The sequence below is a fragment of the Equus quagga genome, chromosome 6 (genome assembly GCF_021613505.1).
Source record: "Equus quagga isolate Etosha38 chromosome 6, UCLA_HA_Equagga_1.0, whole genome shotgun sequence".
NCBI lineage: Eukaryota > Metazoa > Chordata > Mammalia > Perissodactyla > Equidae > Equus > Equus quagga.
In genome coordinates this window covers 116,613,563-116,757,741 of record NC_060272.1, presented here as the reverse complement: position 1 = coordinate 116,757,741, position 144,179 = coordinate 116,613,563, and the positions used below count along the sequence as shown (strand labels likewise).

Genomic DNA, 144,179 nt, shown 5'->3' with positions numbered 1-144,179 from the left:
GAAGCTCACCCTTATCTACTTTATACATTGGCTTCCACATAGGTTTGCTTTGTATAAAACTATCTGGTGCTTAAAAAGAAAAGTTTAAACATGATTGGCTTAGATGCTCTTCCTGCTCTTTCACACTAGTCCTACCCATTCATTGTAATATTTGACTTGAGTGAGAGAAGAAATAATTTCATAAACACTCTCTGCATGGCATCTTCTAATTAGCCTGTTGTGCCTGCTCCAACCCACACCATGGAGCACGACGTCTACATAAGGATCACCACCACATGCCATTGTGCCCACTGAAAGTGCCCCACACCAGCATTCATGCAGAGTCACCTCCTATGTAGGATGTATCATCTTATAAGGCAAGTAATTTAAACCCAAAATAACGAAAAATAGGCACCTTTATACATGCATTGCCCAGGAAGATGCTCTCATGTGAAGACACATGAGAACTGAGAACAGGAGGAAACAGCAGATTGGAACAGGAGAGTCCTGTCTCTTGGCTCATACTCATTCTGAAGCATAAACGTATTGAGTCGGATGGTGGGCAAACTTGCTAGCAACACGCCCACTGCTCTCCTTCTCTTTCTTTCCTGAATTGGTGTACTTGACTTTCTCTGAGGTATAAATGGATGACATGAATCTGTTTTCACCAGGGCCACTGGTGCAGCTGGAGAAATGATTCTCAGGTTCTAAGAAGCATCAGTAAAGACAAATTCAGGGAGTCCAGCACAGAGGACTTCACAGCACATCAGAGGTGAAGAAATGTGTTTTGCACAAATGTCTCCTCCTCAGGCCAAGCCTGGTATGCTATTGTGTCTATGGTTGAAGTTATGTATGTGGAGGCCTGTAAAAGTTTGCTAGGCCTGCTGCAACAAAGGACCACAAACTGGGTGGTTTATACAATCGAAATTTATTGTCTCACAATTCTGGAAGTCTTAAACCAAGGTGTCGGCAGGGATGGTTCCTTCTCAGGGCAGCTGGGAAGGATGTGTGTCCTGTCTCTCTCCTTGGCTTGTCGATGACTGTCTTCTCTCTGTGTCTCTTCATATCGTCTTCCTTCTATGCCTGTCTCTGCATCCAAATTTCCCTTTTCTACAAGAACACCAGTCATGTTGGACTAGGGCCCACTCTAATGACCTCATCTTAACTAATTACATCTGCAATGACCCAATTTCCAAATAAGGTCACATTCTGTGGTACTGGGAGTTAGGACTTCAACATACGAATTTGCAAGGAGGACACAATTCAACCTATAACAAGACCTCTTGTATAGGGGGACAAAAATGCCTTGTCTCCATGAATCAGTTGAAAATAGGTCATTGGGAAAGTGAAATCATGAAGAAAGTCCACAGAAGCAAACTTTAGTGATGGCATTCTTGGCTCTCTCCATTCTTCTAGAATCTTGCTCTGCTTTTTCAGCTAATACAGGCATGGTGGAAACAAAGAGTTGCTAAAAATAAAAGCAAGTTTCATTATAAGTCCCCAAGCCCTGCTCCAGTCTTCTGCCAATCCCCATGATATCTTTAGAAAAGCTGTTCTTAATGGCAGTACCATGAACAGCCCCATCAAGCAGCTGTCTTGACCAGGTGAACACAGCTCTGAAGAAAAGGACAGTCTCCAAAGATATGGTCTCTGAAGCTCCTCACTTAACTTTGTGGGTTCTTGCAGGATTCCTCATTCTACTCCCCTGACCACCTTGACCACCACCCCAGCTGCCATCTCACCAACGGCTTTCTCTATGACTTGGGCCTTGAGAGACTCACCATTTCCTTTCCCTGGTGATCTCATTCCACCAGCTTTTGACCCCAGCTCTGTTTTCATCTCACGTCCTTTGGTTTACCTTTTGGTGTTTCTGGCTTTTAGAGCATCCTTTTCTGTGTAGTCTCTCTCCTGGACTGGAACATATTTTATTTCCTTTCTGTGAAATAGTGAAGGCACAAATTAAAAGTGAAAAAGGGTGTTGGGGGAGAGGAAGAAGGAAGGAGCAATTAACAATGGATCCGAAAGACAGATGAGCAGTTTCTGGGTAGTGGAGAGTTGGATCGCTAGTGTGGCTGAGTGGAAGAAGCTCGGCTTTGTCATAAGACAGACACATGTCAGGGAATCTTAGCTACGCCAGTACCTGGAAAAATTTCATTACCTTTCTGAGTGTGGCTTTAAATGTCATCTAAACATCAACAACTTCCCAGTTGATGTCTTCAACCCTCTTCTTCCACCTAAATTGGAGGGTCAAATTCCAACTTCCTTCTAGACATTTCTATTTGGATGTTTGATAGTCATCTCAGACTCAATATGTCCAACACCAAACTCTTAATTTCACCCCCAAATCTGCCCTTTACCCAGTCTTTCCCATCTTGGTAAATGGTAAGTCCATTCTTTCAGTACTCAAGTCAAAAATTTTAGGAGACATCCTTGACTCCTTTTTTTCTCTCACACCTCACATTTTTATCTCCCAGGAAATCTTTCTAGCTTTACTTTTAAATAGATCCAGAATCTGTATGCTTCTCAGCATCTCTATTCCCGTCACCCCAGCCTGTGCTATCATTATTTATTACCCGGATTATTAAAATTGCTTTCTAACTAGTCTTCTTACTTCCATCCCCGGCCCTCCAGATGATTTCTCAAGCCAATGTTTAGAGCAGTCTTTAAAAAAAAATAAATCAGATCACGTCGGTCCTCCACTCAAGACCTTTTGTGACAGACTCCTAGCTGTCACCCAACATCCATTTTCCCCTCCTTCCATTAATAACAGACCCTCCAAAATTTATCTGGGTAATGCCTAAAGACTATTTTCCAGCCTCCATTGAAGTTGGTGCACATGTGACTAGGTTGGAGCCATGTAACCAGGTTGGAGCCAGGTGACAAGTTTGGAGTCATGTGACTAGGTTGGAATCCATGGGCTGAGAGCAGAATCAACATATACAATGTCTAGACCACCCACTAAAAGAAGAGGAGGCCCCTGCACTTCCTTTTCTCCCCTCTTCTGGTGAGCCGTTGCCCTCATCACACCCAGGGAAGGGTAGAGCGGAGCCACGCGAACAACTCTGGGCTTCCTACCTCTGCATATGACCTGAGAACTAGACTTCCATCTTATGACACCATAGCAGCTGATTGTGTGCACTAGCTGTACACCCTCCCCTGCCTTGCTTTTTCACTTAGTACAAAGTCTAAAACCTTCCCACCAAACCCTGTGTGAGCTTGCCCTTGACCAGCCCTGCAACTTCCTTTCTTATCCCCCTCTCCCTTGTTCTCTGTGCTGCAGCCACCAAGGATGTTCCTCCTCAGGGCTCTGCTTACATGTCACCTCATCAGGGAGCTCTGTCTGGCCACCTGATGGCACCTCCCACCCCGCTTTGTTTTTCTTCATCACTTTCATTGCTACTTGACAAGTAACTGTTGTCTGTCTCTGCCCTGTCCCACAAGACTGTGACCTTCCTGAGAAAGGGATTTTGTGGTTTTGTTGCCTGCTTTAAACCGCTGATAAATTCTCCAAATTATTGATTGGCTGAATGAATGAACAAGCTTCAGTTTCCTCGTCTGTGAGCTGGGAATGGTGATCTTTGCCACATAGGCTTGTGGGGAGAGTGGAGGAACATGCTGCCAATGGCTTCATGTGTCTGGCACTCGGTGGATCCTCAGGAGACATTAGTCACTCAATTTGAGAGACTAGTTCCTGTGACTTCCTGCCCGTGCACAGATGCGTGTGTTCCAGCAGGATGCTTTCCTATTTAGATCTGGAAATTAAAAAAAAAAATTCTGAATCAGAGAAGTCCCTTTCAATAATATTTTCTGTGTTATAATATGTCTCTGTTCATTCATTACTTCTTCCTAGTCTCTGTCATGTGGGTCTCTGTAACATCCATTTATTGGCTCTGTCATTGATCCAGACATCCCTGAAACTGGCGACTGTTCCTCATCATCACCATGATCACGTCCAAGCCTGGACTTTTTAGAAACAAGAGACATCCCCGAGACGGCAACCTCAGGGGCTGCTCCCTGCTGACCATCTCTTTTAAGTTGGTGGAGGGAAAGTGTCTTGTGTCTTGTATTTCTCCAACTCGAACAGAGCTATGCTGATTTAGCACAAATTTCCCATAAAAAGCTGGCCTCCAGGGAGCAGAGACTGAACTTGGAAAGTTTTATCCCCAAAGGAGAGTTTGTTGTAAAGTTATGAGTGACTGAAATGTGAGGGGCTGGAGCTGTTGGAAGGGGGGTTGAACAGCAGTGGTTTTACAACTCCTGCGATTACGTTTCCTCCCATGAATGCTCAACTGCTCCCCCATGCACCACCCTTCCCCATGACCCTTGGCCAAAAGCATCATTACCCTGTTCACCCGCTGAAAAGGAAGATTAGCACTGTTACCAACAAAGCTACTTCCCATGGTTAAAAGAGGCTCTTGGATCAAGTTTTCTCTCTATGGTCACTGGAAATGACAATTCATTTCTTCTCCATCAGCCAAACACTCTCTCCAAATGCACACATGTGGATCCCATTGAAGTCAGAGAGGCCCCAAACACATTTGAGGCCTCTTCTTGGTGGCAAGAAAGTGAAGCTATAAAGACGAGCTCTAGAACAGGTGTGCATGAGCATGTGTGCGTGTGTGTATGTATGTGTGTGCACGTGCACACATGGGTGCAGTGTTTTTACTAAAGCCTAAAACCCACTTTCATAGTTTAAAAGCAGCTGACCTGATTGTCCTGGGAATGCTCTCCTGTCTAATTGTTCTTTAATGTCTAATGTTCCAGTGTAAGAGTGAAGATGATGGAAAAGTTCTATTGACAGCAACTGCCAGCTTACAAAACCATGAGATCTGCAGATAAGGAGATAGAGGGCACAGTAGGTGACAGCAACATACACTGGTTTTGAGGCCACAGACGTATCTTCAAATCCCTATCCTGTCACCCCCTAGCTCTGTGCTCTTGAGCAGGTTCCTTAATTTCTCTAAGCACTAGCTCTCATGACTTCCTGCCTCCATAAAATGGAGATTAATATATTGTAAGTGCCCAGCATCTAACAAGTGTTCATATGGTGGCCGTTATCATTTCAATAACAGGAGACTGGAGGACATTACCAACGCTGACCCCCTCCAGGATTCCCCCCACCCCGCCCCCACACACAAACATTCACACAAACACGTACTCTCAACCCAACTCTGAAACCTCTTAGGTGTGGCACATGCTTGTAAGAGTAGCTTTCTGGCCTCCAAGTCCTTCCCATTCACAAACCGCGACCTCTCGCCTCCACCTCAATGTGTGGAGTAGCCCAGGCCAGCAGTTTAGCGGTTCAGCCTCCAGCCATACTCAATGCCTGGCCCCACTTGGAAGTAGACCGGATTCTAATCTTGCTTCCACTCTTGACGGCCATTGTCCATTCTGGCTTAAATGTGACACGTGATGATGGCCATTTGTCCGCAGTCTTCACAGAGGTATAAAACTCAAGTAAAATAAGATGGAATAGATACCCTCCTAATATTCTGTTCCTTTCATGCACAGCACTGCTTATGGTTAAAGTCGACTGTGCACCGATTTGTTTAAAATCTGCCTCCTCCACTAGACTGTAGACTGCATGAGGCCTGCTTTGCTCATGATTGTGGCTCAGTGCAGAACACTGTAGCAGAGTGATTAGGACGTAGCAGGTCTTCAGTAAACGTTTGCTGAATACATACAACAATGAAAGGTAAAAAGAACTTTGAAAACTGCGAAGCACATACTAATGTCAGATACTATTATTATTACGAGACGTCACACAAATACCAAGAGATTGGTTACGGAGTTGCCCTGTTCAACCAATTTATAGTATTTAAAAGTTTTCCACTGTACAGTTTTTAGGCATATCACTTCTACATAAATGAGTATGATGCTTTTAGTCATTTCTATAGAAATTCAGCATGGGGGCCTGATTCAAGAGGATAAAATCCTGCATTTAATATCGTTTCTTTGTGAAAATATATTTTCTTTTCAGGTGGGCATGTCTATGTGAGGGCTATCTATGTTTTATCTTTATCCATTCACCAATTTATTCATACACTTAAGAATTATTTATTAAATTCCTGTTTTGCGCCAGGCACTGTATGAAATACTGAGGATATAATGATAAATCTGACCAATGGCCCTTGTACTCAGCTCACTGTCTGCTGGGGGAGGCTAACCCATAAATGCAGTTACAACAATGTGATGGGAGCTATAAAGGAGAGGTGTGCATGGACCAGGGGCCACAGAAGCACACAGGGGGAAGCATTTATTTCGGAATGGGTGAAGAGTTTTAAGAAGCCTTTCAGAGGAGGTGATATTTGAAGGATAAGTATGGGTTTCCCAGGTGAACTGGGTGAAGAAGATGCATTTCCGGCAAAGGGAAGAGCATGCGATCTGATGGATAAAGGAAGCTGAATAAGTAAAGAGACAGCTGAGATCATGAAGGAAATGAGCCTAAACCATCTGCCACCTTGTATTTCAATTGCATGGATATTTGTGGTTGGAAGTGGGTGCAATGAGCTTCTTTTAACTCCATATGTCGCCCCATAGCCAAAAAAGGACACCTGGAGCCATGGAAACAGGTCTTAGCAAAAGAATATCAAGGGAGGAGTTTTAGGCAGATACTAGCCGCTTGGCCCCTTCTGGGAGGGGTGTAAGAAATAATCCTCAGTGCTGGTTCAACCAATTTGGAGATGTCAAAACGCTACAGAGGACTTAATCTTCGAATATCACAAAGATCTTCCAAAGAATGGATGGAGTGATGGACGTTTTCCTCCTCCCCGGGATGCACAAATGCACTTTGGTTCAAAGCAGGGGACATTGTTAAAGACAACATTATTCTTGCAGAAAGCCAAACCCAGTGCTTTTGAAAGCCTCTGACTCCAATCTGCATGCTTTGCAATCTATGCATTTAAATCATTTTCTAAGCTGGGACAATGACACAAACATCCACACAACACAAGCTGCTGTGGATAAAGTTGGGCTGCCTGGTCTAGTTGAGCTGAAAAGTGCTGTTGCAGGGTGTTTTCATTTAAAAAATTCTTCTTATTATTTTTTAAAGAATTCTTGTTATAAATAAAAAAAATTATTATTATTCAAGTGCATGCTGAAACTGAATCATGCCATTCTTACATAATTTTTCATTGGATTGTTGCAACCCATAAAGAAATCCAATTAAATTTCCCTTGCAGGCACAGGCCTTCATTCAGGGGGCCTTGAAAAAGCTGGTTTATTGTATTGTATGGCAGGTCGATGAATCGAGAAGCAGAGAGAGCCTGTCCCATTTCTTGTCCTGTGTGACATGATGTGAAGAGAGTCTGCCAGCACTGTTTCAAAGAGCTGCATTATCAGACAACATAAAGGCCCTCCATCCATCCTTTCTGCCGCTGTACCACAGAATATGCACATGCCGGTGTCTCCGTCCGGTGAACACTTTTGAACACTGTGTGGTTAACATACTGCTTTCCAGATCTCGTGAGCATTCACCATCATTATCCCCGACATCGGACCAAGGTTAAGAGGCGAGTGAGTCAGAGATAAGATGATGTTTTTGAAGATACTTTAAAGGGAATGTCCTGGAAGCCAGACTACATAACATGTGTTTTCATTACCTAAAAAGAAGGCAGAAGCCAGCGTGTCGCAGAATTATATTATTTTACGTTACTCGGTTTCTCAGCTGCTATCTGGATTGTTTATGTGTTTTCCTTCATTGATTTATATATTACGTGGGGCCTCAATTATTTCCAGACATACAGAATTTTTGTTTTTAAATACAAATTCTCCAGGAGCGGACACATACACACTTTTTTCCCTCATCTTCCCTCTACTATAGAGAAAAGCTTTTCTAGACTTCAACCGTGTAACAGAAACTTCCTTTAAGATGTCAACCATGTTGTAGAATTCAGTCTTCTTGCTATCTATCATACTAGATGTGGAGAACTGAGGTTAGAGCCAAAACAAAGAGAAAGACACTAACACGCATGAGGAAGAAAGACGCTGCTCTTTGTGTCCCTTACCCGGCTGCTACCTGGAAGTGATTTTACACTCTCTTTTCCCACTGGCTTGTTTTTGGTTTTGTTTTTGTGTTACTTTTCACGGTATTTCAGAAAAGTAGCAGTTGCCTAATTCTTTTCCACCATCATTCATCAGCAAACATGAGGAACTCATTTCACAACAGCGAGGGTTTTATAGGACAAGGACGGACCTTCAACTCTGCCCTTTCATATTCTCTCTTGGAACAGGCATATCTCACAATCAAATTTTCCAAATAATTCACTTATGTTTTTTTCCCCGTGCAAGGAATGCAGGCTTGTGTTTGTCTTCGCTTTAACATGAAGCAAGATTTGATTGGTGACAAGATACATAGGCAGATATAATTGTTTTACTTAAAAAGAATCTTAGGGAGCAGAGTATGTGAGTGTTGGTCTGCACTTAGTAATTGGGAAGCCATGCCAGGCTGTTCTGGGTCTAACGCTTGCAAGTTATTTGTGTGTCAGAAATGTTTCTTTAAAGTTGGAGTTGTGAAGTGAGCACTGGTGATTGTCACCCTTCTTCCCAGAGGAGTCTAGTTAGAGGAGGAAATCGGGTCGATGAAGCCATCAGAGGCGTGGAACACTTTCTTCTTTGTTTTGGATTTCCGGATTTCTTACCACAGAAAATTGCCTCTTTTTTTGTTTTGTTTTTTTAAAGTACAGTTCTCTGAACTTGAAACTATCCAAGTGAAATGGAGTTGGAAAAGCCCCTCTCATGCAAACCTTATAAAACCCAGAGAAGATGTCTGTCAGTGTGTCTGCGTCTGCGTTTGTGCGTGCATGCATGGCTTCCCTTTAGAGGAACCCTCAATTCTTCCTTAGGTCACAAGAAACCCCCTCGCACATCAAGTCCTAATTGGACACAGACTCTCTCCCACAAACTGACCTGGGGTCCCCCAGAAACCAATCCTGATGAACTATCAAGTTTGTCTGGTCCTCAAGGGTCACAACCGCAAATCAGCCTTTTGCTGAATTTGGCCCATGTTTTAGGTTTTCAGTGAAACTTGAGCTCAGGGAAGAGCTCTTAACTTCAAATTTAGTTATGAGCATTTCCTCCAACATGCTCACAGTCATGCTCTTCTCACCAGGACCCCAAGACACACACACCCCCCACAGCACAAACACACATATCTCACACACACACACACACACACACACACCACAGCACAAACACATCCAACAAATACCCATATCTCACTCATACCACAGCACAAATACGTCCCACATACACACATATCTCACATGCACACGCACACACACACACACCAGTCCCAGAGTTACAATTTCACTGAAAAGGACAACTTCAAAAGGAATTGGATTTCAATGACTCTATCTTATCCTTGAGAAGAACCGTAACTGACTGTTAACTAACTTATTTCCCTCAGAAAAACAACTCCCATTCTGAAAGCTTATTAGAAGTTTAAAACTTAGATAAAGGCTCAAATGTTGTTGTTCTTTGTAACGTGAGGTTTCATTTTCATCAAACAGCATTTACAAAATGTCCGCCAAGTAGTAGGGGAAATGGAGCAGAACATGGACCAAAAAAACGGCTCCTTTCCTTTCTGCACGTACATGGTGGGATCTAAAAGAAATGAGGAGCTCTGGGGAACGTGGCCAAATAACTCATGCACTAGAAGATTAACTTCATGTCTAATCAAGCCACTCATTTGTTCTGAGGAATCTATCTGCACCTCATTTTGCCGTTTGTAAACCAGAGTTCCTCATCATTGTGCAGGAAAATTAAATCACCCCAAGCAGCTGGAGCCACAGGAGTGAGTGGACCAGGTTAGGTAAAGACAACGTCTGACACTGAAGACGTGGAACACTGAAAACCCAGGGGGCCGGGAAGTCACACCCCCCAAGGGGCAGGCATTGGGCAAATAGGAAAATAAAAGAATCTTAATTATGCGAGAGCCAAGGGAGCTGGGAGGACGAGAAGACACGTGTGCGTTGGATGTTGCTATAAGTCACCACTATCCCTCAGTGGGCAGAATGGTCATTGGGAAGGAAACGGGATTTCAGAAAATCTTTGACAAATAAAACAGGGAGCGAGGCAAACTGAGGAATAAAATGGCATTTTCAGCACAGGACTGGAAAGACATGGAGAAAGTGGTCATGCCCTTTTCTTAGGGGGAAAACAAGGAGAGTATACGGTTGTAAAGTTATAAAGTTCTTAAAGACTTAAAGTTGCTGGTAGGAGACCTGGTCACTCTCTAGGTCTGGAGGAGGAAGAATTTTGGGGTGGGGTATTGGGATGAAGCTGGGTTGAAAAGAAATGTTTTCAAGACCTGCAAGAAATTTGAAAGACAAAACCCTACAGAAATAGAAAAACAGCTAGAGGTAACTGGCCTTGAGCTAAAACATCAAATAAAGGGTGGAGCTGTGGACTCATCTTTGTCCAGGAATTTCTAGTAAAATTTCACAAAGAACCAAAAAGCCTTAGGAACACACACACACACACACACACACACACACACACACACGACCCAGGAGAAAAATGCTGCAGTCAGGATTGCAGGGAACTTTATTTCCTTTGGTGCTGGAGACCTAGGATGCCTTTAGAAACCCGAGACTTCCCTTGGATAGTGACATGGTGGATTAAAGTGTTAGTTGAAAGAGGATTCCCAAGCTTAGAGTTCCCAGTCATCCTCTTTCACCTGAAACGAGCCAGTCCGAGGTTAGAGAGAGTAGACGTTTTGAGAGACTTACCGAGATTCACCTGCAAACCAGGTTTGCTGACGTTCTAGGGCCAGAAGAATTGATCTAGAGAGTGGGCCAAAGGGAAAGACATGGGAGTTGGTCTTAGATTGGAGCCTTTAGAAGATGACATCAAGCCATTCAGAAAATAATTCCAAGCCAGGCCAGTTCTCCAAATGAGCCCAAGTAAATACGACCCAAGAAACAGCGGGGCCTGCCAAGCAGTGACCAAACATTATAAGCAAAATTAGCCCATTAATGGGCTCTCCTGTCTCATGGCTGGATTGCTGCGCTTGCTACTGCAGGACCAGCCTGGCCTTGGATCCGCAAACCAGCCCCCTGCCGACCCTGGGCAGCCGCTCCACCAGGTGAGCGACAGAAGGTGGTGGAGAACTGGGGCTCGCCAGATGGCTGAGCCACGAGGAGCTGTGCTCAGCTTTTCCTTTCCTGCAAGTTCCTCTTAACCAACGCACTCCGTAACCTTCCGGAAGTGATTCCTGATCTGCATGTAAGTTGCCGAGTGTTACCTACAGGGGTGATTTTAACACGATGCCCCTCTTTTTTCCCCATGCAAAAACTATCTTTGAAAGATTTTCCAACAGTGAACTGAAACCTCGCCTAATGCTTTAGGTTGCTATAGCAACTTTTTCTTTTGAGGAATTGAAAGTGTTCGAAGGCTCTTCTTTCATTCATCTTTACAGCACAGCTGACAAATGACCAGGAGGAGTGAACATTGTCCCCATCTTACAGATGAGAAGAACGGGAATGAAGAAGTGTTAAATAACTAGTCTGTGCATGTCCAGAAAGCTAATACGTAGTGGACTCCCGATTTCAATTACAAATGGGACGACATATTCCAACTGTGCACTTTGGGCTCTGTTACAGAATGCTTTTAAGAGAAAAGAGGCAAAAAGCCTTTGCCCCTAAGTTAAGTAAAGTAGAGCTGTTTGTTGTATGCCACAGACAGAATTAAAATCCTGCCTTTGTAACTTCCCTAATGTGATGATGTAGGAGCCTGAATCAATGCTGCTCTCAAATGGGAAGTCATTATCATAATAATATTTATAACATTAATCAAAACAGTCCAATTAAACTCAAGAAACACATGTCACATACTGATTTTTTGCCAAATATTGAGCTAGGCTTTTTAGAGATTGTATTTTATCCTTAAAGGGAGATATTATTCCCACATTTTATACACAAGGGAGTTGAGAAAGTAAAGGCTTATGAAGGTGTAATTGAAAGAAGAACTAACTTCCTGCCCCATTTCCCATCTCTCACCCAGAGCTAGGGAGGAGGATGAGACTGGTCCAGGAACCTTGTTTGGCCATGACAAGCTTTGTGTAGGAGGCTCTGTGAAGAGATGGGAGCAACCTCACATGAAGGAATCCAGGACTTTAGAGCTGAGACGGGAAGTTAATGAGTGAGGGCTCATGGCAGAGCAAAACACAGTAGGGGGAAACAGGGAGAGCAGAGGTTGGAAAGAGGATAACACCACCGCTCACTCAACTCTTCTCTTACCACCATCACCACCAAAAACAACACCCTCACTCTCTGCAAATACATTTGAGGGAGACGACCCCTACAGAGCAGGGGAAAACGGATCCACGTTCGCCGGGTGCAGCAGCGGTGGTTCATTTTTTCCAGAGAACTGCGTAGAGACCCCCTCAGTCCTCAGAGAAGGAATGGACCCCCAGCTTTGCAGACGCTGGAGCAAACAGAGGCTCTGTGACCCCGAAGGACACACAGCGCATGAATGATGGAGCCCGTAAAACAATCCAGAAAAGGAAGGTCGCACCTGCCATAGAAATACAGAAGCTACACACGTAACTCAATTGAGGGAACAAGCCACTCAACTGAATGTGAACTTTCCTGAGGTTTTTTTTAAAGCCAGACAAACAAGGAGCCAGAAGCTTCTCATCCAAGTCTCATGCATTGTTTCCTTTGAAAGAGTCCTTCCCTTAAACACAGGCCTCTTTCCTGACTAAATATGTCATTTCAGCCCTGCTCATTCTGCTTGTTACCACGATGGTGCTAATTCGAGCATGGCTCACTTCAAAGTTGACACTGATCCTCCTCATAAGCAATTGTTTTTCAGCCGGACCCATCAGTGGCTCCCGTCAGCCCCTTTCAAGCATGGCGCCAGCTTTTTAAAATGCTGACAAGAGTTCCCCTCTGTTGCCTAGGACAAGCCATGGTTGTCCTTTTCAGACCATGTAATTGTCTCCTGCGGAGAGCAGACCCCCTACTCTATGGGCCCAGCCACCTGTCTTTCCCATCGCAGCAACTGGTAGCTCAGACTCAGGCAAATGCTGGGGAAAGTTGAAACAGTTTTAGAGGTTGGAGCCGGAATATAGTTTTGAACCAGAATAAAAACAAGACTGATTAGTGAAATCCACTGGGATCCTTAAACGGCTGCCCTGGAGCAGCAGACCATAGACCATAGGACTAGAAGGGTTTCCTTGTCTGTTTCTAGGGAAGACCAACCTGAGCCGCCACAATGGCAATCTTATTCCATTTGAAGGCAGTGGTTCTCCAACTTTAATCATCAGGGGAACTTGTCAAAAATGCAAATTTCTGGGCTCTATCCCCAGAAGTTCTGATTCAGTGAGTCTGGGGAGAAGCCCAGAAACCACATGTTTGACAAGCTCCCCCCTGCTTCAGACGCAGGTGGTCTCGAACAACACTGTGAAACACTGCTGTAGAGTCTTAAGCAAACAGAACTCTTCAACCTCCGGGACGAACCCATCTGGGAATTTCAAAGCCTTCAGAAAATTCTTCCTTCCATCTATTCCCGTGGGTTTTGGGACTCACAATGACAGTCCTTGAAAAGAAAATCAAGGCACTTTCTAAGTCAGAGGAGGATAGGAGCCAAGTGTCAGCCCCTGCTCCCTTCCCCAACTCTTCTCATCCCTATTTCCTCACAGGCACATCTTCCCTTGGGCTTCTCCAGCAAGGCCCGGAAAACCTGCCACCAAGCACGCTGAGGGAAGGAACATGTTTGCGGACTCAGTCCCCCCACTGGGAGAGGATGGATCTGGAGCTGAGTTATCAGCCAACCAGACCCAATCACCGGGGACAGCCCTGAGGCAGGCATGGCCACTGAGCCGTAACACACCTCTCTGTCACCTTGGGCTTCCCACCTCCACTTTTTTGGGGCTGTCTCAAATCTTGAGCTTCTGCCTCGGCCCCCCATTTCTCATCCTCCAGATTCTCTCCCTCATACTCCCAAACTCCCCTGGATCTCACGCCCTGACTTGAATGACATTCTCCTCACTATTTCCTGAGCACGCCATAGGACCAGGAAGGGGTTGCACCTCTCATTAATGCTAATCACCCTGTGTTTCCAGTTTTTCACCCTCTACATACCAACTCGGTAGGACTGTACTTTCCCTTGTGTAACAGTCACGAAACTAGTTCTGGCCAGTGAGTTTTAAGCAGAATTTGTGTGGGTCAGTTCTGGGATAGAGCATTTAATTACCAGTGCAAAACTTCCTAGAGCTCTCTTTTCTCTTAGGCAGGGTGACTGGCAACATTTGAGATGGCGACTGCTCCATCAGCCTGGGTTCCCAAGTGACCATGATGAGCTGAGCCTCTTGCTGGTGTGCAATGTGCACATAGTATGTGTGAGAAATGAACCTTCGTGGTTTAAGTCACTGAGCTTGGGGATTGTGTTTCTACAACATAACTTAGCTTGTCCTGGCTCTGGAACGTCTTGGTGTGTTTTCAGCTCTTGCTAATCCCCTTCTCATGGACTTGAGTTCTTTCCTTTTATCCCTGGCTATCAGCTGAGACACTTCATGAATCACCTGACATACAGATGGACCAGAAAAAGAGTGCAGCCCTGCCTGCCGTTGGGGTGAGGATTCTCCCATGTTCTACTGGTACTGTTGCTTCCCTCAGTATCACCTGTACTTTTATACCCTTGGCTCATTGCTTGCTCTCCAACCAGGTGCAATTCCTCCACCTTACACCTAACACCCTGGTAGGGCGGCTCTGCCAGTCACACTTCTTTCTCCTCCTCCTGGCCAGTGTTGCTGCCCTTTGATCAAAGCGTCTCAGACCCTGTTCTTACAATGACAGGAAGGTAGCCATCTTCACAATTTCCAGAGATATCTTCATCACTAAAAGTTTTTGCCTAGAGTTAGGAAATTGTTACAAGTAGAGCCAACCTTACTACCTCTATTTTTTATGATGATGATAATATAACTGCTAGAAATAATTCACTTCCAGGAGTTGCCTTGTCTACCTCGTGTTCCGATTCCTAAGGACACTTGGCAAGTGACCCTCCTCTGCTGCAGGCTTTGGCAGCTCACGTGACTATCTGGTTTTGCAATGATGACAAATGAAATTACTGCAGGTCCTGGAGCCTTAGTCCCTGGAAACCATCAACAGGATGACAACTCCTTCTATTTGGCTTGTAACAAGCTCTTCCAGGCAACTAATCACCAGACAGGGTCTTCCATCCAGAATGCAGAGTTTCTTAATCTTATTCTGAAGAATTAATTGTGTGACCTCAGTACTGGGATTATTCCTCATCAGGAATTCCAAAATTGCAACTCCGTGCAAAAGAGTAATTGTAATCCCAAGACAGGATGATATAAAAAGAAAAAATATAAAGAAGAGATATGCTTAAAAACAAAGTAAAATTTCTGAACATATATGAGTGTAAACAAGTATTTTCCCATGTAAATTTTATGTTACAATTACAATAAGTAGAACAGATTTAGGTACGAGCCAATGAAAAGGGGTTTTGCCGAGAGAAAAGATCATTTTTATTCCTTTTTCTAGGCCTTTCCTCTTGCCCCTGCACCTGGTAGAGGGCTTTGTACTAAGAGGGTGTTCAATTAATGCTTAATGAATTTGAAATGACCTCATGCCTAAATGTTTTGTGCTTAGTATACGTGTGATGTATGATGTGTGTGTGTGTGTGTGTGTGTGTGTGCATGTGTGTGGGGGGTATGTGTGTGTACTTGGAACAAAAATACATAGAGAGAGATGTAAAGATATGTGAACACTTAATATAAGGTGTTTATTCATTTCTTCTACAAATGTTTATCTAATATCTACCATGTATTAAGTAGTAGTCTAAGAATATAGACAAAGTGACTAGCCTCATGGTATCTATATTTTGAATGAAAGAGACAGGAAATAAATAACAAAAATACCGGTGTTATAAAGAAAGGTAAGAGGAGGAAATGGAGAATGATGGATCAGGTGTTATAGGGTGGTCAAGGAAATCTCTCTGAGCAGAAACGTGAATGAATCAAGAGTTAAATATATGGCTCTTGTGCAGAAAACATTCCAGGAACATAAAACAGCAAGTGCAAAAGCCCTGAGGCAGGACCTGTTTTGTGTATTATTAGCGCCTATGTGACAGAAACAGAAAATGGTAGGAGATGAATTCCATGGAGGTAGGCAAGGGCCAGATCACGTATGGCCTTTTATGTCATGGGGAGGACTTTAAATTTTGTTCTGAGTGAAGGGAAGCCACTGGAAGATTCTGAGCAAGAGAATGACAAGATCTAAGTTTTGAAAATATTTTCCCCTATTACGGTGCAGAGAATAGGCTGTGGATTTCAGGGGCCGGTTATATCTGGTTATATTGAGTTTCATTCTTCACGAATAAGAATACAATTGGACTTCCATCTCAAGGCAGGAAGATCACCAGAGAACTGTGTGTTTGACTTCCAAATGGATTCCTGCCTCTGTGTGACCACCCTTTTCTCTCAGAATCTCACCATGGGAACTTGGCAATAAAATCAAAGAATCAGGACACCAAAGATTGTTCCATATGGATTTGAGAACACAAGGAAGAATTCCTGGACACCCAGGAGAAGAGGAAAGGATAAAAGTAGAATTTGTACCACCTTGCTAGCCTATCCACCCTCAATGCCATAGCTAGTAATTCTCAGCTCTGAAAAGTGATGACACAGTATAACACCCACATTTACGGCATTTCCAGTTTTGAGCATTAACCAGGAGTGAGCCTCCTCTGATATTTTGGCTCCTTACCAGTTTGAGTTGACATCAAGACATTTTCAAAGGAGGGATAAAATATTTCAGAGGCTCTCCAAGTTAAAGTTTTCTTTGGCCACTAAGACCCTCACAAAATTGTTTGCCTAACATAGGCATGCCCCAGTAGCCTTTTGCAAAATACGAAAGACCTCCAGATCCCTTGTTTTTAGAGCATGAGGCTGCAGTCAGAGAGACAGAAAGCGAGAAAACCGTAGCCCACGAAAGGAGGGGAGTTCACGGGGCAGGTAGTGCCCTCTGAAAGGTTTTCATGCTCCACCAGGAAAAAGAAAGGCTTCTCCTCAGTCTGAAGTTGTAATTGGTACCATTTCTCCAAACTCAGACTTTAGGACTCACCTTGTCTCTGTGATAATTATCGAGAATCTTAACTTCTCTGGCCTTGGCTTCCTCCCTTGTCAGAAGAAAATGGAATTGGACTATATGATTTATATGTGATGAATTTAGCTGTAAAATTCTGATTCTCAGAATCACACAAAGAGAATCCAAACCAACATGTACCAAGACCAGTGACCTAGTCCTGTAACACGGAGATTCAAGCATGAACTCTAAGACCTACTCTAAGTGACTTTGCTCACTCTTACATATTTCAGTTTAGATATTGTCCTGTTTTCATAAAGGAAATGAAGGCAGAAAGATGGAAGGAAGAAGGAAGGAAGGAGGATGGGGAAAAGAAACCCAAAAAATATGTAATTATGCAATTGGCATCCACTAGATAGAGAATAGCCTTCATTTCCAAATACCAGTGGAAATAGGAATTTCCTGCTATCCTCCCATGTAACCCATGTGTTGTTGTGGGGCTGGAAAATTTGACGGCCCTCACTTGCATGTCAACCCTGATGCTCACATCATTTTTTTAAGAAGACAGCTATTTTGAAAGGCACTTTGTTTTTCCTTTGCGTTTTCCTCTGACACAAGTGGAGAGAGTACATGTGACTGACTTCTGCAGTGGGTCTTTACATGGAAAATACCCTTTCATCTTGTAACCCACTCATGGCATTGGGAGATAGCTGGGCCACCATGGGGACTCTGACTAGTCTACATTTGTCTTGCCCTTAACTAGTACTCGCTGGAGAGTGGATCTAGTGATCAGAAGCATCCTCTTGGAGACATCATTATTGGGATAAAATCCTGTTTAATCAATTCTCTGATAAAGCAAATAAAAAGGAAACCCAGATTTCTATGCAGAGGATGAGACCAATCAATTGACTTATTCAGACCTAAACGGCAACTTCGAGGGGCCCTCACCACCCCATCTCTGATTGCACTTCTCTGCCCGTAATGAGGTTCTGCATCCCGGGGTAACTTGACCATCTTGGCTCAAGTTGAGAAACACCTGTGGTATTTGAATCTCGTGGAGCCAGTGGCTCCTAAAACTCTGAAACATGAGAAGCAACATCTGTCTGCCTTTCTCCTCTTCCAGCAACCAGTCTGTGGCACTACCAGGGGGTAAATGCTGAATAAGGCCTGGTGGCTGGTGCTGAACAGGGGAGACTCAGCAAGGCTGTAAACACCACACCTTCAGCATGTGGGGCTTCCTGTCCAAGCTGACTGGCTTCTCTCTTTCCTATCCCCCTCATACAATGGAAAGGAAATTTATTAGGCAAATTATTCCACAACAGAAATAGTGTGGGAGTCTTAACAGTTGCTGGTGCTTGATTTCTGGTCTGCAACATGTTAGGATCATGATTCGTAATGGCCAGAACCATTTGTCTTGTGTTTACATGCAGTCTGAGGGACACTGGCTAGGAGGAATTAGGGTGGTCATTTTGCTGACCGTTTACGTCCAGCTCAACACAGAAGGTGGAGGCAGAGGGGGAAGTGGCCTAGAGACCAAGGGGAGAGAGGGCTGTGTGAGGGGGTCACTGGCAGACATGGCGCAGAGCTGATGACTTCCTTCTTGCCTCATTTTCTTGGGTTCTTCACCCTTCTCTAGGGGGCCTGAAGCCGGAAAAAAGTTTTACTTTCCAATTCTAATTCATCGTTTCTTGAGGCTCTTCATGGGAATTTAAATTTCTCTTCCTTTTGTCTCTTACCTTTCACTGGGTGTTAGAAGGATCCTCAGGTTTCCGAGCACAGGCAGGAGAGTAATGAGGTCTTGACCCCAGACAGTGAAGGTAGGAGGTGGATGGCCTGGTCCTCTGGAGGCTGATGGGCACCCTGGCTTCTAATGTCTGGGAACCCAGCCACTCAGACAACACAGTGCTTGGTTTGGGAAAGTAGAAGCCCCAAATCCAATTTGATGCCCTTGGGGAATTTGTAAGTAAATGAATTTCTGGAAAGGGTCTCAGCGAGGCAACGATCTGAGAATGAAAGTGCTTTTGGAGTGCAATATAAAAGAACAGAGAAACCACAAGTGTGCTGGGCATTGCCCCTAATGCTGGACATCCCCATTAATACCAGTCAGATGCTGGTGCTCCCAATGGAGAAGGTTGAAAACTGCTGACCCGGGGGGCGAAAGATGATCGACCAGACTGCTTCATAGCATGCCTGGCTCTTCATAGATACTCCCAAATATTTGAGTGATGCAGTGAGCAAGAGATTCACTGATCGTTATTTAACATGACACCCCTGCCGAGCATATGTGTTTTCAAATGGGGTCTTTGTGAGTAAAACCAGGGAGGGAGGCAGTACAGTGCAATGGCTGAGGGTGGTCTCCAGAATCAGGCAATCCTGGATCTGAGTCCTGGCTCCATCACCCGCTAGCTGTGTTATTTTCGGCAACTTGTGAACTTTCTTTAGTCTCAATTTCCTGGCCTGTAAATGGGGATTATACCAGTTCCTACTTCACAGAGCTGTGGGTAGGATTAAAAGAAGTAAAGTACAGCTGATGGTTCATTTTATATGTCAACCTGGCTAGGCTATAATGTTCATTTGCTTGGTAAACACCAAACTAGATGTCGTTGTGAAGGTATTTTTTAGATGTGATTAACATTTAAATCGGCAGATTACCCTCCAGAATGTGGGTGGGCCTCATCCAATCAGTTGAAAGCCTTCAGAGAAAAGACTGAGGTCCCCCAAAGAGGGAAGAATTGTACCTCCAGACTGTCTTTGGACTCGAGACTGCAACATCAATTCTTCCTTGGGTCTCCAGCCTGCCCCGCTGCCCTGCAGATTTCTGACTTGCCAGACCCCACCGCTGGGTGAGCCAATTCCTTAAAATAAATCTCTCTCTCTAGATGGATGGTTGGATGGATGCATGCATGGATGGCTAGATCTCCTATTGGTTTCTCTGGAGAACCCTGACTAATACAGTAGATACAGAGTACTGAATACAGGTCCTGGCACAGTGTGTGTTCTGTAAAAGTTTTCTCTTATTATCACTAGTTCTCTAAATAATAAAGTTTTCCACACCTGGACAGAATTCCAGGTGCCCGTGGGAAGGTTATTAGGGGCTAGGAATTAGGGAGAACAGAAGACCTGCTCAGCAGCTCTGAGCATACAGTTTAGGTAGCACTAGTTCTGGGAGTCACCTTGGCCTGACACCTGCTGCCCCTCAGCCCCCCGCCCATCTAGGCCTCGCTCCTCTGCTGTCTTCCCAGCTCCTGGGCCCTCACCAGGGAGGTGATTTGCGATTCAGTCTCCTTGGCAGCTGCGTAGTGAATGCTGGCTTTTTTCTCACACCCCATCCCCGCAGCCCGGCCTCCAGATGTTTCTCCTGACCTTTCTTCTTTTAGACCCTGTTTGGTCAGACCCTGACCCAAACTCCCAGCGAGGTTTTTTGGTAAGCTATGCTTTTCCTCCAGAGTCTCTTTGACTCTGTTTAGATCATCACTAAATCATCTGAATCATCAGCTCAGTATGGAGCCACTGACATAGGACAGAGACACCCAGCTCACCCTTCTCCCCTCTTCTTCCCTGGGGTGGCTATTATGGGCGGAGAATAGGAGAAAGGGGAATCCTCAGCACTAAAAGGCCCGTTGTTTGCTCCCTGAGCCCAGAGAATCTGCGTCTTCCTGCTTGCCCTTCTTCATCCCCCTGCTTTGGGCTCCCCTTGCCTTTCTGAGAGGAGCCCTTCCCTGTAATTCACCTCCACCCTGGGCATTCTTCGGGCATTCTTCGTCATGAAGCCTTGTCCCTCTTCCCTCGCTCTCTGGCTATGGCTCCAAGGACAGGTCTGTCAACAGGACTGGAAGCCATTCCACTGGGCTCCCTCGTTGCCTCATTCCCATGAGCTGAGGAACATAGGTCTGAGCTTCAGATACTTGATAATTCAGCTGAAGCCTCTAAAGAGTCTGTGGATTTGGGTGACTGTGGCTCCTGCAAGGAAGGCCAAGTGTGTGATGGCTGTGGTACCATCAAAGACCACTTATAGAGAATCATATTTTGATGGGCTCCAGCAGACCACCTAGGCCATGTCCTGCTTTGACAGAGGCAGTAGCTAATGCCCAGAGAAGAGAATAGTCCTAATTAAGGTCATGCAGTTCGCTGGGAGCCAAATTGGAGCATAAAGATGGGTCTCCTGATTCCACCCCAGTGCTCTCCACGGACTGCCTGGTACAGGCCAGGGAGATGATGGTCTCCTTGGCAATGACCTGGATACTGTATCCGAGGGTTGTTGATAGATTGATTCAAATTTTCTTCATTTAGAAAGTAGCAGACAGGACTTCCAGGTAGCTTGTAGAATTTGTATATAGAGAGAAAGAGAAAGGAGAGGGAAGACCAGAATAGCCCAAGATCCACCCCTCTATTTGTTGATTCATTCATTGATTCATTCATGTGGTCATTCTTTTATTCCACTATGGATGTATGAGGATGCCCTGGTTTAACTCCCACCAAACAATCTCACGGGTTCTACCTTGGACAATTCCTGGCCATACTCCAGACATAGGAAGTTTGAGTGCTGGCCATAGTGATGGCCGCCCCTCCCCCCCCCCCCACACACACATACACACAACTTTGGCCAAACCAAAGCCCACACCATGAAGAAGAGAATGTTGGGGCTGAAGGGCCGGCTGCAGGTGAGGGCCTGCCGATGCGGGCTCCTTACCACAGATCTTGGAGTCACAGACTGCTCTCTCTTTCTCTGCTTTTCAGTGGGACACTAAACCTGGAAATCTGTTGGCTGCAGTGGCTGTGGCTGCAGTGGCCGTGGTTTCGGGGGTCCTGGGTGGACTCTGTGTGTGGTACCAGCCCTCCATGCTTCCTCCTTTCTCAGACCCACTCCTCAGGGCCTGACTGAGTGACCTCTTCCCCCTTCCTGGCCATCTCCCCTCGCCCCCACAGCTGTTAGAGCTCGGCCTGCCAAGTATCTCGGAATCATATGGATCACACCGCCCAGTGTAGGTGGGAAGGACATGGAGATGCAGTCAGCTTGGTGGGAAGGCCACTCCCAGGAGGCGATACTCTGGGGTCCAAGCCAACCCCACCCCTGAGTGATATTTTCAACATTTCCATGAGGAACATTGGGAAGGGCATTTGGCCAAAAGACCACCGCTCATCACAGCTCTGCCACTTAGAAACATGTCAGAGATTCTTTAAAGAGTCCCAGAGGCCAGTGCGCAGGGTGAGGGGAAGGAGAAGCAAGGAGACAACTTCTCTCCAAGGAGAGACTGAGGGCCCCGTGGCCCCTGAGAATCTAGTACTGCTTGTGGTCTGTCCCTGTGCAGTCTATCCAGACAGAGAAAAAAGAGGACAGAGAAGAAGTGTTAGGAGGCTGTGGGTTTTCCTATCAAGATTGTAGACTTCAGAGTTGGACAGCCTCTAACACTGCCTAGCTCTGTGACCTTGGGCAAGTTACTTAACTTCTCTGAGCCAAATTTCTAAAATGGAGATAATAATGCCTCTCTTGCTGGGTCGGTGTAAGAATTAGAGAAAACATTTGCAAAGCAGCAAGACAGTGCCTAGCAGTACCTTAAAAATGAGGAAGACAGTTGAAGTCTGGGAGCTGCTAGCAATAGGTTATTTTATGTTTATTCTTGGTAGAAGAGAATGGACATTACAGGTACAAACACAGACTGGGTCTCTGACTTCACGGCTCAGCTCCTTCCCCAGGAGAATTGAAGTCCTGTCATCTTCTCACAGGGGCAGGTGACTCACAAGACAGGATGCCAGGACATGAGTCACCGGCCCCACTGTCTCACGCACCTAGGTCCCCTTGGGTGGACTCTGCAGCACCCGGAGATCAGACCCAGCCCTGCTCTGCTTCTGCAGCCACAAGGTGGTATGGCCAGCAGCCATGGGAGAATTCTTCTTTTTCCAAAGTATGTTTGCTGTATAAACATGATCGTAAAGTGAAAGCCAAGTGTCGGCGATGGCGGGGTTGGAGCAAGAGCGGGGAGAGGCAGCGTTCCTGCGATGGCCAGCCGCACCCAGCCCGGCCCGGCGGTCAGTGTGGAGGAGGAGAGGTCCTGCATCCCATCATGCTGTCAGGCCGCACAGACCCTACTTTCTTCAAACTTCACTTGGCTAGGGCGATGGAGAGAGGGTCAGGGGAGGAGGCGGCGGCGGCTGGGGGACGGAGGAGGAGGCAGCCAGGGAGTTAGGCTCAACTTCTTCCTCTCCCAGCCTCCAAGGCCTTGATGGACTCAGAAAAATAATCCAGCTTCCACTTGTCATTTGATCCATAAAATTCACCGCTTGGGTACTTAAGATATTCCCCTGGGGCTGCATCTGTGTGATTCAGATTCAAAAGCAGAGTTACTGACCCTGGAGATGGCTCCACCATCAAGTAGCCCGAAGGATGAACGGTGTGCTGAGAGCCCCTCTGGCTGTGTCTCCACGAGTAGAATCAAGCAGAAGATTGGAACAATGATTTTAGGCAGCTCCAGCCTCTGCTCCTTCAAAACACGAAATGCAAAAACTTGTGTAAATCAGGAGGAAGGAGGCACAGGCACTTGAATGATCAAAACAGCTGTCTCAACTCTCAGCATCATTTGGCTACGGAATTCCATCTCTGACGCCCTGCCCCTTGCCCTGTTTCTCATTCCCCCCACCCCCAACCCGACTGCCATGACTTGTGGGCTTTAAGCTCCCCCCCAAAATAATTCCAAATTACCACCAGTTCCAGCCCCCCCGCATTCCATCCCTTGCCCCTCTCTGACTTGCTGGGGGAATTTTAGTTTTTCCAGGAGGGTGAGGAGTAGGAGGGGTTGAGGGCTCTGGAAAGGGTATGCTAGGTTTCGAATCGAATTCACATGTACTGTACTCTGTCTGTTCCGAAGGAAGGAAAACTTACGACTCGCAGCTGCGTTGCAACAAGCATGGGGATGAAGCCATCGAGGGCCCCCCGCATATTTTCCTTGGCCTCGGCTTATGCTGTTGACATCATTTCAGGCTTCGCCATTCATCCACTGCTGTTTGGAGCTTGTGGCTGCGTGCGGCTGTGTTCCAGAGTCTGGGGAAGGTCTGATTGCAAATTGGGTGGTGGTGGAGATGGAGGTGGTCCCGTTGAGTTTGTCAAAACAAACAGAAATGCACTGAACCTTGCTTTTCCTCCACTGGAATGATGAGTGGAACTAACCCCCACCCCCTCTGCCCGGCCCGCTCCCCCAGTGCAAACAGATCCAGGCCAGGGCTAGCCCAGAGACCCAGAGAAGCCTTTGTTCTGTCCGCACTATTTTGGGGAACGATGACGAATGTCCGCCACAGGTAAGCTAAGCAGGAGTTGCAGTAGCAAATTCTATCACATCCTTCCAGACGTCACTCGGGCCGCGCTGGGCCCATCAGCATTCTCCTGCAAATCCTGGGGAGCAGGAAAACCCTGTTAATGGTTCCCAGAGGTCTCAGAAAAGAAAATGGCAATAGTAGGAAATGTTAATATTAGGAAACAGGGCATGTGCGTAGGTGCCTGCTGTGCAGGATTAATAATCATTTTTAGGAGACAGCTCTTCTATACAGGGATGTTGTAAAGGAGAGCCTGTGTGAGCCGAGCTTCCCAACTTCTTGAATCTTCTCAATCCCGGTAGCATGGACTGCAGTTGGGCCAGTGGTCCAGACCAGGGGAATACTTTGAGGCAGGATTAGAGAATGCAGGTGGAGAGTGTCTCTGACCTACCCAAATGTTGCTTGCCATGTTGAGAATGTGAGATGTCATGCTTCCCACCACCGGCAAAGCTCTTGACTTTGTCACTGAGACAAAGCATGGCTTAGCAAAAAGTACCCAGCCTCTAGACACTGTGGAACTGAATTCAAATCCTGGCAGAGGCCACTCTTTGTTCTCTAGCAGCCAGGGCTTGCTCCTCTGCACAGAGGCAGGAATAGAAACACTTCTTTCCTTCCTTTTTTTTTTTTTTTTGAGGAAGATTAGCCCTGCGCTAACGTCTGCCACCAATCCTCCTCTTTTTGCTGAGAAAGATTGGCCCTGAGCCAATATCTGTGCCCATCCTCCTCAACTTTATTCGTGGGACGCCTGCCACAGCATGGCTCAATAAGAGGTGTGGATGTCTGCGCCTGGGATCCGAACCGGTAAACCCCAGGCCACTGAAGCAAAGTGCGCAAACCCAACTGTTTTATGTCCCCAGCCGGGCCCCAGAACCACTTCTTTCTTAAACATCGTTTGACACAAAGGGCTTGTGGAGAGTGCTCAGCCCCAGCGATTTGTATTTAACTCAGGGCTGGAAGGGACCAGCGATGTTCTTGGAAATGTTTAACAACCAGTTGCTGGAGGGAAATAGCCCTGACTTGTAGCATTTGCCATTTTCTGTGGTATAAATACTCCCATTGTGGTCAGTTTCAAGCTACCAACTGTTGGGAGACAATTCATTGGTCTCTTGCATTTCTGCACATTTTGTGAGCAGAGGTACAGTTGTCCCTCAGTATCTGTAAGAGATTGGTTCCAGGATCCCCCACCGACACCAAAGTCCTAGGATAGTTGAGTGCCTTATACCAAATGGCATACTATTTGCATATAACCTACATACATACTCTTGTATACTTCAAATCATCTCTAGATAACTTATAATACCTAAGACAATGCTGGAACCATAGAACTCCAGGTCCCTAGAAGATAGGAGATAGGCACAATAGAGTCCTGATCTCTGAATCGATTCTCATAGATGAGCCTGGCTATGAAAAACATCCACAGTAGACTCTGCATAAGTGAGAACTAAGCCTTTCTCATGGTACGGCATTGATAGTTATGGTTATTGGTTATGGTACTAGCACTATTTGCTCTGATTGATACAAGTAGTCATCACTATTATCTCTATTCATTGATGAGGAAACTGAGGCTTGAAGGCTAGTAGGTTGGTCTCATTACTAGTAAATGGCAGAGGCAGGATTCAAACCTAGGCCTGTCTGCCTCCGAAGCTTTTCGCTCTGCTCTGCTGACTCTTCATGACAAAGGCCCACGTGTGGCAAGGGTTCCGAGACCCCCAGATTCGCCCAGAGCAGGAAACAGGTCCCCCTGCAAGAGAAAGCTAGTCATCTTTGGAAATCAGTCCAGCCTCCAGGGAAGTCTGGAAGGAAGTCTGACCATCTGCAGCTTCCAGAAGATTGATTCCTTGTGTCCAAGCCACTGCTGTTCAGAGCAGGCAAGGATCCCCTGAAGAACTCTTAACCTGATGAGTATTGCGCATTCAGGACAGCTGGTGGACTAAATGAGGGCCCCCCATGGCCACCGAGAGACCCCTGTCACCATGGGATCGCAAACATTGCAACAATTCGGTAAGAACGGATGCCATGAAATTGCTGAACACCTGCAGTCTGCAGTCAGATGGGAGCTCCCAGGGTGTCAGAGCCACGATGCCCAGGACCCGGGAAGCAGCTGCCTGGCTTTAATTTCCAGAGTGTCCCACATGACTTAGGTTAGGCACATTTTAAGCACTTATTGAGCACCTGCTGTGTACACTACAACTGCAATTACTACTCCTTGTGAGACTGTTTCACACACTGACAAAGGATTTGTTGTTGTGATTTTTGGATATATTTAAAAGAAAAATCTGACTACAGTACTAAAATAAGGTCACATTTGGTTTGACATTTAATGAATCATCTTTGCTGAAGAGGATGAAAATACATAAATTCAGGACCGTCTTGGAAAATACGCGACACAGAAGTGCTGTGGGGTGATCAGAATGAAACAGAAGAAGTGAGGGGGCCTCATCCGGCTTATCCACTTCTGTGTCCCAGCGCCAACTTAGAGTCAACACTCGGAAAATATCGATGAAATGTTTGGCTTAGTAAACGAGGGTTTTCTGAGCTGTCTTGGTGGTTCTTACATCTTTTCTGGACCCTCAAGAAATCCGAGAGGTTGACCCACGTGCTAACTCAGGGTGGAGTGGAGGCATTTTTACTGTAGTCTTTCCCAGGATATTTGCGAAAACACAGGATGCTCAGCAGCAGGTCTAAGCAGCCAGGCACCTCTGAGCCTGTGCCCTGTGGTTCTACCATCACCACTTCCAGGTTCTTGGTGCCTCTGACGCAAACTGAGGAACACAGCCCGAGGTGTGAAAGTGGGGAGCGTAAAATGATGAGCTGCAAGGCTGGGTGCCTGTCTGCCGAGCTCTGGCAAATGCTCACTTCACAGACCATTACTTTCTCTGGGTCCTTCCCAGCTCCTTCCAAGCCTTGGCCTTCCACAGTTCAAGAGTAGTAATAGGAACTGATAATAGGAATCATTTCCAATCATAACACGTGACCTGATCTTACTATAGAGTCATAGGGATTAAAATATCCTCTGTATGAAAGAAACTGTTTGTTTCATGATTTGACCTTTGGCAAACACAGCTGCTAGATTTCCAGCCATCTCCCCGGGCAGGCCGTTGCGGCGTGCATGGGGAAATTCCAGTGTGTGCGACACTCACAGGGGCCCATGCCCCATCGCAACTTGTTATCTTACTGCCTTCCCTCCTCCACACCGCCACCATTTAGATTCCCAGAACTGGTACATGAGGTTGTTTCTCCCCTTCTCAAAGCCTTGGCTGGCTCCCCATTGTTTAGGTAAACTTCTAAACCTAAAATTCCAAAGTCTTTTGGCATTAAATACTCCAAACTCTATACCAGTCTTATATGCTACTGGTTTCTACCGCTATTCCCACATCTAGAACCTTATGCTCTAATCAAAATTATCCATTCATTTTCCCTGAACAAATTCTTGCTGTTTAGTTAACATTAGAGTAAAATGTATATACAGTGAAATGCACGGATCTTCAGGGCCTCATCTGATGAGTTTTGATAAATGTATACAGCCATGTAAGCACCTCCTCAATATTTCCATATCTCAGAAAGTTTCTTCACATCTCCTTCCAGTCAATTCTCTCCCCCATAGGCAACCAGTGTCCTGACTGCTGTCACCATAGACCAGTTTGGCTCCCTTGAACATCATGTAAAGGAATCACACAGGATGTAGTCTTTTGTGTCTGGCTGCTTCTGCACAAAATTATGTTTTTGATATTCATACATGTTGTCACAGGAATTGGTAATTCATTCTTATTTATTAATTATTACTAAACAGTATTCTGTAGTATGCATATGCCACAGGGGTTTTATCCATTCACCTGTCGGTGGATCCTTGGACTGTTGGCAGGTTTTGGCTCTTACGAATAAAGCTCTTACGATCACTCTGGCACAAGTCTTTCTGTGGACACATATCTTCATTAATCTTACGTAAATACCTAGGAGTGGAATTGCTGGGACACAGGGCAGGTGCATTTTTAAGTTTGTAGAAACTGTCAAGCTGTTTTCCAGAGTGGTTGCACCATTTTACACCTCCATCAACAATGTAGGAGATTGAATACACTCTTTGTTTTCTCGCCTCTGTGTCTTTTTCAATGTTTTCTCTACCTGGAGAGCCATAGGCTACAGCCTGACTCTCCTCCCATTAGCCACCTCTATTAAGCTACCTAATGTCTGTAACAAATGGACCCAAATTGTATAACACCTTAAACCCAGTAACGTCTCCTCTTCACTCACCTAGTGTCCAAGGCAGTTCTATGCCAGCAGGGTGTTGGGAGGGGAGTGGGTTTGTTGCACCCAGTCACTTAAATACCAGGCTACTGGCAGCCCTGCCATCCCCAAATAAAGCTTACAAGGTAACCCCGAGCATCAACACTTGGGCAATGGATGGAGAATGAGCGGATGGAGAAAGAACACCTTTTTCTTTACTGACTTGGCTCGGAGGTAACTATCATCATTTTGGCTAATATTTCACTTTGAGAATTAGTCCCAGGCCTCACCTAGATGATGCAAAGAAGGCTGTGGAACAGAGACCCAGCTGGGCAGCTGCTTACCAGCTACAAGTCTGTACCACAGGAGGGGGAACAGAAGTCTTTGGTGTACAGTTAGCCATCTCCACCACACCAGGGATTAAAGTCTGACCCTCCTTTCCAACCTGACCCTGCCTGCTGAACCTGCCCCACAATCCATGGGATTAATCCCTCCTTCCTATATACTCCCATCATACTCGTGATCCCTCTACTACAGCACTTGTTAAGATCTGCCTTTCTTTACAGTCGTGTGCTGCATAACAATGTTTCAGTCAATGATGGACCACATCTATGACGGTGGTCCCATAAAATTTGTACCATAGAGCCTAGGTGTGTAGAACGCTATACTATCTAGGTTTGCGTAAGTGCACTCCATGATCTCTGCACAACAACGAAGTCGCCTGATGATGCATTTCTGAAAACATATCCCCATCGTTAAACAATGTGTGACTGTAGTTATTTCCATGTTTTGCCCACTAGGTGACATCCTCTTGGAGGGTTCTGTGGTCTGGCCATCCTGGATCCCAGTGTTTGGCACACAGTGGAGTCTCCCTAAGTGTTTGCTGAACTCACTGTGGTAGAGACATATGGCGCCCACCACCTACTCCTCTTGGACACACTACTTGTCTACACCTCCGCAGTTCCCCAGCATCTAGCTGAGGCCATGTGACTTGTCTCACCAATGCAACATGAGCCACAGTTACATGGCACCCTCCAGGTTGACGCAGTAAGGAGCGGGCGTGCTCCCTGATGTTCTTGATCTCTTTCCCTTCACCTGCCAGCTGGATGTGGAAGCTCCAGTGGAGAACCCTACACCTGAAAGGTAGGGCCTGTGTCCTGAATACTTTGCAGAGCTGAGTCCCTCTGCCGACCTCACTGCTGAGACTGGGCAGTGTTTGCTAAATAAGAGCCTACCCTGACTGACACTCCTGTTGTATGAACCGAGCCACTCAACTCAGGGAGGGACAACTGGTTTCCTTGTCTTTCCATTTCCTTTCATTACTTGCCAGGACATGGCAACTGGGTGACATCAGGCCCCATGCTTGTATGTGATGCCTGTGCCTTGGTAAAGAGAGTTTTCAAGGTGTAAGTTTAATTGCGATTTTGTAGCTAAAGCTGCTAATGATCCCTTTAAGTCTTAAATGTTATGCATTTTCTCCGTACCCCATTCAACTATAAGCTCTGAAAAGTCAGGTACTAGTCCTTTCTCTATACCCTAATTATATAGCTATTCACTCATTTAGTAAATATTTACTGAATGCTTGCTATGTGTCATTCACTATTCTAGACACTGGAGACAGAGCAGTGACTTGAACAGACCAGGTCCCTGTCCTCAGTTGGAGGGACAGATACTAAACCAAATAAATGTGATTGTTGAAAAAGCAGGAACAACAGACATTTCCTTGTGTAGCATCATGTCCTTCCTTTCCAGCTCCTAGCACAGGAGCATTTTTACATTTATGTGGGTCAATAACTGGTTAATGTGTGTCTCACCCACAGAGCTGTGAGACATGAGGCTGGGGGACCACTCTACCCCCAGCAGCTAGCACAGGCCGGCACAGAGCAAACACTCCACAAATATTTATTGAATCCAAAAAAATGAATAATTTTGGCAATATCTACTACCTGCTGAGGGTCCATTATTTTCCAGGCACCATGCAAAATGTTTGCACGCATTATCTCATTTAATCCTTACACCATTACATTGCACCATTGGTCAATAATAACCAAAGGAGTTATTATTATCTCTGTTTTACCTGTTAGGGAATTGGGGCTCAGAGAAGTTAAGTGTCTGGCCCAATGTTACATAGCTAGTAGCAAATGACAGACCTGAGGTTAGAATCCACACGCTTTCTTCAGGACCACACTGCGACACAAAACAACAACGAGTGCTTTTTTATGTCCCACATATTCTTTCTAAACAATGAGGAGCAACAACTACAGGCCACTGTTTCTGTGAGCTGGACAATTCCTCCCCCTCCGCATTTGCCCTGGCCAGCCCAGGCCGCCGTCCCCAGCAGATGGAAGATGTGCGCTTGTGGTAATTACAGACCATGTTGTCCTTTTCATTTATGTCTTCACAATCCAGCTTGACACCGTGTCATAAAAGTTTATGTACTGTGTTCTCTCCGCTCCTTACTAATATTCTCTGGCATTCTCCCTGGCCATCCAGAATCAATACCATCGCTCCTCTCTCAATAAAGTAGGGAGCCATGAACAAGGCCCAAATGTGCACAATGACTATTTGCAGCAATTAGACGTCACACTGAAAAATGACCACGCTGAAAGAACGCAGGCAAGATCTAAGGACCGGCACATCACTAATGTCCCTCCCTCACCAGGGACCTTGGAAAGTGGACTGCTTAAAAAAAAATACCCTCTCTCCTCTCACCTCTTCTCTTTCTCACACTCTGTCTCTTGCTTTCTCACAAGAGATAAGGAGAGAGAAGTGCATTCAAATTAGGGACCCCAGCAATCGATTTTTACTTGCAGTCGGTGGATTGTAATCAATGTTAATTAACCAGATTCTTTGTCAGGGAAGGTTGGGACAGGAGAGTAACTGCACAATATTTTTGACCAAGACAACGGATATTAATGGGCTTTGGTACCGTCAGAGAGCAGGAGGGAGAAGGAAGGAGGGTGCTGAGAGGCTCAGTGAAAGGTCACATGTGCACAGGAAGAGAAGAGACTGGAACAATTTTAAAGTGATCCTATCAATGGGCCCTGGTAGCCTTTTTTGGAAGCTGGAGCAGAGAAGCTCAGCTATTGGCACGTCCTTCGCCAAAGAGCAGGTTTTCTGCCCCAGGAAAAGTGGGCTTCATCAGGGGATGATTCCTACATTGTCAGCTAGGTTGGTGGAGGCCATCAAGAGCATGACAGGTGACTCAGGCCAAGCACATTCCCATCATGGTAATCACTCTTGGGCGTTGCTCAGACCTGGACCATATGACACAACAGGAAGAGCAAGGAATTTAGCAACAGAAAGTGGGTTTGAACTTTAGGAGGTGCCTCCCCGCTATGCAACTGTGGGCAAGTTACATAACTTCCGGACCCTCAATTCACTCACCTACAACGGATATGATTATGACAACTGACATCATGGGCATTGGCACAAGACTCAGATAATGTATGGAGGCACATTGTAACATGCAACAGGAGTGTCAGCAGGTACCTTTGTTGTAAATAACAAGAACAAAACCCTAGGGCCTCTGATCTCCACCAGCCAACATGTGAGATGGGACCTGAGGTTCCTTTCTAATCTCTAATGATGTCGGAAGTGGTCTTGGCAGTTATCCATGCCAATTTTTATTTCAAAAGATTACCTATCTCTAAACGTAAGTGTAACATTGAGGAAAGGACCCCTAAATGTGCCAGTGCTACTTTTTTCAATATCCCAGAGGAAGTGAAAGAAAATTAGAACAATTGGAAATATGATAGAGCTGCCAAAAATAAAACCAAAAGTTGTATCTGTTTTGAAACAGTGCATGAATTACAAATTTTTGGTCAATATAAACAAGAAAGAGAAGCCCATGGGTACTATGTCCTGGAGAGATGTAGCATGGCCAGGTTCTCTGGGCTTCCCCAACGCCATCTTGGTCAAATGGTGCCTCCACCTCCAAGAGAAACTCCCCAAGCCTTCAATCAAGAGAAGGACACCAATATTTTTCATGTTCTTCAAGTCTCCTGGGGGTGAGGGAGCACACTGGGGAACATTATAGCCGGTCATGTTGTCATGCAAGAAACAGATTCCTAATTATCCTAGGTGACCCCTTGGCCTCTGGGATGTGGAAGTCATAACTGTGGTGATATACACTAGCTCTGCCTTTCCCAGGCAAAAGGAGGATAGATGAGGAGGAAGAGAGGAGCAGAGCAGTTTGTCCAAGCTTCACTGGTTCCATGAACTGTGCTGAGCATCTGCCATGAGGTAGCCCCCTGGCACAAGCTGGAGACCCAGGGGGAAATATCTTCTCTGCACTCACAGAATCCTGGGGTCAGCTGGAGGGAGGGCAAATTAACAGACAATCACCATGCAGGGCATGAGGGAGCGCAGAGGAGGGGAGCTTTCCCCAGCTGGGGCTGTAGGGGTTAGAGAAAGGAGTCTCTAAAGAAAGGACATTATCAGTAAAGAGAAGGACAAAAGAGCAGAAGGGAGAATGAACTGAGGAAACAGGAAGGAGGGAAAATCAGGAGATAGCAGGAAAAAAATTATTACCTCACCCCAGGATTTATATACTAAGTTCATATGCAAATCTTGTCTCATTGATCTGTGATCTCAGTGAATAAAGCTGCCTTTTCTGGAGCTATTGATTGTGAAGCAAGCTGAGAAGGCCAGGTCAGTCCTGAATAGACTTGGGGAGTGAGCTCACAGTGGGTGGGCCTTGCACTTAATTAGAGAAGAGCAATCGCCCACCGTGACCGAAGGTGCATCCTTGAGGGAGGAAGTATCTTTAATAGTACCTCCTTTCCCAATGCAAAGAACATTGTAGTTTGCAAACAGGGCCACATCCACCATCTCAGAGCCCTTCTTGGCCTGGTCTAAGGGTGAGGAGACTCCTTTGGTCACAGGAGTGCTGTGCAGAAGCACATCCCATTTTCCTCAACTGTTCAGAGTCACCCATACTCAAGCCTTGGCCCCTCTGGCATGAGTGTTGAATCCCACTAGTTTTTGGGGAAGAGTCAGGAAGTCAGCTTGACTTAGGGGAAGAGAAAAGTTCAGTTTTGGATACATTCCAGCAAGCACCTAGGAAATACCAGGGGCCAGGAGAGAGTCCGGCCTGGGGCCAGGACCTGGGGGTCTTTCTCTTGCTGGAGCGTTAATACTGCTGAAGTAGGCAAGCCCAGAGCGGGAGGATGTGGAAAGAGAGAGGCCAAGGGCTCAGTGCTGAAGCTTGGGAAGTCACCACATCCAAGGGTTCAGAAAGAGGGACATGGGAGATGCTGACTGGAGGGCAAGAGAAGAGCACAAAAAGGAGATCACGAAGGGACACAGGAAAGGAGAGAAACTCAGCCATATCAGAGCAGGTAAGCTGAGTAAGAACCATGTGGTGTGGATTTGGTGCTTATCCTGATTCAATGGCTCACCAAGCACCTCTTCGTTAGGAGTTGTAGTGGGACCTATGAATACAACAGACAGCAGAGCTCACCTGCCCTCGTGACTCTTGCAGTCTCGTGGCAAGACAGAGGACTTGTGGCAGGCAGGGCTTCTCAAACTCTGTGGTGAAGGACCAGTTGTTACTAGTTTATCACCTATCCATTGTGGATTGCTACCTTGTCACATCAATGTCAAGTTGCTATAAAAGTTTCTAAATGCCTACATTTCTGTACTTATCTGCTCACAGACTGTCGTGGACTGCCTACCACATCTCGAGTAGCCTAGATGACAGAGATGCTGATCGCCTAACAAACAGCTGCTCTCTCCCACCTTTCCAAGGGCATCCAGTGTTTTTCAGGTGCTAAAAGACTTCATTTACCAGCTGAAGATAGGCAAGCAGATATCTCTTGGTAGAACTTACAGGAAAGTTTCATAAAGGGGGCCGACTCACCTGGGAGACATTCCCTTTAGTTCCTGCCCCTTTCATGGATGTGACAGCTTGCATTCCAACGGCCATCTTGCAAGCATGAGGCAAGACTAAGGACACTGGAGCAGAAAGCTTTAAGGACCTGGGTTCCTGTTGACCAAAAACAAATTTCTTGTTACATGAGAGAAACTTAAACTTTTATCTTGTTTGCACCACTGCAATTCTGGGACAATCACCAAGTGTATTTTTCATTTGTGACACGAGTTAACAGACGCTTACCACGTGGGGTGGTAAGTATTATTATCACAACCATTAGGAAGGACAGAGTACTATGGGGTCCAGAGAAATTGCCTCTAGCATAGGTTTGAAGGAGGGTTGGGGAAACCTATCTGAAAGAAGCAATGGCAGGTTGAAAACCTGAAGGAAGAGGAGGAGTTAACTAGGGAAAGAGATGATTGGAGAAAAGAAATTTTTTTTCCAAGCCAAAACAATAAGCCCAGTTTTTGCAAAGACCAGGAGGTGAGAGGGAGTGGGGCCGTCAGGAGAACTCAGAGTAGTTTAGTGTGGCTGGGACAAGAGTGTGAGGAAGGAGTGGGAAGGGAGGAAATAGTGGTGGTCTGCCTGAGGACTGTGGCTGCCAGGTGGTGGAAGGTGGTTGTCCACATGAAGGAAATCAGACTCCTGACCTTCTGGAAGCCTCTCTTCCAACCAAACTCAGACAGAAACTTTCACAAGACAGTGTCACCTGCTAGAAAGTCAGCTAGCAGACATTGGTTCTGGTCCTATCTCTTAGGAGGGGAATTGTGTTCAGTTTAGCCAAGTCACTCACCTCTTGGGGGTGACCCTTTCCAAATCTTCAAAACAAGCCTCATAATGCTGCCCTATCAACCTCACAAAGGGTTTGTGAACAGAGTCGTGATATCCTACAAATAAGGAACATAAAGATGTCATGTTCAACCCTCTCATGGTACTGATAAGGAACGTGAAGTCCAGAGAAGTCGTCCCAGCTAGATGTTGAGAGCTGAGCCCGGAATTTCACTCTCCCAACTCTCAGGCTGTTATTCTTTTGCTGCAAATAGCTAAATGTTATGCACTTGAAGGGGATGGTTATTGTTCCTGCCAAAGGGAACACAGCAGAGCAAGATGATAGAGTTTCTTATTTCAAGAAACCTAGTACTTGAAGGTGCTTTGAATAACACATACTTTTGAAACTAACTAAATATTTGGAGTGTGTCTTCCCATCCTTCCTTTCTGCACTAAAAGCAAAAACAGGTCTCTGTAAATTGGCGGGGGGATTGAATTAGATAAAAGGGAAAATCTAACTCAGTAACCACAGATGTGAAAGTGCCCCGAAGTCATTAGACAAGATTCACATCTTTGGAGGTAACTCCTAAGTTTCCACTGAATCACTGAGAAAACACAGCCAACCTCCTTCAGTGACTTCACAATTCTCTGAAAAGATCATTGTAATCCACCTTCTTCAATCCAGCCAGTGACTCCTAGAGCCCTGTTGTGATGACCATTCTTTGGGGGAGCACAGGGAAAGTTCGTAACCAAATGAAATGATATTATAGTGGTAAATGTTACTTATTGAAAGTTTGCCAGTTACTTCGCTTGGGGCTCATACTAACCCTGAGCAATAGGAATTACTGTCCCCATTGTCTGGATGAGGAAACTGCCTGTATCCGCCACCGACTTCCTTCACATCCAGACAGTCATTAAGCCCTGTTGAATCATCCCTCCTGATGTCTCTTTCATGTGTCTTAGCTTTCTCAGTGCTTCCTGGAAAGTCTGGTGCCTTCTACTCTCTGGTAGCTCCTATCCACCCAACACCCTCCATTCCCAGATGGATGTGGGATATTTCTTAGGTATCATGGTATCACTACAAACTCAAAATTTCTAAACCACCAGAACTTGTGTTCCCTTGCAAACTCCCCCTTCATCTTTATTGTGAGTCTCTTGCCCAAGATTGAGACCACACAACCTACACTTCACCGAAAAAGGTCTATCCACAGACCCCTGAGTATACCTTGTACTTTCCATCTTTGCTCATGCCATTCTCTGCCCCAGGCTCTACTGAAATCTACCTTTTCTCTGAAATCTTCCCTGATCTTCCCAGAAGAAATTGGTTCAACAAGTATAGAAAAACAAATGAACAAGGATATTCACTACAACACTATTTCTAAGGGAGTATATAACCTCAGAGAACTGAGTCCAACTGTTGATCAGTAACTGACATTATGGTATACACATACAATGGAATATTACGCAGCCAGTGAAAAAGTAAAACAGAGATAAGATATATCTATATGTCCTGATACAGGTCAGAGAACAGTATGTATAATATGTCCCATTATATAAAAACACATATTTCTAAATGCATAAAAATTCTGAAAGAGTACAACAAAATCCTTAATAGTGCCAATCTCTGGGATTAGAGATGGAGAAGTAGAAATTTTAGTCTCTTTATTCATTTCTATTTTATATTAAGTTTTACAGCAGTGAATTACTTTTATAATTAAAATTTTTTCCTTTTTGAAAAAAAGCAGTTCCCCCCCCCCCCCTTTTGAATTACCTATAGCCCATAGCATACCGGGGGGATCTGAATATGTCTGACACATCTTCTGTCCCCTAGGGCATGTAGCACTCTGTCTCACATGTCAAAAGCTGTCTGAAACTGGGATGTCTTCACTGATAGTAGAGCACTGACATAGGAGATTACATTTAAAAGCCCTGCTTTCTGCATTCCCTTGTATATATTGTGGATGCTCCTGACACATAAACACGCACGTAATTCACCACAACTACCTTCACACACGTGGGTGGAAAGTAAACAAGGCAAAGGATGGATAACCATCTTCAAAGGGAAAACCTGGTCATCAGATTTGGAGAGAAGATACATAAAATATATGTAAAATAAGATACATAAAATAAGGAGGAAAAAATGAGGACGAATTTGTTGACTCTTACTCATTCCCTGTTTTCTCTTGGTTTTAAGGTTTTAAAATATTGTCTCTGGGAGATACTATATGATAACCAGAGTCAAAATCCATCACCAGTTGCGGCTGGCCCGGTGGCGCAGGGGTTACGTTCGCACGTTCCACTTCTCGGCGGCCTGGGGTTCGTTGGTCCCGAGCCCGGGTGCGGACACAGCACCGCTTGGCACGCCATGCTGTGGTAGGCGTCTCACATATAAAGTAGAGGAAGATGGGCACGGATGTTAGCTCAGGGCCAGGCTTCCTCAGCAAAAAAAGAGGAGGAGTGGCAGTAGTTAGCTCAGGGCTAATCTTCCTCAAAAAATAATAATAATAATCCATCACCAAGATAGGAGAAACTCTGTTTAAAATGGCAGAGAAGGGGTGGGGAAATATAGGTCCCTGAATCTACCTCTCCCTGGTTGGTGGGTTGTTGCAAGTCAGTGTAAATAATTTACACTGCTGAGTTATATTCTCACATATCGGTCATTGTGGCGAAGTGTGAAACACAGACAGCCAGAGCATCTCATCAGAGGACCTTCTCAAGGACAGAAAACAGAGCGCCCAGTGCCCTTTCAGCAAACAGTAGGATTTTTTGGAGACCCAGAGGGGTACACCTAGGAAGTAGAGCTTCTAAGATAGAAATGTCCAGTAGGTTGAGAAAGAAAACTGGGCTCCCTAACTACCCACAGATAACAGCAAAGTGGTCTCAATGTCTGGACAAGGATACCAGTGTGTGGTGTCACTTCCAAAAGCAGCCCCCACCCCAAAAGATATTTTAGAATGTTAGTTCCACCTCCACTACACTCCAGTCCTTGAGAGGTTTCAGTTCACCAAAATCACTTTGTGGGATTGTGATACGTAGGGAGACAGTACTTTAATATTCTCATCTGTTAATAACAAAGGCTTTATTGATGCCGGCTCTGTGCCTGTTAGGGTATAGAATAAAGAAGAAGAAGGTGAGAACTTGTGCCATCAAGGAACTGAGACAGACATGCAAGAATGCATAATTACAAACTTTGGTAGGATTTGATGTTGTACAAGGTTACAGAGGATTAGCCCATCAGGAAGTTCTTAGATGCCTCTTATGAGCCCTACCAATGCTGAGAACCGTATGAGCTACCAAAGAAATGGGAGATGAGGCTCAGGTGCTGTTCTTCAGGACCTTAACATCTTCTTAGGAAGTGCGAGACTTTCAATGGCAAACAATGTGAGAACAAAAGTATAGAATAAAATACTAGAATACATGGTACAAAAATAAGTGACAAATTGAGGGTTAGGAAAAAGGAGAAAAAAGGTAGTTAAAGACTTCGGTTCAATTCCACAAACATTTATAGAGCTCCTTACTATGTAACAGGCATTAGGCAGATAATTGGGAGAGGAGAAAAATAGGACAATTTTGGACAAAATGGATTTCCTCCCCTCAGAGAACCTATAATTTAATAGGGCAGACAAAACATATAAATAAATACAATTAATACCACATGCTGTCAATTGGACTCAGGTGCTGGGCCCTACACAGTCCAACCAAGGACTGGTATGGAGTTCCAAATCAGTTAGGAAGATTTCGGCAGCAAAAAAAAAATAAAAGGAAAAGAGGAAGGAGGAGGAGGATGAGAAGAAGGAGGGAAAAGAAAAAGGAGACAGAGAAGAGGAAAAGAATGGAAAGGAAGGGAAGGGAAGACCTTGACTCAGAATGGCTTAAACCTAAGAAATTTGCTAGTCTCATAACTTCAAGTCCAGAGGCAGGGTGAGCTCAGGCTGATGTTCCTTTCAACTCTCTGCCCTGCGGTCCTTGTTATTGGTTTCTTTCTAAGGCTAGTTCCATCTAGACAGCAAGACGGCTGCAGGGGTTCCAGGCATCACTTCCAGATATGATACCAAAGAGAAAATAAGGGACAGTTGCTTTTAGAACTTTCTCTCTCAGAAGACCCCCAACAGACCTTTCCTCACATCTCCTTGGCCAAAGTCAATGCAGCCATGGAACCAAGACCACTAGAGTCACCTACCACAAGCCGGGCCCTATGCTAGGTGCTATGAATAAGACAAAGTCCTTGTCCTCAAGAATCTCATAGACAAAGTGGAGAAAAAGATAAGTAACACCTAATTACAGTACCATGTGCTATCAGAGTACTCAAGAGTGGCATCTCGGAGGGATGGGAAGGTTGAAGAAGAAAACTCTTGGAACAGTAAAGCTAGCCGGTGGAAGAGGAGGGAGTTACAGACAGAGAGAGAAGTTCTAAGGCCAGAGGCAGGTGCCATGAGTCTTGATCAGACCATGTTCTAGGCACCGCCGGGAGTGGCTTATTCCCAGTGCCTGGTGAACCAGCTGGAAAATATTAACCCCTCAATAAATGGCAGTTTGATGTCTGAACAAATGAGTGAACTAATGAGCATGGAGTGTGAAACACAGCAGGCAGTCTCACACATCTGGTGGGAATGATAGGGGTCTTCCATGCTGTGCTAAGGAGTTTGAATTTTATTTTGAAGACTATAAGAAGCCATTGAATGTTTTAAGGACAGCAATAGTATAATCAGATTTTTGTTTTTATAAAGGATCATTCTTGCTGCAGTGGGTGAAAGAAAGACTGGGGGCAGTGAGATAGGGCAGCAAGAGTCTGCACAAGAACAAAGGTCAAAGAAGCTTCGAGACTAGTCCCCGCCACCCACCGGTGAGTCTATCACATAGAAAAACCTGGATCTCTCTTCCTGTTTGATCCATTTGGCAGAAAAACCTGGGAATCATCTCTGAGACATCTGACAGGGAATTTTTGCCTTCATTTCCTGAGCTCAACGGACTCCAGTTTGAAAGAATCAGTCCTTCTGCTCCAGCCTTTGTAACTGCTTAGGGGTAGTTGCGATGCTATTGCTATGGGACCTGGAGGCATCCTGTGAGAAGAGAACGCCCTTGCCAGTTAAAACAGACCAAAAACCCTATTAGCAGACCAGCTTCTGGGGCAAGGTGTTAAATACACCAAGACTTTTAAATAGTTCTGATCTCCTTCCTGTGCCTATAGTGAGTGAGCATGGGGTTAGCCAAGAGAATTCCTGCCTCCGTAAAGGACTCGCACCAAGTCAGCTCTTCCCTCCCTGCCTGCTTCCTGTTGCCCCAGCATAGCTCACTCCCAGAGACTGGTTGTTCTGGGCCCTCATTTCCTCATCTGTTTAAAAGAAAGGCAGATTGGGGGTGAAGGGGCGCAAAACCTGCTTTAGCCTCAGGGAGGTGTTGAGGGTGAAGAACATCCTGTGTGCTGGGCGCTCTGAGCTCTTCAAAAGAGCAAAGGAGAAGGCATATTATTCATGCAAGGCAGTGTTTTCCACTCTCCTCACTGGAGAGTCCCTCACTGGGGAACGGAGAAGATGGAGCGTGGTCCCCCCACACCTTCTCCGCACACTCTCTCCCCGAGCCCGGCCTCGAGGAGGCTCCAGGGGGGAATAAATCGCCTGCAGCACAGCCCTGAGACAGGAGAAGCCGAGCCGCAGGTGTGCAGTAGGCAGTCCTGGAGGGAGCCCCGGCCCACGGCCAGCTGCGGTCTGGGCCAGGCTCAGAGGCTGCCTGCTCCCGGGCCCGGCTCCTCTCCAGGGAAGGGACTCTCCCACGGCCACCCCCACCCTCTTCACATGAGCCCCATCTCCAACCCCAGCTCAGAACTTGAGGCGCATTAATAATGAATCACTGGGACTTGAATTCAATTGGGCCAATGCACATTCATCGGGGTTAATAATCAGGGTTTTTATCCATCCTGCGTGTTAGCCTGTTTTTCCTTTTTGTTACAGTCACCACCTGAATAGGATTAGAGAAAACAAAATATTGCAATTCACCGGAGATCACATTTCCCTTTCCTCAACCTTTGCCTCCACTTGCTGCTGAAAAACAAAGGGAAGCCTGGGGCTGGGGCTCTGGCTGCAGAGGAGCCGCCGAGGCAGTGATGGGCCCCACCAGGCTCAGCTCCACCTGCTCATGTCCTCGCCTTCACTGGCTGGCATCGCCGAGCTCTCTCTGCCACATAAGCCCCAGCACTTAGTCAGTTGTTTACATAGCCAAGTGAGGGCTTTCGGCTTCCAGAAGGCCTGGCAAGGGCCAAACGTTTTTGCCTTGAGGCAAAGACTTCTCGGTGGAAAATATCCTTGGAGAGAAGTTATACAGTGTCTTGTGTTTTCACGTCAGGGGCTGGGGGGGTGGGGGGCGGCACAGAGGGCGTAAAACTCCCAACGCCCTCACCTATGCTCATAAATGGACAGCAGTGGGTCTTGAGCACCGTGACAAGCAGCTGTCTCTCATACATGCAGGCACATGCACACCCTACCCCCTGCCTTCCTGATGAGGGAGAGGAATTCGATGATCTGTTTTTGTGAGTGCCCCATAGTGGTTTGGGGGCATTTCCCAGTTAGCTTCTTCTCTGGGACCATGGTTAGATCTGCTCGGAAGGGAGCCTTACTGGGATATTCAATATCATGCATTTGTTGCTTTAAAAATACCAGTGCCCCAGGAAGAGAAGGTCATGTACTTCTTGTTGGCACGTGTCCCTAGACATGGTGTTTTCTTTGTCTTGGAGAACTGCTTAGGTTTAATGGGTGTTGCGTACAAAGTATGATGGGAATTTGGTGATCATTTCAAAAAAATAAAAAAACAAAAACAAGAGAAATCAAACAAAAACAGGCCATCCTCAGGGCTTGTCCAGGAAGATGATGAGAAGCTGCTTGGAGCAGTTCTTAGCCACCCTCAGGAAAAGCCTTTGGTGGCTCAGGGACCCTCTGGATGCATTTCGTGTCACAGAAGCCACTCTCTAGTGCTCAGGTCCTCATTGTCTCTCCATGGACCACTTGAGCAACTCCACTCCACTTCTCCCACGTCCTCCTTCTGCTCCACCCTAACCAATACCATTCCTCTGTCCTGTGAGCTCTGGGAAGAAATATGAGTGTATCATTTCCTGGGCAACCGCCACAGAGGTAGGGATCTTATTCCAGGCATTTTCTCCTAAGACGTCCTGACTGAGTCTTACCCCTCAGTCAATCACATTAGATCCAAGAAAACAAGGCAATAATCATTGTCTAAATGGAAGGGTGGGGCGTTCCTAACGATCACTGTTTTCTTCCCTCTCCAGCAACCTGTCTGCGGGTGCTTGCTTTGGGGCCTGTTGATTGCAGTGGGAGGGTTCCATCCCTACCTTTGAGAAGAGACAGAACATTGATCCATAAAGGGCCCTGGGCCTTCCACTCCTGGCCTGAATTTGCCTGGCCTACACATACTTTAAACAGGAATCTTCTTTTTTCTTTTTAAATCAGAGTTGCTGGCTTTTCAAGGCAATCCTAGAAGCAGATCCCCCAGCAAGGTCTGCTTTATCCTCTCAGCCTGAGCTCCTTAAGGGAAAGGGCGTGGTCATGTTCACCTCTTGTGTTGCCAGCACTTGGCATACAGTAAATGCTAATAATAGCCTAACACTTAGTGAGGATGTTACCACGCACCAGGCGCTTTGTAAATATTATCTCTCGCCCTTAAATATGCTGAATTGACCTTAACTGACCCACAGGTAGGAATGGCATCACTTTAAAGGGACATGGGGTAACCCAGATGTGGAATCAGAGAGGCGTCAGTTCAAATCCCAGCTTTGTCACATATTAGTCATTTGAAATTTGAAACTCTGGGCCTGAGTTTTCTCATCTTTAAATGGAGGCAAATCATGTCTGCCCTGGCTGCTCCACAGAGCTGTTGGGAAGCAAATGTAGAGAAATATTTGAGAGATTTCCTTGTAAGTTCTAAGGTTCCCTACAAATCTCGTGGTTTAACAGATCACACAGTGGGGCCATCATAGTTCGTGAAGAGGTATGATCTGAGGAAAGGTCACATTTCCCGAAATATCTTCCCCATTGATGTACCATGGATTGTTCCCTCTTGTCTGTCTTGTAACTCTCATGGCTGGCATGAGCAACAGCTTGAATAGAAAAAGAGGTTGTTGCTGAGTCACTGTGTCTATTGCTGTGTAACAAATTAGCCAGAACTGAGGCAGCTTTAAACAACAAGAAACATGTCTCATCTCACATAGTTTGTGTGGGTCAGGAATTTGGAACAGCTTTGTTCCGGGTTTCTCCTGGTGTGTGCGGTTAAGATGTTGGCTGCGGCTGCAGACGTCCGAAGGCTTTATTGGCACTGAAGGATTCACTTCCAATATAGTTCACCCACACGGTGCCGTTTGTTGGTAGGAGGCCTCAGTTCTTCTTCCTCTGAGCTTCTTCATGGGCAGCTTGAATGTTCTCACGACATTGTCCCTCAGAGCGAGCAGCCCAAAAGGGAGAGCAAGGAGGAAGCCAAAATACCTTTATGATCTAGGTTTGGAGGTCACATACTATTACTTCCACCACATTCTATCTTTTAGAAAGGAGGTGATAATTCTGGCCAAGACTCAAGGGAAGAAGAACTGGGCTCTACATTTTGAGTGGAGAACTGTCGAAGAATTTTTGGATATATTTTCAAACCATCACAGTCTCTATGAAAATTCACTGATTATCTTGGCGGCCTCTCCTATTAGTGCTTAACTGGGTCATCCTGGAGGGGGTGTTGAGATGGGGACAAGGTTCAAGATCAGGAGAGTTCACAAGTCAGACACAGAGATGAAGGACTCTGGGCTTTATGACCTTACCAGGTCATAAAGTAGTTTAGGGGGAGATGTTCATGACTGTGGGACATTCCCTGGGAGAGCAGCTGCCCTGGTCTGGCCTAAAGGCTGACCACAGGTCTGTATCCTAGAGCAGTTAGTCTTGCTCTCTCCTTGTTGAATGGCTTCTTCTCCCTATTGGCAGGGAGCTCATAGAGTCACTCCTGGAAGGTTTGACTGGTTTGGGGGATGGAAGAGAAATCTTCTCCTTCAAAAGACATTTATTCTCCTGGTGTGAGTCAGTCCTATTTTCTTCTGGGCCTTGGCCCTCACAAGGGTTGAACAAGAGACTAAAGCAGGGGGTCATGAACTCAAGAGCCAAAAGGGGATGGTCAAAGGGAGCAAACAGATCCAAGAAACAATTACAAGTGGTAAGCTTTGAGGCAGACTGGAAAGCAAGTTACAGAAAATTTCACACCAGAAAAAGAGAGCTCTCTGGATCTTTTAGGAATTATTGGACATTGATTCTAAACTAATCATTAGGGTTCCAGAAAACCACCATGACCCATAGGTAAAAATGGACGTTTATGGGAGTTCTTTGATAAACAGAATTTGGGGTGACTTCCATCTCTCAGTGGTCCCAGCACATCCATGAACGTATTCTTTTGTTATTTCTATAGTTCCTGAAAATGGAGTTTGAGCAAATACACTCAGCAACTGGCGGAATCACCTCATTGACTCCTTGACTTGTAGAGTGAGGGCTTTAATGATACAATAGGCAACGCAGAGGAACCTGCAGCCCTTCCCTCTACACCAAAATAATGAACCAAGAGCAATATTACATCCCCAGGGAACTAGCACATGTTAGTCCACCAACAAAGACTTTAAAGTTGTAAAGGTGGTGATCTCTACCGCATCTCTATTTAACTGGCCTGTTTGGCCTCTGCAAAAGACACAAAGAAAATGATAGGGTATTATTTTAAGTGTTATTGGATAATAACTACCATTAAAGCTGCTGTTCTAAATGTTGTCTCTTTACTCTGTAGGCCTGCTATATGGCTATTGATCGGGTGAATGAATTTTCTCTATCAGAAGAAGTTTGCTTTTACCTGACAGGAATAACAGCACATACTCACCATCCTGGTCATGGGGCCACAGTAATTTTTTTTGCTTTATGCCGTAATTTAGATCAGAGGGATTTTTGAGCCTCTTATTAACCCACAGAATATTATGCTGGACCACCGTTTAGATGACATCGCGCTAATTGACCAGGCCAGTAAGCAAGAGCAGATATCCTAGACACCCTATAAAACCCGTGTGTGTCAGAGTTTGGGAGATACATCCATTGGAAATTCAGAGATCTCAGAGACATTTCTAGAAGTTCATATGTCTGTATAATATCAGAATATTTCCTCCAAAGTGACAGAAAACTTGTTGTCCCGTGGACACCTCACCTCTAAGAACAAGCAATGCACTTATTGGCCCTCTTTGGATTTTGAAGGCAGCACATACCACACTCCTCTGACCCTGTTGCTGAGTAACACATAAGGTTACTATCTTTGAGTGGAGTTGAAAGCGGGAGAAGCTGATTCAGGCCACAACGCAAGCAATTATGCCAAGAGCTCTTCTGACTAATGAATCTAGTGGTGCTTGAAGTGTCAGTGGCTGTTGAGGATGGTATATGGGGCTTGTGCCAAGCCCTGAGAGAAGAACCATGACGGAGAGCTCTAGAGTTTGAGGGCAAAGATTTATCCTCAACATCACATGAGTATATACTTTTAAAAATCAAATTTACTGAGGTATAATTAACATATAATAAAGCGTACCCACTTTAGTACACCGTTCAATGATATTTTGATAATTTACACACCTGGAAAACCAAAGCACAATCAAGACAAGGAATATTTTCATCAAACCAGAATATTTCCTTGTGCCCTTCACCCCAAGCCCTCCCCCCACCTCCAGAACCTAGCCTCCACTAGGCAACCACTGATTCTGTTATTATAGATGTGATGTTTCTTTCCTGAGTTTTATATAACTAGAATCAGGCAGTATAAATTCTTTTGTGTCTGGATTTCTCCATTCAGTATAATGTTTTTGAGATTCTTCCATTATCTCACACGTATCAGTAGTATCAGGAGTTTGTCTCTTCTTATTAACGAGTACTCCATTGTATGGATATACCACAATTTCTTTATCCATTAATAAACATTTGGGTTTTTTCCAGATTTTGCTTCTCATGGGTAAAGCTGCTATAAACATTCTTATAAAGTCTTTGTGTGGACAAATGTTTTCATTTCTCTTGGGTAAATACCTAGGAGTGGAATTTCTGGGGCATATCGTTAGTGCATATTTAACTTGATAAGAAACCAAGAAAGTGTTTTTCAAAGTGGTTGCACCATCTTACATTCTCATCAGAAATATATGAGAGCTCCAGTTGCTATACATTCTCACCAATATTCCATATTGTCAATGTTTTTAATTTTAGCTATTCTAATGAATGTATAGTGTATTTCATTATGGTTTATATTTTCATTCCCTGATGTTTAATGATCTTGAGCATCTTTTAATGGGCTTATTAGCTATTTTTATATTTTGGGGGGAATGTTCAAATTTTTGCCTCTTTTTAATTTTTTTTCTTATTATTGGGTTGTCAAAGTCTTCTATATATTCTGGAAACAAGTAATTTGTCAGATACATGTATTATGAATGCTTTCTCCTAATCTGTGACTTACAGTTTCATTTTCTTATTAGAGTTTCTCAAAGAACAGTATTTTTTAACTTTGATGCAGTTCCATTATCACATTTTATTTAATGGTTTGCTTTTGTGTCGTGCCTAAGGAAACTCGTTTTTCAGCAAAAGAAGCAAGGCAACAGACTGTGCTCATGGTATTCACACATATTACTATGTATCCCATCACCCCGAGGCAGCTGATCTTACAGAAGGGTAAAATGGACTCTCAAAAATCCAGTTCCAGCTCTATCTGGGAGATACCATACTCCAAGTTTTGAATGAGACCTGCAGGGTGCAACACATGCTGTGAACCAGGGATCCATGTATAGTGTCTTTTCTCCTGTAGCCAGAAAATATGGATCCACTAACAAAAGCATAGAAGTAGGAAAGGAAACTCTAGTATTTCACCCAAAGCTCTACTTCAAAAATGTTTACCTCTCATTCCTGGAACTCAGCTGGTTTAGAGGCTGTAGTACTGAAAAAGAATTCTCTCACCGGGGAACACAATCATGTTTCCAGTGAATTGGATGTAAAGATTGTCATCTAGAATTTTAGACTCCTCATTCCACTGGATGCTCTTGTTTACTTCAGGTAAACCTGCCTGCAACCCTGACCCTGGACCTACATAGTTGAGAGATATTCATTCTCTGGTAGATCAATATTTCTTGCAGAATGATTGCTCGTGTCTCCCTCAAAAAGGAAGAGCAATCTGAGTGGGCCTTTGTAACTTATCCTTTTTGATGTAAATATGATTCAATAAAACACCTAAAATTTTGAAGAAAGTTGAGTTTACCACAAGAGAGGGAATTTTTTAGAGCCATATGCATATTTAATTAGTTATGACATATTATATGAAAAGACTAACACATTAGCTATTTTATTCATTGGTATAGATTATTTTTATGATGAACCTATGAACCCATTTGATATGATGAACCTATTTTTATGATGGACCCATCTTGCCCTAGTAGATGAACAGGGCTATGAGAAAGCTGGACACAAGATGGAGATGTTTCAATGGAGGGGGAGGTTTGGAAGAAGTCTAGGGTATGTGGCACCACTGTTATTAGGAGAGTGAAAAGCTAGTGGTGGGGAAGAAAACGAAGCCAGAGTGTGCCGTAAGGTGGGCCTGTAGGGCCTTGGAGATAAGGTACTCAAAAAGAGACATAAGAAGAGGGTAAAATCAAACTTCGCCTGCCCAAAATACCTGGTCCCACCAAACAGTGTAATCTAATACACTCCACATATATGTGGGTTAGGTATATGTAAACTCCATATATACGTGAGTTAGGAAAAGGTCCTTGTCTGAACTCTGCCATCGCTTCAGGGAGAGCTCCCAGTGTTGCCACTGCCTTCAGCTAGACCCTATGGTTCTCATCTGCAAAATGGGGAAATTAAAAATGGGTGAGGACACTATTCTATTTCTTAGTCTCACGGGTTTAACATGATATTTAATTGGGCCCTTTGATCATCTCAAATGATAGTGCATAAAGTATTTAAATTTATTCAGGCTGTTTCTTTCAGAGAAGTGGAAACAAAACATTCTCATCCATTAATCTTGAAGCTTTCCAATAAGGGCATTAAAAAAAAAATTATCCAACTGCCTAGACTAGGAGCCAAACCTGGAGTTCAATCTTACCTCTGCTGGTAACTTGTTCTGTGGCCTTAACCAAGTCACTTCCATTCCCAGGGACCTTATTTTGTCTACAGAATTACAGAATGAAATGTCACTCCCTCTATGGTCCCTCTCAGCTCAGATTTCAGTGATGTGGGGCCTTGTGCCATAACTTATTTTGGTCCTCACCGTGATCTGTCCCTGGATGTCTTGTCTCAGAGTTTGGAAGATGTGAATATCTTCTCCTGGCCATTTGTTGTAGAGGAAATGAAAGGCACAAAGTATGGAAATATACATTGAGAACGCTGTGATTTAAACATAATCATTCTTTGATATACTCCCACTCTATACCCATTGAAACTCACAGCTCTCCTCTCAGCTCCCCCGACCCAAACTTTTCCCCTAAGTTCAAAGACTCTCCCATGGGATTTGGGATAACCTGGTGAGGGGGCTGCCTTCAAAGTTTGCTGGAGTGGAAGAGTCTCAAGGACCCAGTGGCGTTTGGAAGTCCTTAAGAACATCAAGAAAATGTTTCAATAGTGGTCAGAATAGCAAATATTAACAATTTTTTTTCCATTTATGCTTAAGCCTATCAAATAGTATTATGTCATTGTTGGTAACATTCAATTCAGCAAAGTTATTTACATAAAGTGAATCAACCTGACACACACATGTTTTACATGTTTTATACATCATTTCCATGTTTCGTGGGATAGGTATTCATACTCAGTGGATTCATACTCACGATGCCAAATTCCTGGAAGAAGTTCTATCTGGGTCATCCTAAGCCTTGGAATTTTGTTCGACATCTGCTTATTCTGGAATCCGTGAAGTGTCTGTCCCCACATGCCTAGGACCATATTAACCAGTAATTTAGGAAGCAGCATAGAGCATAATATGTTGATGCCCATTTTGCAACCATGGAAATCAAGGCAAACATAAGTTAGGTAACTTATTTATTTATTTCTTTAGTACATAGAAAAGAAAAATAAAATTCAAGACCCTCCAATATTCACTTGTCAAACAGCAGGTTGCCAATAAATATTTGTGAGTGAACGCAAGAATACGAGGAAGTGCTTAAGTCACTGGATTAGACTGCCTCCCAAAGAGGAGCATAGCTGTTGAGACTGTGATGGGAAACTCCAGGCTCACCTAACTCAGCATGTCGCCCTTGTTTTATGAAATTGACTCAGGTGAATAGTTTCTTGTTTTGTTACTTACTGCGTTTGAAGCAACTGCCAAAGTCTATAAATTTTCAGCCCAATTTCTTCCAGCTTCTGAAGCTATAAACTATTTTATGATTGAAGTTTATACTGCTGACCCTGAGGTTTCCATTTATTTGTAAATAAAAATGTTTTTGTATTATTATGTATAACATGCTATATTTTATATTATATATTTGACATTAAAATAAACTATTTTATTTTATCATAATATCTGTTATTTATATAGAAATGCATGGCATATGCTATATTCCAAAGAAATGTATTATTTTAGAATAGCTCCTTTGACATGCCAGGCCCTACCTTGGTACTCAGTCTTCAGAAGTGGTTAAGACACAGATTCTTGACCATGAGAAACTCACAACCATGTAGAAGAGATGGAAATGTTAAAAAACATTTTTTTTGTTAAAATGCAAAGAGAAAGTCTTTGTTTATAAGAAGTGCTTTTATGTGCATATATATACATATATGTGTATATGTATAAATACATATATTTATGTGTGATATATATCTATACATATAGGTAGATAGATATACACACATACACACACACTTAAAGAGAGAACAAATAAGGCAAATATGGAAGAATATTAGCATTTGGGATTTCTGGGTAAAGAATAGATAGCATGCATCCTCCACGAGGCAATATTGCACTCAAAGGAATGAAAACTGTTCTGGGGGTAAAAAAAACATCTTGCTTTTTACATATAAAGCATAGATATACATAGAGTCCATAAGCAGATATATGGTATATCTGTGGTATTAAAATTTCATGACAGAATGCAATTAGGAAAAAAAATGTCTAAAAGAGCTCTTGAGGGAGCAATAAGGAGAAAAAAGTTGAGAAACACCAGTACACAGGAATTCTCTATACTCTTTTTGCAACTTTTCTACAAGTCTGAAATTATTTAGGAACAGAAAGTGTACACGTTGCAACATGCCAGTGCTGGGAGAGTCATGGGAGCACAGATGAGGTGGCCCTAATTCTACGTGGGTGGTAAGGGTGCCTCTGGGTTGCGAAGTCCCCATCAGGAAGGTGACATTTGCCCCAAGTCTTGAAGGAGAATCATGAGTGTGCTGAGTAGATAAGGACATGGGCTAATCCCAACAAGCCTCAGAGGAAAATTAAATTCTGTATGATTTAGTCGTTGTGTTTAGCATATCTTACCATATTCTAATGAGATGCAAATTGATAAGCTATGTCTTTTCTAAAAGATGACTCACAATTAAATAACAATCCTTTATTAGGCAGAAGATCCAACTTCTAACTTTCCAAAGAAACGGGAGTTTGAGGGAAAACGACCTTCTTTCTTCTAGGATTCACTGTTGCTCCGAACTCTCAGTCTCCAAGGGAATGCTTCTTGATTCATGATTCACAGGCTTGGGAAAACTTGGGGATTTGGGAGAGGGAGGGTGCCAGCCTGTGAAGTCTGCCTTTCGCTCTGATGTTGGGTTGGGTCAGGAGGCCTGAGAGTCAGAAGTTGGCTTTCACGTTCCAGAGCAGCAAAGCTTGCCTTTCTGTCCGCTGGAAACCCGACACTGAGCTGTGAAAGTGGACAGAGTCAGAAAGCGTGCTGTGAGAAGGGGCACAGACAGGGGCAAACGCTGGAAAAATTCTGCTTTTCTCTCCATGCCAGTTGCCTTTTGTTTGGACAAATAATTTGAGGAGAGAACAAAAAAGCGGCTGTTTGCTTAATGCCAAGCCACAAAAACATGGAGCCTTTCTGGCCCCAGCTAGGAGAAAATTCCTTGTCCCCGGCATTTCTGATGATTTGCTTTCTGATCCTACAGACTGAGGGGCCACAGAAAGTACCCACTGTCCCTGGAGCCCACTTCACTGGCAGGGGCCACCTCACTCATTCATAACTCAGCAGGACAGGAGGCCGGGGAGGCCAGACAGCTCAGTGCCAGGCCAGGCCAAGCCAGAGGGTGGCTATGATGGAGTGGGGCGGCCTCAAAGCAAATCATTAATGCATATAGATGCCCTACCTGCTAGTGGCCTCTTTTCTTGGCCAGAAGAATCTGCAAAAAAGAGTACAAAACATTGTGCTCAAAAGTTTTGGAGTTTATAACATATACAGACTCATACACACATGCCCAGAAACACACAAACTGCTTGTGATACATACATTTGGTGCCAACATAAACAGGGCCCTGGCCAAAAACTGTGTTGGTTAGCAACTGGCCAATGAAGTGTTTAAAGTTAGAGGCCAACAGAAAAACCCAAACAGTGGTGTTTTTCCTAAACTTGAAATCACCAGTCAGTATTGCTTTTCCTCTGCAGAATGGTTTTCTAATATCTTCACTCAGGAAAGATCCTGTCTGCAAAGAGGCCCGTGACGGATTTGCTATTAGGTGAGTTCATTACCATAAATCCATCCAAGGCAAGTTCCAATAACAATTACAAGGCCATCAAGCCATGAAACCCAATGGCCGCTTTGAATTTGTGACCAGTGCCAGTGAAAGGGAGGAGGGAGGTGCTGGGTTTCTAGAACTGCCTGGTCTCCAAAGTTTATGGAAGCACTGAGGTCCCAAAGAAGGAAAGAGCAGCTTGTTGGGCCAGCCAACTGACACCTGGGAGCGTGGGCTCTTCCCACAAGCCCTCAGGGTCCACTCGTGGCACCATGCAGAGTGAGCACATCATCCTAGGGACACATCCACAGACCATGGAGGATCCTGTTCTCCACAATCTCCCGCCTTCAGATGTTAAATGCCCCTTCTCCTCTCTAATAAAGCCTGTTCCCAGGAATGAACTATGCCAATTATTTACCACTTAGTCTGAATATTTCTAAGTCACTGTTACCAGGTTAAAGGATGTGGTGCACTTGAAATCCATGGCCTAAGCCTTGACTTCTGCTAGAAAAACTAGAATCCCTGGCCAGCAAATGGAAGAGGAATTGGTAGGGATGAGCAGCGACAGGCTTTCTCCAAAGCTGTTCCCACTGCCTGCCTGTTCTTCCCTCTCAGCCTTCAGATCTCAGCCTAATTCTCCATTTGTAAGTAGGTCAAATCCTTACAAGATGGTCTCTTGGTTCCACATACTCTCCTTAGCCCTTACGGAAGTCAAGATCCACATCTATACCTGATCATCATTCTCCCTCAAGTGCCTAGCCCAGTGCCTGGCATATAGCACATTCCAGTGAATGTTTGCTGAATGAATAAATCAATGAATGGTTAAATGAAGCCTTGGATGGATGGATGGGTGGATGGATAGATGGATAGATGGATAGATGGATGATGGATGGATGATAGGTGCATGGATGAATGATGATTGATAGATTATGGAGTTACAATACAACTCCATTTGGGCCCTGTCCGTCTTCCACGATCCTGCCTCCCTGAGAACTCTCTTGCTTCAGTGCAAACTTAAAGAAGCCCAGTCAATAGGTGATGGTGTTACTGGATGCTCACGATGAATTACTGCAGTAGCAATGGAGAAAGGCCAAGAGAGCAACCGAAGAGAAGGGCTGGGAAGATAAAAAGCAGAGAGGGAGAAATAGAGAGGTTGAGAGGTGTGCGGAGAAACAGACCACGGGCAGCTGGAGGAGAAAGACAGGAGCTTTGGGGACCTAAAGGAAAAACAGAAGGAAGAGGGATGACGTTGCGGCCAGCAGTGGAGAGAGGGAATCACGGAAAAAGAATTTGTATCATCAGGAAAACAAAAATGATAGGGGCTTCTCTAATAGGACTATAGGGAGGTGAATGTTGAAAGTAGGAGGCTTGTAAGAGGAAGAGAGAGAAGGGGAAGAATCATAACCAGAAAAGTTTAAGTAGCAGAGAAAGAGAGAAACAAGACGAGAGAAAAAATGCTGGCCCTGGGAGCTACAGAAGGGGTGCCCAGCCGAGAGAGCCAAAGCCACAGCCACTCTGCCAAGGGAGGAAACCTTAGGAAACCCACCCAGCCAGAATCTTGAAGTCTCAGACTTTTTCCACCTTATGAGCTGTAAATTGATCTATTCAGTGAGAGAAACCTGGTTTTTATTGAGTAATTTCCTCTGAACGACCTCCAGTTTTGAAAATGTCCCCAAAGTTCTCCGACCCTCCCCACCCCAGGTCCCTGCGTCAATGCCCGTAAATCACTGGGAGGCAGGCCCCCCTTGCTGTGCGTCAGGTCCCTCGGCTAATCCTGATATGGCACTGCGTCCTGCTTGGTGCAGAGACCTCGGACCTGTTTGTTCTGCCAGCCAGGTCCCAGCATGCACCTCACTGAGCTCCCATCCCGGCTGCTCAGGAGCCCCCAGCCACAGAAGGGATTTCTAACTGGTCTGGAGCCACATTCTCCGCCTGGCCTCGATATCAAGGAAATTTCTCAATTTTTCTTCTTAGCCCTCAAACGGGGCCTCTTGCAGATGCAAACAAGGGGCTCTTTATGGGAAACATTGCTCATCACTTGCTTGTACATTGCGTCTTTTATGCCAGCATCCCTCAAAGCATTTTCACAGACAAGTGTCATTGTCTCCCCCTTACAGATGGCACCAAGAGAAAAGCACAGAAGTTAAGTGGTTCAACAAAGGTCGCTCAAAAAAGTCAGAGCAGAGGTGGGAACAGAACCCAGAGCTCCCTGCTCCCAGGCCTATCCCTGCCCACTCCCAGGCCCAGCTGGCCTGAATCCAGAGCCAGCATCCGTGAGTGCCCTTCCTACACTCCAGCAGCATGCAAACCCCTCATCTTCACTACTTAAAGCTCAGAATTGAAACCCCGTCTTCCTAACCAAGATTGCACAGATCTTTGGATGGAAGGGGCCATCTTGCAAGATCAATTGAAGGCCGACGGACTTGCCAAGTCCCAGTCAGGTGCGGGGGGAGCCTGAGGGCCCCTCAGGAGGTGAGAGGCAGGCGTCAGGCTTGAAAAGCAATTGCATTACCTGTGTGGCTGAGGTTTTACTGCCTGCTCCATCTGAAAGTTAGCAAAGTAGTAATCAATGAAAAGGAAATATAATTGAGAAGATTAAAAGCTGAGGGTGGGTATGGACTGGGGAGGGAAGTGATTGCTGAAGAGGTCCATTTGTATAATTCAAAGGTCGATGCCTCTCATTAAACTCGCATCTCCAGACACTCAGGGGATGAAAGAGAATCTCTCCATGCTGACTGGCTGACACCTTACAGTTTCCTCCGGCCACTTTCAAGGGCAACGTGAGGCCAGAGGGATAGAAGAAGCTGTTGGAAAGAGAATTTAGGGGAATCCATAAACAAAAGAACATTTGGAGAATTGAAACACAAAACCTGGTCTTCCGACCCTTTTAAAAGAGATTTCTAAGTTTCTTTTAGATTACGAGGCCTGTAATGAAAGCTGAAACAATGCCCAGGGAAGTTCTAGATTGCAGAGCCTCGCCTTCTCTGTGTATATTCATACCTACCCCAACACAAACACACACACAAGTTTATCCTTACATGGAATGCTTGTGTTTCTACAGCTTCAGATCAGTAATGGACTCTGATTGACACCACATGTTTACTTGCAGAACTAGCAACCATATCTGCCTCTGAGAGAAGAGATAACCTTGTCCTCCACATTCCTCCCAGGGAAAGAAGGTGTGTAGGAGAGTGCATGCACGTTTGTGTGTGTGTGTGTATGTACACACGTGTGTGTCTACAGGTCTAAACTGAGACTTTGGGGCTCTGGGGCCCAGGAGGCCAGGTCTCTCCTGTCTGCCAGGACACAGGCACCAGAGCAGGCAATACTCTGGCTAGCCTTCCTTTCCTTGCTCTTTTTCTGTGGAGGTTGCTAACAAGAGGATGTCCAGTGTATCCGGGGCTCCCTTGTCCCTTCATTTCCTCTTCTGTCCTTGCTCCCTACACCAGGAACACTGACAAGTGTGTTTTGGAGATCATAGGATATAGATAGAGCTGCTAGATTTAGCAAATATATTTGTTTACTATTGCCACCTAACGTATTACCACAAACTTAGCAGCTTAAAACAACACAAATCTTTCTCTCACAGTTTCCAGGGGTCAGGAGTCTGGCGTGGTATGGATGGGTTTTCTGCTCAGGGTCTCTCGCACAGCTGAAATCAAGGTCAGCCAGGCCGCCATCTCTCCTGAGGCTCGGGGTCCTTCTCCAAGCTCCTTCAGGATGTTGCCAGAATCCAGTTCATTATGGGATAGGACTGAGGTCTCTGTTTGCTTGCTGGCTGTTAACCCGGGCTGTTCTGAACTCCTAGAGGCTGACCGCTGTTCCCGGCTATTCGTGTGGCCTTCTCTGCAACATAGCTGTTTTCTCCTTCAAGGCCAACAGAAGAATTCTCTACTGCTTCGAATCTTGGACTTCTGTCTCTGGCCTTTAGAGCCAGACTTAAAGGGCTCCTGTGGTTAGGTGCAGTCCAGCCAGATAATCTCCTTTTCGATTAACTCAAAATCAACTGATTAATTACCTTAATTACATTTACAAAAGACCCTTTGGCTATGTAATGTAATCTAAGCACAGGAGGGATGTCCCAAATAGTCACAGGTTTCACTCACACTCCAGAGGAGGAGATTATACAAAGGTGAGGGTCACTGGGGGAGCATCTGAGAATTCTGTTTAACACAAAAAATAAAAACACAGGGTGTCCAGTTAAACTTGAATTTCAGATAAGTAATAATTTTTTTAGTATAATTATGCCCCATACAATATTTAGAACATACTTATTCTTAAACATTATTCATTATTTATCTGAAATTCAGTTTAACTGGGCATCCTGTATTTTATCTGGCAATCCTGGATGCACAGCCTCAGGGCCTCTGCTCCACATAAAGGCGGAGACTGGCCTGCAGTAGAAGAAGGCATTTCCTTTGTGAAGCAAACAGCAGTAGAACTTTCTTCAGCTGGGGGCCCTTTGGTGATAAGAGAAGGCCTCTGTGGCCTTATTTCTGCAGCATCGCATTCTCTGCTTCCTTCCCCCAGCTCCCTCAGCCCACGGCTGTCAACACCCTGCGAACACACGGAGAGCAATTGCTGTTCCCAGGCCATGTGCAGAAACGGGTCCCCGAGGTCAGCCACAGAGTCTCACTTGCCTAGAACCACAGCCTGGTGGGTGGGGCAGGGGATCGGGGCGGGGGTGAACTTGGGGCCCACGGGGAGGCAGAAACAACCCCAGGCTCTCTCCCCTCTGCCCTGTGGGGAAGATTCCTGGCCCCAGAAGAAGCTCTTGCCCTTGAGATGGGCCATACAGGCTCTTTGGGCCGTGGAACTCTCCCCTGACCAGCAGAGGAGTTTTCCTTGTGAGTGATGCTTGGCTCTCCTCATGGCTGCTCCAAATCCCTGCCAGCAACACTTCAAACTCTGGCCAGCCCAGTGTTACATTTTAACAAGCCAGGCCCTATTAGCCTGATCCTAGGATGGGTTATTCTTTCCAGTTTTCACTAACAAAAATCCCCTTTTATTTGGACACTCAAGTGGCCTCTAGGAACGAGGCTTTCATGAGTTGCCAAAAATGTTCGGATGCGGCAACATTTGTGTGTGTGGCCAATTACATCGGTACCTCTGGGGCTGATCCCACAGGCCTTTCTCAGGCAAAATTCCTATGAACTTCCAACAGACCCTCCCCCCCCCCCCCCCCCCCCCACTATTTTTCCTGTGCTCTATCTGCAAGAGGAGGTCCTGGGTGGCTGCCTGGGCGGCTGGAGATGGGCTTATGCATGGCGTTCTTACCCTTATGAAATCAATCTGAGTGGGGAGAGTGATTTATATAAGCCCTAGTCAATGCATTATTAGAATTAATATCATTATTTTGCTGCTTCCCTTTTTAGGTTTTTCCTCTCGTAAATCCATTTAGTTTGATAAGATTGGGCTCAGTTTTGGCTGCACACAGACTAGAGTGTTCTGCATGGTGAGAGCAAAGGACTGCTTGGTGAGTTCAGACAATGCCTCCATTGTTTTCTGATTTATTGAAAGCTCAGGTTTTGCTAGTATTACATGTACTCGTTTTGCAAAGCAGGGATTAGTGAGATTTTTTTTTTTTGACCTGAAAGCTATCGCTGTACAGTGTTGGTTTCTCAGCGTCTCTAGTTTGTTGTCAGCTGCCTTTTCCACAGCCAAGTAATGGCCACTGAAAGGGTGGGTAGGTGTTTTTATAATCATTCTTTCTTTCCATCTTCCTATTTGGCCAACACACATTGACTTGTCTCATGTCTGCTCTGAGTTTCCTAACTGACTGCAGAAGAGGATCTGTTTGAGGCTTTTTCTTCATCATCACTCTTATTTAATACCTTGGTTGTACGGTCTTTCTTTCTTGTTGATGCTATCCCATTGCCAAACCAGTGCAGGTTATAGCCAACATGGGCATCTGGGCATATTCATGAGGGTTCAGATGCCCTCTTCAATTGGCCTCTGCATGCAGCTCATGCACAGGTTCCCTCTAACACCTGCTTCTCAGAAATTTGTTGCAGAGGAGTCACTAGGGTAACCTACGATATTTTTCTTATGAAAAGGACAATATCAGAAATGCTTAGAACTTAGTCTGCGGCAGGAAATCAGAAACAGCTGATTCATCTTCAAGTCCAATTACACTCGCTTTGCCCTTCCTCTGTTTCACCCACCACACCTTCACCCCTGCATTTGCCACCCACCTGCTCAGCAGCCTTCCCAGAGCTCCGTGCAATGGCTTCACTACCTGAACCCCTTCCCTTTTCCTCTTTGTTCTGAAAATGAAACTCAGGATAATCAACTTAGCAGAACAGGGCGCATTCCCTGTTTTATTGAAAGCTGGCACATGCAGCTGCTCCTAAGAGGAATTTGGATGTTAACCCCTCTAAGGATGGCCCAAAGCCTGATGGGGCTTTGTTTTATTAAATCTCATAGAAATCGATGTTTAAATAAGTCTTAAAGAGATGGGGTTTGCAAACCCAGGCTCTTACATATAACAGTCACTCACTAAACAGTTGTTGAGTCAACTGGATTTAATGTCAATTAGTTTTCTGTTTTAAGAGAAATTGTTAAAATAAAAACCTTCCTCCAAAGAAAGCCTTTCCAAATAAGGGTTTATCATTATATCTTTAGTGACAATCCCATGTCAGAGCTACAAAATGAGCCCTCCCTGTCCCACTACTGGGAGCTGGGAATTCTCAGAGCAGCCTCAATCTTACGAGAAACACAACATGCCTACACATGAGCACAGCACGTTGCACATTATTGCTCCCCCCATCCCAACTCACACACCATCTCTGGCTAATGCATGCAAGGCCATTTCTTCCAAAGGGGACATTACAAAGAAAAAGAATCAAGAAATTGCTTTTGGAAACTGAACGGGATCTTACAAATGTTGGTTCTGGAACGCACACCATTGAGACGGCAATCAAAGGTGGGAAAAACTTGACTAGCGGTGTTACAAGTCAGGAGCACTCATGCTAACACGTAATTCCTTGTTCTAAGGCACTAGGTTTCATTTCATCTATGTCATTAACACGGTATTCTTGGAGCTGACACATTATTAGCCCCATTTTACATATGCCAAAATTGAGGCTCAGGGAAATTAGGTGGCTTGTCCCAAAACTCAAGGGGATAGACCAAAGCCAACTTTCTTGTTTTCCTCTGAAAAACGCTGTTCAGAATGAACACATTTTTTTCTAAATAGCAGCTTTTATTCCCATATCCTTCCAACCAGGCTGTGAAGTCCTTGATGATGATGATGGTGATGATGGCAGTGGTGACCATATATTTTGACCCACTTCATTTCAAGCACTGTATTATGCTTGAATGTAATTTAATCTTCAAAATGACCCTGTAAATTAGGGTAATAATATTAGCCCCATTTTATTAGTTAGGAAAAAAAGGCTCAGAGATATTGATTAACTAGTCCAAAGTCATGTAGCTAAAAGATAGCCAAGCTTTGATTTGGACTGTGCTGTGTGTTCTCAGTAACTGTTGGGTTGCACTGAACAGAATACTTGGTTAGAAAGGCTAGGCTGATTGTTTTTGTGTCTCTTTCCCTTTAAAGCTCAGACTTTCTTTCTCCTCATTTCTTACAGTGGGCATTTCCAACTCCTAGTCCCATATAATATATCTCAGTGTGAAACTGACTGCTGCCAACACAGAGCTGACCATCTGGAGCATAATGCACGGGGTACAAAGGAGGACAAAATGTGTGCTTCTCTCTCAACACCTATGTTTGAAGCTCGATGTTGTCCTACCTCTGGCTTCTCACCAGTAACATAGATCAGGGCTGCCAAGGGAGATCCACCTATTTACTTCAATGAGCCTCATTGTAAATGATGCACCCTATATTCGATGCAGTCTTAGCAAGGTTTGCTGTGGAAAAACCAGCAGAACATAGAAGTGTATAGTCATGCCTCAACTACTGGAAATGTTTGTGGATCATTCTGGATAAGGATTCATCCTTTTTTGAAATAGTGTGGTTGCTCAGTGAAATAAAAAAGGCTGTGTTGGGCTCCTACCTCTGAAACACACTGGCTATGTAGCTTCAGGCAAGTTACTTAATTTCGCTGAAAATACTTCCTCACCTATAAAATGGAGCTAGTGCTATTCTACTTTCAGCTGCTATGAGGATTAAAATACACCTGTTCTGGCAAGGAGTAGGCCCTCGACAAATAATTGCTTTCCTTTTTGGAATATAGGGAATATAATTTGGCTTTATCTCCAAGATGCTAGTTTATGTAAATGGTACCCATCAAGTCCTAGACTGTGTCTTAACACAGTGAAGTGCTCAGAGGTTTCTGACTTAAGTGGGATGCAATTCACCCTTGCACTAAGCACTCCAGCCCACCTGTGTGGACCAGCTTGTGTGGCTCTACCTTGACACTTGGGGGGTTCTCAAGGGCTGCTGAGTCTGTGATGGATGGTTCCAGCCTGCTAGGTTGGTGTTTCATCTCTGCCTCAGGCATCACTCTTCCTCTCTGTGGGTGTTACTCCAGTTTGTATCTTGCCTTCTCTACTCCTCTGTCCTCCAGGGATACTCTCTGTTACCCTCATAGCCTCTCTTCTTCTTTCTGATTTTCTGTTTTCTCCTTTTGCCTCCTTTCCTCCAGTTTTCTCAGTGTCAGTCCCAGTGAGACTCGGCTCATATCACTGCTAACTATTCCAGTCAGGGGCCCAGTGGGAAACGGATGGCACACTCAGATGCGAAGAACTTTTACAACGTGTGGGCAGAATGTACCACACAAGGGATGGTGCTGTACCCTGGGTCTAAAAACAAGGGAGCTGTTACCAACTGCAGGCCCAAAAGGGGAAGGGAGGGAATGGTTTCTAGAACCTGGAAGGAGAGTGTCATAGAGAGAGACCCCATTGGAGAGGGGCATAACCCCAGTTGAGAGAACCAGGAGGATAATTCCGCAAACCTTCTCTCCTCCCTCCCTTCCTTATCCTGCAAGGGTTTCCCATTGGACAAACCCAACAAACCCAAAGAGCAAGGCTTCCAGACCACACAGTGGGGTGAAGAGGGTAAGAGTGTTTACAAGGGCGCAGGAACCCAAGAGAACTTGCCTTCTTCTGAGCATGAACCCAGCAGTCACACATCTTCAATCTTTTACAGCAGCACTGAATTCTCCTTTGCGTTTGGACTCACCATCATTCTAGATAGCTAGAAGTCTTTGGTGTGGGGGAGGGGGTGTGATAATTGGGGTGTGGCCGTCATTTTATGCGGACTTACAGGTTAAATTGTGTTTTCAATCCTCATTCCATTTTCCTTCCTTTCTTTAATTTACTATGGCCTGCTCTACATTTTATGGAGCTATTTTAAGCATACACAGGAGATCTTCTTGCCATACACAGGGAACAATCAATGTTCTCACTTAATAATTCATTCTTTCATTAAATGCCCCAAGTAATTAAATAAAACATGAATAAATTCCACACTGATATTTGCTAAAGTTTTGTTTCCAGAGAATTTTACCTGTTGGAAGATATGCTGGGACCATTATTCGTTCTGATGAGCAATAAAACATGGAAACCTTCAAAGTCTATAGTCACATAGTACTACTTTCATTCTCGTATTCAGTAAGTGCCTAATAAGCACTACATATTTTATAGACATCACTTCCAGTATTGAAGTAGCCCTGTGAAGTTTTAAAGAAACTGAGGCTCAGAGAAGGTCAGTGTCTTGCCCACAGTCAGCTCGGGCAGAACTAGACACCTGATTCATCTGGCACCACCTGTTCTTTCTAGTATTCCCCACCACTCCGTCTTTCTAACATTTCTATGGGGAAGTATGTGATACAGAAAAAATATCCTAATAACTCACAGAGTTTTCCAAATTTCAACGCATGCACACATGTGTGTGTGTGAGAGAGAGAGGGAAAGAGAGCCAAGTATGGATTTCAGAAGCTTGGGAGACCGCCTCTGAGAAAAGTTCTAAAAGAATGAGAGTGAAGAAGGAGAGAGAACTGGCAAAAATTAGAATCTTCTGTTCTTACCTCATTCCCCTGAGCATCCTTCCCAAAAGAAGTTCAGCCAGCCTTTTTCCATGGGCCCGAATATTTACCTAAGTTCTCCAGAGAAGCCGACTCGCACGGAAGGCGCTGTGTCCTGGCCCTGCTATGAGTCTTTGAGAGACACAAATGCTCCTGAAGGGCTTTCCCATCAGTGCTGGGGTCACACTCCTTTCTAATAATTTGTTGCTTTGATGACCTCCCTGTTAGCATGTTCTGATTGTTTCACGTCATCACACAATAAATATACTTCTTTGCTTTCACATTAGTTTTGGAGAAGGTGTGGATTGATACTAAGTCTCCTGAAAGTGCTCTGAATGTTAGGCAGGAAACCCACTTCCATATACATCCCACCACTCCCCCACCCCCATCCCAAAGAGCTCCCCTTCCTACCTGTCCCTTTTGGAATAATGGCTCTATCAGTCCATTTGTGGGCTCAGCAACCCTTGACTCCTGCCCTCCCCTCACATCCACATCAAAGCAGTCATCAAGTCCTGTTGGATCTGTGCCGTGAATCTCTTCCTCCTTCTTTCTCGCAATGGCTGCTGTAGTTTAAGCCCTTATCCTCTCTCTTTTGACACGCAATGAGTACTCCATGAAGATTTTTTGAATGACTGAATGAATGAACCATTTTGAGAATGATTCTCCTAATTATCTCTCCACTTCCTCTCCATGTTCCACTGAGCCACTGGTGTTGACTCTGTAATATTTAGATTTGATCATTTCACTTCCTTCTTTAAGCTATCTCCTAATGTTTGCTGATAGCCTAAGAGAATATTCCAAATACTTGAACACGACACAACAGAGGCCCCACCCTCCTTTCTAGGTTCTCCCTCCAGCCTACCAGGCACCCTTTATTCATTTATGCCTCCCTACCTTGGCTCCTCTCCACCCACAATGCTTATCACCCTACTTCTTACCATACCTCCTTCATTAGCATGAGTCCATGCTCTTAACCACTACACTGTGAAGAAAAAGAACTCATTGGCCCAGACTGGCTCTCCAGTTAGCTTTGGCTAGGGGAACAAAGCCACTTATTATACACATGGCCAGTGAGTAGCACTCATTTATGGGGGTGGGCATAGAAGGGTGAACCATTATTAACGAGGCAGCCATGTCAAATTATCTATTTCCTATATTGCTGTAGGACCATAGAGAAGACAGGCTCTATGTCCACGAGCTAGTGTGGCACACAAGACCCAAGCATCCCAGAGACCCGTCTGCCAACCAGGAGAGGCTGAGGCAGGGGACTCACTCATTATTTTGTATAGCTAACATGGTTGTCTTGTCATTCACAATATAAAGAGACATAATCCTTTGCTAGTTCTTTCTGGCTCTTGATAACTCAGCCTTAAATTATTACGCACATCCCTAAAGGAAGGAGCAAAGTTTTAAAAAGGGAAATGGTGGACGACATCAGAGAGAGGAAGGGCACAGAAATCAGTGCACTTCTTGCAAACTGGCTATTCTTTTCTTCTCCTTTCTTCACTGGAACCCCACATTGGGATGCATGTGAGATCAGAGTAGATTAGAATATTTCAAATGTCCTTGTCTTCAAAAGAGATGTTAGTGGCACTATATTAATGAATCGGATAGAAATGGAGTTGGTCTGTGCAGGGGGACTGAGAGCACTGCATGGCCTGCCCAAATACCCCTCCATGGTGGCCTGGGAAGCGCCAGGCTGGAGCACAGTTGGAAAGCCCCTGGAAAAGACCAGTCTCAGGCAGGTCTGCCCACCAGAGAGGACTGAATCTCAACCAGGTCAGGCAAAGGACCAGCCAGGGAGGGCACAGGAGGTCTCATTACAAGCTCGGGTTGAGTTTTCTATATTAGCTTTTCATCAAAGAATTCTCACAAAGCTGTTTTTCTTTTACCTTCGCAGGTCCCCTATTTGAGACGAGAAAATGGCTGTATCATTTGTGGCCTGCGTGTGTTGTGTCTGGTTCCCGTGGTTTGTTTTCCTGCTTTGAAAACGAAACCGTTCATGGCTTTGAGATGGAAAGCAGACCACGTTTTGTCAGCAAGGCCATTCGTCATGTCCCCCAGAGGGGGCTGTGAACTCCCGCAGCCTTGCACTCTGCCAGTATGCGGACCACCCAGGACGCAGAGCTCAGAAGGCCACCAGGCAGCACTGGGCACAAGGCTCTGCTACCCAGCTGGCCTGAGGCCTCAGCCAGCTCCCACCTACCCCTGGGGACGCAGGTCTGAAATAAGCCAGTGTGATGGTCCGCGGAGACTAGATTCACCCTGGCAGTCCAGGGTGTTTCCGAGGTGGGCCCAGGGTAAACTTGCAAAACGGTCCAGAGCGAACAGAGCTTCTCAGATCCGCTTCAGAGCAGAGCCCGGTGAGGAAATCACTTTACTGCTCCGTTAAAAGTTGTTTGGCTATGTTTAAGTTGAACTCTCTTGTTTTTTACTGTTCTGCAGAAGGCTAGTTGTAAAACCCTCTGACATACAGTAAAGAACTTCTGTTAGCAAATGTCTGCTCCTGCTGAGTGGGAGAACCAAAGGAGGCATGCAGAGACATGGTTGCAAGAAGAAGTGCCTGACGCAGCTGTCCCGGGCAGCAACGCTGTCAGCCTCACCTGGGAACTTACGAGAAAGGCAGTGGTCTGCAGTGGCCCCCGCAGACCATGGGGGCTGGCAGCCTGGAATCTGCATTTATAACAAGTTTCAGGGCAATTGCTATGCAAACTCATCGGAGAACCAGGGCACTGGGGCAATGTTGATCACAGGACCCCATGACCCGGGAATGTCGCTGGATACAGTCAGCCCAGAAGGGTGCTCTGGTCTCCAGGGAAGCAGAGGCAGCTGGGGCTGGGTCCCAGGAGTGATTAGCAGGGCCAAGGACGAAGATCCTGTTGCTTTGCCAAGTTGTGTCAAGACTGGAGAAAATGAGCATAGCGCTCAAGCCTTCTGAATCCCTACAAGACTTAACTACGCCACTTCGACGTGGAACAACAGCCTAAGACGGAGTGGGAAGTGATTGTAATTGGGCTCAGTGAGGAACCAGTTAAGCCCAGAGCCTCTATGTAAAACCTTGTTTACTCTTGTGTCTTTGTTGTTCATTTTTATGTGAAGTGATGACTGACTCACATCGTAATTTTAATAAAGACAAAGCTGTAATAGAACGAGCATGGGAGTCTGTGCTTTCTCACTTTCTCTCATTTAACCTGTTGGACATCATGTCTTACTCATCTCAGGCATATGCATCCAAGGTACCATACCTTTCTCCCAGGTGGACTCCAGGTGCTCAGGAAGAGCCAACAGCATCAACGGGACTTCCCTTGCAAGCGCAGGGATAGCAAGCCCACAGTTTATCCTGCCCCTGGCATTGATCTGACCTTTCAGGGTTTCCCAGAACGTGTTGAAGCAGTCCCAGCCTCTCAGTCTCCCTCCAGCTGACCCCTGCCCGAGCACACCCTCAGACCCAGCCTGCGCTCCAGGGATTGGCTGTGTTACCAGTTGCCCCAGAGCATTCAGTGCTTCGTCAGCTCCCGCACTGGATGGCGACTCCCGAGTCAGATTTCCTGGCTTCATGACTTCAGCATGTGTGGCCAAAGGGACTAAGCGGTCATGCTCTCTACAACATCTGGCACGCTGTCTCCTGAGCTTCATCTTGCAAATTTTTCGAAGAAAAAAAGCCCTAATTATCTCATTTCTTTCCCACTGGGTACCATAGTGAGTTTTGGTGGGAGGAGGAGATGCTGAAAAAAAAATGGCTCTTCCTTCTTCCTGTGCATCATCTGTCTTTGAAATCCAGTGATGAAGATGTATGTGGGAGGGAGGAGGGCCTTCGAGAGGAGGACACATTCCAAGACCTACTGGCCCGAGCAGTCGGCTAATCATACGTTATCCACAAATGATTTATATTAATACAATCAGGATTCCCAGGGTGGGGGATGACTATCCCTGGCTATGGCCAAGTCTCCTTGGAAAAACAAAGACAAGGAAGAGCAAATGGCACAATGGGTGTGAGGAGGGAAAGAGGAATTGGAGAGCAAGTAAACGATGAAAGGGGGATTTAAAAAAGAAACAGCTGGAGGGAAGAACCAGGGCACAATTCTCTGCTTCATGAGAATTGTTTTTTCTATTTCCCCGATCATCCCCGTTTACTTTTAAAAGGAAAGGTATTTTTCCTCACTGCATGAATACCCTAGAAGTGCTTCACTACATCAGACATTTTGGGAACTGTTGATTTAGGCATCTCTCTCCTTATTTCAGAATAAACTATTCTCAGCCAATACTTGAAATTCATTCAGGCTTAGTAGAGACTCAGTGAGTAGCTGGAATGAGTAATATTAATTTTTTTAAAAAATTAGCTTCCCTTGTGAGTGAAGTTGTTTGCTTTGGGGACAGAAAGGTTAAAGTGAGGCCATTACTGGTTTCCTTCTCCCTTCATTTTTATTTCCCTACTTTTCTGCTAAGAGAGCAATTTTTTTAATGCTTTTTGGTGAGGAAGATTGGCCCTGAGCTAACATTTGTTGCCTATCTTCCTCTTTTTTTTTTTCTCCTCAAAGCCCCAGCACATAGTTGTATAGCCTAGTTGTGAGTCATTCTAGTTCTTCTATGGGGGATGCAGCCACGGCATGGCTTGATGAGTGGTGGGTAGGTCCACACCCAGGATCCAAACCAGCGAACCCCAGGGCCACCAAAGTAGAGCATGCAAACTTAACAACTCGGCCAAGGGGCCAGCCCCCTAAAAGAGCAATTTTTAAAGACTATCAAATTTCAATTAGGACTCATCTGCATATTTGTGTTCATCATGGATCCTGGGTCCCAGGTTTTCTTGCACTGTAGCAGTGTTTTGCATGTAGTGAGGACTGAAAAAATGTTTGAAAAATAGATACAGGTGGGGCTGGCCCAGTGGTGTAGCAGTTAAGTTCACAGGCTCCACTTCAGTGGCCCGGGGTTCACTTGTTCGGATCCTAGGCTTGGACATATGCACCGCTTATGAAGCCATACTGTGGCAGGCCTCCCACATATAAAATAGAGGAAGACAGGCATGGTTGTTAGCTCAGGGCCAATCTTCCTCAGCAACAAGAGAAGGATTGGTGGCAGATGTTAGCTCAAGGCTAATCTTCCTCAAAAAAACAAAGTAGAGTCAGGCAATGTCCTTGGTTGTCAGCTGATAATGACATCAAGGCTACTTCCTGCTGCATTGTCCTCTGCATTACAGGGGAGGAGCCTGGAAACACATTTCTCAGGAATCTTCCCCCTGTGGTTGTGGGTTAGAGTCTGCCTCTCAGAGGCCCTTGCCCAAAGTTTGGAAGCCAGAGTTCTCCAGCAAGAGTTCCAGGCAGACACGTGGTCAGTCAGCAGATGTGGGGGTTTCCAGGCTAGCTCCAGCAAATCGCATGCTCCAGAGCCGTAGGCCAGTGGTCCTGGATTCCTGGAGACTTGAAATTCATGGTGACTTCCAGGCAAGCCTGGAGAATTCCCCACTCCAGGGCTGCAGGCAGCTGGGATCAGCAGTGGGAGCTTCCTTGACCTGAGTTCCCCAAGCGTTCCAGCAGTTTTGTGAGCCTCTAATCCTCTGAATTAAAACTATTCATGTTTCTAATACCTAGAGTGGCTTCTCTTTCCCTGATCAAGCTCTGAGAAAGGCAGGAAGCCATTGGAATGAGACGAGATCATTTAGGAGGGAGTGTAGACGGAGAAGGGGACAAGGAAACACAGGAGCCACTTCCTCCCTTCCCCCGCCTGGCTCTGCCTGACATGCCCTCTGCTGGGGGCAGGTGGGGGGGCCACCACTCCCCACACCCCAGCCAGGTGGCCAGTAGACCACCTCTGGTGTTCCTCAGAGTTCCACAAAAATGGCACCCAGAACCAAACATGCTCTTTCCCCCATTTAAAGAAACACCCTTTCTTTTAAGCCTTCTGCTTTACAGATTTCAAACGTTAATAGCACAACTTCTGGAACCTATTGATTCAAGTTTAAAAGGAACCACCTGTGTCCGACATTCACTCAATGGAATATTCTGTGAGAGCAGAGGAACTCAAGTAGAAAAACAATGTTTCGGTCTCTTTAGTCTATTACTAATCTCAGCAAAATCGACTGTTTGCTCCCAAAGACAGTCGCTGTAAAAAGGAAATATGGTAAGATCACTAAAGGGAGGGGCTGAGCATGCCTAGCATATATAGACACTCAAAAAATTGTTAACTGAGTTCTTGAAATCACAGAGAGAATTCTCGGAGATATTGTTATCAAGACAAAATCATCTGTCTTAGATGCAGAAAGAGTATTGAAACTTTTTAACCCTCCCATGAGGGAGCTAACAACATCAAAATATCCTTTCAACGCCCATGCTTAAAGAGGCTCCGTCTCCTGAGAATCCGAATTTCTGGGTGTCCAAGAAAGAAAGGAATGTGAAACTCTGTCTTTCTAGAACCACGTCCACCCTTTTCCTAAGAAATATTTAACAATACTAAAATGATTTCACACGCATGCCAGCCAGAAAACCCCACATAAACAGTTCCATTTTCCAACAAAGGGAGTTATTTAAAATCTCCATGGGATATCTTAAAAAATCAATATGAAGAACAACACAGGCAATATTTTGGCAATTCCCAGAGTACTGTTTCAAACTGTTCCTTCCTGTGATGGAGAGTGGAACTTAGAAGTGCTGAATTTGTGCCCCAGGACTGGCAACTTTTTAGTCAAGTGGCCTTGGGAAAAATTGCTTCCTTGAGTTGCTTTTCTTCAGCTATAAAATAGGGATAATGCATGTGCCCTCCCGACCCCCCAGGATTATTGAGTATGAAATGTCTTAGAAAATAGGAATATTCTCAGCATAACCCATTACTAAAATCTTGTATTCCTGATTATGGTAACCCTATGCGATTGCTCAGATTTTAAGTCATCACTCTTTTCATAACAAAATAGAAACGCTTGATGACCAATTCCTATGGCATGGGAGTGGATAGTGATTTTATTCCACTGACTTATAAACAATGAATCTACAACCACACAACATTGCCATCACACGCACATCCTTACAAATAGGAGAGGCGATCACAAAGTTGGTACGGCAACAGCTGGACTGTGAGTATGAGATTGGAGTGGACCATGTCCTCACTAATAAATGTCAGCTTGATTTGAATTACTTGCTAAAGTACAGCTTAGACAAAGCCAAAAAGGAAAACCAAAGCTTTCTCGATAAAATGGAATCCCAAAGCATAAATAAAAGATTCCACCTGAGAAGAATGATTTATTACTTCTCACTCAATAAAAGGATGCACAGTCCATTCTATGTGACCACATCTCTTAAGTTGTTTGCTACTGGTTTATAAAAAGCTCACGCATGTGTGTACATAGCACACACACACACACACCCCCCACAGACTCATAAGTTCAACTAAAAGGAAGACTAGAAGTTACACATTAGTTACTTGAAATGAAACTAGGAAAGTTTATTCTTTTCAAGAATTGACACTTCTTTGCCCTAAAAAAGCAAATTACCCCCCATCCAGGTCAGAAACACTGATGAAAGTTTATATCAGCCAAAGAGAACTGGGGATTCAGGAAAGCTGAGGTTACCAGTCCTTAGGCGTTAAAGTGAGGCAGTCACAAAAGAAAAGAGACTTCATGTCTAAAACGTAAAAACCCGTCATTTCTAGCACGAAGATGTGAATGAATTTATTCTGCATCAAACCAATTTGAACCATATATAATTCATCTCCTCATAAGCTATTTGATTAGAAATGCAGAAATAACCATTTTACAGCATAAAATCCTTCATTCTCCAAGTTCTCTAGGCCACTAGAGATACGCTACTAGCAAGAATATTTACGTTTTTGTGAGGAAGACACCAACTACCTTTTCTAAGAGCAACCATCTAGAAACAAAAGGCCATAATATATTTTTTCTTTTGTTTTTAGTCATATGAAAATGAAATGCCTCCCTTTTCCAACATAATTTAGACAGCTTTACAAAACCAACATCAGATTATTGAGCGTTTTTTAAGGTTCTTATATATCACTTATAAGATGTGCCCAGTTCACTGTGTGATCACCCATACTATATAATTAAAATAGGTGGAATAATTGGGATAAAATACTGGATCAGTGGAGAAGTCATTTGAGAGCTCAGTGAGCATCTCTGATTAGCGTTAAAAAAGCTAATCAATAAGAAGCAAATACTTCAGTTTCATTAAACAAACACAGCCAACAGTTCACCGCTTAAAACATGGGCTTTCCCTATGCAAACCCACCTCAGGAGCTCCACCACACCTGGTGAGAAGCCAAGATTCCTATTGTCTTAAGGATCTGTATCAATTAGAATGAGTTTGACTCTAAGAGGGGTAAACAATGAGGAAATGTATTACCTCACCTGGCAGGAATGCCCCAGGCTCTGTTGCTCTGAAATCTCTCAGTTTGGCCCTTCTGCGCATGTTGGCTTTGTCTTCAAGCTGGCTTCCTTCATGATTGCGAATTGGCTATCATCTGCTCTAGGGCTATATTTTTTCCTTGTTCATGTTCAGTGGGCAAGGGACAAAAATTCTCTCCCAACTGTGGATAAAAATCCTTCCCTTTAGTCTTTTTTGGCCAACTTAAGCCCCATGGCCACCCCGAACCAGTAGTTGCCAGAGACCACCAAGTGTGAATTGTCTAAGCCCTGGTTGCAGAAGAAATGACCTGCCAGGGAGATGGAGCTGTTTTGAAGAGCTTGGACCAGGCAAGACTTACCCCTGGAGCTAGGGATTGAAGGAACCTCACTTGAGTTAATGGGCTGCATGGGGTGTGGAGGTTGATAATCTGACGGCAATCAGGGTTTTGCCAGGAAGGAAGAAAGTGCTACTAGTGAACAATTGACAGTGTCCATCTTGAACCCGATGGGCTTACCAGAAGAGGTGGTGAGAACAATCTTGCTCTAATGGTGTGTCTGGAATTTACGTGGGAAGTGGTCCACTGTCAGTAGGAAGGGGTGTCTCTGAGTGTAACTCGATATGCTTCCACCTAGCCCCAGGAAAATGGATTCTAAGTTCCTTAAGAGAGAGGGCTACAAATAAATTTAAATAGCCTGAAACTTTAGCAGACCCTGTTATAAGAGCTATAAAATTAGTAGAAACAAAGACATTTCTCATATCAGCAAAATCAGGAGTAGCAGCTACTGATTGAGGACAGCAAGCAGCAGCGTGGAGACCACAGCAAGGCAGCAGCAGAAGAGCCCAAATGCCCCTAAGAAGACAAAAGTCACTCTGCTATCAAAAAGACGGAGACTTTGGAATTCTGTACTTCTGTTAGGTTAGGGTTCAGAGACGAAGAGGTGAAGATTATTCCAGAGTCCTGGGTTAATTGCTAAGAACACTTGCTTAGCCCCGCTTTCTCTGCCAGGCTGTAGAATAATAATGTTTCTCATAAAGGAGGATCTTCCAAGAACTCCCAAAAGGTGAGTAGACTGGAATTCTTAACTTGCTGCGTCGCCTTAGGAAGGTCGCAGAGAAGGAGACGTGATGGTGCCCATCTCGGGTCAATCAAGCTTAAAAGAAGGCGTGGCCTTTCGGTCTGAGTATGCTTTGATATTTCTATTTTGGAGCTAGAGAAAAAGAGGTAGGAAACAATTAAGGAGCTTTAAAAATTCAAAGAAAACTATGGGCAAAGCAAGTTTTTAAAAATTTTTATATAGAATACACCAACATAAACATGCACGCACACACACACAAACTGTTGCCTGAAATTTTCATATCATTAAGACCAAAGTAACTACTTGGCTTAAATCATCCTGAATTAGGTAGAAATGATAGAACTTCCTAGAAGACTAGCTGTCCACAACATACCCCAAAGAAGAAATCCACCATACAATGATAAATGGCCATGGATTATGAAAGCAAGATTCAAATAATTTTGACAGTCTCAAATGTTGAAAAAAAAACACAACAAAATGATTAGGGACAAATGCAAAGTCCGTTACTTCAGTTGAAAGAATCTACTATGCAGACAGAGGAATACCTGTTCAACAGCTGTGAGTTTTGATTGTGTCTGTCAGTTGACTACAAGTTTAATATGTGATCATTAGTGTAATGCAACTTCCGAAAAAATTAATGTAATATTTAGATCATGGAAAGTGATAATTTCACCATTTTCCAGAAAAGTGTGGATCAGACCACATCTGGGGTTCTGGATACCTGTGGTATGGTAAGGGTAGTGTTGACAAAGTAGGGCATGTTCAGAGGAGGATGCCTGAGAGGTCAAAGGCTCAGGAAATCATGCCATAAATGTAGCGGAGATGTCATCCTGTAGAGTTGGAAATACAGTCACTCTGTGTTACTCCAGAGAGCAAAGACCAAGGCAGCAGATTTGACTTCTCTGTAAGAATCAGCGGACCCCATTAAGTGCCCTACATCACACGCATGGAAGGCAAGAGGACAGACCCTGAAGCCAGTCTGCCTGGGTTCATGTCCTGGCTCTGCCACATACTGACTCTGTAACCTTCAGCAGGTTGATGAAACCCTCTGTGCCTCAGTCTCCTCATCGGCAAAATAAGGATACCTTGAGCCCCTTCATCATAGTACTCTTATGAGGAATACATGAGTTATAAGTGAAATGCTCAGAACTATGTGTGGCAAGTCATAAGCACCGTGTAAGTCTCTGCTATTGTTGCAGAGAACTGACTTTGTCATAAACAGAGATTCCATGTGTATTGGCTGGCTAAGGCTCCTATGAGAAAACTGGGTGGCTTAAGCAACAGAAATTCGTGGTGTCGCAGTTCTGGAGGCTAGAAGTTTGACTGTCACAGGGTTGATTCCTTCCGAGGGCTGTGAGAACCTGCTCCCTGCCTCTCTCCGAGCTTCTCCTGCTTTGATGGCAATCTTTGGTGTTCCTTGGCCCATGGAAGCATCACCCTGATGTCTGCCTTCATCTTCACGGGGAGCTCTCCTTGTAGGAATGTCTGTCTCCATATTTTTCCATTTTATAAAGACATCCATCATATCAGATTGGGACCCACACTCATTTTAACTTGATTGTCTCTGTCGAGACCCTATCTCCAAATAAGGTCACATTGTGAGGTCCTAGGGGTTAGGACTTCAGCATAGGAATTTGGAGGGACACAATTCAAGCCATAACACCGTGTCACTGGGGATCTTTAAAAAGAAGCCAAATGGCCTATGATCAAGAGATGTTGCTAGTTTAATCCTGCAATGCAGCCAATCGAGGACAAGCTTTTACAAAACAATTATAGGTCAAACCAGGACTCCCAGCATGCATTTTGAAGTGCAATAAAAAGCTTGATTTCTTAACCCAGAGACCTGACTTGGCCTCGCAAATTACAGTGGTGAGAGGACAGAGCAATATTGCTTGGTCCTTTTTCCTGTAGAGACCACAAGGGGAAATATCTCTTTCTGACCCCTTCAAGGCTACATTCTTGCTTTAGCATTCTTTTTGCTCCTCAAGTACCAAACACGCAATACAGCAGTACCTATGGGGAAATAATATTCCATCACTTCTGGAGCACTGCAGACTTTTTCCATCCTCATCTCTTTTTATCCTCCCAACAATTAGGGGGACCACGGACATCAAGTAGTTTCATGCTCATTTCAACGAGGGAACTGAGAGGTTAAGCTTTTAGTCTGGGGTCACATAATTAATGGCAGTTCTGTGATTAGGTTTAAAAGTTTCCTGATAATCTATCAATTATCAGTCAATTTATTGAACATCTTCTATTTGTTTAGTACTGTGCTAAGTATTGAAGATTGAGACCTGGTATCAGTCAAATCAAAGTCACTGGAACTTCCAGCATTGAATTAGAAGCCACATCAGCCGAGGCAAAGCAGATTCCTGCTCGCTCTTAACTAAGCCATGATCATAAAAGGTCTTGGGACATTTTTTCTCTATCTTGGAACAGTTACATGCAGATCACCCAAAGGCCTTCACTTCAGCATCCCAGGGTAAGCCACATTTGGAAATGCTGTTTCCCTGCTCCTTGCTAGAATGATCCCTTGGTTCTCCTTGCTGCACCTCAGCAAGTGCTGGAGACTGTGTCTCCGCTTGTTCCTCCAGACCCATACCTTGAAGAGGTGGCCGCTGCCATTTGGATTGGTCATCTTGCCACAGAAAGCAATGGCTTAGACTTTTCCTGGGCTTTGAAACCACCTCCACTTCTTAAACTCAGGTAGCAATTCAGAAAAGGGCAGGGGGTGCCTGTCCCATTTCTCCAGCAGCAGCCCATTAAATGAGTGCATCAGTCAGGTTTGCTGCATAACAAACAACTACAAAAAGATCTCAGTGGAAATCAACAAAAAGCTTTTTTTTCCCACTCACACATCTATGAGTTGACAGGGGTTTAGCTGTGAGCTTCGCTCCAACCTGTGGGTTGCTATTAGATCTCCTCCACATGTCTCTGATCTTCCCTGGACCAGCACTTACCTGAGGCATGTTCTTTCCATGGCAAAAAGTGGGAGCACAAGAGGGCGAGCCCAACCTCACAAGTGTATTTCAAGCCTGTGCTCACATCCAATCCATGAACTCCCTATAGGCCAAAGTAAATCACTTAGTCAAGCCTGAAGTCAAGGGATGGGCAAGTACCTCCCCACCACCACCACGTAAAAGGTGTGCAGGGATAACACTGCTACAAGGGAGTGATGGATCAGACCAATAATTTGATCTGCCCTGGTAAGGCAGAAGCCCAGTTCTGCAGGTCACCCATGATGGCTTGCCCACTCGATACCTGCCCTTCCCACAGCACTGTCTTTTGACTATTGAGCTATCCCGCCTTCCCCTTTCCTCCCCAAATTCTATGACATCCCCTTTGCAAAAGCAGCTCCTCCCTTCTCCTGCTATTTTATTAAAAGCTTTCTGCAAGGCTGGGACGTTGAACAATCCCACCTGCATCTAATATAGGCTCATTCACTAACGCAACCCAGCGCTGTTTGCTTTTTTCCTCAGTCTGTTGCTTGCCTGTTGCATTGTTGTTGGCCGAGTTCCAAAAATCATAATAGGAAAGGGAAAAAAGAAACTATTTAGAAGATGATTATCCAAATATCCAGGCCATTCTCCAGGTAATGAATCCATATTGAGTGAGACTAGCGTTTGGAACAATAACGTAAGGGGAAAAGAAAATGAAAAATTCCTGTTAAAGTAAACAGGTCCTCCAAATCTACCTTCGCAGGCCCACAATATGGAGCCTCGTAGATTTAGTTGTTCTCACCTCTCCCATATTTTCAGAGCCATTAACCAGGGTGGACTTGTCAGGGTTTCAACAATGTAATTGTTTAGCTATAAATTTCCCTGCTGGCTACAGCCTGAGGTTTCCAATAATCATGGGCAAAGGCAGAAGTAAAAATAGATAGTGCACGGGGGGAGGAGGAGAACTCAGCATGAGGATTTACTGAGTGGGAGCGTGTAGGGTGGTGTGCAGAGAGGGTGAGGGCTGCCAGAGGCATAGAGGCTGAAGAGCCGGACACAGGCCCATGGTGGCTCTAGGTTAGATTGCGAATGAGTTTTCTGCTTCCTGACAGGATGAAAACAAGACTCAGCTGTTGCCTCTCTCCCATACGGTCAATCTAGAAGAACTATAGAAATAAAAAGCAAGAGTGGATTTTGGGGACTAACATAAAAACTGTGGGGAACCCCTTGGTAGGCTGAATACTCAGTGGGGACCAGGTGAAGCGATGGAGAACAGGTTGAGGGACAGCTCTCAAGTTCTGCTCTTGCCCACATTGCCTTTGGAAGATAGTCGCCTGCCCCACAGTGTAAAAGAAGCCAGTAGCATCAGCCAGGTGGGAGGCAGGAGTGGGTAAACCCAGGTCAGTGCCAACACCCTGTGGGGTGAGGCACTGATGAAAAGAAGCTGACTGGCCAGCTGGCCTTGAGCACTCACTCCTCTACCTCCTCCATGCCCCCTCGCTTCAGGTTTGGTGGATCATAATCAAAAGCTTGTTCTTCAAATTGATTTTGACTTACACCCTCAACAAGGAAATACAGTTACATGGTGACTCAGTACATATACGGCCTGGACAAATGAAGGGAAATTTCACAAAACAATGTGCTTATTGTTGGGATGCCTCTATATTTTTCAACCTATTTTGTTCTGTTCTATTTCTCTCTCTCTCTCTCTCTCTCTCTCTCTCCCATTCCCTTACTGGCTGACTCACTAAGTTGATTTCATGATCCGTTAATGGATTGCCACCCAGAGTTTGAAAAACTTATCCACAGGGATTGTTTCCTTCCCAAGTTGCTTTTTCAGAGCATTTAAGGGAGGATTCTGACCAAAAGTGTGGCCTAATGGAGGGTCAAAAAAGTTGGAGTTGTGGGCTACGGTTTTGTGTTTGGAGCATTCTGCCCTGGAGCTCGCCCCTGCCCCTCTTCAGGGAGCTGGGTTCAATCCCCTCCATCAATATAGATAACCAGACACGGAAACTGTTACTCCTAAAGGAAAAAACAATTCTAATATAGAATCCTATATTCAGCCAAATTATGGTTTAAATATGGGGGCTCAGTAGATATAATCTCAAGCACACAGAGCTTTAGCAGTTTGCCACACAAAGAACTATTTAGAAAACTCGGGTAAGAACTAAATCCAGGAGATTACTAAAGGAAATATGGGAAATAAAAGGATTCAAATAATTTAGTAGAATTTATTGCTGTCTAAAAGTTCAGGAAGCAAAAAAAGAAAGCATGTATCCATAATGAGCCAGAACAAAAGTTTTAAATAATATCAACAAGGACATGGGTACCAAATAGACATGAGAATGTGCTAACATGTCCTTTCAGGGGAAGATTACAGATGGATGACAAATGATAAATAACAGATAGACGATGGATGGATGGATAGATGATAGATAGATCTGAGGTAGCTACAGGGATAAATAAATATAAGCATAGGAGAGAGAGAGACTCTCAGATTAGCTAAAAATTGTTTAACATAAGTATCCACAATATGTGAGAGAAATTAAAAGAAAACGTAAAGGTGAAAGGATGAAAAAAATATTCAGGACAAATACGAGTCAAAGCCCAGAGTCTCAGTTTCAATATCTGACAATGGTATTCAAGACAAAAAAAAAATATCCAGATCAATAAAGCAAGAACCATATAACCATCATTGGCATATATGAACCTCACAATATAGATTCAACATATATAGAGTAACAATGATAAAACTGGGACAAATAGAAAACAAAGCAATATTCCCCACCCTCAAATAAAAGCACAAATGTAGTCACGATTGTACTTGCAGCATCGGGTAGCTTCTCACTGCCCTCAGAACAAAGTCCAATATCAGGGCTCGTGAAGCCCCATCTGATCTGGTCCCTCTCACCTCTCCAGCCCCAAATTTCATAGCTCGCTCTCTTCAACACTTTCTGTAGCATTTTTAAATTGATTTTATTTTTCATATATGCCTCTCTCCCCCTTTCTTCCAAACCTTGTTGGTTGTTCTTCTATCTGGAACATCTTTCCTGCCTCTTTACCTAGCTAACTCCTATTTATCTAAACCATCTTAGATTAGATATTCCTTCTTCCACAAAGCCTTGAATGAACTTGTCCTTTCATAGCACCCCTCTCGCTTGTAACTTTCCTGTTTGACTGTCTATCTCCCTAACTAGGCTGTAAGGACTGTGAAGAAAAGACAGTGTCTGTGGTGATCCTCAGTGTACTTCTAGTGCCCAGGATACTGACCAGCATAGGAAAACTTTGTGGAAAGTCTTTATATAGTAACTGAATCCCAAAAAGTATTTGTATAGTAATAATGAAATATTTTTAAAAAGAAAATCAGCCCAACTTCTGGTTCAATGTGGCAGAATTAGCATGTGCATTTGTCTCTGTTTCTTCAATAAAATACTTCACTAAAACACCAGTAAAATGATTTTTTAAAAATACATAAAATTGGGCTGACCTGGTGGCATAGTGTTAAGTTCACACGATCTGTTTCAGTGGCCTGGGGTTCACAGGTTTGGATCCAAGGTGCAGACCTACACACTGCTCATCAAGCCATGCTGTGGCGGCATCCCACATTCAAAATAGAGGAAGATGGGCACAGATGTTAGCTCAGTGACAATCTTCCTCACACACACACACAAAAAGCAAGCATTCCTCTAGAACAAAGAGAAAGCTATTGGCGATAGCTTATCAAAGTCAGTAAAGATGAAGCCTAGATGGGGTGGGTGGGCATGAAAACTAAGAAGCAAGAAGCAAGATCAAAGCACAAACCACTGGAAAGTCTCAGTAACTGAAGGCGCTGGGTGTTTCCGAATTTAAGGGTAGACTAGATGGCTGAAAATAGCTTGATTGAACGTCTTTATGGAAAATGTAGACACACACCCCCATCCTCTCATCTAGCCCAATGATGCCGACAAACTACCCAACATCCAAGCAAAAGAAAAGAGGTTTACACTGTGGTTAGATCATTCCAGAAGGGCTCTGGACTTAGAGACAGGTAAAGCAGAGAGTAGACGTGAGATGCCATACTGACAACAAGATTAAGAAGGATTTGACACCCCTCTTCCCAGTCCATCACCTACTTTGTCTGCCACACCTCAGAGAGGTGACAGGAAGGGACAGGAGATTGCAGACACTGACAAGTCCAGTAGAAAAGACCCACCCTGTTGACATCAAATGCACAGCCAGATTTGGTGAGGTCCACCACTCAACAGTCCCACCTATGTGTGGGTTTTTCCACTAGCTTCTGGTCCCTCATTCTTAAATATGTATAAATATAAAGAATTTCTACTCTTAGGCACTTGAGGAAAACACTAACCTAAAAGGAAGAGACAAAAAGGGAATTCACAGGAAATAGAAACAAGGCAGAGAACAGAACAAATATTTTTTTTAAACAATCAACATAATTAAGATTCTAAGAGAGAGAAGAGAAATTTCTACATCTATAAAACAAGAACAGAGTGCTTATAAAAAGGATTTTCAGGGGCCAGCCCCATGGCCGAGTGGTTAAGTTCGCACGCTCAGCTTCGGCAGCCCAGGGTTTCACTGATTTGGATCCTGAGGGTGGACATGGCACCGCTCTTCAGGCCACGCTGAGGCAGCATCCCACATGCCACAACTAGAAGGACCCACAACTAAGATATGCAACTATGTACTGGGGGAATTTGGGGAGAAAAAGTAGGGAAAAAAAGGATTTTCAGCAAATAAGTAAGAGCTCTTGGAATCTAAAAATATAATTGACAGCTTTCTTGTGGGCTAGGACAGAATAATCTGTATAAAATGTGCTGTATCTCACCCAAAACTGTATCTCTGCTGACCTTTACCCAGAGCTCCTAAACCAACCCTGAGTATGTGGATGTTTTTCTATGCAAGGTGTGCCATCTTGGAGAGAAGGAGGCAAGCTTGGTCCTGCTCATCCGCTGATCCCCACTTCTTCATTTGTGTCTTAGTCCCAGGTCCAGTTTTCAGCTCCAATCTGTATAATTATTGATACTGCCAGGGACCCTCAGGTAAATAGAGATCAAAAGATTTGTGTGTATGAAACAGACTTGACTATAAAATGATACACAAGCTTAGAAAGGCCCAAGATCACATGGATAATGGAAAGAAACTAAATCCTAAGTTTCCTGATACATCCTGTTTGTTCATTAATTAATTCATTTAAGAAATATTACAGCAGGGATAACAAAGATGGCTTATTTCTGCAGTAAGGAGCTCCCCATCTGGCCAGCAGAGAGGGAGGTAAGAAAGGCTGCTCCAAATGATGCTGAGATGGAGATCTGCTCAGGGGGCTATGATAGCTTTGGAGCGATGGCCAAGAAGGACATTATGACTGAGCTGAGTCCTAATGGGTAAAGCCAAGAGAAAGAGAAGGAGATGAAGAGGATAAAGATAAGGTGAAAGTGACCACTGTGCTTTGGGGACACTACAGCGGTTCTTGAAGTCTGAACAGCAAAGATCAAGGGTAGTCACAAGGCCAACTGAGACTGAAGTATCAGGCAGAGTCCAGATCAGCCAAGAGCCAGTGTGTCATACAAAGGAGTCTAGACTTCATTCCACAGCCAGAACATAAGGACGCTTTTAAGGGTTTTGAGCAGATGAGTGACTCTTGTCCAGCATATAATTCATTTATTGACATGAATTCCAGAAGGGAGAGACCATTGTGAGCTGGTGATTAAGCCTGAAAGAGATAGATGATTTAGGCTGATAAAAAGAGAAAGGAGATCACTTGGAAAAGGATATGGTGGCATGAAACAGGGATGGAATGAGAGTGTTGAGTTCAAAGAACAACCAGAAGAGCCCTCTACCTCAAGGAAATAGTGAGAGAAAAGGAGGAGGGTACGAAAGATAGGGCCAGGTGAGAGAAACACCAGATTGAGAAGGTTAGAAATGACTCGACATGTTGATGCTTTTTCAAACTTTCTACCCAACGGCAGAGGGAAAAGAATCCCAGAACTCTTGGGTGGTGGCTGAAAGTAGACTTTTACAGTCTCAGAACTTCTTTGAAATCTATGTTTAATCTTTAAAATTCACGTGAGTATTGCATTCTACTTTACATAAGATTGATCTGTTTTAATATAAAAATGTTTTTAATTTCTTTCTAGTTAAAGCACTTAACTTCCCACATCCCAAGAAATCTTGCAGTCAAATTAGTATTCCAGAAGGGTGCTCCTGTGGCTTCTCATGCTTCATGAATGCCAGCATCTGAGGGACCCGGAGATGCGCAACAGTGAGAAATCTGGTTTCTTCAGGCAAGCTGTGAGGTGAAAGGTATTTGAGGAAGTTAAACAAGCAGGAGTGTGCTGGATGGGTGAGACAGTTTGAAATGAGTATTTGAAAGGCAGGTAAGAGGGTTTTGAGATGATCATGATGAGATCTTAAACCAGAGGATGGTGGTAGATAGAGAAAAAAATGACATCCACAAGAGAAATTTTGGAAGACTTGATGGATGATTCAATATAGGGGGACAGGAAGGAAGAGAAGAAGGAATCAAAGATAATTCTGGCTTTGAACCAGGGGGATCAGATGCCAGGGTTGAAGAGGAGGTGGTTGAAAAGGGGGGCCCTCTCCTTCCCAAGGATCAGGAGTCACATTAACTTCAGGCAGCTGTGCATGTCCACGTGCATGAGGCACATGCAGAACTGTGTTATACATGGCTGGACACGAGAACAAGATCTAAGCTAGATGCCCAAATGTGGGAGTGGGGCACGAGAATCTCACAGGGGTCATAGTTGACACCACAAGAGTGGATGGAAAGCCTGAGTGAGTAAGGGGAACAAAGAAGACACAGAAAGTTGAGGACTCACAGAAAGGGAGAGAGGGAACTCCATGCAGAAAAGACAGAAGCGGGTATCGACCCAACATATAAATACAATACTTTCAATTACAAGTAACAGGAAAAAATCCAACTGGATAAAGAAGAAAAGGGAGAAATTTCTTAGTTAGTATAACTGAGGAGTCCAGGATTAGATCCTGACCTCAGGTATGATTAGATCCTGGTGCTCAAATCATGCCTTCAGAAATCCATCTCTATCCATCTCTTTGTTCTTCCTTTTCCAGTGGCATCATTTTCAGACAGATGTTCTCATCACCGTGGCCCCTGGAAGCTCCAGGCTTTCATCCTCTCATCTCATCAACCCCAGATGAAAGAGAACTTCTCTATCCCAAAAGTTCCAACAAAAGTTTCCAACAGAAGTTCCAGGTTTGGCTCTGATTGGACCCTCTTGGCTCCACAGCCCCATCCTTAAACCAAACATGCTGGCCAGTCCTCACTCACGTGCCCCAAAGTCTCCCCGCTCAAACCGACATGAACTAAGCATTGGGAAAGGGGGCGTCATGAAGTGAGAGATCGTTATGCAACTTCCATGCAAAGAGGGAGTGAAGGCTGTCGGAGAAGCAGAGAGAGGGTACAGTGAGAGAGGGGAAAGTTTTAAGGAGTCAGGAGATGGAAATAGTGGCCAGACATGTGAAATGTCATAGAAAGTCCTAAGTGGAGGCAATAGAGGGCCCCGTCCCCTGGCTAGAGGGGAAACAGGGCAGCCTCTCTCTCCTCTTCATCTCCCTCCTGCCTTAAGAGAGTGAGTCTGAGGACAGTGAAGCCTCGTCCCCAGCTCTCCTCCCTCCCCCGTCCCAGCCTGGCATCCAGAGCCCCAGCGTGCAGTGCCCCTAACACCACACCCTTCAGAGCCACGCACAGCCACTTTGGCTGGGGCCCGCAGGCCTCTGGGGGGAATAAAAAGTCCCTCTGACTTCAGAAAGCAGCCTTGTAATGTGAGAGCCAGGTCCTTCCTGGCTGGTTTTCCCCACCACACACATCATATGATTCCTCCTTTCCCAGCAGGTAATTTTTCCAGTGAAAAAAGCACCCCTCCACTGTTCTTTGCCTGTGACCCACCAACTGTTTGCTGAGGCAGGACCAGTAACGCTCCTTGGCTGGACTTCAGAGTTCCAGTTCAGCCGGGGGTGCTAGGCTAGGATTTAATCAAGGACTCCGAGGAGCTCATGTTATATGAATCATGATGTCCCAGTGCGCCGAGACATCAAACCACACTTCACCCCTCACTCTTTCTTTCCCGGCCGCTTCAGCTCCTTGGTGTTTAAAGCAACATTGCTGCCAGCAGCTCATCTGGAACATTCTGGCACGCTCCCCTTTTCAGGATAGCGAGCACCCTTTACCTCAGAGAGCGAGGAAGAGAGAGTCAGACAGACAGACAGATGGACAGCGAGAGGGGAGTCCTGCAGACATCGTGGATGAATATGGATTTCGAGCTCCTGCAGCGGGAGGGGGAGCCATGGCAATCACATCCAATGTTGCACTCCGACTCAGGATGGACCGACAGCAACTCCCCTTAGGAATCTGAGTGGGTTCTTTCTTGTGTGATGTTTTGAAGCATGTCAGCATTCCTGGGCACTGTCAGCCTCCTCCGAATGACCTGAGTGGGGGTGTGAATACCAAGCTCTCACCGCCTTGGGCTGTGCAGAGGGAAAGGCTGGGAATACTGTTTCAGACGTTTCCTCTCACTGCGAAAATCAAGGCAGAAATGGCTCATCCTCAGCTCCCCAAATACCCTTGAAGATCAAGGGGCAGATAAGCTAATCTATTATAAATTCTAATGCAGCACAGTTCCCTGACCAGAGCCTCTTCTCCTTCGGTGCCCCGAGCGTTAGCCAATATTTCATCAAAACCAGCTCCCTTGCGCAGACCCACATCTGCTCCTCCCACTCACCCCAGGAGGCTCGCTTGCTGGCGCCTTCTCTGTGCGCACACACACAGGTACACACACGCAATGCATGTATACACATACACACATGCACACACGTACATGCACACACATGCGCGTGTACTCACACACACAAAGACAGACCCTGATCTTCCTTCCTGATTTATGACCCTACCTTACCCAATCTGGCTTAAAATGATCATTTTTCACTCTCAGAATGTTTGAATCCCACAAAAGGATGCTTAAAAACACCAAAATGGTAATACACACACACATGCATGCACACACACAAACCCACATCAAAGAGACTCTCAGAGCTTTTCCGTGAGAGACCAGTCTCTGAGAACTTGTCTCCTGGTGTCAGCCTCACCCCTTGCTCAGTGCAGGCATAAATCTCCGGTGTGTGATAAAGGCAACACCCCAGCCCAACAGCAGCCCACGCTCTTCCACGGGCCGCGCTGTTCATTTCTCGCTGGCCAGGGAGTCCACCTCATCTGCTTGGAGATCTCGTACAGCCGCGTCAGTCCCTGCTCAGTCTTCATTCTCCCTCCTGTAAAATGGATGTGATAAACGCCACCAGGAGTCAGGCTATGGGAATCCGTGTGTTAACACTGTCAGATCCTTTTGAAGATGAACACATAATTATCATCATTCAGCCCTGGCGTGCTGAGCCAGGAGGCGGGCAGCCTCAGCCTGACCTTGCGACCTTGTCTGGGGGAGCAGTTTAAGAAAGCCTTATATTCTAGTCGCTGGGCACAAGCAGAGAAGAAACGGCCCCCATACAAACTGCACTTCCTACAGAATATACCGTATGATCTCAGGTTTCTATTGTACATAAGTACATAATAATAATCGTAAAGGAAAACCCCTCTGCAGTCTTTACTGCTTGCCAGGCGCTGTGTTCTACATGAATTAGCTTATTTGCTTCTCTTAACTACCCTCTGAGGAAGGCACTCTCGTGAAGCCCTAGTTTACAGATGAGGAAACAATAGCAGGAAAGTTAAATAACTTGCCCAAGTGGTGGAGCCAGACAGCGCTTTTAACCGCTACGATACGCTGCAGCCAGCAAGGGCGTGAACAAGCGAGCGTGTGTGTATGCACAGAAAAGAGCCTGGAAGAAAATACAGCACAGTATCTTACAGTGACAGGTGGTATGATGACAGGTGTTTTTTGTTCCTTTCACTATAGTAGCTGTATTCTATCTAGATTTTCTCATTTGTACAGTGGACATGTATTGCTTTTATAAGAATAATTTTTTTTCTTTTGGTGAGAAAGATTGTCCCTGAGCTAACATCTGTTGCCAATCTTCCTCTTTTTGCTTGAGGAAGATTGTCCCTGAGCTAACGTCTGTGATCATCTTCCTCTATTTTGTACGTGGGATGCTGCCACAACATGGCTTGATGAGTGGTATGTAGGTCTGCTCCCAGGATCCAAGACTGCGAACCCTGGGCCGCCACAGCAGAATGCATGAACTAAACTACTACGCTGCTGGGCCAGCCCCAGGAATAATTTGTAAATGTGATTTTGAAAAAGAACCTCCCATTTCTATTTCTCAGACCACCATTCTTTTCAACCAAAGCAGCAGAAACAAGAGGGCCAGTACTCACACTGTTAGGCAGGCTCAAGCTGTTCCTTAGACACAGCCATCAAAACAAGGCAGAATGACCGAGAAAAGATTCATCTGCTGTTAAGAAATGTCATCATCAAGGAAGTGGAAAGTGGCCTCGTGCTCCCCAAATCCACCCACGCTCCCAATGTCCATGGACAGCGTCGGGGAGACAGTGGGAGGGATGGAAAGAGATCTAGATGGGGGCCAGGAGACCAGGTTTCTAGACTTATCTCTTTCTCTTTCTCATCTTGTGGGATCCAGATAATTTCTTCACTCTGAACCAGCTTGCTCACCTTGTGACCTCTGAGGGCCTCCTGGATTCTAAGATAAGGATATCTTAACATAACACGCTGTCCATGTGCCAATCACTCTCCAGGCTCTTCGCATGTGTTGTCTCCCTTAATCACCATAAAAAGCCCGTGAGGTAAATGTTGATATTCCCGTTTCACAGATGGGAACCCTGAAGCTCCAAGACTAAATAACCTGATGAAGGGCATGAAGCAGGTGAGCTGTTGAGCTCGGCTGCAAACCCAGGTACATCTGACCCTGGATTTTGGAGTTCTTTTTGAGTTAATTATGTTGCTAGATTTCTAACGCCAATATTCCAGAGTCAAATGCCTGGCCTAATCCTCTAACACAAGCTATGTGTCAGATTGCTGTTGACATCATCATCGCTGCTTCTGGGGTTGAGTTTTAAGTAAAGTGCTCTGTAACTCTTACTCTATTTCAGCCTGCCGTTCGCTTCTGCCTTTCTAATCATGCTCCAAAAGTCCTGCAGGGCCTCCCAAGCTTCCCAAGGTGAAGGGGAGCCAGTTCATCAGGAAGAGAGCTCAGCTCTCTGGCACCCAGAGAGAGACGAATGCACATTAGCCCCTAGGTGCTGGCCCATAAGCTTTTCCCAGAATGGACCAGAAGCGGGAGGGAGGGAGCGAGTTGCACTGCACCCAGCCAGTTAGCTCTTGGGGCAGGCAGCAATAATGGAGAGCGTGATAAGCTGTCACTAGAAGCCAGCTCAGTTCTCCGAGGCTTAATGGTAGAATAACACAATAGGGTCAGACTAAAAAGGTTCCCTTATGAAAATTTTATCAGCAACTTTGGTAAATGGCTATGGGAAAGGTGCTTTGCTCCCAGGCAGACCTGGGACCCGATTTTACAAGGTACAGGCGGCCTGCATTGCATCACCCCCACAAGATATTAAGGGCACTCAAATTGAATTAACACCAAATCAAGCCGGTGCACTTAACAATACAAATGCACTTAAGGGATGCCTCAGGATGATTTGTGACTAAAGAAAGCAAAGAAGAAAACGGCCTGCAAGCCACAAGGGTGGTGTTGTGTGTCATATACAGGAAAGGCCATAAGTAGAACTTAGAATACCGGAAAACCATGAACTTCGGGAGCTCTCAAATACCTTAGACCCAGCCATAAAGTAGAAGGCCGCTTTTGTGGTATGCAGGAACAATTGATAAATAAATTACAGCCAATTTTCTTAGTGGCATGGTCTCCATTACCTCTGACAGCGGCGTAACTACTCTGCTAAGATGATAAGAGGCGAATAATGGTGTATCGGGTAGCGCCCCAGGAAATTCTTTGCCAGTTGCCAGGTCTCTTCATGACAGTGATGACACAAAGATCCTCAGTGAGAGCCCAGTGATGAGAAGTGACGGCTCGCCAGGCAGACTGTGACAGGTCCTGAAAAGAATGAGCTGAAAATGTCCCTGGCAGATGGGACCCCAGAGTCGGGGCTGGCCCTTTGGTTTCTTTCGTCTTCCGTCAGCATTTGTCGGCGACGCATTTTCTCCTTTGCTCTCAAGCTCCCTCACCCTCTTCCCACACCCCTATTCTCGCCCCCTCACCTTGTCTCTCAAACACACCCTGTCTACTGAGCTGGAAGACAATTTGGCCATCTTGGTAGACGAATGGCTCTTCTGAGATTATCTTGGAAACTTGGATACATTCTGGACTTGGGAGAAATCAGGGGGAAAAAATGGCCTCACTGGGGATTCCTTTCCATCAAGTGAAATACACACAAAAGCATGCTTTTGTTATCCTTCCAGGAAAGAGCTGTCTCCACGCAGGGTCTTACTCTGAAAATGGGCTCCATTTAGGTCGGAGGTGGCCTAATTTTGTCAGAGCTAAAGCAATTGCTCTTCGAGTCGTGAGGTGGTTGGGAAAATGGGGCAGGCCGGTTCAGTTTTTCACCACAGAGGAAGAAGTTCTCAAATAGTCAGGACTGTTTCTAGATGCCGTTGTGTCTCAGCCAGGACTTGCTCGCTCCAGGAGGTGACATTATTATAAGAGAAACTAGGAGAATACGAAGGTCTTCACCTCTAGCATGAGCCACCTGGGGCCCTTGCTCTGCTCGAATTCAGCTGTGTGACTTTGGCTGAGTCACTTGACTTCTCTGAGTCGCACTTTCTCCTTTGTAACATGGAGATGTCTGCATCTTCTCTATCGTCCTCATGGCCTTGTTTGGGGGATGCCGCAAAAGTCATTAGGAAAAGATCTTTGGAAACTAGGAACCATCTACAAATATAAGACACTGTAACAATGAAAATAATCCACAAAATACACATGCAGGCCCGCTTCTTACAAAAACAGTTCTGGCTCCCAAGAAAGAATATTCTAACAGCCCTTGGTTTTCCATAACAGCAGCCTCCTCTCAGGTAATCAGAGGAAGACAAGAACAAACAAATGTGAATGAATCCACTGAAATCCCCAAATTTCACTGCATCAATTACTTTTTAGCTTCTCCCATGCTGAACTTTGAAGCCAAAGCAATGATTGGTGTAATTCCTGCCATTCGCAAGCACATCAAACACCCTGCAGGCTTGTGACAAGACGTGGTGGCATTCCAGGACACACACTCTTCTGCACACTTGACCCCCACTCAGGGCACCCAGAGTCCCTGCCCGTGCTCTGCCCTCTGTTCACTCCATTCCGCCACATGGCCCCTTCCATGCTAAGGGGTCAAGACTTACACTGCTTACTTCTTACCTATCACTAGTCCCCTTTCCTCAAACAACCTTCCTTGAAGCTCACAAATCATTATTCACCAGCGATTCATCCAGTCAACAAATATTTATTGAGTGCAGACTATGTGCCCAGTACGACGCTAGGTGTCAGGAATATCGGGCTAAATCAGAAACATCCCTAACTCAGGGAGCTTACTTTCTGCATCCTTGTGCCTTTCTTGACCCCATCTTTGGATTCTCTGTTTAGTTCTGAACTGCAAAGAGTCAAGCTGAGCACACCTCTCTAGTGAGGAAGCCCCTCCATCAATTGGAAAGGAAGCAAAATTTGTGTTGCCTGGAAGCCTGCATGTACACGTGGCTAACTCCATCCTCCAGACCCGTGGGGCAGATTCATTCCTGCTTCATCTGAGCTCCCATACACTCATACACGCTTCCATTACCTAATGTGTTCAATTATTTGTTTCCATGTCTCTCTCTCCCCAACACACTCTGGGCTCTTCAGGCTTGGGCACCCTGCTCATCTTACTCATGCCTGAATCCCAAGGGTGTATCACAAGGTTTGGGACTTAGCTGGTACTCAATAAGCCTTTGTGAAGGGAACGAACGAATGAATGAATGAATGAACGTGTCCTCTCACGGCTGTGTCTCTGTCCATGGCTATGTCCCCTTTCTTGTTTCTTTTCTACCATTCCCCAGGCCCAGCCTATGATCCAGGCATGCATGGGTGCTCAGTGGTGATCAACACAGGCTCTCTCTGGAGCGTGTTGCGGTTGGTGCCTACTGGCTTGCAAGAGCAGATTGTTAAATATTCAGAAACTTTTGGAGCTGATTTTAAACTGTTGGTAACTTGAAATTGGCCCTGGTGGGAGTATTTACACGGTGGAAATCAGTGAACGCCACACATCAGGGATTTAGGGGGTCGTTTTTGCTTTCGTTTTTTGAGAGCCTGTCAGCACACAACTGCTCTGATTTAGCCAGACCTGGATTTGTGGCTCAGCTCCACCACACACTAATTGGGTGACCTTGGACAACTTGCTTGATATCTCTAAGACTCAGTTTCCTTGTCTATAAAGTGGGGATGATAATTATGGCTTCATGTGGTTATTGTGAGAATTAAGTGACCTAATGTTTATAAAGGGTTTAGCACAGTTCCTCATACATAGTAAATATCCAATAAAAGCAATTTATTAGTATTAGCATTGATAACATTCCTTGGCTTTCAGTCAATGCATTCTTTCATACAATTTGTTATACTTTTGTCTTATTCCCCAAAGGATTTGTGACAACTTAAAAAGGCAAAAGCCATAAAATAGAAAATATAAATTAAAAATCAGGATAAGGGAAAGTAAAAATTAAAACACAAAGTCAAAATCCCAATGCTGTCATGAGTGGATGGAATCTTGTAGAATAAGGCTCACTGGAGTGTTAGCTGGAAATTTCTTAAGGTGTTGCCAACAGAGTCACAAAGTGTCAGAATGGAAGGGGCCTCGGAGGTGTGCTGGTTCCATCCTTCACTTTACAGGCTGAAACCTGAGGGCAGGCAGGAGGGAAGCATTTCCTGAGCACTTACAAGCATGATGGCAGGTACTTACACTTTCATCATCTCCATGTCACTCCATTGGACAGATGAAGCCATGGAGGCAAGGGAAGGAACAGGCCTTTCCTAAAGCCACAGGCAGGTGGTGGGAGAACTGACATTGGGACCCAGATTCCCATTCCGCAGTCCACTGCCTTTGTCTCCCGGTGTACCACGCTGTCTCCTCACTCCAGGAAGATCCATTTTGTGATAACAGCTTCCTGAAGATCAAAAGATCTCTCAAGATCCAACAGCATTATACTCCAAGGGAGAAACTGCAGGCACTGGGAGGGAGGGGACTTCCCAGGGAATTTCCTAGGTCTGACCGTGACATATGAAAGAATGTCGAGCATAAGCCCAGGGTAACAACAGCTGCTCTTACATAAACACATCCTCATTTTGCATTGGCTTTTGAAAAGAGAGCTGTGTTCTTAATTCCTATTGGTTTGTGGTCCACTCTGAAGTTCAGGTCTTTTTCTGCTGTTCTTGTAACTAGACTGTTTTTTCTAACTTCTACCAAGAGCTTCAACGTCATTCTTCACAAAACCTTCTGTCAGAGTGGTTAATAGGCACAGAAATCAAAACTCTTTTCCCTTTCTCTTCGCCTGAAGGAAGCAGCACAAAGCAAGAAATGGGTTAAAAAAGTAATCAACAGCATGGACATGGGAAGGCAAGGAAGAGGCTGCATGATCCACAGAGTGAATGAACCCACCATTGATGGAGAGTTGACAGCAGTGTCTCATTCATTAGGCCACCACCCTTGTTTGGCAGCAAGCAGGCGGGTGGCCCAGGCTGGGGGATCTATTTTATGAGGATTGTGTTATTGCTCTCAAAGCTATTGCTGACCTCACACCAAATAAACACGTCAGCCACTTCGCAAGTCACGGTTCCCAGGTGTGGCATGGAGGCACCACGCAAGGACCCTTGTGGCATCGCTCCCTTTTTTCCCCGCCTCCACCCAGAAACGGCTCTCAAACTCCCAGTGTTCATACTAACGAATCTCTCTCTCCCTATTCCCTTCCCCAGATCATCTGTCACATCTGTCCAAGAGCTCATGACCTGGATCTGCACTGACATCTGAGTGTAGGGCGAGCCCCTAACCTCCAGAGAAACTTCTGGAGATTCTATATATATATAATTACTGTATATTGTATATATTATATTGTACATAATATATAGTACATTATAGTATATTATATGCAATGTATAAATATTGTATATTACTATCTAATATTATATATATCATGTGATATATATATATATATATATATATATCCCTCAAAAGTTAGGTCGGGCACTTGTTTTTCATTTCTCTTTCCAGTTTTGTTAAAAAATGTGTTCTTTATTATTTGTTTTTCATACAGCAGAATTAACTGCTCCAGACTTAATCCCAGGTTGGCTTAACCACAAGCATAATTCTGAGGCCCATCACTCTGCCACCTGTTGGGTGAGCCTGGGTAACACTGACTCACTCTGAAGTTTTTAAGCGAGGCAAGCATGATAAACAGAAGATCTGCTACCAAAAATCAAAGAAAACCCCCATAATCCACTGGAAAGCCAACTCTAACGCTATTTGCGTTACCCACCATGTGGAAGGCCTCTCCAGATTTTTCCTCTCCAGGCACTGGTGTGCTCATCTGGGCATGTCTGTAGTTGGGCCGGGGTTCCTAGAGAAGATTCATGTGGATTCCAACTCCACCACTCACCACCTCTGTGACCTTAGGCAGGTCACGTCGACCTTAGTCCTTTAAGTATAAAATGGGAATATTAATACCTGCCTTACGCACTTCACATAGCAAATACGAATGTGCTGTGGAAACAATGATGTGGGAGAAAAATGGCAGCTGTTGTTATTGTGAGAAGATCAAATGGGAGTCAAGCATGTGTTTCATCAGATGAAATCTGGGGCATTTGGGTCTCGAAGCATTTCTTTGGGAGCTATCAGGGGAACTATCACCGTGGAGGCCGGAGCAGACTGGCCTGCCTCCATGTTTGCGGGAGAAGGCTCCATCTTGGGTTGGCGGAGAGTGATGCATCATGGAGAAGCCCACAGCTTGCCTGTTGTCCAGAGAGCCAACCTGAAACCACATTCTTTAGAAAATACCGTGTGTATACCCTGAACAAAAAGAATTCAAACACTTGGGCTCACTCTGGGACTGTTTTCCCGGGGCCAATCCTTCCTTGGAACGTTGCTGAGGAATGCACCTTCCTCCTTACCTGAGGGAAACAGGAAGCGCAGCGGAGACAATTATAACTCTATTCTGGAGGTGAGCAACCGCTCCGGGTTGGCCTGTGTTTATTTCCCACCCGCTTCAGGCTTTCCCTGAAGCCTCCCAAGGGAAACAGGGCGGGGCTTGGTATCTTTGCAGGTCTCTGACAAGGTCTCCTTGTGTTCTGCTTCTCAAGTTTCTGAGTCAGTAACTGGTGAAATACAACTTGCAAAGCGCCTCTTTAGGCAGAAGGACCATTGAAATTCATGGCCTCCTCCTCCTCAGGGAGAAGGGCTGGCACTCATGTGGGGAAGGCCCCACGCTTAAACCCGTCTGGACGGGGCGAGGGTGGCTCGGGCAGGCCAGCAAGCCACCCCGACATGCCCGGCTGTGGCTGCAGGGAACAGAGAAGGGCCTGAAAGATGGAGGAGGAAAGAGGCAGGCGAGTGTTCTCACGGTGCACGGTGAGGGGAGAGTGGAAGGATGTGGTCATGGGGAGAGAGGAAAGAAAGATGAATGGGGCCTGAGTCAGTCATAGGCTAAAGCAAACAGGAAGGTTTTAAAGTGAGATTTGAGGAGAGGAAGTGGTTCTGAGCACGGGAGGGAGAGAGTTCCAGAGATCTGTCTTGGAAAAGAGCTACTCTTCATTTTTTTGGATACTCCTCCTCATGTGAATATTTCTTGGCGGTACTGACAGACGGGTGAACCAATTTTTTATGATTTTTTTTTTTTTTAAATCATAACTGGCTCCAACCTTTTCCTAGAACTTGAAGCGAAAAGGATCGAGCCTTTAGGTTTGAAAACATTGAGTGGATTCATTTGTGTTCAATTGCCTGCTGCCTGCTGCTCTTAGCAAACCCTCGGGGCCACCCAGACGAGGAGAGCCCAGGGTGGGGGTGGCCTGTTCGGCTGAAGTCATCTCTCTAATGCCACGTCCCCTGCACCTCAGTGGTCCAGGGAACGTGATCCCAGGAGAGCTCGGCATCTTTCTAAATCTTTCTAAATTGCCAGATGTGGAACTACGATTGGCTAAGTCCCCACATGGCAAGAGGTTCTGTGAGTGGTGGAGGGAGGGCAGAGGATGGAGGTGAGGGGTCTAGGATAAGGTCACACGAAAAGACAAGTGTTTTTTTGCTTGGCATTTCCATGGAAAGCGTAAAGACACAGATCCAACCAAATAAAGGGCGACCTTTGCTAGGTGCACAGTGCCCTGCCTTCTGTGAACTAATCTCAGGACGGTTCTAAAACTTCATTTAAAGGACTTAAAAGCAGCAAATCTTCCCAGTTCCTTGGGGGAAGTCCCCTTCCCAAGACAGTTTTTCAGAAATTGATCTGCTCATATTGTGAAAGATAATAAAATCCGCTGGGCTTCAAGAAATAAGAGGCTTTGCCTTTGTTTCTCGTTTCCTGACTTTGGGAACCGAACCTTCATCGGCCTTATCTTCTCATCTAAAAAGTGGGGCTAACAAGCTTTGCTCTCACCTCAGAAGATACCACTCACATGCTTGGAACCCGCATGAAGACCTAGACGGGTATACAAAAGAATATTATTCCTAAGAGCAGAAGTTGTTGCTGAAGAATGACGAAGACCATCCGGGTTATTGTTTGTTTCTTTCCAGCATAAAACAGAACTTGGCCAAGAACAGGCTTAATGCTGGATCACCTTTTATTGAGCTAGAAAATAAACTATTTAAATAAAAACTCTGATGTTTTTCTGTGCTGTGTCCATATTCCCTATTATGAAGTCCAAACTCACTCCCACATTGCAATAAAATGTCAAGGCTTGATATGGTGAACACATTTAAAATGCCTACGTTATTTTTCACAACTTTATTGAGATATAATACACATTTCCTTATATTATTTTTTGCACTTTAAACCTGCACTGCCAAAATACAGTAGTCAGTAGCCCCGTATGGCTACTAATATTTAAATTTAACTTAGTAATAATTTAGCACAATTAAAAATCCAGCTCATCCGTCACACTAACCATATTTCAAGTGCTCAAGAGCCAAATGTCGCTGGTGGCTATGGATTAGACAGTACAAATCCAGACTATTTCCATCATTGTAGAAAATTCTATTGGGCAACACTGCTCTAAAATGATATCTACTCATTATAAAAATTTGGAAAATACATAAAATCAGGAAAAAGGTAAATATATTTCTGATTTTCCCACCACCCAGTGAAAACCACCATCAATATTTTGGCAGAGTCTTTACAATGTTTTCTTTTCCTGCACATCTGTTTTGTTTTGGTTTGTTTACATTACATGGCTGTGATCTATTGAATATGCAATGTTACAGTCGGCCTTTTTAACTTCAAAATCTAAGCATTTTTCCATGCTATTGCCTACTTCTCATAGACGTTTTTAATGGCTGCAGAATATTTCATCAAGTAGAGGTGCGATTACCCTCCGGCTAGGCCTGGAGAGGGCAGGCATTTGAATTTTTCTTGAACAAAATGAGGTAAAATTTCAAATTTGCTAGCTTTAAAAAGGGCCAGAGAAATCGCTTCGTTCTATGGTAGTGTCTGACTGATTGTATTTTACTAAGAACAGAGGCAAAATCCAGGAACAGCTGACTGAGGTCCAGGAATGACCCACTGGAAGCAGTGGCAGCTTCTTCTCCCTTCCTGAGCCTCTGAAGATGGCGGAGGCCACACGAGTGTCATCATGCGTGGGAACACCCATCTCCCGCCACTTTAGGGCTGTGCTCAGCAGATGCTAAGTAGGGGCAACATGCTGCAGAACGAGGGTAATCATCATGAAATTACATGTTTCATTTGCCAAAAGCTAAAGTAGAAGGCTTATGCTCTCTCAGAGCATTCTTTCTGTGTATACCATGAGCCTCACGGGTGATGTGAGTAGCTGATGAGGTGATTTACCTGCAAGGGCCCCACGCAGCGCCTGGCACACACTCTCCAGTGAGCTTCCAGAACCCCCATTCTGCTGGTCCTCCTCCTCCTGCGCTGGCTGCTCCTTCCCCATCCCCTTTGCTGGATCCTCTCTGCGTCCTGATCTCTGAGTGTCCAGGGCCCAAGGCTCTTCCTTTGGAACTCATTCTACTTACCGCCTCTCCCCAGGAGATCTCAGCCAGCCTCGTGATTTAACCACCATGACGGCCCAGGAGGACCCCCGAATTTCTCTCTGCCTCCTGACCTCTCTCTGAACTCCAGATTCATATTCCCACCTGAACATCCCCTCTAAGCATCTCACAATTAAAATGTGATTTTACCCCTTTCTCCTCATCAAACAAACAAACCTGGGGATGCATTAATTTTCATAAACCCGGGTTCCTCCTTGTTCTCATCTTTCTCTAATACCTAGTTCATCATTAAATCCCCTAAATTCTTCCTTTCTCCCCTTCACTGCCTCAGCCGTGCCACTGTCCTCCTAACTGGTCTTTCTGCTTCCACGTGTGCCCCTCAGCGCCTCCCGACCAGGGTGGTTCCACCTGCCCACCCTCCCCCACAATGTTTGGAAGTATGCGGGAGCAGTTGGAGTTGACACAAAAATGCTGTTTCCTTTAGTGCCTGGGGGACCAGTATCCTAAATGCTAGGATAGTCTTTCACAGCTAAGGATTATCTTCCCCCAAATGCCAATCGCCCCCGACTGAGAAGCTCTGAACTGGAGTGATCTTTCTTCTTCTTCTTCTTTTTTTTTTTTGGTGAGGAAGATTGGCCCCTGAGCTAACATCTGTTGCCAATCTTCCTGTTTTTGTGGGGAGGTAGATTGCTGCTGAGCTAACAACTGTGCCCATCTTCCTCTATTTTGTGTGTAGGACGCAGCCACAGCACAGCTTGATGAGCAGTGTGTAGGTCCATGCCCAGGATTCAAACCCTCCCCTGGCTCCCCATCCCACTCAGAATGAAATCCTAATTTCTTACCATGACCAGGAGGCCCCCCGCACTATCCTCACCTCCCAGCCCCACACTGCCCACCTGCTCCCGCCCCCCACACGACCTCTTGCTCTCCCTGATCTGGACCTTCCTGCTGGCTGCTCCATCAGCCTGGGGAGCTCCACTGGCCCTCCCTCCCACACTCAGGCTTCTGCTCCAATGTGGCTTCCTCTGCAGAAGGCCTGTCCTGCCCTCACCATCTGCAACAGACCCCAGCCCCAGGAGCCAGTCAGTAACAGTCCCCTTTGCTGGCTTTCTCTTCGTTAACATGTGTTTACTTCTTTCTTTGTAATCTGTCCCCTCCATGTGAAGGTAAACTCCACGATGTCAGGAACCTTGTGCAGGTGGTGTTTTTTTCACTGCCACCTCCCCCAACTCTAACCTAGAAGCTGGTGGAGAGAAATCGCAACAATAATAAGCAACTCTCAGGAGCTCTTCCCACCTGCCAGGCTCTGTTCTGAGCCCTCTACCTGCGTTAACTGTACCAGCTTCCTACTCCCGCTGTAATAAATTACTACAAACTTAGCAGCTTAAAACAACGCAGATTTATTACCCTGCAGTTCTGGTGGTCAAAAGTTCAAAATGGGTCTCACTGGACTAAAATCAAGGCATCAGGAGGGCTATGTTCCTGCTCGAGGCTCTAGGAGTGAATCTCTTCCTTGCCTTTTCTGGCTTCTAGAAGCTGCCTGCCTTCCTTGGCTGTGGCCCCTTTCTCCATCTTCTGGCTCTCCTGCCTCCCTCTTATACCTAAGGACACTTGTAATTCCATTGGACCCACTGGGATAAGCCAAGGTAATTTTCTCATCCCAACATCCTTAACTTAGTCACATCTGCAAAGTCTCTTGCCATGTTAGGTGACATACTCACAGGTTTCAGGGATTGGGAAGTGGGCATTACATGGGTCCATTATCCCGTCTGTCACATTAACCCCCTCTGGGCCATTTTTACTCACAACATTACTGTGTATTTTCCACACCAACAACCAGTTCTCCAATTCTCTGGACACCACCTGGGTGTCCTACATTAGCTACCTAATAGCATCAAGTCTCACAGGGTAAGGGCTCAGTCCCCAAAGTTGTCCCCATTTCAGATGCCAGTTGCGAGTCCCAGGTTGTCACCAGTACTCCTGACTGACCAGCCATAAATTCAAGAGGTTCCCACAACCCCGTCCTCAGGATTGAGAATTCGCTAGAACAACTTACAGATCTCAGAAAAGCACTTTACTTATATTACCAGTTTATTATAAAGGATGAAACTCAGGACCAACCAAATGGAGGAGATGCACTGGGCAGGGTGTCGGGGAATGGACACAGAGCCCCCATGCCCTCTCTGGGTGTGCCACCCTCCCAGCAACTGGATGTGTTCACCAACTCAGAAGATCTCCAAACCCCATAGTGTAAGGATTTTTATGGCAGTTTCATCATGCAGGTGTAACCAATCGAATCACTGGCCATCAGCGATCCACTCAATCTCCAGCCCCTTTCCCCTCCTTGAGGTCAGAGTGTGGGGCTGAAAGTTCCAGGCTTCTAATCAAGGCTTGGTCTTTCTGGTGACCAGCCCCCATCCAGACACTATCTAGAGGCCCACCAAGAGTCATGTCATTAGAGCAAAAGATGCTCCTATCACCTGGGAAATTCCAAGGCATTTGGGAGCTCTGTGTCAGGAACTGGAACAAAGACCAAACATATATTTCGTACTATGCCACACTCACTACTCCTCCCAGCAACTCTATGAGGTAGGTACCAATACTGCCCTTGATTTACAGCTGAGAAACCTGAGGCAGAGTTGGGTAAATCATTGTTCAAGGTCACAGGAGTAGTAGGAGGCACAGTCTGCCTTCCTAACCACCAGGCTGTAGGGCCAGCACTCAATGCATAGTATTGAAACTGGTTCTTCTTTATTTTTCTTACTTTTTTTCTTATGAATGAATCTCATCCCCAGACCCAGCTTGGAAAGACTCTCCCCATCAGATGGCAACCTGGAAGAGATTTTTAAACGGCTAGTTTGAACGGGGTTTTTGGAAGATGGAAGCCAGCTGTTTCTGTATTTATCCCTCCCTACTTTCTTCTTCTGCCTGCACTGTTGGAAACACCCTGGAGGCCTGTCACAGTCAGCCTCCACTAATCAAGGAATCTCCAGCGTGGTCGAGGGAGAAGGAGACGAGAGGATCCTTGGAGAGTGCAAAGGATTCACTATAGCTAGATTGTCCGTTCCCGTCTAGCTGGGTCACTCTTGCTAATCGTTGAGAATTCACTCTAGATGTCACCTCCTCTGGGAGCCCTTGCTGACCTCTCCATGCAGATACAGCCTCCTTTCTCCTACACGCCAGCACTGGGCTTAGTGCACACCTGCTTGATAGCATCCGTCACAATGTATCAATTACATATTACGTATCTTTCCCCTACTAGTTAGAGAGTTCCTTGAGGGAAGGGACAATCTCAGGGTGGCAGGACAATGAGTTACCAGGGTATGGCTCGAACAGCCATGAGCAGGCCTCTCCCTTCACCCTCTCTGGCCACAGTCTGGCTGCTGTCTATGGAGCCGGTATCAGGACCAACCTCTGCTACTCAGGCTGGACCCCAGGCTCAGCGTGTGGACCCTGGGAAGGACCACATCCCTCCATGCACTCAAAGATGGGAAGGCCTCATGAGCACTCTTTGAAAAACAGCACTGAGCCCTGTAGAAAAAGGAGGGCGTGTTGTAGGAGGCAAAAAGGGCATCCTCAGGCCGGGCTACAGGTGCTAGGAACAAACACCAACCCCTCTGCCCCTTGACAAAAGCCAGCTCAGTCCTGGGACTAAAATAAGAGTATTAATAGGGGGCAAGAAATTGAGTGCACCAATTACAGGAGAAGCAGCTTGCCTAGGGGAAGGGATGTCCAGATTTATACTCAGCGGTGGACTCAAAAATCTCCTGTTGGGAAACTTTTGAAACTGTGCCTTAATACTCATCACTCCAAGAAGCTTGCGAAATGAAGAAGTGCAGCCACAATGAGGGAGCCAGCATCCTGAAGGCCTCAGCAGGTGTCAGAGTCACGCTAGGAGCTCTCTCTGGCCCAAGAGAGTGCAGCATTTGGGGATCCAGCCCTCATGACAAATAGCAGCTTCTTTCACCATTGATAGTGAGGGACCACACTCAGGAGGCAAGGCTGACCCAAGCATTGCTTTTTGGAGAGGCAAAGGAGCATGAGGGAGAGAGAAGAGAGACAATCACTTCTCCGCCTACATCTGTGGCAAACACCCTGCTAAGCTGTTTGCATCATCACATCCTCAAAAGAAGCCAACGGCAAGGAAACTGAGGCTCACACAGGTACAGTAACTTGCCCAAGGGCACAGAGTAAGTGGCACAGCTGAGATGGGAGCCCTGACCTCTCCCTCCATCCCCCCAGATCTCTCCTTGTTCCTGACACTCTCCCACCCTAACAGCTCTCAGGCAGCGCTATCATGAGGTGGGAGGTGGAAGAAGATGCGAGATGGTCAGAAAGCTGCTGGGCGCTGCCTGAGGCTCAGTGGGCCTGGGTTCTGGTCCAGGCTCAGTTGCTGGGTGACTTTGAGCAGGTCCCCTGAGCTCTACAGCTTCAGGTTCCTCCCCTGTCTAGAGCAGAGCTGCCTGGACTCTCCAAGAGGCCTCCCAGCTCTAAAATGCTGTGATCTTCAGACCTTACGCCCGTCGGTGAAGAGTTATCCAGCTACACCTCTGGGAGAAATTATTCCCGAGGATATGAGACTCAGAATGTTAAGACTTTGCAAACGTTACCATTCCAGCAACAAGGTGTGCATAGAATATTCTTGGCTGGGGAGGGCGATATTCAGCAGGAGCAGAAGTCCGTCTGTCAGCAGTGGGCTTAAACGGGGCTGGATGGCGAGCGGGGCAAGGGGAGGAGGGAAGCTGGAAAAGCTCACGGTCTGCTTGAAAAGAAAAAGAGTTTTATTGGGACCTGCTCACTCACTCTGGCTTTTAACGACCTCTCAAAATGTAACTCGGCGGGGAGGAGAGTAGGGAAGAGGACTTGTGGGGCGAACAGAGAGGAAGAAAGAGAAAGTGATAAAACAGGACAAATTCAGCACCAGGGGTCGTTGAGCACGTCAACCAGAGGACAGAGGCTACCACTGAGCTGGGCCCTGGGTAGGCAGGCCTGTAGTTGGCTCTTAAGAACATTTTAACAGCAGAAATTAGGTTTGGGAAGCAAACATTTCATTTTAAAAATTGAAAAGCTCCAATATATATAATGCAGGGCTGTTAGTAAACCTCTCTGAGCCTCAGTTTCCTCATTTCTGGGGTGAAGAAAAGTTCATACCTCATAAGGATTTCTTGGGAATAAAATGACACAGCACATGTGTAACCCAGCAGTCTCTTCCCCCTGAAAGTGCAGTCACTCATTCGGGGGCAGGAAACAGCCCCAATGAGCAAGAACCACATGGCAGCAGCAGACAAGGACGGTCGGACTGTGCAGGGCCAGCTTTCCCCGGGGACAGCCCGGGGCGACATGCTAGAGAACCAGTAGCAGGGCATCAGGACCCAGACCGGGGAGGTCTCCTCAGAGCCTCTCTTCCTCCCTCCACGGGGCCCCGTGGGCTGAGCTGGGCAATTCAGAGGGAGCAAGAGTTTCCATCAGAACACGGGCTTCCCACTAGCCCATGACGGAGGGGGCTCAAGTCAGTTTTAGTTAGAAGAGGAAAGAGATGTGACATCACTGGATCCCAAGACGATGAGGATGCCGTAGTGGTTGCACACTCTGGATCGAATTGCTGGGGTTGCATTTCAGATCCGTCATGGCACGCTCAAGCTGGGTAACAAGGAGAGATTAATACAGAGATTTTTTTAACCAGAGAGTGGGTTGGGTTTAGGAAAAAGAACAAAGGATGGGGTGGTCCCTGAGAGCTGGTCACAGTGGAGAGCTGTTGCCACAACAGGGTCCCAAAGGTCAAGGAGGGTCTGGCAGGTCGACCCCTGAGAGACAGCTCACTGGTGAAGGGGACAGCTGAGCAAGCCCAGCTGGGCTGCTGAGAACAGAGGGTGAGTGCAGACGGCAGGGAGAGGACAGCCTGGGACCCTCCTGGGATGGGATCCAAAGCGAGGCCTGGGGCCTGCTGACTAAGGACATACATTGTCCCCAAACTATTTGTAGATAAGGAAACTGAGGCCAGTGGGGCCGGGTGATGTGGATCGTCAGAGACACAGATGAGACCAGAACCCAGCACTTCTGTCTCTCAGTCTGGGGTTGTAGCCTAAATGCCTCTTTCAAATCATTGCTCATACTCCTGCCAACAGCACTTACCACATGCCAGCCTCTGTTCTAAGCACCTCGCATATAATTTATTTAAATCTTCACAGCAACTCCACTGGGTGTATCCTATTATCCCCACTTTACAGATGAGGAAACTGAGGCATAGAGAGGTAAAGCCACTTTCCCAAGGTCACACTAGCTAGTAAGTGGCAGACCTCAGAATTTCACCCCAAATCTGTGATTGAAACCACTAAGGGATAAGCGTCAGAAGCGACCCTTGAAGAAACTGAGGGACTGTCACTGAGGTAGCAGGACTCGAAGTAACTACCCATTTGCAGAAATGTGGGCTCACTGCCCACACCTCACCCAGTGCCTCCAGCTCACCCTCCAAGCTGGGCCCTCCAAGGGGACCTCTGGTCCTCCCTCCACAGCAGGCTCTCTCCTGGAGAGGTCTGGTGGGAGGCCTGGGGCAGCACATGAGGCCTCACAGAGGACCCACGCCAGCCCGCCAGCCTGCACCTTTTCTGGCCAGTCCAACTGCTGTGAGGAGTGCCGTCTGCATACAATAAGGGCTCCACACGCTCCACCAGTTAGTTGGTCAGGCAGCGTGTCCTGAGAACACTCTAGACCCTTTAGTTATGCTCCCCAGGAGGCTCACAGGACAGAGTGATGAGTCCTTGGACAGGAGGCTGCTCAGGCTCGCAGCCAAGGTCAAAATTTGATGGGTCAATCGGTGCTTCGCCCAACTTGTGAGAGCTCATCACTGGACACAGCAAAGACTCACACTCTGCTCCTCACCCAGGCGCCCCCCACGTGTCCTTCTCCACTGGGGGCCTCTCCTCCTGATTGACAGACGTGCCAATGCTGGCACTGTGCTGATCCTTCCTGCGTCCCCACTCCCTACCCAGCCCAGAGCCACTGATTCTGTGTCACAAATGAGGAACTAGATGGCATAATAAGACAACGTATGGGGGGCAGAGCTCTTCCACAAGTGTCACCTCACTTCACACTCATGACAAGCTTGGAAGTCAGGCAATTAATAATGGTAAAGAACTATTATTGATCTCTTCCTATGGGTCAGGTCCTCTTACAAGTTCTTCTTATGGATTACTTACACAGGTACTGTTGGTCCCTATTTTACATTTGAGGGAACTGAGGTTGACAGAGGACAGGTGCCAGGATTGGAATCCAGGGCGTGTTGACTCTCGATCACGGTGATACTCTCTCTCCTCTGATACCAAAGGACTTAGTACACCCGGACGAACTATTCGGAGTTCCTCTGGAAAGTGGGAGGAAATATTTTTGAAATTCCCAATAGAATCTGGTGGTGGTCAAATTTGCCTTTTAGAAAGAAAGGTCAGCAGGGACTCTGAGACTGGGAGGTCAGTTCAGAGGGCACCATGGTACTGGGGGGTGAATAACCAAGGCCGCCTGCGTTAAAGCAGCAGCGGGAGGTATGAAGAGGAGAAAGGTCTGAGAGATATTGGAGGTGGAATGAGACTTGCTGGGTGGGAGATGGGTGGAAGGGTGTGGGGTGAAAGGGAGAAGTCTAGGAACCCCCCAGATTTATGCTTTGAGAAGTTGTGTAGATAGGTGAGTCACCACCTAGAAAGGTTACAGGAAGGGAGCAGACTTAAGGGCACTTGGAGGAAGACTAGTGGGTTCTGTCTGAGTTAGTGGGACTTGTTGAGTTTAAGGATATTCAGATGGAAATGTATCCTGTTAAGGACTAAATGTTTGTAACCCCCCAAAATTCACATGTTGAAATTCACATTCACCCCCTAAGTGATAGCATTAGGAGGTGGCACCTTTAGGAAGTAGACGAGGTCATGAGGATGGGGCCCTCATGAATGAGATTAGTGCCCTTATAAGAGTCACAAGAGAGCGCACCTCCTCTATCTTCTTTCTTTCCACCATATGAGGACACAATGAGAAGCTGGCAGATTACAACCCAGAACCTGACCTGAACCTGACCATGCGGGCACCTGATCTTGGACTTCCAGCCTCCAGAACTGTGAGAAACAAATTTCTATCATGTATAAAGCACCCAGCTTATAGTATTTTTATTATAGCAGCCTGACCCAGGACCCCACTGCCCTCAGCAGGGTCTGAGCTGGAGATCGTAGACTTGCAAGTCACCCATCTTAAATTCAAGAACAAATACTTTCAAGTTGATGAGCTCATCCAGGGAAACTCTGAATGATAAAATAAGTACGCTAAGGATGTGTCTTTAGAGCCCATGCTTAAGGGTAACTGTGGGAGAGCTGGCCAAGGAGACGGGGAAGGAATGATAGAGCAAATGGAGAAAAGAAGCAGGTAAGATGCCCAGGGAACGACTGAAGGAGATGCTTTCCAGAAGGGCTGGCTTACCGTGTCAAACGCCAAGGTCAAGTGGAGGAAGACAGAAATATATCCATTGGACATGGCCAATTTGAGGATCTCTGCCAGATTTTTGCCAGAATAGCATCAGTGGAACGGTGAAGGAAAAGGAGGCTCCTACAGGAAACTCCTGGAGACTAAAGCCACTGGGGCTCTGGGGACAATTCCACTTGTTTAGACTTTGGTAGAAGGGGAAGCAGCCACTCTTCCAACACAGCACACTCCTTTAAAACCCCTAATTCCCCACGCTCAGACCCCATTTCATTCCTCACTTGGTTTTTTCAGCATTCATCCATGTGTTGGAGCCTCTTGAAAATGTTCCTCTTCCTAAAATATTCTGCCCCCCTCCGTCACCAACCCACTGGGAGAACAGAAAATCCATGCACTGTGATGCAGGGAGAGCTGAGTTCGAATCTGTGCTTTGCCCCTCAGTAGCTGTGTGCCTGGGGGTGGCCGCCTAACCAGTGTGTAACAGAGGTTAACAAGACCTTAGTTGCAGGGCTAGTTTGAGGAAGAAATGTGATAGCCCATGAGAAGCTGCCTCACCCCTAGGAGGCTCAAGAAACAGTGTTTTCCTTCCGCTCAAGACTCTCCAGGCCCTGACAGCATCAGTAGTCTGGAAAGGAGAGCCTGGGTTGATCTGGCATTTTCTCAGAGAGGATTCTATGGGGGTAAAGAGTGAGAGGGCACCTTTGATGGGTGGACGGGAGCTTGTAGAGTTAGGAGGAGTCACAGAAAACAAGTGTTTCCACCCGTGTTTTCTCAGGCCTGCTCCTCCAGCAGCTGTCTGCGGTCAGCCAACAACAGAGTGACAAGGATTCCACTCACTCCTCTGCCTCTAGAAGAGGGGGCAGCAGACACTCCAGCTCCTACCCACGGCACAAGGCATCCCGTTGGCCTTACCATCTCAGCGCACACCAGCCAGATTTCTGACAGCCAACACCTACACCTTGCCCAGGAGTCCCCATGGCTCCTGGGGTTCTAAACAAACCATGGGCCATTTTGTCTCCACTCAGGGGTATTTGGCACTGTCTGGAGACGTGTTTGATTGTCACAACAGGTACAGTGGGGGTTTGCTAGTGGCATATTAGGGGTAGAGGCCTGGGATGCTGCTAAACTGCATACAATCCCCAGGACAGTCCCACAAGGAATTATCTGGCTCAAAATGTCAGCGGTGCTGAGGCTGAGAAACCCTCCCTGGCAGGATGAAGACCCAGCTGCCCACAGTGGCCACGAGCCTGATGAAGCTTTTCGGTGGCCTCCCTCTCTTCCCCTCCTCCCTTCCCCACTCCTCTACTGGGATCTCCTGGGATCCCCTCCCAAAGAACCATTTGCACTCAAATCACTGTCTCTGGGTGTGCTTCGGGGGCCCCAAACAAGACACGCCTCCAGCTGTTTCTGCTCTGATTAAGCAGGTGGAACCCATCTCCCATCTCCCATTAGAAAAAGTGCTTCCCACCAGAGGAAAAAATATATTCTTCTCATATTTATAAAGAAAAGACAAAAATCCAGATGAATATGAGACAAACGGTGACCTCTTAGGACACACTCTAGAGAGCACTGAGAAGAACAGAGCCTGGATCTGGGCACCGTCCACCCCAGCCTGTGTCCTTGAGGATGTGAGTTTGAAGGAGGCTCCAAGCAATGACGGGGGCAGATTGGCAGCAAGAGGAGAAAGGAGAAAGGGCTTTCTGGGAAGAGAAAGCGTCCCTGTGGGTGCTCCCCAGATTCCACCTGCAGGTCACAACACCCTGGGTTTCTTTCTCTTCCCAGATCAGGCTCACAGGGTCCCCTGGGAATTGTAACCACGACTGTGGAACATTGCAGGGAGTGCACGGGGTCCAGAATGGCTTCCTCCCTGTGCACTTCCTCTTTGTGGGAGGGAACAAAATGGCTGCAGATGTCTCCAACGTGAAGGGAAATCTTTGCTGGTGTCACGGCCGGGGGATTACATCTGCCTACAGTTACAGGATGTATCACTTGCAGAGAATTCCTTCCACAACATACTCAAAGACACCCCCCCAAAAAAGTATTAAATAGCTGGCTAAATTTGATCTATATTTTTCATTCTGTTTTTTTTCTCCTGTGGTTTTTCACCAAAGTCCACTTGACATGCCATTAAAATAAAGCTCTACGTATATGAGCAATAGATTTAAAAAAATACTAATATATTGAACAACCCAATGTATACAATTTGGAAGAAGTAACTGGATCCTCTGCTCTGGCAGGCTGTAAACTGGGCTAGGGAGGGACATTGTTTTTCTTTTGGTCATTCTGCCAAGTTAAAAAGGAAGTTGGAGATTAGAACAAAATATTTAAATCAAAAATGAATCCTTCAATGAAAGTTGCTTGATCCCGTTTGCTACCACCCCCTGCCTCCCTTCCCCCTTATTGGAAGCATATTTCTCTTTGAAAAGAAGTGGTGTATTGTTGCTGAATGGAAGGGGGACAGCCACTGGGGAGACACATTGATCTCATCATTTTAAAAGTGGGAGATAAATGACCTAAGGCCTCTTCCCAATCAAATGCTGTTTCTGCACATTCTCAGAATAAATGGCATGGTTTTCCCTGGTGAGCAGTGAGTGCTCGCCCCGTCGCTGGGTTTGCCTATGCTAGCCAGGCATTCCAGCTCTGGGAACAAGGGTAAGTTCAACTAAAATGGACATATCTGAGTGATGCCGAGGCATCGCATTGTTCTTTGAAACTCAAGCAAGAATTTGATTCTTCCTAATAGTGAACTTGTAAAACAGCCCCCGTATTAAGATTCAGTATTTTGATTTCTTGAAACCTCCCTCAAATTCACTACAAGAGATGGATAGATAGCTTAGGTTCTGCAAGGACTATTGTAGAAAAAGATCCAACAAAGGAGAAGTAAGGAACAGAGCCACATCCAATATCCAAAGATCGCCTCTTCCAGAGCATCCTGCCAGTCTCTCCTCAAAAGAATTCCATTTCTGAAGTGGCCCAAGTAAATGTGGTCCTTTTGGGGCTGAGCCTACTGAATATGTGTTTAAAAGAAAAATTCAAAACAAATAATGCTGTGGGACTTTCTGACACCAGGTCTTGATTATTAGAAATGTGGTTCAGGAAATTAAGGAGGAAAAAATCAGCAAAAATGTGATTCTGGAAGAGCTCAAGCAAACAGGACACCAAAGTCCAAAGCTGATTTATTAAATGGGTTATCGTAACTGGCCAGGTTCTACACACTTTAGTACTCATCCTCATGATTCTGTGGTCTTGCTAAACCAATGTGTCTATTGCTCTTCAACACCCTAAATAAATGTTGGTAATGTAGCCCACCAAAATGAGTCATACAGTCATAATAAATAAACAACGGACTCATCCAAGATACAAAAACATACAGGTACATTGATGGCATTAATAGCAGCACATGGCAATACATAGTAATAGTTTTGCTCTCCAGAGGCAAGAATGAGCTGTATTACACAATAGATTTTACAATAAACATTTGCAAATAATTTGTATTTTGATAGCGAACAATTATATAGAACCCATGTATATCCTGATTTTTCTCCCCAACCTCTCTGGCTTTACCATTCTGTGACATCGTGTATGTCAATGCTGATCTTGTAACAGACACAACTTGGATTTATCACACCTGCCTGGCTTAACACCTACACAATATCTGTGCAAGTGACATGGAAGCCTGGCATTCCCCCTTGCAAGCACTAAATATTTTAGAAGAAGGTTTTAAAACTGAAAAATGGCATCATCATCAAATGATCCTTGATAAATCCATGACTGGGTATCTACCAGTGCGAGCCTTTTCCATGTCTACTTTTCTCACCTACAGCATGTCCTCAGCAGGAACAGCCACTCAGTTTTACCCAATGTGTGTGTGCATGTGTGTGCGTGTGTTTCTTCTGCCTGATCGTCTTCAGTGAGCTATTAGAAATGATAACAAAAAGAGAGCTCCGGTCCCTTAGAGCTCTCTTCTGTTCTTAGATGTAAACCCCAATGCCACCCTCATCCGTAGACAGACTGCAGGTCTTCATATCATTTCTAGCTCACCTGCTTCATAGTTCTTGATGGCTCTCATTCAAAAAATCTGTACTGAACATAGCCATGTCCCAGGGACAGAGCCAGACGCTTTGCCCTCATTGTCTCATGTAATCCTCATACTACCTGCCCTGGCAGGGGCTATAATTCATTTCATTTTGCAGAGGAGGAAACTGAGGCTCAGAAAAGTCAAGTGACTTGCCCAAGGTCCCTCAGCATCTTTACTCAGGCTGGCCCTGCCCAGGAGCCTTTCCTTGTCAGTGGCACACCACCTAGCCTGGGGGGGCTGTCATTTGGGTTGGTGGTGTCACTATTCTCTCAGACCAGAATCCTCAAGCTCCTCTTCACCAGGACTCTCTGTTTCTTGCCTCCTCCCCAGTCACCTGTCATCACTCCCACCTGGGACAACCTCTCTGTCTCATTAGGCTGTCTCTGACTATTCATCTGCGCCTCTACCCACTGGAGCCTGGGCGCTGCCAACTCACAATTGCAAGGACAGTGCTTGGACCCCTCCAGGCTCCCAAGAATCTTGCTCTGCCATGAACTAGCTGTGTGAGTCTGGGAAAGTCATTAAAACTCTTTTACAATATCTTCACATTTATAATAGACATCACAATCCCAGCTCTATCTCTGGAAGAAAACTCAAGTGAAAATAGAATGGGACTCAAAAACTGAGCTTTTGGTGGCATAATTCCCATGCCAGATTTTATCTCCAAAATGGCCCTGAAATGCAAATTTTCATCCCAATTTGCTTAAAATGTGGTGTTTCTGGATCTGAATCCAGTGCCTGATTTTTCCCCCAAAATTTCCCTCTCTGCCCACAAAGAATGAAAGTTGGTCAATCAACTTCCCCCTGCGAAGCCTGAGTTCATAGTCTGTGTTCCAGAAGGTGTGGCCAAGAATTTTACTCAGTAATAAACTCGGAATTTCTCATTTGTGAAATCACCAAAAAGGAACTTTCAATAAGGAGTCTTATTTTTAACACCTAAAGATCATACTTAATTATTCCAATCTTAATTATCTAGATTAAGTCATATTCACTGAGGTAGCCAAAAAAAAAAATTAAGTTTTGGAAGCATAAATTATTGAGAATCCTGGTGCCCAGACTCTTTCGGATCAAATAAATACCCCAAAGCTTTCAATGCCTCCCCTTTGCCGTGCAAGAAAACCCCAGCTCCTCAGCCTGACTGCCCAGTCCACTCCCAGCCGAAGTCTACCTTTCCCACCAAAGTTCATTTTCTCCTCCAAGAACCACATGCTGTAGTCACTCTGGATCATTTGCTCTCTTCTTTTAAAGGGCCTCTTCATTTTCCTTCCTCTGCATTTTCCTTCAGGCCCCACCCACCCTGAATGCCTCCCTCACTCCCCTTGACCTAACTAAATCCATCTAGTTCAACCTCTACTTCTTCCGTGAAGCCTGCCCTGACGTCACCAGTCTGAACAGATCTCTCCTTCCGGTGAGTGCCGGTGGCAAGTTCATGCTCTTACTCACCTTCTGATACTTCTAGCATCATCTTGAACTATCACTAAACAACTTTCCTTTTCATATTTGAATGTTTGGTGCCCCATTCTGTCTACCCCAGAGCTAAGCTAACCTAGTACTTCACACACAGTAGACACTCATTAAAAACTTGATACTTAGATTTGACCCACATACTTGCAAACTACTCTCATCAAAAGAAATATTTCTCATGCATAAAGCAAAGGAATTGTAGATATCCACTCCATCAAATGTTTTTGGCTGAAAAGGAGGGAGTATCTTTCCACAGTCTCAACGGAAGCCGTGCGTGTGAACGTGTGTTTGGGGTACAGAAGTAGAGAGAGGCTTGTTAATTTTAAAGCCACATAGCATGTTTGGCTAAGACTATGACTCCATTTGTGTATTTCAACCACGTAAAATACACCCTGGGATTCTGGACTGAGAAAAATAGCCATATAAGGAGAAAACAAGACATTCTCTATAGCTGCCCTTGTAAAACACTCCATGATTTAACCCTCTGCTCGGACAGATCCAAGCTCCTGCACTTTACAACTGCAAACAATCAGATTCCTGGGAGGAGCTCAGCATGTGACCTGCACCTTTGGGCACAAACGGATCGCAAACAAAACCTGACAGGTCACACACAGGGCAGCATGACCAAAGCTTTGCGACCGCCCGCCTTTCTCTCGGCGGTGGGCCGTCCCAGCCGGAGCAAGCTCTGAGATGAGCTCCAGCCAGAGACAGCTCTGAGGGGCTCATTAATCCTTCCTTCCAGCGAGAACACAGGGATCTGGGGTCTGCCTCGACCTTCCAGGTGACAGTCCATCAATTTGCAGAAACCTTCCATTGGGGAGGCGGGGGAGGGAGAAGAGGGGATCAGGAGAAGGAGAGAGGAGCTCCAGGAATAGCAGCCAGAGGCAGGAGCAGGTCAACTGTTGGCTCACCCCCCACAGAGTCCCGTGGCCCTGTGGTGCCGCGCGTGCCTGGCTGGGGCCTCTGCTCTGCGCTGAGGAGGGATACAGAGCCAGGGGCCCACAGAGAGCCCTGCGAGCCCTCACTTTCACTCTCTTCATCTTGATTGCCATTGTAACACCTCTGTGAGATAGAGTTTTCTAGATGAGGTTCTGAGAGGTTCCAATGTCCCTCACATGTAATGAGTTGGGCTATGATTAAAAATAAAGTTTTATGCTGTGACTGACACTGCTCAGCTTCCTCAGCTATCCTGTTCAATCTCCTTCCTTGGAGCAGTAGAATGACCCCAAAACTCGCACATACACACAGGCACACACTTATTAAGGAGCAAGGAAGATGGCTGCCCAGCTGGAGACCATGTTTCCCAGACTCCCGTGCAGCTCAGATTGGCCATGTGACTAAGTTCCAGAGAGAGGGACATGAGTGAAAGTGTTGTGTGCAAATTCTGGGCCACAGCTTTCAAAAGGCTCACCCTTCCGGTGGGCTGACATGCAAATGTGGGAATGAAGAGGAGGACAACACAACAGCAGGCAGCTTGATGACTTTATGGAGCAGCGCCACATACCTGCCTGGTACTGCCCGCCCGCCCGCATCTGGACTGCGAGGGAAGTGAAGAATCTCACCTGAGCCACTGCATTTTTCAGTGTCTTTATGACAGCAGTTTAGCCTGTACCTTGACTAATGCATGTGACTTTCTGCTGCCTCAGCTGTGTGCAGAGAATCTTGAGGCCATACTAGCCTGCACTAATTTAAAAAGCAGAAGGAAAAAAAAAGTCATAGCCAAGTTACATAACAGTCAGCAGGATTCACGTGCCAAAGTTACTCCCTCCCTGAGGCAAGGCTGGAACGGGCCTCATCCACATTAGAGGGTTCGGCACAAGTCAAAGAAAAGGTCACAGAATCCGCTCCCACCTTCCCAAAAAGAGTCTCCTGTGGAAAGTTTGCCTTCCCAACTGAATTTCATGGAGAGAGACCCTAGCCTTTTCTGACCTGGAACCAGAAGTACTATTTGGACAGTTGTCATTATCAACCCCAAAATAACTTATTCAAGCTTCTTCCTTATGACTCTTTACAATTTTCTTTACCTCTCTGAAAAGATGTGTTAAAACATCTCCTACTACGATTATATATTTGATAATTCCTCCTCGGAGTTCAATTTGTGCCTTTTATTTCAGGCTGTTATTGGGTACATGTTAGAATTATTATATTTGTATAATAATCTATATCCCTAATCATGAATTTTGCCCTAAAGTCTGGTATAAATGTAATTCCATCTTTTTTTCTTGGTCTGATCGTTCTTTTGCCTTTGTTTTTTTTCTCTGCCCTTATATTTTAGGTGAGTCTCATAAACCACGTAGATTTTTATTTTTTCATCCAAGTTAACCATCTCTGTGTTTTAACTGACACATTTAGTCCATTTATATTTACTTAGGATTTATTTCTGCCATCTTATTTTGGGCTTTGTATATACCTTGCTATTTAGGATCTTTGCTTACCTTTTACCTGCCTTTTACTGCCCTGATCAAGTTTTCTTTATTTCCTCTTTTCCTTTTCTACTGCTTTGGCAATTATACATCTCACTTGTTACCCTTCCTCTCAGATGTTACCCTTACATTTTTATCACACATCCTCGACTTTAAAAACTATTTAGCATCTCTACCCACCTACCAGTCTTCAGAGATCTAATCATCTCCCTATCTTCTTACATATTGTTGCCCAATATTTCAGTTCCACATTTTTCTATGCTCTTAAAATTTGTCAATTTCATTGTTATTCCTATAGACAATGCTTGTTTAAATTTAATTTCCCTTCCTGGATCTCACTCTTTGGGTAGATTATCTTATTGACTTTTGGTTTCTCTTGTGCTGTTGAGAAGTCTCCTGTCTGTCTAATCATATTTCCTTTGTAGGAAATAGGTCTTTTCTCTGTGATTGCTTTAAGAACTCATTGGCTTTGGTGTTCTCAATTTCATTACAGTGGACTTAAGGTCTGGATTTATCCTTATTTATTCAGCTCATGGCTTTTTTTGTGCATCCTGAATCTCATGATCTTTATCTTTAACAACTGTTAAACTTTTTGCCTTTGAATATTTCTTCTCTTTCTTTTGTATTCTCCTCTTCTGAAACTCTTATTCTTTCTCATTCTATCTTCCATATCTGCAATTACTCATTCATATGTTTGTCTTTGTGATGCATTCTGAATTGGAATCAAATCTCTCTTCCAGGACATTAATTTTCTGTTTAGCCATATCTAGTCCATTAAAATTAATGACTACAATTATTACTTCTGTAAGTTTTATTTGTTTCTTTTTCAAATATGTATTTTCTTTTTTCATAGTACCTTGTACATTTATTACGTTTTTAATTATTTTATGTCTATAAGCATCCTAAACATACTTATAGTCTCTGTACAATACATCTATTATCTGAAGTTATTGGGAATCTGATCCCAATGTCTGTTCTATCTGTTGATACTCTCTCATGGTGATTGTTTCCCATAAGTTTTGTAATTTTGGAGGGTAAGCTTGTCTTCAGTGTGGCTTTATTTATGGGGATCCTGTGTGGCCTGGGCTGTGACTCAATAGAGAGTTTTGTATTTGGTTCATGACTGCACGGCATCATGGCCTAGAATCACATTTTTATGTTAATATCTCATATCAAATATTCATAGACCATATACATAGCATAAATTCAAACCTCAAACCTAAGTACAGCATTATTAGGTTCTTGGTTCCGAATTCTTGATTCACAGTTGAGAGGCATTTCTTTGTACCCAGATCTCTGGTTAAGACAGACAAATTTTTTTGTTGTCTCCCTGTGCTAATGGCTTCCTTGGCAATGCCTCCATTTGGTCCATGATGGAGCCACAAAGCATAGGTCTCTGCATTCACAATTACTTGCCTTTCCAGTTCAAGTTCCCAAGATAACCAATGTAGTCTCTATGTCGTTAGACTAAATGTGGCTGGCTTATCTCAGGTTAGGAATCCATATCCAATACAATTAGCTGTAGACACTGACAGGGTCTCTTAGCACTTAAGGAACTTCCTTTGGGGCTGTTCTGGACAGAGAACTTCTCTAGAAAGAAGGCCTAGAGGAACGTAGGAAATGATCGTTGGAGGAAATAATTAGCACTCTGCAACCAATAACTTTTCTCAAATACTTCTCTTGTATGAGCTCTGCCCTCGGTGATTGTATAGCCTCCACTATGGGCATAAAATTGTTAAGTGTAAGAGTCTGAACTGTTGCAACCAGGAAGGTGTTGATAGCATCTCCCAGGAAAGATCAAGGTGTGCATGTTTCTGCAAGGCAGTGGAATTTGTTTTCAACTCAGATTAAATTTGGAAGTTACCATTCCACGTAGCACCTAGCCCGGTTCCTGACATAGTAAATATTCAAAAAATATTTGTTGGAACAAAATATCAAACATTTCCTCCACTCTGCAGTAAGGAGATCATGCAGTGCACAGAGGCAGCAGGCAGAAAGTATTGAAAGAGACAGAAAGCTGCACGGCCGTGCCAAGAGAAAAATAAATCTTTCCCAGAGAAATAAGTAAGTCAAAGCAGGCAGTTAGCAAAGAAGACTGGAGGAAAATGACCTCTTTAAAGGCTCACAGCTTCGAGTGGACGTGGAGGGAGCACATACACCATGATGGAGAAGGTTCTTCAGTTCATAAATAAGGGCCCTGTCCCAGGTAGGGACATCCCACACAGACCCTCCCAGCAGGGGATCACCTATGAACTTGAGTGTTACATTAAGATAAATTACAGGGGCCGGCCTGGTGGCGCAGCAGTTAAGTTCACACGTTCTGCTTCTCGGCACCCTGGGGTTCGCCGGTTCGGATCCCGGGTGTGGACATGACACCACTTGGCATGCCATGCTGTGGTAGGCATCCCACATATAAAGTAGAGGAAGATGGGCACGGATGTTAGCTCAGGGCCAGGCTTCCTCAGCAAAAAGAAGAGGACTGGCAGTGGTTAGCGCAGGGCTAATCTTCCTCAAAAGAAGATAAAGTACACCCCACAAAAAACAGAAGCAACTCTGTTAGGAACATCTGCATAACGGATTTAAGGAGAAAGAACTGAAAAAATTTTAAAGAGACCCACTGTGTTAGTTATTTGTACACATTAATACCCATGTTAATAATGTACTAAAATATATGTAGTTGAAATCATCCTGTGGATTCCTTCTTCATACGTTATTTTCGGCTTTCGTTTTTAACACCCAAATTCAAGGATCTCTCCAAATGCTGTTATAAATAGATATGTGGGTTAGCCGAGAGCTGCAGCCAAAGTTTGGGAGCTAAAGAAGCAGTTCCCCCTAAAGGATGCAGCCTTACCCAGGATTTCTTTTTTCTAATTCTGCTACTCATTAGATCGAGCCTACAAATGGAATCTCCAAAAGTTCCTTAGGAAAGTCTTAGGGGTGGCCATCTGGTTGAAAGGGGGAGCTAGCAGACTTGATTTGAAACTTTATGTGTCAAGTACGCCACGTTTCTATTCAAATTGTGTATTTATTAAGCTTGGCTTGGGGAGAACGGAGGTTAGACCTCATCCCCCAAGCTAATCTTTGGTCCCACAGAACCTGGAGACTGAACAGAGGACTCTGTACAAAAAAACTCTGGAGAATAAAACTCAGAACATGAAAAAGATGACTGCAGTGCCAATCCAGGGTCCAGGGCAGCTTTGTAGGCAAAGTGTTGGGCTGTTTTGGCTTTTCAAAACACTCAAACCACCTGTCCCCCAGGATCACAGTGGTGCCATGCTGGCCCATTGCCCGTTCTGATGGACAGAACTCACGACAGGAGACTTCCTTGATGAATTCAATAGAACTCAACTATGTCACAGACCTGGAACATCTAATACCGATAACGACCTCAACATTGAACCTTGGGTTGCTTTCCCAACAGTAGCTCCACAGTTGTTCTCAGATGAAATCAAATTACTGTGGAAAAAATGCATCAGACCTCCCTTCCCACAGCGGGGTGAAAAGGGCAGCTTCCTGGGTTACCACCCGTGGAAAACACCATCTCACCAGCTTACAGGTGGTGTTATTCAAGCATGGGAATGCGTGGAATGTGTCAAATGTGTGTGTCAAATGTGTGTCAAATTAGGTAGCCTCCCTCTTGAAACCGTTAAATCTTTGCATCTCATTGTATGGAGGAATCATAGACGGGGCCACTGATGGGAACCCAGCAACATAACAACTGGAACCAAGCATCTTGATACAGAAACAAGGAGGTGACCAAAAGTGGCCCAAAGGCGGTGACTGAGCCTTGCATGTTTTACCTTCCTTTCCCCAGGTAATTCTTTCCAGAAATGCTACTGGGTGGCAGTCCCCCGCCCCTCTTCCAGCATTCCTGAAAATATTTAAGATATGGGATAAGCACTCAGACTTCAAATTTATATAAGACGCTTAGGTGAAAAGACACTATTCTGTGTATATTGAGCATTCAGAACTCTGGGGCAGCTTCAGGCTGGAAAATACCATTCCACTCCCCTCCCCACTGGTACTCCCTGTGTGGGCACCACAGAGAACCAGAAGGTACACTTGCTGTGGGGCCCCATGACTGGATGTCAGCCCAGAGTGTTGTGAGTCCAGGGACATTTCCTGAGGCCTCATTCAGTTTCCTCTCTCTCAGTATAATTGTGAGAAATAAAGGCAGTAACGACATCAAGCACATACTAAGTAAACCTTTCCATTTCAGGATCCCGTGGTACCTGAGACAATGTCTTGCGGTGGCTTTGTCCTAATCCTCTGCAGTGGGCACTTGTGTTCTTGCTTGCCCAGCTCCCATTCCCTCTTTCTCTGATGAGAGCTCCTCAATTTTCTCCTGGAGAACCTCTCTGCCATTGCTCATGGTTTGGGTGCCCTCCTCTGGCCAACAGCTGAGAATGTGACCCAAGCCAGACCACCTGGAATTGCCCTTCTGGGAATGTGGATCTGAGGCAGGAGGGCACCTGGAGAGAAAACTTTCAGAGCTAATTAAAGTTGGCTCTAAAGGACCTGTCTATCTGTCCCTGTTCTCCACACCCCTGCAGCTGCCCTGATCCTCACTCCTTCCTCAGGTTCTGGGAGCTACTCCCTCTCATTACAGTCAACTATCTGCTTCTTGGCGCCAGCGTGGACTTCTGTTCCTCGAATAATGTGTCTTGGTGCCCCCCTCCCTGCACAGATGAAGAATCCAATTCCCTGCTCATGGGAACCAATGTGGAAGTAGGACGAGAAGCAAGCCTCCAGACTGGCAGACTGTGCCCCGTCCATTGCACCCTCCCAGGGACTCTCTCCTTGGCCTCTTGCCTTCTCCTCCCTGCCACATCATTCTCCGTGTTCCACATCATTCCAACTCGCAAACCATCATCTATTTCAACTCTCAAGTCTCTTTTTCCTCTGGTACCAGGCTATTTTCATAAATCTTTCATTTTAAAATAAATCTTGGTGTCTCATTCACCACAACATTTCTAAAATTCATTCCTCTGCCCCATTCCTCTGCCAACGTGCTCATTCCAGAGGAGGGCCCTTCCCACTTGAATGTTGGCAACATCCCGGCCTCTTGGCTTCCTCTCCTGCCACCTTCCTCTCTCCCAGAGAGAAAATGAGGTTTGGACTTGGGTGGGTTGAAAACCCATCCATGCATGCCATGCATAACATTCCCTTCCTCAGCACTGATGCATTCTGAGACAAAAAGGCCTTTGATAATGTTTCTCTCGGGGTCCATTTGGCGCCATTTTGTGAATTGAGCAGCGTTGGCCAAGTTCCCCCTGCTGGAGAGTGAGCAGTGGTAAATGATGAAGGGCGAGCTCAGTCCCTGCCCATGTCTATGGGCTGCCTATACAGGGGAGCCCTGTGATTTGCCACATCCTCATTCAACCCAGGGGTTGAGGGCATGAACATGGTACATGGTATCTATTCCACCTAAACATGTTTCACCTAATTGAGCCTCTACAAAAATGGCCCTGTTTGGCAGCCAGGGATCGTACCCACCCCTCAGGAAGTGGTTACATATTAGAATTCAGGGTACCTCTTGCAGCTGGGAAACACATTCTACAGGCTGTCCTCTGGGGGCCCATAAGGAATTCACACCTGTGATTAACTTAACTGGCCGCCCGATTTCCCTAAAGCCCTGTACAGATCCAGTTGAGGGAGTAGCTCGCTGGCAATGAACAACTTGAGTTTTTAAAAGAGAAATCAAGGTACAACAGATTCAGGTAATTTAGCATATCACAATAAACACTGTGACTGGAGCTGAGCTGGATTATTGCCGACATACACAACAAAGAGTGGGAATGGATATGTACGACCTAACACCTATTATTAGATTTATGCTGAACATTTTTAAAAGTTTTTCTGGTATGAAATATTGAATTTGCTATTCACAAGAAGTTTCCCATGCTACTTAAAATTAGATTAGTAATTTATTTTTGTGTGGTATTCAGAAGAAGCATGTTGTACAATAGAATGACCACATATGTGGAACATGTGTTTGTGTTTCCGTTGGGAGAAATTATTTTTATAAATGCAGGATGAAGAACCTATTTTTAAATGAATTCTCTTAAACTTAAAATTCATTTTAAAGCTAAGCCCCGACTACCATTATAAAAAGAGAGAGAGAGAGAGAATGTGGGCAGAATTCAACAACTACTTTCATGACTATGTTGCATTAGGTGAGTTCTCTAAATGATCTTTTAAACTCAAGGTTCTGGCTTCAAAACTAGATTTCATTCTCCTCCTTGTCTGTAGTGTACTCTTGTGCCCCCAAAAGTTGAATCATGGGCAGAAGTTTCCAGTATTTTCATTCCCTCCCTGCTTTGAAGTCCATTAATCTTCATGTTGATTTTCCCTCCACCCTCTTGAAAAAATGTATGCGTCCCCAAGATGGAAAGCCAGGAGCTGGCACCTTGGGATGAGATCACATGGAATGGGAATGGCAAGAAAGGCCAGTGCCTGGCCAGTGTGGTAAGCCACCACCACAAACCATGGCCGGCATCTCAAGAAGGGAAGTGAGTCAGTCTTCTGAATTCTGTGGTGATGAGCCCCACAGCTTCTGTCACCCTCTTCCCTCCCTGTGGGTACACGCCTGACCAAGCATGGGGCCTCCTGGTGTGAGGCAGGGCCAGACAGGTGTTCTTTTGTCCTTGACACAACCATGCAAATTGCTGCTCTTGAGTATCAAGTGCTGTCCATAATCTTAATCTAAACTCACTTAAAATCAGCATATTTATTTCCAGTAAAGAGAAATTGAATAATACATGTCTACAGTGGACTATATGGTCAGGTTTTTTTGAAGTGACTTCAGAACAGATGAAATTACTATATACATATGTACATATGAAGAACAAACATGTATATGACTAAATAGGAATCTATTTAGTGTATTTGAGTGAATGCAATTGAATGAATCTATTCATCCGAACATTCCACCCATATAAAAACACACACATGCACATGTATAATGGCTATAGAAAGTCAGACTGATGAGGATGATAATACTACCACTACCAACAGGTATGTGAAGAGTAGCTCAAATTACTAGTCCCAGTTGTCAAGGCATTTATAGTCTAATTAGTTAAACACACACACACATGCACAGACATGCACACACCAGTCATTGAAACCTCAGGATCTTATCTGATTCTTCCCTCTCCTTTACCTTGTGCACCAATTTGGTTCCCAAGGCTTGCTCATTCCAGCTCCATAAATCTCATATTTACCTCTCTGTCTTTTCCTCTTCAACTCTGGCTCTTTCAGGCCCTCTCGCTTCTTCCCAGACTACAGCAGTAGCTTCCTTTCAGGCATGGGATGTTGCCTTTAAGAGTCCACCCACATGGGCAGGGCCGACAGAGGCACACACTCACCCCGCCACCCCCTGCTCTCTCAGCCCGAACAGACTATGTTAATTGATCCCAGTGCCCTTCCACATGGCTGCACAGCCCTTCGCAGCACAGCCCTCCAAGGTCACTACCAATTTATCAGAGTTCTTCTGGAAACAGAATTATTTCCCATCCTGATCTAGGTCCTTTAAAACAAGATTCTTCACCCAGGACTGAGCATCAGCATCACAGGTGCTTGAACAGCACCTAAGATCTAAATCAGGCACGAAAGGTGGGCACGATTTTCGATGTGCACTCTTCACTGAGCACTAAGTATTAAACGAACCCAAACCAGAAAGTTTTGGCCCCTCCAAATCCTCTCTCTCCTCTACTTTTGACACCAGCTGCCTTATAACCCTCACTGATTCCTACTCACATCTACGAATCTTGAACTTTCCCTTGCCAGCTCCTGACATCTTCCATGTGGACCCCAGGTACATTAGGCCAAGACCAATACCAGGACAGATATATCCTCCACGAAGCAGATGTCAGGATGCGATTAGATGTGCAAAGTTTACCAGGGTAAAGACCGATGAGAGAAAGTGTGGAAGGAGCCAGGAGAGGCTGGGAGAGCTGTCATATGGCAATGCAGGTCTGACCCCATGAAAAGGAGAGAGAGAAGGAAGGAAGGTTGGGTGGAAGCCCCTTGACCCGCAGTGCAGTCCTAAGGCAAGTTTGCAAGGCCTTTGGGAAGTCATGGAACCAAGGTCACCCATCAGAGGAGTCTGGTGTCTTAGCATGCCTGCTGTGCTGGGTCACTGGCTGAGAGCAGGCCACAGGAAGCACGGCCTGGGCTCAAACCCAACAACCTCAGGTGACAGCAGTTGAGGCCTCGGCCAATTAATAACTCTCCCCGCAGTTGGAAATCTGAGAGGTGCATTCTCAGAGCTGCCACACCAGGTAACTAACAGCAGCGAGGGCTGCTGGATTTAACAAATGAAAATACAGGACGCCAAGTTAAATTTGAATTTCAGATAAATAACGAATAATTTTTAGTCTAAGTATGTCCCATATACAAATGTCCTATATTTTCTCCAGCAACCCTAACAGCAGCTCTTCTGTACTAGGCTTTCTCTGTCATGATCCTTCATCTTTTCAGTCCTAACAGGTCTCTCCCCCACTGGTCTCTCTCCTACTCAGTCACCCATCCTCCCCACTCCTCTAGATCATCTTCTGGGAACACTATCCTGGTCATGCCACCTCCCCACCCAAGAAACTTCCACTAGCTGCCATGGCTTTCAGAATAAACCTCAAATTCCTCAGGCTGACATTCAGCCTTATTTTGCAACCCTGATTCCCACTGACCTTTACAGCCCCTGCACTCCAATCAGACCAGACCTTGTGGTTATCAAGACACACCCTACAGTTCCAGACATCCTGCTTCTGCTCATGCAAGTTCCCCTCCCTGGAATGCCTTTCCCAGAACAGCCTCCCCCCAGACCTCTGCATTTCCACATTTGACCTGTGCTTCAAAGCCAGCTCAAACACTGCTTTCCCCTTGAAGAGCTAAGCTATGTACACCATTGCCCTGCCCAGAATCCCTGACACCTAGTGACACAGGCAGAAGCCAAAATAACATAGAAAGACATACTTGATGTGCCCTGAATGCCAAGCTTTCCATACAGAGTGGATTTGAGCAAACAACATTTCTCGCTTCCATGTGTGGCATTAATATCAACAGCTCTTGTACAGCCAACAGGGTAAGTCATGCTTTTAGCCCGGGTGCAAATGTTTAATTAATCAGGCCGCCGTCCTTGTCCGCCCTTGACTGGGTTTCCCTGATGATTACCCACCAGAAACTCAGCCCTTTAATGCAAACAATGTCCTGATTAATTTTTTGTGCCTGCACCAGGTTAGGGGAGCAGGTCCTTCATTAGCGAGCCAGCCTGAACTGCATCGTTCGGTCCTGAAAACTCAAACCTCATTTCATAACAAGTGTCTTTCCATCTTCTTGTGTGTCAAACCTTTTCTTAACTCCCTTTCCTTTTTCCTAACTTTGATTTGGGGGAAGGAAGTTTGCATCCAGTGACTATAAAATATTAAATTGTGCTGACTTTAGCGGAGGTGTGCGGTTGACTGGCTGGTGAGTATGTGCCCCCTCCAGGCGCCATGCAGCCTGCGCCCCTTCGCGAGGTGGGGTGTGCCCGCCCTTCGTGAATGGCACAGGCATTCACTGCTTCAGCTCTTGCTCTCTCCCCCACTAGAAAAGGGAGGGAAATCAGATGATGAAATGAAAACCTTTAAATAAAATATCATTCACACAAAGGAAAAGAATTTTCCTCTGGGTCATTATCAGTGGAAACCCAGTGAAAAGATAATAAGCACAAGATTCCTGATTAATTAAACATTTGTGCTCATTGTATGCAATTATTCTGGGGAAAATCAACTCCGGGACATCTGTTTACTCAACCTTGGGCTGAGAAACCCCCGCACTACCTCTGGCCTGCATCTCCAGGCACAGTGTCAAGCGCAGAACTGATAGCGCGTAAGCCCGAGGAATACGCCCACTAATTTTCCAGGTTGGAAACAGATGACCGTGCTTCGTGAGCGATAAATTATGAAGGCTGAGTAAACTCGTAGAGGGTTAATTGGGGAAATCTAAAGTGACGATATATTAATATAATACATATTTACCAGGGTACCTAATCATTTTCTGCTACAATCAGACGTAGATAAACATTTTCATGAATGCTTCCATTGTTTTTGCTTTTTCCTCAGTGAAACCGCATTTCCCACTTTTTCGTTTTCACCCAGTGTCTGAGGCCGTTTGGGCTGCTCTATGAAAATACCACAGACTGGGTAGCTCATAAATAACAGAAATTCATTTCCAGATCTGGAGGCTGGAAGTCTTGGGATCAGGGCGCCAGCACGGTCGGGTGAGCACCGTCTTCTGGGTTGCAGACTGCTGACTTCCTGCTGGGTCCTCACATGGCAGAGGGTCAATGGACCTCTCTGGAGCCTCTCTGAGAGGGCACTAATCCCAGTCGTGAGGGCTCCACCCTCCTGACCTCATCATCTCCCAAAGGCCCCACCTCCTGATACCACCACCTTGGAGGTTAGGATTTTAACATATGCAGTGGGGATGGGGCACAAATATTCAGATCTTAGCACCCAGTTAGGTCTCCAGTTTCAGTGATTTTCCTAATACCACTAAGCCCTTAATTGTCATCTCTGTCTTATCTTCCTCCCGTAGCAGTTGGGGCAGGTTTGTGAGGGCACAGGAACGGGCGGAAGTGGATGCTTCTCCTTTGGTCACTTGAGAAGCAAAACCCACAGGTCATAAACTGAGGATCAAGATTCAAGAGTAGGTTAACCGGGAAGTGAAGCGGAGGCCCAGGAGGTCAAAGGGGAGGAGACTGGGGCAGGAAGGGAGCAAGGACTGGAGACCCACTGGCTGGAATCCAGATGCCTGGAGCAGCTGCGGTGACTCTCTGACAGTAACTGAGACCCCCAGGAGGGGAGTCTGATTCTTAGCCAGAGACCCTTCACTGGAGGTGACCAAGTGAGCACAAATGCTTGAGGAATCGCTAATGACTGGGGGATTCTCCCTGTCTATCCAACACAACGTGCATCTGCTGAGACTCTGGCTCTGGATGTCCTCAGATCTAGCAAGTTGAGAACTCTAAAACCATTAGGTTTCCATGTGAGGAGACATGGGTTACCACCCACTCCTTGACCCTGGTCCTCTCCAGTGAAATGGGTGAATTAATCATACTGTTTTAGGAGGCACAGCAGCAGAGATGTGACTCCGGTACTCCGGTACCTGGTTGATAATCTCCATCTGGCCATAATCGGTGGGAAGAAGAGAGTGGATAGGTAAGCATTATGATGAAAGGCTTTGACAGCATCTTCTCAAACCAGGATGCCCACGAAGGGACGAAATGAAAAAGCAAACAGTGCCCTCCATTTCTCCCACCCCCTAAAAAACAAAAAGAAAATAAGAGGTGACTTGGGTATCCGTGGAGGTAAAACATCTTTTCAAAAAAGAGTATAACTGATGCAGGTGGAGTCTGTGCAGAAGATAGAAATGATCATCTTCCTGAGGTTGTCTATGGGGTGCCAGATTCTAAAGGGCAAGACATCCCAACATACTGGGCCTCCCAGGACTATCTCTGAGTGGTCCTAAATCTCAGATGCCATATGTGTAGATATACCTTCTCCATAAATCCTCTTGCTTATTGTTTCTATTTGTTACGTCCAAGATGCATGGCCACAACTTCCTTTGGTCACCTGACTTGCTGGGATGGGACTACCTCTTGATTTGTGCTCTAGATTCCAGAATGGGGAGAGTTGTTCAGGGTATGCCTTTTTTTCGTTAGTGCCATCAAGTCTGCTAGCGACCCTGTGGACAGCAAAGCAGAACCCTGCCCGGTCTATTTGCAACATCCTCTCATCTTCCAGCACTATATCAGACGATGCTCCACTGCTATTCATAGGGTTTTCATGGACAACTTTTTGGAAATAGGTGGCCAGGTCCTTGTTCCTAGTCTGGCTTAGTCTGGAAGCTCCACTGAAACCTGTCCACCATGGGTGACTCTGCTGGCATTTGAACTATACCAGTGGCATAGCGTTCAGCATCACAGCAACACGCAGCCACCACAGTATGACAACTGACAGACAGGTGGTGTGGTTCCCTAACCTGGAAACAAACCAGGCCCACAGCCAGTGAGAGCACCGAATCTTAACTGCTAGCCCACTAGGGCTGGCTGCATGGTATGTAGCAGAAGATAAAATCAAACCTGTGAAAGAAAGTGGCCAACGGTCCCTGTTCTGGACCTGAACTACTAAGTCTGTCTCAACATACCAATAACTCTTACTCCCATTTGGAGTAATTGCTCTCATAAAGGGTCCACCTTCCCAGAGGTAGACAGGAAGCATGAGATGTTAGGAGCTGGCTCCTCCTAGTTCAGAATAGTCTCCTTTTAGAGTGGATGTTACAAGTTTGATTATGTGGATCTGGGCTAGTTGGAGACAGGACAGGATTAAGGCACTGTATTCCTTTCTATTGTTGCTGTAACAAATGACCACAAACTTAGTAGCTTAAAACAACACCAATTTGTTACTTATAGTTCTGGAGATCAGAGGTCCAAAATAAGACTTCCCAGGCTAAAATCAAGGGGAGACAGGGCTGCATTCCTTTGCAGGCTCTAGGGGAGCGTGCATTTCCTGGCCTTTTCGAGTTTCTCGAGGCAGCCTGCATTCCTGGGCTCATGGCCCTTCCTCTATCGTCAAGAGTACCACTCCAACCTTTGCTTCACTCCTTACATCTCCTTTTTCTATCTTTGACCCTCTTGTCTCCCTCTTATAAGGGCCCTTCTGATTACATTGGGCCCACACAGACAACACAGGACAATCTCCTCATCTCAATATTCGTAACCACATCAGCAAAGTCCCTTTTGCCATGTAAGCTAACATAACCCCAGGTTCCCAGTATTAGAATGTGAACATCTTAGGGGGGATGGGAGGCATTATTCTGTCTAACACAGACACATCTGAACACTCAAAGGCCTCAGCTGTGACTGACCAGTGGAGTTCCTTACTGATCTTGAGATGAACAGTTACTGGAACATGCAAAGTGAAAAACAAAAACATGTTGAATAGCAGTTGGTAATGCCCAATGAACCCCAGAAATTCACAAACATCTTTGCCTATTCTTCAGGTCTCCCACTTGAAAAGTTCTGACTCCTTGATGGACTTCATGCAAACATCTTGGCTGGGCTGAACATGGCCCAAGAATTCCATCCCTAGCCTCACAAATTTATTTCCTTGGACAAGGCCAGGGGTTGCACTGCCCCAAATCATGAGGGATAAATTAGGGTATCAGCTCTTAAGTCAAGGTGTCAAGCTTCCTTGTTTCTCAGGATGTTGATTATGTTGCCATACTAACAATGGCTCACAGTCAAATTCAAACAAATTTGAGAAAAACACAGTTAAGTTCCAACCTAATTAAATCTATTTGAGTCAAAGAGATTTTTTAATTTGAGGACCTGTCAGAGCCTCAAGAAGTTCACGAGAGTGTTGTTAGTCAGAATGAACAAGCAGTTCAAATCACTAAAAGGGGAATATAGAATACAATGTACCCCTACATTCTTTGACCTCAGAACGCCTTAGTAGCAGGGCACCTATTTATGTCTTCTAGAACTTGGGTTCCGTGGAACAGATCTTGGACAACACTGAATCAGGATATTAACTATGGAGATGATAATGCTCTGTCCAGGGTTTGATCAGGGTACTGATAATTCAATGTATAGAAGGTTGTTTACTACTCGTCAACCTCTTGGTTGTGGGTGAAATGCCAGCACCCCAAGGTTTCACTCTACAAAGGCCTCTGCTGCAGGGTCTGCAACTGACTCAGCTGGTGGGATTGAGGAGGACACCATCCTCTGTCAGAAGCAGAACATCCCATCTTTCTTCTTTACAGAGAACAAAGGGGCCTGGAAAGAAAGCAAAAGGGCCCAAAGATGCTATACCATCAGTTTATGCCTTTTTATTTGCACACGATCTCAATTTTAGGTTCAGCAATGAAGTATACCCACCTGGCAGGAATATGGAGAGACTACTATGTTTTGTATCTGAAAACATCTCCTGGTAGACAACGTATTTTTCCAGGAACTCAGACACAGGACAGCAGTCCCCATTCAGGGGCTCCCTAGCTGAATCTGGAGAACTGGTGTGGCAAAGGGATGAGGTGGTTACCACTGGTCACTCGCCTCTCCACAGACCTAGTCGGCAAGAGCAGTGTATCCTACTGCTGGGTGGGAAGCCTTCTTGGCCCTCAGAGCAGCCACAGTCACCCAACCCATCGTCCCCTTTCTGCAGAAATTAACATGACATTTCCATCCTGTCACTTTGGACAGGATAAAGAGATGGCAGCTATAAGAACACGTGGGAGGTCTCCAGACTCCTTTAACTTCCCTTGAGACTTTCCTGGAACTGAGCCAGTAAATTCGATACCTCCCAAATGAATAATATTTTCCTTGTTTCAAAGTCTGTTCGGATATGAAGTTCCTTCTATACTCTACCGCTCACTGCTGGAGGGCCCATGGCCTCCCTCCAGTCACGACCACTCCATCCCCAGCCCATGTGACTACTTGCCCCTGAGCCTAATCACCTCTCTCTCCCTGGGTCCTACATAGGCTAGCAGCGAAGGTTCTGGGTTCCCTCCTGCATCAGTCAGGAGAGGCTTCTCAGGCTGCAGTAACAAACAACCCCCACATTTCAGTTGCATAATAACGCCAAAGTGTATTTCTCACTCATTCCGCGTGCTCATCTCTGGTCAGCAGGGGGCTCTGCTCCACACTGGCCTCACTGGGTCTCAGGCAGCAGATCCTGCACCATGTAGAGCACAGCTAGTCACATGGGGGAAGGGAGGAAAATGGAAGATCTTTTTTTTTTTTTCCTTTTTCTCCCCAAAGACCCCTGGTACATAGTTGTATATTCTTCGTTGTGGGTCCTTCTAGTTGTGGCATGTGGGACGCTGCCTCAGTGTGGCTTGATGAGCAATGCCATGTCCGCGCCCAGGACTCGAACCAACGAAACACTGGGCTGCCTGCAGCGGAGCGAGCGAACTTAACCAGTCAGCCATGGGGCCAGCCCCAAAAAATATGGAACGCTTCACGAATTTCCGTGTCATCCTTGCGCAGGGGCCATGCTAATCTTCTCTGTATCGTTCCAATTTTAGTATATGTGCTGCTGAAGCGAGCACGGCAGATCTTGTACTGACTCTTAAAGTCACATTTTTTGCTCACGTTTCATTATTAATATTTTTCATAGCAGCTATCCTTTATGGAATACCTAGTCTAGGTCAAACACGTTACAATCATCTGATCCCCACCACAACAGACTTTTGAGATATTTATTTCCTCCATTTTTCAAACAAGGGACCCAAGTCTTAGAGACATTAAGTCACTTATTGCCAATCCAGCAAGTGGCCGAAACTGCCTTTGAGTCCCAGTCCCACATCCCTGCTTTTAGGTAACTTGGCTTTCTCACTAAGAGAACTTTCTCCGACTTCTAAGCTTATTTATGTGAAAAATATTACAAAAATACAATTAAATCAGTTATATATTTAAAGACTTGTCTTATTGAAAGGGGAAAGTTTAAATGAAAAATGTAAAATATAGCAAAAAGCACATAACAAGTAGTGAAATACTACCTTCATCCTGGGTATTCGTCTGCTGGTGAAATTGCCAGCACATTTGCCTACTTACCCTTATGAGAAGAACGTCATGTGTTCAGTAATTGTTTATTTACCTTTTTTCCCCAAACATCTTCTGACAAGTCTCTGAATAACTCATTCACATTTTAAAAGAGATTTTTCAGTGCCAGAGCCCATGGATGACTTCTCTGCTGCCTCGAAGCCTCTGATCAGTGACATCAAGCTTTCCATTTGAGGTCCTTGAATCCATGCTCAGAATCAACAGAATGAATTTACACATTCGTCATGCTTAATGCCTTGAGTCCTTCAGTTAACCAGTTGTCGAAATATTTGCATTTCCAGAATATTTTGATGTTTTATGGAGATAATGAAAGCGTATCTTTAAAATCCAGACTGCTCTGGAAAATCCAGAATATATGGTAGTTATAGATTGTAGCTGTTCCAAAACCAACAGTAGTGCTTAAAAAATAAAATAGGAACACCTTCCTTTTGGTATTTGTATTTTCTTGGTATAAATCAACTAATTAATTGACTTAGCATTGCCCAGGTAGAGGGTTATTTTTCTTTCTACAAGTGAAATTTCTCTAACTGTGGCTTGTCTTTCTCTCTCTCTCTTTCATACGTACACCCCTATCACCCCTTACCTAAACCCACATTGCCTTTGCAGCTCAACTCTTTCCCTTGCCTATGAAACAATGATTGAATACACCCAAAGTCTGGGAGCCTTCTGTCTTCCTAATGACAGAAGTTGAAGTTCCTTCCATAAGGAATTGGGCTCTACTTAGAATGGTCCCTCATCCATCCACCTGCAGATGTCACCCAATTTACTATCAGCAGGCGCTGGATGGGAACCATCAACTCACTTAGCTTTGTTCCCATCACTTACAAACATCTGAAGATGTTCATTCCAGGGACTTGCATCTGGTTCTTAGACAGGAGAAGCTGGAGAGACAGGTCAGAACTCAGAATCCTTCCTCTAGGTGTGCAGGGCAATGTGGCGCCATTCCATAAAAGTCATGGGGTAGGAGTCAATGCCCAAATCTAAGGCTTTGGAGAAGGACGTTGAAAGGAAACTGTTAATGTTTTGCCTTTGCAACAGACTTATTCCTACTTTCTTAAATTAATCTACTACTTGTTTAGATTTAGTCAGTCTTCCAAATAATCCTCAAAGTAAAAGCCTATTATCCATAGGCAAAATTGTTCAATCTTGGCTGCTAATTCAAACGACAAAAAGCCATGACTAGAGAGGGATTTCTCTGGAAAAGAATGTTGGTGGGTCTGGGTGATGTCTTCTGAGTTCACACCATCTCGGAAAAAAGGCCATTCTAGGCTTTCTAAGGGTCCAGTTCCCCATAACCCTCTGTAGCTCCCTGAGTGTCAGCATCTTTCTGAAAAGCATGATAAGGAGGAAAAGTAGAACCAATCCTCCAATGAACTGAGGGGGTTGACAAGGCCTCTGCATTGGAGCACGACTACGTCAGGGGCCATTCACATTATATTCTGTGTGAACAGTGATCCCTGGGGTTATGCAGCCCTAGAAGGTGAGCTGAGGGTAAGAAGGGAGTCTTTGATTCATTGCTGATTATGCTTAAATGATCAGAATTTATTCAATGAAGACCCAAGTTGCTTAAGAAGTTAATGAATGAAGAAGGTTCAAGTATTATCAGGAAGAGAAAATAATAATATTGGAATTACTATGCTGCTGCATTAGATACAAGAAAAAATTATTTCTTGCTGTTGCTTCAATATTAATTGATATATGTACAAAGAAACCCACCTTAGACCTTTGGACCCCTCTGTGGTATGGCAACCAATGGAGTTATCTCCTGCCCTTTCTCACTGTTGCCCAGCCTCCAGTTTTGCTAAAGATAAGGCTGGCTATAAGCTTCTTAGAAATAATGACATCATGTCTTTCTCATTGCTCACAGCTTCTTCTACAAGTTAGTCAAGAAAGAATTTAAAAAATGACAATTCATTTAAGAGGCAATACAACAGGTTAACAAACATCACAAACACATCGAACAATGTTGAACATCCATTCTGCCTTCCTTCTCCTGGACTTTCCTGTACTTGAGAAGCTCAAAATCTCAAAACCACTTTTATGGGACTCCCTTGAAGCTAGGGCTCCAGAAGCGGTTGAAGGCAGAAGTGTGGTAAGGCTGTGTTTTGTGGTCCTTCTGCAGTTTCCACTGGCAATTGCTGGCTGGGCTCTCTGGTTTTCCTGTAGAGACTCCCAAGCTGTGGGGGCTTCATGTGGCAGGAGCAGTTCTTTCTGTGATGCAGTCTGTGGCGCAGCCCTCCAAGTCATATATGAGAGCTCAACCGAGGCCTGTTTCTTCTGTAGAGCACGCAATGAGATGAGTCTTCCCCATAAACTGGATCCAGTGAATTCTGTTCCCTGCTACTGAACCTGACTGATTCCAAGTTCACCCAACGTCAGTTACAATCAAAGAAATGAAAATTGCCTCCTAAAGTAGCAAAATGCGTTAATGATACCATGTAATACTGGTGCAGATGCAATGAAACAGGCATTCTCAACATCGAAGGTTGAAAAACAAGTATAAACCCTTAGGAAAGCGATTGAGTATAAGAATCAAGAAACTTAAAAAGCCTATATCCGTTGACCTAGGAATCTTTCTTCTTAGAATCCTAATTTTAAAATATAGAAAAATGCTATATGCACTATGACACACTGCAGTATTATTTATAATAATTAGAAGGTGGAAGCAAGCTAAAACTACAGTCATAAGGAATGTAAAATAATCAGGCTGTCTGTGTGGCTTGGCCGTAGTAACATGAGGGTACATCTATATGATTCTGCTAAATTTTAAAATTAAAATGGTAAATTTTTTGTGCAGTGTGATATGACAAGTAAAACATGCAAATATGCATGGAAAATATAAAGTCAACATGCCAAAGTGAGAAAATAGTATGCTCTGGGTGACAAGCTCGGCAGAATTTTTTTAAATTTCTTTCACTTTTCTGGGTTTTCCCTTTAATTTCTTTAATTAAAATGTACATTTTTAAATAGAAAAATAAACTGTTTTTAAAAAAGTTATCTCTAAATGCACCAACATAAAACCTTTTGTGGCTAAGTTTCTACCATTCAAATTCATCATCCCCCTCCCATCATCCAATATTTATTAAGCAGGCCCTTTAATGTCACAAGACTCTACTGCCATGCATTGATTTTTATGATCTTACTGGAAAACTGCGAGGTGCATGGAAGGGGATCTGTGCCTGGTGTCTGCATGCACATCATACATCACTTTGGATTGCCAGACAGCCAAGGAAAAACACCATAAACACTAATTTTTACTCCTAGATGGCTTAGTAATTTGCTAAATTTCCTTGTAATTGCTTCTAATTATTCATTACATTAGAGTAGAAGGTGGTGGCTATAAATTTTCAATGAAAACAAAATTTAAATACAATGCATCCAAAATGTCTCCGCAGACCCAAGTGGCAACCTGTTTTCCTTATTAGGAAAATCTGACAGACACTGGCAACACATGCTGCTTCTTAATGTGACTGGGGAGACTGAGCCAAGAAAGCAACACTGAGAGTTTGATGGAGCTCTGTGAGGAGCCTGCAGAAACAGTGCACCAACTACCTCCATTCAGGTATGGAAGCATCTGGAAGCTGACCTCTTCTGGGGCGGGGAGTTTTCTCTCCTCTCCTGCACCCTCCCTGTGAGGTGTCAGCATCTCCTGGTAATTGAGAGCAAGGCTTGTCGTTACTCTATTCATTCACCCTTCCTTTCATTCACAAAAGAGATACCGAGCCCCTGCTCTGAGTGAGGCAGCGCGGGAAACAAAGAAGACTCTCCTGAAGGAGGCTGAGGAAAGGCGACCTACAGTGAGACACCATCACCCGCGGTGGTGGATTGCGCTCCGGAGTGGCACCATCGTAATGCTACCCGAGTTCTGAAAAGCTTCATGGAGGAGGTGGCAACAGAACTGGACCTTAAAGGACATTTAAAATTTGACAGCGTATGTATCTGCTGTGGAACATAGTAGGACAGTTCATCAAAAAGTTAAACATAGAGTTACCATATGATCCAGCAATGCCAATTCTGGGTACATACCCCAAAGAAGTGAAAGCTGGGACACAAACAGATACTTGCACACCCATGTTGATAGCCACATTATTCACCATGGTCAAAAGGTGAAAGCAACCCAGGTGTCCAACAATGGAGGAATGGATAAAGAATGTGGTGTATCCATATGACAAAATATTATTCAGCCTTAAAAAGAAAAGAAATTCTGACACATGCTACAACATGGACGAAACTTGAAGACATAATAATAACTGAAATAAGCCAGATATAAAAGAATAAATATTGAATAGTTCCACTTACTTGAGGTACCTAGGATAGCAAAATTCATAGAGACAGAAAGGAGAATGGTGGTCAGCAGGAGCTGAGGAGGGAGGGACTGGGGAGTTATTATATCTGTCAGGGAAGATGAAAAAGTTCTGGCGATGGATAGTGGTAATGGTTGCACAACAGTGAGAATGCACTTAATGCCATTGAACTGTACACTTAAAATGGTTAAAATGCTCAATTTTATGTTATATATATTTTACCACAATATAAAAAGTATTAAAAAAATTGACATTGTAGAGAGGAAGGAAGGCACTTAAGGTAGAAAAACAACATGAACCAGAGCACAGAGGTGGGACAGGATGGGCCCCAGTCACGGAACAGAGAGGAGACCAATTTGATTGAAAGATATTGGACTCAAGAAGTGAAATTACCAATAATAACAATAGTAGTAACCAGCAATATAGCCTTTCAGGAGTGTTTATTATGAACCAGGCCCTATGCTGCTGCTTTTGCTAGCATCATCTCATTGTCTTCTCAGTAATCCATGAAGTAGTCACTTTTATTATCCTAAAGTTAGAGGTGAGAAATCTACGGCTCAGAGAGGGCAAATAATTTGCCCTGCAATCATCAGAGCTAGGACCTGACTGTGTCTCTGGCGCCAGAGCCCATGCTGTACGCTTGTGCCTCCTGTGGGCAATGCGGGGGGAGAAGTGGGTTGGACCCTTGAACACCAGATTAATGGAGTTGGGCCTTAATGAGTAAAGAGAAGGGATCCAGGAAAGAATTTTGAGCAGCAGAATGATGTAAAGAGAACTACATTCGGGGAATATTAACCTGTTAGTGAGAGAGAAGAGGCCAGAGGGAAACTTGGAATTTTTCCAGGCAATAAATAATGACAACCTGATGGGAGAGGCTGCAATGGGAAGAGGGAGGTGGACAAGAAGTATCTTCAAGGCTCTGGAACAGAATAAATACGGAGAATATTTACCGGGTTTTAACACTGGTAAGATAGTGTAGCTATCAGAAATATGAAGCCCAGGGAGGGAAACAGGATTGTGAAGGAAGAGAGTAAATTGGGAGCATCTGGAATTGAAAATGTTAGTAGATCTCATTGGTGAAGATGTTCCTCAGGCTGTTGGGAAATGAAAGTGTCAGACTTGAGCTTGAGAAGTTCAAACACTCAGGCAGGAAACCTACGGCAGCCAGTGGGAGGGTTGAGATCCCAAGGCTGAAACCTACAAATTCAAACTTGTAGAAGTTCCTCAGATGCCGGCTGGCTCCCTGCCTGCTCACCTAGTCTACAGACTCTCCATCCAGGCACACCAATCCCGTCAATCATCCGTGAACAGACAACAAAGGAATATCAGACACTTGAGGAGATCTCAAATATGAGTAAGAAAGACCAAGATAAACAAACACAAACAAATGACCCGAGAGGAACTGGAGGTGATTCAGTGAACCAAAGTTACCCTCATTAGTATTCTGCAAGAGATTTGAGACAAAACTGTGTCCATGAAATGAAAACATTCTGCTATTATAAAAGAATAACCAGCAATCCATAAAGAATTCTTTGAAATGAAAATTATTAGTGTCATCGTAACAAAATTTCAACAGAAAATTTGGAGACAAAGAAAAGGAAATATCCCAGAAAGCAGACCAAGTAATTAACAAAACCTAAGACACAATAAGAGAAAAGAGACCCAGATGATGAATCCAGGAGGGCCAACTTCTGACCAATGAAGGAAATAATACAAGAAGGAAAGCTCATCAGTCTATATGTCAAAGGAGTCCATTGAGTTTCCAGCACAAGAAATAAGAGAACCATACACACAGCCAGCCCTGATGGCATAGTGGTTAAAGTTCAGCACTCTCACCCACCATTTCAGTGGCCCAGGTTCACTTCCCGGTCGGGGAACCACACCACTTGCCTGTCAGTTGCCATGCTCTGGTGGCAACCCACACAGAAGAACTAGAAGGACTTACAACCAGGATACACAACCATGCCCTGGGGCTTTGGGGAGGAAAAAAAAGAGAGAGAGAACCATACCTAGATACATCCTTGTAAAACCTTCACACCAAGGATGAGGGGATCCTAGAATCTTCCAGAGCTAAAAAGACAGGCCACCGTCATGGATGTTGTGGGCATGGGAACAAAGTGGACAGCTGGGGCCACACGTGAGACATTGTCCATGTGAAGGCTTCAGTCTTGAAGGGCCTACCATGGGCAGCACAGAGGAAAATTCCAGTTAGCCAGAATTTAATTCCTTCCTATCTTTGCCCTAACTTGCAGGCAAGAACTTGCTATTTGCTAAGCAGTCCACAAGGGTCTGATGCTATCAGCAGGACAGAGTGGTCAGGGAATGAAGGGAGAGCATCCTCTCTCATCATTTCCTCAGGCTCCACAAAGAAGGAATGGACACACTGGCCCCTTGGGAACAAGGATCTGGGTCACCAGGGTGTCTTGGTGTTAGTGATAAGGCCAGCAATCCTTGAGAAGACAAGGGACAAGTCAACCTCTGGCTGATGAGCAGGGGTGAGATCTCCTCTAAGAAGAGGAATGCTTGAGTTTCTGCTGAGCTTCTCACACCCTGCTATAGTTTCCTGTTTATCTGTCTCCTCAATTAACTGTAAACTTTGGGAGAGCACGGCTCTACCTTATTTAGCACTTTTTACCCGGCACTTACCCAGTCCTAGTGCCTTGTTCAGTAAATGCTGAATGACTGCATGAACACATGGAGGAATGGATGAATTTCTCCTTTTCTTACAAAGAAAAGGTGACAGTGGCTGCTGGCCGTGCCTCTAAAAAGTATGCACATTCTGCTCCATTATTTTAAAAAACTCTGCATAATTGGGCTCCGTTGTCACTCCTAACAACAAAGAAGACCATTTTGCCTGTCATTCTTCAGAAAAATTGTGAATAATAAGTTCATATGGATTATTAAAACTTCACCTCTAAGAGAATTACACTGCAAAAAATTTAAAACATGGCATTTTTCATACCGCTAACTATCCTTCAAATTGCATCTTTCAGTCCTGTTTCCAGGACTATCTTGCTGTGGCTGTTCCTCAATGTCTGGGCTAAAATTGGCTTCTTTGCCTGTGGCTTTAAGATACATTGACTCACTGTGAGGGCTTCTGCTCAGATGCAAGATCAATACCCCTGCTTTGAAGCCCCATATTGGGACACCTCTGACTAACTCACTTCCACCGTGGTTTCCCAGGGATCCGACAATCCCACTCACCATCCTCATTTAAAGCCCAAATGCTGTCTATGAGCCCTCCCCTAATGGGCATCATGTACACGGAAGGCCAGTGCCCTTCATCCCACACGCATGAGTCAAGTTACAGGCCTCTGGCAGGAGCTTAAGTCTCCTCTCCTCACCTCCTCTGCTTCTGCACATGGGTCTAGAGTGAGGCATTTCAGACCCCAGCCGCTCTTTCTCATTTGCACCCCCGTCCCATGCTCGCTGGAGTCCTGCTCAAAACCAATGACATTATTTGGTCTATAATGCTAAGGACGGAGTGGATTCTTCCTTAGAACTCCCATCTCTTGGGAGTTTCCTTTTTTGCCCTAGACTCCGCAGTAGTAAGGGGCTGCAAGTGAACTAAGCCAGATCTACTCTCGGGAAAATTCTTCCTCTCTCTTGCTCTTCCTCTTGTCACTAGCTTGGGCGAAGGGAATCCTCCATATGGTCCGCTCTGACTCCTTAGACGTTTAGATTAGGCTTTGACACCAAATCACAGTCAACAGTAACTCTTATTTGTCTAGATTAGTCCTCTACGCTTGTACTCCCCTCAGGGTCCTCAGAAGGAGGGATAGCTGAAGGTGTAGGCAGAATTTGAGTGTGAACATCCCGTGTCTTGCCCGTCTATGTATGTCTATAGACGTCTTTTGATTCCCTATTTCCTTGTCACTTACCAAACCACTCTGGAAATTTCGCCTCCTCAGTAGAAAGAAGAGACTCTCCCTCGCTTCACCTACTGTGTGTGTGAACCTGCCACAGCCACTGTCTCTAAGTCACACTAAATGTTATCTTCTCCTATTTCTTTTCCCTCCTAAAATCCACTTATGTATGATTTTAGCAGTATGTAATGAGACAAGGAGGCTGTCTCCAGCTGGCCCTCACAGAATTATAGCATTTGGTGAGGGAGGAGGTGAGGAGTGAATGGAGAGGGATGGTCATCATGGTCCCATCTCTGGTCCTCAGTTTTGCATGGTCTGAAGATGATGATTGGCTGATCCAGAAATCATTGGCTGATTCACAGTAACCAAACTTGTAAGAGATTGATGTATAAATCAGAAAGCCAATGCACCAATTTATAATGGCAGATAGAACTTTCCAGTGACTCAAAGGTCCTATCTACTCTTGAGGGAGCTACCTTTCCAAGATCCAGCTGACTAGAGTACAAAGGTAGGAATCAGATAGTTGACAGAAGACTGTGTCATCAGAGTGAAAGGAGTTGAACAATCTTGTGGGACATTTTGTCCAATTTCTGAAAAGCCTGATGGATTATCCCCACCCTTCTGAAAAAGTTTATCTGATCAATAGCCAGGTTACTTGAGTCCATTAAATACAGAGCCTGATCCCTTGAGGAAAACTAGATAGTACCCTCAAACTCAGGCTGCCCAGCTCAATTTTCCCTACGCTCTGTCCGTATCACTACCATCCTGATTAACGTGGTGAATGAAGTCTTAGAGGGCTGTTTTCTCTTTTGTATGTATTTATCATATGTCGTGTGTGTGTGGTGGGGGCTGAGGGTGGTCCTCCATTCAATCACCTAAATTCAAAGGCTGGCTGACGTCTTTGTATCTCACCATTATAATGCTCACACTGCATATTCACCATGTTGGGAATCACTGACATAATTTCTACATCTGTTAGTAGCTGTCAAAAAAACAACAAAACAAAAATCTCCCAACTTCCTATCTCAGCCATTACCTTGCTGTGTGACCTTGAGCAAATCATTCACCCTCTCTGTGTCTCTTGAACAATATCTTCATTGAGGGAAAAGGGACCAAGTGATTTCTAAGGTCCCTTCCAGCTGTGATTCAAGGATTACATGTCTGAGATCAAGGTCCCCTTCTTTAAAAATCAAATGGTCACATAACACAATGGCTTCCTCATATCTCCTGGGCACACAGCGAAGGGAAATTTGCACTGAAATTGACTAGCGACGTTAGAAAAACAGCAGTGAGAAGGTGCCTAAGTGTCAAGAACTGTCTGGAAGGCCAAGTTCCTGGGCTCAACTGCGTGTCTTACTTAGGTTCCAAAATGATAACATTCACCTACTTGAGAAGCTGTTGGGGGTAGAGGGTGGGGGGGTAAATTTTATAACTATTAAAAAAGGCTCTGAATCACTGAGATGAAATGTACCATATAAGGACTAAATACTCTAACTGGGCCTTTTCTGTCTCATTATTTGCCAGTGAAACTAATCCTGCTGATCGCTAGATAACAGGGGAATTTAGAAACAGAATTCCACGCTTAGATAAAATCCAAATATTCACCCTTGGCCATTAATGAGTGTTATATGTATGAGAATTGGGGTGTCCTGTTTTCCCCTAACTACAAAGTGTCCCTTTGGAGCTCATATTTCACCCCTCCCCGACTCCCCCTGCCCCCCGCAATGCACTTTGCTAAAATGTTTACTGCGGAGGGGAGTCCTTGTGGAAAGGAGCTGAAAAGGCCAGGGCTGTGTGCAGACACACTCGGTGGGGAGTCGGGATGGGTTTACAGTAAGCGCAAGCGCCCCACTGGGCCTGCAGCCTTTTACCTCTCACTGGGGGAGGGGGGCAGGGGGGCCTGCCATTGACCGGGTGCTGCAGCCCCAGAAATCAATTCAACACTAATGAGGGCTGCAGCTGGGAACAGAGAGGAGCAAGTGGGAGTTTGCAGATGATGTGGCCAGGCTATCTGAAGACACGACGGAAGCACAAGAAATGGCAACCACCACGTCTGTCCACTTCACCTTCGAACACTGCAAACTCAAAGTTGGGTAATACAAGCCAGTAGTGATGGCCCAAAGCAGACGTTCAGATACAGGAGGCTTTCCTGGTTGAAATGGAGGTTTTAACTAATTTGTCAGCCCAGGGTACAACCAGCACCAGAGACGACAAATAAACAAAAGAAAAAAAGATGATTCTGTTAAGATTCTATGCCCTTGAGAATGTGGAAAAATTCAGACAAGAAAAGGAAAAGTAACATACTTACAGCTATTGCTCGTCTCTTGTAGACCAAGGATCAAGAACCCATGACCTATGGGAGAAATCTTGCCCAGTGGCATGCTTTCCTTCTTTGACCAAGTATTGGCTTTGTGTTGTGTTTCGTTCTGTTTTGTTTTCATTTTGAAAGTCTTTGGGGAGTTATCCGGACTGCATATTGTGTGACTCCAGGTGCGCGTTCCCAGTGTGGTAGCACCCCACTACCCCCCCAGTTCACCAACTGCCCCGCGGCTCCCTTCCACTGAGCCACAGCCACACTTCTGTGACCTGGCTTGTCCCTACAGGTGTCTAAGTTTGATATCAAGCTGTAGAATATCAAGGTTTCTTAGTAGAGCTAGGCAAGGGTCTGTGGACTAGAGAGTGACAGTGTGCTGCCCTTGAGGCTTGTTTGACGCTGGGAGTTGCCAGAGGTGGTAAATCTCCTTCCCCTGAGAGCTTTTAACATTATGCAAGAGTCTGGCCGTGGGAGCATGACTTGTCCCATTGCATCTACAGTGGAAGGCAAACTAGGCGTATTCTTTTTTATATAAATATATATATGATCCTACTATATAAATACATATATATCTCAGCTTTATATATATATATATATATCAGCTTTGAGATATAGTTTACATACTATACAATTTACCCATTTAGAGTATACGATTCAGTGGTTTTTAGTATATTCATGGATATATGCAACCATCACCAGTCAATTTTAGAACTTTCTCATCAACTTAAAAAGAAAACCTCTATTGGGGCAAGCCAGGTGGCACAGCGGCTAAGTTCGCACTTTCCACTTTGGCGGCCCAAGGTTCGCTGGTTTGGATCCCGGGTGTGGACATGGCACCACTTGGTATGCCATGCTGTGGCAGGCGTCCCACATATAAAGTAGAGGAAGATGGGCACGGATTTTAGCTCAGGGCTAGTCTTCCTCAGCAAAAAGAGGAGGATTGGCAGCAGATGTAAGCTCAGGGCTAATCTTCCTCAAAAAAAAAAAAAGAAAGAAACCCTCTATCTTTTAGCAGTCAGTCCCACTCTGCCCACCCTAGGCAACAATTAGTGTATACTCTGTCTCTGTAGATTTGCCTATTCTGGACATTTCATATAAATGGAATCACATAATACGTGCTCTTTTGCGGCTGGCTCTTTTCACTTAGCATAATGTTTTCAAGGTTCTTCCATGTTGTAGAATGAATCACTATTTCATTTCTTTTTATGGCCAAATAATATTCCATTTTATGGATATACTAGATTTCATATATCCATCCACCAGCTAATGGACATTTGGGTTGGTTCCATTTTTTGCTATTATAAATGATGTTGCTGTAAACATTCGTGTCTAAGTTTTTGTGTGGACATATGTTGTCATTTCTTTTAGGCACACATTGAAGAGTGGAATTATTGCTGGATCACATGGTAACTCCATGTTTAACCATTTGAGAAACTGCCAGGCTTGTTTTCAAAAGTGGCTACATCATTTTACATTCCCACTAGCAATGTATGAGGATTCTGATTTCCCCATATCCTCACCAACACTTGATGTTATCTGACTTTTTTATTATACTCATCCTAGTGCGTATGAAGTGGTATCCCGTTATGGTTTTGATTTGCAAGATATTGAGCATATTTTCATGTGTTTATTGGATATTTCTATATCTTATTTGGAGAAATGTCTATGCAGATCCTTTGTCTATTTTTTAACTGGGTTATTTGCCTTCTTATTGTTGAGTTGTAAGAGTTCTTACATATTTTGGCTATGAGATTCTTATTGGATAGATAATTCACAAGTATTTTTTTCCATTCTATGGATTATCTTTTCATGTCCTTGACAGTGTCCTTTGACACAAAAACGTTTTTCATTTTGAAGACATTCAATTTATCTATTTTTTCTTTTGTTGCTCATGTTTCAGTGTCATATTTAATACTCCATTGTCAAATCTGAAGTCACAAAGATTTACTCCTACGTTTCCTGAAGGTTTTACAGTTTATAGCTCTGAAATTTAGGTCTTTGCTCTACTCTGAGTTAATTGTTATAGTATGTGAGATGGGGTCCAACTTCATTCTTCTGCACGTGGCTATCCAGTTGTCCCAGCACCGTTTGTCAAAACAACTATTCTTTCCCCATTGAATGGTCTTGGCAATCCTTCCAGGTTTCTGAAGATCTCTTCTAAGTCTGTAACATAGATGTCCCACATTCTTAATCTTCAGAGGTCATCCCTTCCTTTAATCTCATCTAATACAGCCAGAGTTCCCATCTTTCATGAATGCAGAAATGTCATTTTTTTATCAGGTTTCCCCCAAGTCTTCCTGAGAGCCCTCAGGAAATGCTTAGGTATAACATGGGTCTGTCCTAGTGGTTGCTTGTCCTGAAATGCAGCCATCTCTCTCTCTGGCCCCCAATTATTGCCATTTTGTCACGGCTTCTGACTGCTGTCCCTCTCCTAGGATTTTTGGGCCCCAAGCATGGCCACAAGCCTCACTCCTAATTCCCAGAGCACAGCTAAGATTATGCAGTAACATTTAACACAACTTTACTGAAGGCATGGGGTAAGCAGAAGGCAATTACAACACAGGAGCCAATAACACACCGTTGGATATTGGGTGCTGCTATCCTAGGATCTACCCACCTTGCGATCCACAAAGCATCCCCAGGACATCTCTCACCTTTGTCCTTTGGTCATCACCCTAGTGCCAGCATCGCCAGACCTCCTCCAGATAAGCACGTCCTCCACCAGTCCCCCATCTCTCCCTTTGTATGAAGGAGAAGAAAACCTTTTCTTCCAAGTCACCATCATTATAATCTTACAAAGATGTAACTCTGCTCATAGTAAGGATTTTTAAAATATTATTATGGAGAGCAGTTTAGGTCCTCTTTATCTTAAACACTTTGTCCCAGAAAAAGATCTGGCTTTAACTTTGCAGAACTAAAAGGCTCACAAAAATGTCAATCTTAAATCAAAAGAGCTGTCTGCCCTCAGGTGGGAAGTCAGTATCTACTTCTAGCTAAAAAGGAAACTTCTGGCCACTTTGAAATTGAAGATACTTCGCCTCCTCCCCCTATTCTGGCCATCAAATAAGACGTCAAGTATTGGGGTACAGTCTCCGGGAACCCTGCTAGAACCTGGCGTATCACAATTGCTTTTTCTTAGCTCTGTTGTTGATTTTCCAATTAGAAATATTCCTACTTAAAGAATTAAAAAACCAAAAGAAGAGTTATGTCTTAGTTCCAATTTGGGCTTCAAGAAAATATATTCTTATCTTGGATATGCTATCATTAAGCTTTTTAATCATTTCCCTTATGGTTCTTTCGGGTAAGAAAGTGAGAATCACTTAGTAGTTCTAATATTGTCTAATATTGTCCAAAGCAGAAAGGCAAGCTCATACATCAACAGTCAAATTGGTAGAAAATTTAGAACACTCAAATGCCTTTAACAAGAATAATGTGAATATAAGTGACATGCATTTGTGTTTTTTTTAAATCCAGATAAAGTTCTGAGTTATTTAGTCCAGTATTATTTGGAAGGAAAATGGAACTAATTTTTCACAAAACATATTTTACTTGGACTACTATCAAAATAAATTTGAGGGAAAAAATAAATCTTGAAAGCAGACTGTTAAGGGTAATAATCTCCTAGATCTAAAACACGCATTACAGGCAAATTGAACGTTCCAAAACAAGAATTTATCCTCCTCAATTCTTCATTCTTAAAATTCAGGAAAAAAAGGAACTATTTCCTATTCTGAGTAATTTATATCCTTACATCCCAAGTGCCTTAAGAGAGTATGCAGCATAGGGTAGAAACCTAAACAAGAAATTGTTGAATAAATAGAGTGGAAATGTGAATGTTCCCAAGTGTGAGTGTGTGTGTGTGTGTGTGCTTGTGTGTGCGCTCTGTGGAGATGAGGTTTTCGCCTCTCCCCCGTATCTAGCCTAGCCCCTCCACAGAATAGGCCTTCGCCCACTTCCTGTTGAGTTTATGTGAATGGTTCTCATTATCCAAATTTTATAATTCTATAATGCTCAGTAAAATAAAAACTTCTTGGACTGAATATTTTTCATACCCAGATTGCTTGCACGCTACTCCAGGCCAGCCAAGATTTTGCAGGGATAAGCGTGCAGACGTGTCACTGTGGAACGAACGCGCAGGCGGCAAGGCCTGGGAAGGCAGCGAAGTGTCTCTCCCCGGACTCAGTGAAGGAGGTGGAAGCGGGGCAGTTCAGCCCTCTCACTCCCCCTCAGTGCTCCCGGTCGCCCTGACACAGGAGCTGCATCACACAGAAACGGTTCCCTTGGCCCTTTCCTTTCCAGGCTTCTTCAATCCCCCCAGTTCTAACATTATTTGCATTCAAATGATATTTCCTGAATCCTGAATCTGTCCTAGGTGATGGGCACAGCTAGGTCCAAGTGCGAGCTCACAGTATAGTGCTCATTCAGGACTCGAAGGCCAACAGTCTACCAAAAAAGCTCTGGTCAAGGGAGCATGGAGTGACAAAAAAAATGGCTTTGTAATCAATAGTAGAACGTGGCGCTGAAAGCCACGGACACGGGTGAGTTCGTCTCAAAAGAGTATAGGATGAGAAAGGGAGAGCCTCAGGATAAGGCCCCAGGGATGCCCAAATCTGCCTGCTGATTAGCTCCCCAGTATCCATCCTCCCTTCTTCTTTAGTAATAGGGCCCTGATCTATTCAGTTAAAAGACACTATTTCTCAGCATCTGGTATAGCCGGGAGGTCAACAGAATATAAGCCAAGGGGTTGTATGGGGCTTACGAGAAGTCTCTTTAATGACTCATCTAGAAAGTGCAACAGTTTGCCTTTTCTCTCTCCCTTTTGATGTCTCCTGGCATACAGATGTGATGGCTCCCATCTTGGCATCTTGGACCATGAGGTAACCTTGAGGATGCTCAGATGTTGAAACAGAAAGATAGGCACTGGATCCCTGTATGGCCTACCTTTGGGCTTCCTTCATTCACGAGCGAGTTACTCTTTCATCTTTTTAAAGCTGCTGTTAATTTTTCTTTTCTGTTAAGTGGATCCACACTCCATCCTAACTGAAAAAGTAAGGCAGAAAAGGATGAGTCAAGAATGAAGAAAATGAAGGAGCAGTCATTGAGATAGGAAGAAAAACTAAGAGAATATTTGTCATAGAAGCCAAAGGGACAAAAGTATTCACGAATACTTTTGTGAATGGTCAAAAGTGCCAAATCCTCCTAAGAGATCAAATAAGGCAATGCTAAGAAGTGTCCCTAAATATCTGTTGGCCTTAGTGGTCCAGAAGTCACGGGTGACTTTTATGAGACTGTACAAGTTCACAACTGAGGCAGAATCTGGTTTGGAGTGGGTTGAATGATGAGAGGTGAGGAAATGAAGATCACAGCTATAGGTAAATCTTTTGAGAAATTTGGCTGTGAAGGAGGCAAGAGATAGAGTGGAAGCTGGAAGGAGATGTGAATGGGGCCAAGAAAGGATGTTTCTAAGACTAATGACATGAGCCAGTCTTAAGAGGAACCAGGTGACAAGGAAATGTTAACTATATAAAGGTGGGAGGAGTATCAATCCTTGTCCAAATCAGATGCTACGGCCCCTCGTTACCAACACCTTCTCACAAGTCCCCTCAACATCTTTTCCCATCTCCTCTTGTATCTGGGGCAAACCCCATTGCAGAAGGAACCCAGCAATTTTCCTGCTTTCACCCGAGCAACCACTGGAGAAAATCACACAGCTGAGCTGACAGGCTCCATCTAAGCAGCATTCTTTCCATTCTCGGAGATGAGATTTCACGTCTTCTTTCTTCTCTTCAAATCTCCACAGTTACCTCCCCACCCTCAGTCTGCTGACAGCCTCACCTCAACTTTATTGGAAAATGGCAAGCCTTAAAGATGGTTTTTAAAAAATTTTTCCACCTCAAACCTTTTGAAGTATTAAACAGTTTGTTTTCACCCACACCTCCTTGTCACACAGACCCAAAGTATTTAGGCAATTCAGGAGATGCACATTTCCTGGAGGAGGGTTGTGGCAAGCAGAAAAGTCAATTCGTTGTTTTTGAAACTTCTTGTATAGACAATAATCTGGAGAGAAAAGGCTTTGGGTTTATAAGTTTACAAACTTTCTGAGTTTTATAGATCTTAGCCAGAAGATGTATGGAAATGTGTGTGCATGTTTTGGATTTCACAATGATGGGGGTTATGAGGGAAGCAATGTGCAATGTGACTCCCACACGATGAGGAATTATCCTGCCCCCACAGCCAATAGTGTCCCCATCCTGGCACTTCCTTGCCCAGTTTTGATAGTGGATAGACAAGGGCCTGAGAATGGGATGGTTATGAGGTGCTCAAATCCCTCAGGAATGAGGACTTGGGTAAGGCCACCAGGTAGTCACTGAGATGAGCAGAGGTGATAGCCAAGGGCAAGGGGACTTTTAAATAGATAGTGGAGGAGGGAGAGAATGAGCATCATTGGCAGCCCCGGGACGAAATGCAGCAACAGGGGCTGTAGTTTGTCTCTCTAATCTCCCTCTTCTAAATTTCCCCTCCGACAGTGAGGCCCACTGGCACCCTGGAAGAGCTACTCCCTGAATGTATGTGGAGAAGAACATGTATGTGGTGGCCAATGAGGTGGCCCACTCTGATCTCCCCTCAAGAAAGAGCTTGCTGCTCTGCTGGAAGGAGTGCTGAAACTGAGCCTCCAGCTGCAGCACCTTTGGCATCCACAAGGGCGCAGGAGCTGAGGCCGTGCTCCTCTGGGAGTCCCCAGCTAACTGCTGAGCACAGTGGGGGTACCAGAGTCTGGCGCTCTCTGCCCGAAACAGGCCTCCTCTGATAGACATCTGGGCACTAGAGCTCGCTGTCGGATTGGCGTTGTCTGGTCTGCCTTGTGGTTGGGAGTCCTCTCGATCTAATCCTTCTTCCCGTCTTCGCCTCTTACAGGTGTCAGATCAGCACCACAGTCTGAGGGCTTTTCCTCCCCAGTCTTGATCCCTCCCCCTTTCTTTCACAGGCATTACTCCTCAATAAACTTCTTGCACTCCTAACTGTCTCAGCATCTGCTTCCCGAATGACCCACATTGACACGATGGCAAAAGAATATGAGATCTGGGACACAGCGGGCAATCCCCTCACCCTGTACCAATTCAGGACTAAGCCTTGTTGATTACTCTTCTCATGATGTATTTGGTCTTATGTTCCATTTTCATTACCTGGGGTTTGAGCCTTTACTACAATTTGCCTTCACATTTATCTAATTAGATGGTGTTTTAACTTATTACAAAAGTAATACAATGTAGA

The 144,179-nt window shown here is 45.1% G+C and overlaps 2 long non-coding RNA genes and 1 other non-coding gene across 3 annotated transcripts; all 3 read right to left on the bottom strand.

The window, feature by feature from the left end:
- Window positions 1–50,761: 50,761 nt before the first annotated feature.
- On the bottom strand, window positions 50,762–83,503 carry LOC124241228 (uncharacterized). Its single transcript, XR_006889150.1, has 3 exons — window positions 83,360–83,503; window positions 51,525–51,557; window positions 50,762–51,079 (listed from the first exon to the last, which is right to left on the bottom strand). It is a non-coding gene; the product is annotated as an uncharacterized LOC124241228 (long non-coding RNA).
- A 5,309-nt stretch (window positions 83,504–88,812) lies between these two features.
- On the bottom strand, window positions 88,813–118,060 carry LOC124241227 (uncharacterized). The gene is made up of 3 exons (XR_006889149.1): window positions 117,985–118,060; window positions 90,736–90,894; window positions 88,813–89,754 (listed from the first exon to the last, which is right to left on the bottom strand). It is a non-coding gene; the product is annotated as an uncharacterized LOC124241227 (long non-coding RNA).
- Window positions 118,061–125,802: 7,742 nt separating this feature from the next.
- LOC124241408 (U6 spliceosomal RNA) lies at window positions 125,803–125,909 on the bottom strand. Its single transcript, XR_006889190.1, has one exon. It is a non-coding gene; the product is annotated as a U6 spliceosomal RNA (small nuclear RNA).
- Between the last annotated feature and the right edge of the window lie 18,270 nt (window positions 125,910–144,179).